Source organism: Phoenix dactylifera, unplaced genomic scaffold (genome assembly GCF_009389715.1).
Source record: "Phoenix dactylifera cultivar Barhee BC4 unplaced genomic scaffold, palm_55x_up_171113_PBpolish2nd_filt_p 000384F, whole genome shotgun sequence".
NCBI classification, from domain to species: Eukaryota; Viridiplantae; Streptophyta; class Magnoliopsida; order Arecales; family Arecaceae; genus Phoenix; species Phoenix dactylifera.
In genome coordinates, this window is record NW_024067831.1 from 118,922 (window position 1) to 263,100 (window position 144,179).

Genomic DNA, 144,179 nt, shown 5'->3' on the forward strand with positions numbered 1-144,179 from the left:
TGGGATCCTTGTGATTTCTTCTTCCTCCTTCTTCGACATCCAAGAGAGGCTTTTGCAAGGAGCTAGCACACCGGTGAAGCTCCATCTCTGATCTTCAGCAACCTCGTGTGGATACTTGTAGAAGCTGAGTATATCACTGCCTCTGAAGCTGCAAAGGAAGCCTTCTGATTCAAGAAATTCATTGCAGAGCTAGATGTAATACCATCAGATGCCATCACACTCTACTGCGATAATAATAGCGCCATAGCTCCTGCTAAGGAGCCTAGGTCTCATCAGAAGTCCAAGCACATAGAGCGGCGTTTTCACCTCATACGCGACTACCTCGAAAAGAAATATGTCGAGGTGCAGAGAGTAGACTCCGCGACAATGTGGCGGACCCGCTCACTAAGCAGTTAAATCAGCAGAAGACTGAAGCCCACCTTGAGAAGATGGGACTTAGTTATATGTCTGATTGACTTTAGTGCAAGTGGGAGATTGTTAGATGTATGCCCTAGAAGCCAATCTGGCGGACACATTTTTAATTCTGGGACATAAATTTGTACTTGACTTTATTATTATTGAATAATAAATGGGCATCTTTTCATTCATATTGTTTATGTGTCTATGAATCGTCCAAGAAATTAATAAGATGATGATACATATTCTCAAGAGTTGAGAATTTGAGCCATGTATCATTGGTGATTAATTTCTAAATGCTTCTGATCAATGGATCATCATGAGGACGGTGATCGATCCGATCAGTGTACAGATCGCTTTCTTTATGGATGGATGAGACTAGAGTCCACAGTGTAGGGACACTGAAGTGATAGTGCAGGTGCTCGTTAGAGAACAAGGGTACTGAGCGTGACCAAGACAAGAAGTCACTTGGATGTCTATCCACTCGTCATTGACTTGCTTGATGTTGCAGTAGTGTGACTGGTCCTTTGACCTGCGGTGCTTCGGCTATTCACAGTGAGGTTATCGTAGTTTGACTGCACATATACATGGTCTCTAGTCATATGTGTCCTTGTTATGTAGATTGGCTGCAGTAGGTTCACTGTAGGAGTAGGGTATGCACTTACATCGAATCTATCGACCTTGATAGATGAGGAGAGATCCTATGTGATTTATAAGACTGAGTTCTAAGACCTTGGCTAGGGCAGAATATATAGTGGAAAAGAGTTTTCTACTCTCGAACTCAAGTCGAATAAATCTAGACATATGACAGACGACAGGGTTTGACGAGTTATCCATGACCTCCGGTCTGTAGGGATCCATGATAGAAGGACTGTATCATACGATAACTGCACCTAGAGGTTCATCATTCTATTCTGCTGGGTGGTCACTACATACTGCTAGGTGTCACTAGTGGATGGTGAGACTCACAGAAATCATCTTGATGGTCGATAATCCCTGGTGAGTTGAGTTGAAATTGTTTCAACCCATTGAAAGGAGTTTTCAATGATATTATGATAGAGATCGCAATATATCTCACTACCAGTCAGAATAGAACCTATGGGGTCACACACATTAGAAATATTGATCGATCTGATGGTTGAATGTGATTAAGAATTACAAATAATTAATTAGATTGATAAATGGATAACCCGCTAAGAGTTAGTGGTTGGAAGAAGGAACAATTGCAATCGAATTGCAATTTAATTTAATTAATTGGATTTAATTATTTAGACTTGATCATGAGTCCTACTTGAAGTAGGATCCTTGGAGTCCTAATTGGATTAGAATTTCAAATTAAATTAGAGTCCTACTAGGAGTAGGATTTCTTAAGTCCTAGTTGTCTTAGGGCTAAAATTTGAACAAGTCCTGATTAGATTAGGATTTTCTTAAGTCCTAATTAATTTTAAATTTAATCTAATTAATTTCATGACTCCTAATTAGATTAGAATTGAAGAGTTCATTAGAGTCATGGTTCAATTAAATCCTAATTAGATTAGGATAAGGAGGAAATTGAAATGGGTTCATAAAAATCCTATTTTGAATAGGATTGGACTCATAAAATAAACCCAAATTAAATCACCCTTTAATTTGATTAAATGGTGAATTTAATTGGACTTGAGGGAGGGGCCCACGCCCCTCCCCTTGGTGCTTGCGTGAGAAGAAAAGGAGGGGGCTACGCCCCTCCTTGCTTGCCACCTAAAGGGATAAGAATGAGTTCCTTAAAAATAGGAACTCATCTTTATCCCTTAAGGCATTAAAAGAGCATGGGAATTTCGGCCACTATTCAAGGCTTTTCCTCCTCATTCCAGCCGTGAGCATCCTCCTCCATCTTCCTCCTTTGAGCCGCAATCAAGAGAAGAAAAAGGAAAGCCTAGGACGCCCTCTTCCTTCTTCATCTTAGTTCAAAAAGAAGGAAAAGAAAAAGGCTGCGCAGAGGCATTCAATCTTCTTCCTTGGTTCTTCTTTCTTACTATTCCTCTCAAGCCAATCAAAGGTTGATTCAAAAAAGAGGACTTCAGCCATCAAAAGCCTTCTCTGCAAGGGAGCTAGCACCCCGAGAAGATCCAAAGGCTTCGATCGACTCATTACTTCGTGTGGATATCCGTAGAGGCCGGACGCGTGTGCAGCTTCCACTGAGCCTTGATCAAATACCACGTAAATCAGATTTGCGGAGACTATCTACCCGCACAAGGTGAAGATCCGATCTTCTTAATGATTTTAAAATGGTTTAAAATAATTTAATTCTAATCTATCTACAAACGAAAGGTTTTAAAATACGTTCATGCGATGAACGGATCCCGCATATGTTTTTTCGCTGCAATCTGAAAATTATTTCAAAATTTTCATGGCATATGAGGGATGCTAACATCAAGATCGAGTCAAGAGTTGAAGACGATTAAACCAATTGACGGATCCCATTTTCTTAACCAATTGAAGACGATTAAACCATTGTACAAGAGTTGTACACTCATCCATTTATATGTCACCAATAACTATTAGGTGAGGCGGCATGTAAATCGGTGAGACCGTAGTACCCACTAGAAATCCTAATCATGTAGGGTTTTCGTTTCTCCATCAGGGGAGTATGAGGGATTCGAGAAAATAGTGGGAGCATATTTGTTTTAAAAGTTTCTAGAACAAATTAAGTTTAAGTACAAAGTCTAACTAGAATCTTTACTCTCTACAGATCACAATGTCAGCTTCAAACCCTTTGACCCGTATTCTTGAGACCAACCGACTGACCGGAACCAATTACAAAGACTGGCTTAGAAACCTCAAAATTGTTCTAAGCTGCGAGAAATTAGGGTATGTGCTCGAGAACGACATCCCAAAGTTACCATCACGTCCGACCGATGATCAGCGTGAGACGCATGAGAAATGGACGGACGATGACATTAGAGTCAAGTGCTACATCATGGCATCCATGACTAATGAACTTCACTGTCAGCATGAGAACATGAAGACTGCTAGGAAAATATTGGCACTCCTGCAAGAGTTGTATGGTGAGCAAAGCTGCACTGCACGCTTTGAAGTGTCCAAGAGGCTCTTCAAGGCAAAAATGCGCGAGGGGTAATCTGTCCACAATCACTGTTTGACTATGATCAAGGATCTAGAGGAGCTTGAGAAGCTCGGTAAGACCATGCATAAGGAACTGCAGATAGATCTGATCCTGCAATCCCTTCCTGATTCATTTGGTCAGTTTATAGTAAACTACCATATAAATAAGATTGAATGCACTGAGACTGAACTATTGAATATGTTGGTAACTGCTAAGGGGGCCTTGAAAGGTTCAAGGGGCTCTGTTCTGGCTGCTGAGCTAACTTCTGGTTCCAAGAGAAAGTCTACTTGGAAGAAAAGAAGCCTGTAAAGAAGCAGAAGAAAGACAAGAAGCCTAAGAAGGAAGTTCATAAGAAAAAGGTAAGTAACAAGGAAAAATGTTTCCACTGCAATATCGATGGCCACTAGAAAAGGAACTGCCCTTCATACTGTTAGAATGTGTCACATGCCGCTGAAAATTCAAAAATTTTCAGATATGCAGCAGAAAAACATGTGCATATCCCGTTCATCGTATGAACGTATTTTAAAACCATTTATAGATATATTAGGATTAAATTCTTATTAAATCATTTTAAAATCATGATTAAGAAGATCAGATCTTCACCTTGTGCGGATAGATGGTCTCCGCAAATCTGATTCACGTGGTATTTGATGAGGGTTCAGTGGAAGCCGCACATGCGTCCGGCCTCTACGGGTATGCACACGAAGTAGTGAGTCGATTGAAGCCTTTGGATCTCCTCAGGGTGCTAGCTCTCTTGCAGAGAAGGCTATTGATGGCTGATATCCTTCCTATCAATCAACTCTTGAATGCCTAAGGGAGGAGGAAGAAGAAGGATGGTTCAATGGAAGGAGAACAAAAACCCGCAACCTTTTCTTTTTCCTTCGCATTGGAACCAAGGAAGGGGATGAAGTAGACCATGCCAAGAGCTTCTTTTCCCTTGCTTCCTTGTGGCTGAAAGGAGGAATGGAAGAAGGTTCCTTGCTGCCAAAAATCCCAAGAAAAATTATGAAAAATTCGAAGCCCCTTTAAACCCCTCTTTTATGGTGTGTGGATAGAGATGAACTCCTAAATTTTAGGAGCTCATCTTTATCCCTTTGTGAATTCAAAATAGGAGGGGCATGGCCCCTCCTTTTTCCTTCACACCACCAGCCAATGGAGGGGCGTAGGCCCCTCCCTCTTCTCCCATATGGTTGACCCCTAGTTGATCAAATCAAGTAGGGAGGGTTGGGTCCAAAGGATGGGTCCAATCCTATTCAAAATAGGATTATGTACACCCATTTTAATTTCTCCAAATTCTAATCCAATAGAATTTAATTGAACCATGACTCAATTGAACTCTTCAATCCTAATCTAATTAGAAGTCATTTAATTAATTAGATTAAAATTAAAATTAATTAGGACTTGAGAAAATCCTAATCTAATCAGGACTTGTTCAAATTTCAGCCCTAAGACAATTAGGACTTCAGAAATCCTATTCCAAGTAGGACTCTAATTTAATTTGAAATCCTAATCTAATTAGAACTTCATGAATTCCACTCCAAGTAGGACTCATGATCAAGTCCAATTAATTAAATTAAATTGCAATCTGATTGCAATTATTACTTCTTCAACTCACTAACTCTTGGCGGGTTAACCAATTATCAATCAAATTGATTATTTGTAATTTCTAATCACAATTCAACCATTGGATCGGTCAATACCTCTAATGTGTGTGATCTCATAGGTTCTATTCTGACTGGTAGTGAGATATATATTGCGATCTCTATCACAATATCATTGAATACTCCTTTCAATGGGTTGAAACAATTCCAACTCAACTCACCAGGGATCATCGACCATCAAGATGGTCCCTGTGAGTCTCACCATCCACCAATGACTCCTAGCAGTATGTAGTGGCTACCCAGCAGAATGGAATGATGAACCTCTAGGTACAGTTATCGTATGATACAGTCCTTTTATCGTGGATCTCTACAGATCGGAGGTCATAGATAACTCGTCAAACCCCGTCGTCTGACATATGTTTAGATTTATTCGACTTGAGTTCGAGAGTGAAAAACTCTTTCTCCACTATATATATTGCCCTGGCCAAGATCTTAGAACTCAGTCTTATAAATCACATAGGATCTCTTCTCATCTATCAAGGTCGATAGATTCCATGTAAGTGCATACCCTACTCCTATAGTGAACCTACTGCAGCCAATCTACACAACAAGGACCCATATGACTAGAGACCATGTATATGTGCAGTCAAACTACAATAACCTCACTGTGAATAGCCGAAGCACCGTAGGTCAAAGGACCAATCACACTACTGCAACATCAAGCAAATTACTGACGAGTGGATAGACATCCAAGTGACTTCTTATCTTGGTCACGCTCAGTACCCTTGTTCTCTAACAAGCACCTGCACTATCACTTCAGTGTCCCTACATTGTGGACTCGAGTCTCATCCATCCATAAGGAAAGCGATCTGTGCACTGATCGGATCGATCACCATCCTCGTGATGATCCATTGATCAGGAGCATTTAGAAATTAATCACCAATGATACATGGCTCAAATTCTCAACTCTTGAGAATATGTATTATCATCTTATTAATTCCTTGGACGATTCATAGACACATAAACAATATGAATGAAAAGATGCCCATTTATTATTCAATAATAATAAAGTCAAGTACAAATTTATGTCCTAAAATTAATAATGTGTCCGTCATATTGGCTTCTAGGGCATACATCTAACACATACCTCGAGAGCCTGAAGAACAAAAAGGCAAACACACCTTCTAAAGGTATGTTAGACTTGCTTGTAATTGAAACTAACCTTACGGTTTCTTCTACTTCTAGTTGGGTTATAAATTCTGGTTCTAGTGCTTATTTGATTACTTTATCAAAACGTATATTCCAACTCCGTGAAGCTTGCTTTAATTCATAAATGGATTTTTGAAACTTGCACACTTTATACTCATCTGCATATGTAAAACCTTCAGGTTGTATCATATACACTTGCTCTTCTAAATCTCCATTTAGAAATGCGGTCTTTACATCCATTTGCCGGATTTTATAGTCTAAATATGCTGCTATCGCAAGCAAAATCTGAATGGACTTGCGCATTGCTACAGGAGAAAACGTCTCGTCATAGTCAATCCATAATGTTGACGATATCCCTTGGCAACCAGACGGGCTTTATAGGTCTCTACCTTTACGTCTGCGCCCCATTTCCTTTTGAATATCCACTTAGACCCTATGGGTTTAATCCCTTCGGGTGGGTCAACTAATGTCCATACATCATTGACCTTTATGGATTTCATTTCGGATTGCATGGCTCCAAGCCATTTATCAGAATCATACCTCTTCATTGCATCCATATATGTGATCGGATCCTCATCATTTTCATCAAGTTTGATAGGATCCCCATCCCGGACCAAGAAACCATAGTATCTGTCCAGCTGATGTGGTACTCTACCCGATCATGGTGCATCTAATATAGGTTCTGCATATGATCTAATCAAATCCGACTCAACTGGTTCAATAGATGGTGTCAGGTCTTCTACATGTTGAACTTCTCTAAGCTCAACATTAGAGCTTTTTGTTCCTTCACCAAGAAATTCCTTCTATAAGAAAATTGCTCTATTGCTTACGAATAACTTTTGTTCTTCAGCAAAGTAGAAGTAATATCCTTTTGTTTCTTTAGGGTAACCAACAAAGAAACATTTGTCAGACTTGGGTTCAAGTTTGTCTATCTTCAAACGTTTGATGTACGCCGGACACTCCCAAATCCTAAAGTGAGAGAGCATCGGCTTACGTCCAGTCCACATCTCATGTAGTGTTTTATTTACAGACTTACTTGGAACTTTATTTAGAATATAACAGGCTGACTCAATAGCATATCCCCAAAAGGATATGGGCAGATCAGCAAATCCCATCATGGATCGAACCATATCTAACAGAGTTTGATTTTTACTTTCTGACACACCATTATATTGTGGTGTACCAGGAGGAGTCCATTAGGAGAGAATCCCATTTTCTTCTAGATAAAAACTCACTGGAGAGGTATTCACCTTCTCGATCTGATCGAAGAGTTTTAATACTCTTTCCAGTTTATTTTTCTACTTCATTACGATATAATTTAAATATTTCAAATGATTCAGATTTATGTCTCATTAAATAGACATAACCATACCTAGAAAAGTCATCTGTAAACGTAATGAAATATGAATACCCATCTCTAGCATTTGTACTCATTGGCCCACATACATTAGAATGCACAAGGGTCAATAAATCACTGGCTCATTCACCTTTTTCGGTAAAAGGTGATTTGGTCATCTTACCAAGAAGGCATGATTCACAGGTTGTCAATGATTCACAATCATTAACATCGAGGATTCCCTCTTTACTTAACCTGTTCATCCTGTTCTTGTTAATATGACCTAGCCTATGATGCCAAAGGTAGACATCCGTGATATTATCTATTTTATGGCGCTTATTGGATTTATACATTACATGAACAGGCTGTGACAAAATGTAAATGCCATTACTCAGAATTCCATTCATTACAACAACACCATTCCAAATGACATTGCAATAATCCTTTTTTATTGATATTTCATAACCTTTTTTGGCCAAAAGGCCTACAGAAATGATATTCAATAGAAAACTTGGACAATAGTGACAATCACTAAGGACATTTACATGAGAGCTGAATTCAAGTTTAAGAATTCTTAAAGCTAGAACTGAAACTGGTCTTCCATATCCAAAATTCAGGAACCTTTCTCCTTCTTCAAACCTCTTACTGACTTGTAGCCCCTGCAATGAATTGCAAATATTAAAAGGACTACCCGTATCCAATACCCAAGTCAAATTATCACAAATAGAAAAATTGCAAGGTGTTATCATATAAGTACCTTGATTGGCAACTGATTGCCTACTTTTCTTAGGCCGGTTCGGATCGAGGGATGTAATGTAAAGAGGACAGTTCCTCTTCTAATATCCTTGCTGTTAGAAGTATGCCTTATAAGCCAACGTGGCTGACGCATATTTGTAATCTGGAGTACAAATTTGCAATTTGACTCTTATTAATAAATAAGATTGGGCAATTTATTTTTCATTCATGTTTGTATGTGTCCATGAATCGTCCAAGAAATTAATAGATGATGACACATATTCTCAAGGAGTTGAGAATTTGAGGCATATGTCATTGGGGATTAATTTCTAAATGCTCATGAGTCGATGGATCCATCATGAGGGATGGTGATCGATCCGCTAAGATTAGTGCACAGATCACTTAGTCATATAGATGAGTCTCGAGTCCACGTGTAGAGACACTGAAGTGATTATGCAAGTACTTATTAGAGAACAAAGTACTAAGCATGACCAAAGATATCTATCCACTCGTCAGTGATTACTTATGCTGCAGTTGTATGACTGGTCCTTTAACCCGCGATGCCTCAGCTATTCACTATGAGGTTGTTGTAGTTTGACGAGCAAGTGAACTTAGGCCCTAGCCATTCGGGTCCTTGTAGTACGGATTGGCTACAGTAGGTTCATTTTGAAATAGAGTTGCATCTAGATGGGATCTATCGACCTTGATAGATTAGGAGTGATCCTATGTGATTTATGAGACTGAGTTCGATAAATTCCTGGCCATGTATTTTAGAAAAAGAGTTTTCCATATCTCGAGCTGGAAGTCGTATAAATTTGACATATGACGGACGATGGGGTTTGACGAGATATCCATAACCTCCATCACGTCGGGATCCATGATAGAGGGACTGTATCATACGCTAACTGCACCTAAAGGTTCAGACATTCTATTCTGCTGGGTTGCCACCATATACTGCTAGGTGTCACTAGTGGATTGTGAGACTCGAAGGCATTCACTTGGTGATCAGTGAACCTTGAGAGTAGAACTGAAATCGTTTCAGTCCACTGAAAGGAGTTTCAGTGATATTGAGATGGAGACCTCAATATGTCTCACTACCTGTCAGAATAGAACCTACGGGGTCACACATATAGAGGATTTAATTAGTCAGACTATTATAATTATGATTTGGAATCACAATAGAAATCAATCATCAATATGATTGGTGATTGAATTAACCCACTAAGTGTTAGTAAGTTAATGGAAGAAGAATTAAGTGGAATTGGTTGCAATTGGATTGCAATTGGGCTGATTTAATGAGCCAAATCAAATTGGGTTCGATCCAAATTGATTTGGGTTCATGATTGGGTCAATTTGATTAAACCCAAGTTTGTGTGGATTTTAAAGACCACATGTCGTCGTAGGATGAATATGACTTAAGTCATGTTCACACTATGCAGACTTTAAAGTCCACATGGCGTCGTAGGATGCATGCTCCCAAATCAATTAATTCTCCTAATGAGATCAGAAATTCTAATGTGATCAGAAAATTAATCAATTGATTAAGTGGACATATGTCATGCATCTATGTGCACAAGGATTGGACACTTGGCATTAATCCAAGAGTGGGTTATAGTCGCATACTCCTAATAAAATTAGGAGAGGCCCTAAACCCAATCTATAAAAGGGTAGCAAGGAAGACATTATGAATCAATTCTCTCCTCTTCCTCTCCACGCCTCCTCTTCTTTCTTCCTCCTTCTCCACGGCAGCAAGGGGTCTTCATCCTCCTCTTCTTCCACGGTAGCAAGGCAAGGAAGATCCACGTGCAAGGTTCCTCCTTCTTCCTCCATCGCGAGCAAGGTTGAAGAAGAAAGGTTCTTCATCAAGAAGGTAAGTTGCAGATTCTTATTCCAACTTATGATAGTCATGAGAGGTCTTTGCAAGGAGCTAGCACTCCGGTAAGACCTATTCTCAGATGATTAGATCCTCGTATGGATACCTGTAGAGGCCGGACAATTGTGCGGCTCAAACAGGAACCTAGAATAGATCATCAGGCTGCGGTGTTCTACACCTGCAGAATTTTTGAAGATAAGATCTTCGAATCTAATAACTTCTGATTTTATTTTAGTTTTATAAATCTTAATCAACCCTCCTCAGATCCTAATCTTTCCTTTCTAATGAGTTTAAAGATCTTCTGGATTTGGATCCAGAAAAATTTTTGAATTCTACGATCCGAGGCACGTTCATACGATGAACGACGTTCCGTTCGAATTCCACTGCAAACGTCGCATCGAACGGGGCGTAACTCAGCACTTGCTTCTTGCAGAAGAAGCACTCTGCCTTTCTCTGATCAGCCTTTTTATTCTTTTTCTGACTAGGCTGAGCATGGTGCACCGATTTTTTTTGGAATTTTTTTTTCCTTTCTTAAAGGGGCGACCCTTGGATGAACCTCCCACTAAGTTTACCGTCTTCTTAAGAAGTTGGTGATCATTCTCAAATGTCTGTAGTAACCCCAACAATTGGTGATAATTTACTACAGGTTTCGTCATACGAAAATGAGTGAGAAAAGGACGGTATGATCCAGGCAATAAGTTTAGTATGGCATTCTTCCCCAATTGATCATGAAGGGAAAAGCCAAGAGAGCTTAGACGCTCGATCAACTCAATCATGTACAGTACATGATCAGTTACCGAGGTTCCATCTTTCATTCGGGCGCTGAAGATGGCACAACTAGTTTTGTGCCTCTCAACGTTGTCAGGAACACCGAATGATTCATTCAACACTTGAATGATATCTTCCGGCTGCATATTCTCAAAATGCCTACTAAACTCATCACTCATTGCTGCCAACATGATGCATCGAACAGTGATCCGGTCACTGAGCCACTTCTGATAAGTGTCTCTGGCCGATCTTGATGCATTAGCAGCGGGCTGCTCAGGTGCTTGATCCGTTATCGCATAAAGGATCCTCTCATGCTCTAGCACTATTTTCAGTTTCCTATGCCAATTATTGAAATTTGTACCAGTCAACTTGTCATTGTCCAACAATGAGCGAAGTGACAAATTAGTGGCCATTTCTGCATAAAAAGAAAATTTGGCTATTAGTATATGAATTGACTAAACTCAATAAACTTGGACTTTAGTCTAAAGGTACTCCCACTATTTTATACAAATTGGTAGCCTCTACCTCTAATTCAAAAAATTACTCCTAATTCTTTAGTGGGCACTAGAATCCACCAAATCGCATATAGGCTCGAGTGTGGCTCGGCCAACCCATATGCACCTATTGGTAGGTTTTTAACCAATTGCTTCACCAAGCAACTTCTAGTGATAATGTTGCCCTAGATTTTTCGGCAGGCATGTAGCGCCTCCACCGAATATCCTAGTCAGGTCCAACCATTAAATGATAGGGTTAAGTCTAATCAACTAATAGACGACCAAGACCGAGTATGGCTCGGCTCATCTGACCACCTATTGAAGGTACACTTATCTCATCATATATTGAATAACAATTCCAATGCTTGATAAGTATCAGGCGTGTGGCGCCTCCAATAATTATCAAAATATTGGACCCATTATCACCCAACTTAATGGAAGGCTATGACCTAGTTATCTCCATAACCATTTTATTTTAAGGACCTAATAATTTTAGAGGATTTCATAATTAGGATAGATGAGAAGATTCGGTTAGTCTAATTTCTCCCACTGACTTCACCAAATCAGATTAGACTGAAACCGGTTAAGGAGACACCTAAATTAGTCATACTGATTTTTCTTAAGGCATGCGCTAACTCGAATCATTAAGTGATCCAATCAAAATGTGATTGACCATGCCGGCCAGGTAAGTAAGATCGGTGGAAGGGATATGCCATTAACTCGACAAAGACGAATCAGTGCGAGTAGCTCCCAATTAAAAACCACCGATCAAGTCTGCCAAACTTACCTTAGACACCGACTGGTTAATCAATTTCGATTTGATTACTGAAATGACTCGGGCTACACCACTGAGCCTAAATCAAGTTACATCTTGGTCTAATCAAAGACATGGACTTGATCCATCTACAACTATTGTAAATTGACCTAGAATTTTCTTGACCTAATCTAGTTACTACTTAATTAGATTTGATCAATTAATTCTATTAGTCCATGTATGATTCTAACCTTAGGTCTAACCCAATCCTAAGAACTTGATTCAAGCTAACCCATATGCCCAAAGAATTATGCAATGTCAATTAATTGAGTTACAATTCTATTTCATAACACTTAATTCTTAATTAAGTTTAGACTTATGAAAGTTTTGATCATTGCATATTTCTTTTTAATTACATATTAATTTTAATCTTTTAGTTCTTAAAACATATTTTCAGATCTGAGTTTTTGTAATTAATCACATGTAATCAGATTTAATTTATGTTTAAGTCATTATGTTTTATGTTCATGCATCACATATATATAACAACATGAATTAATACAAACAACATACATCTTATATATTTGTTTTTTCACTTTTATTTTCAGATCTGATTTGTTTATTAAAATCAGAGATCATATGAATCATAAACTTTATTTAGATCTAATCTAAACAATATTATGATTTCAGATTTATTCATGTTACTAATTCTAACACAAACATGCATCATATGCATCCAAAATTTCAGATCTACTTAATCATGCATAATCAGCAATTAAATCAATCATAAAAAGTACTTTAGATCTAATCTAAATATGTTAATGATTTCATATTTAATTGCAAGAATTAAAACATAAAAGTTTAAATATAAACCTGGCTCTGATACCACTGATCGTGCATCCTAGGTTCTTCGGTGTTTAGCATGTTGAATTTTTTTTTTTGAAAACCATGGCTGAACCTGATCGGGTTGCCTACGTACCCCTTCACAAGGGGGATCAAGCCACACGTAGTTCTTTTTAAGTTTCAAAAATGTAGTGGGAAAATGAATCAAACAATTTAATTCATGCATGCTTATAAGATCAAATTTAGAAATCAGCACATTAAGAACACATAGGATTATGCTGGAATTGTTTAAACAATTATGCTAAAACTTTTATGCATGATTAACTATCAGATCTGAAACTTGAGAATTCCATTCTAATTAATCTCCGAATATCCATCGAATGGATTCTAGAGATATCTCCATAAGGAGCCCCAAAAGAGGGTAAAACCTCGGGAAATCGGACCTAGACCTTGGCACCATAATAAATGATTAATGCTAGATTAATACCTTTTATGATGGATGAAAGTTGTGGATCTAATTCTTGACTTTGCAACCATGCACACGAATGGCCTCTACGAGAAGTACACGCGAAGCCCTGAAGGATCTTCTTCCGCAACAGTGTTAGCAGCTGCAGAACACTTGAAAGCTGAAATCTGCTCGCCAGGATTCAATCAACTCTTGATCAATCGTCTTGAAGCAGATGGAGATGAGGTTTGTAAGAAAAGTAGAGGACTCAGATCTGATCTTGAATCTTCGAGATATTCACCCTGAAAACCCTATCTAAAATGGAGAAGAAGAGGAGGAGGAGGCGTGTGAGAAAGAAGGCTGCAATTGATATTTTCGGTGCTCATGTTTGACCCCTTTTAATGGCCTCCGAATTTTCATTCAAAATTCAAAATTTATATTCAGAAAACCTTCTTTAGTTGGTGCATGCAAAGGAATAGGAACAACCCAAATCAGATCTCAACAAAATCTGATTTAAATTCAAATTTTAAACACATGTGCAAGAGGGGAGGAATTTGAAATCCATGCAGCAGAATTTTCCTTCCTCCTGTCGCATATATTTCATTTGAATTTTGAATTTAAATGATTCAGAGGTTCACACGCCAGCTAGGAAAGTTATTTGATGTATGAAATCATTTAATATATTGCTTAATGTTTGAATACAAATTCAAACAACAAACAATGTCGCCATGTGTCAAGCAATGGATCCATGCGCCATGCAATAATTTTGGTTTATTTAAAATTCATGAAATCCAATTCCATGTCACCACTAATTGCCACATCATCTGAGCCTAATCCTCTTGGGTTGCACCTAATCAAATTTGGTCAAACCCGGATTAAAACAAAGCAATTTGGTTGAACCCTAATCTAATCAGGTCAGACCCTGATTGAGCTCAAATTGAATCCAATTCAATTTTTGGCTCACCAAACTCAATCAAATTGAATTAATTACTTTGTGTTGGACCTAATCCAATTAGGTCATCCCCAATTAAGCGCAAATTAATTTAAAATTAATTTGATCAGCTTAGGTCCTTTTTGGTTCCGACCTAATCCAATCAGGTCAAAACCCTGATTGAGCCCAAAGTTGAATCCAATTCAATTTGGCTCATTCTTAGTACAATTACTCAATTAAATTAAGTTTATTAGTAATTTAATTATTAATTAATCATCCAATAATTACTTTAATTATTTTATAAGATAATTTGCCAATCAAATTGACTAAATTACCCCTGAATGATTCTTAATCATTCATCAGCCTTCTTGATCAATCAGGAATCTTCTATGCGTGTGACCTCATAGGTTCGAACCTAGGTCGGTAGTATAGGAATGACTTCCTACACTAATCAATATAACTATCTAGCAATGGTACCCGACGTCCGGATAGGCCGAATATATGTGAAGCAAATATTCTCGAACCCTGGATTATAGTTACTATATAATTCAATCTCTTTGACTCCTAATGCCAGGATGACTTAGAGCTCACTGTCAACCCTATAATTAGTATATCCATTATGTGATTAACTTTAGATATCCCGTGACTCCTCACTGGGATTACCCTGACCAAGGTTTTGCTAAATTAATCACAAGACATTATCTCCTATTTTCAGGAGGGATCAATTCCATCTTGACTCACAACTGACTCGCAAGTACTTGACTGCACCCGGTGATCTTCCGTCACTGAATTAGAAATTCAGGTAGTCCGGTACCAAAGCACCGTGAGTTGCTTGCTAGTCACAAGTTGCGGTCTCAGGTCAGACGGCCAAACTTATACCCATATCCATTCGGAACATCTCTCAACAGTAGAGCGTTCCGGAATTGGTCACGTTCAGTGAAATGTACTCATACACTTCACCTGTGTGGCATACCAGTGTCTCCACACTCCTTGGTTAAGAGGACAACCAACGTATATGTCACACAATGACCTAATCTCGATAATGCTGTCTCCTAATAACAACATATCATTTGGTCGCGAATAAGTTTAAGGACTCAAAGATAAATCCTCCTTTATCATAACATAAGTCCTAAGAACTTCATCATATAAGAGTTCATTTGAAGATGAAATGATTAATAATGTCAAATAACACTTTATTAATTTGTCAATTCATTTACAAAATTCAATCATCAATATGCTGACGATTGACATTTAGGATACAAATCCCAACAGTTTCAGAAAGGGATATACTAGTAATGCACCATATCATCCAAGGACTCCCACTGAACCTACCTTGCCTGATGCTTAGATACATGGAAGCTCAAGGTCAAAGAAAAGGAGCTTCACTTCCTTATGGTATGGTCTTAACTTAAGTCCTCTGTAACTTCAATGTAAATCTAGAAGGAGAAACCAAGAAAGAATTATCATCTTCTGATGTTTACAATGACAAATCATTGAAGAAGATGGGATTTGTCAAATCTAAGGAAAAAATGGACTCATAAACGAAAAGGATCTCAAGATGAAAGTGGTCAAGACACTACTACACCACTAAAAGGCAAAAGAATCCCTACACAAGCACCTCCAACAGAACCACCAGTCAGTTAGCCTCCTCCAATACAAAGACCATCAGATCCTCCACTCAGACTTGACAAATGGCAGTTAAAATTTATTGGAGACAATATTATAAAAGCTATGTTCAATTTTGGAGAAAGTTTTTTATCGTCTGAGAAAAGCTTGAAGAGTTGACCCTTGTTCAAAATGAGTCGACCCCCGAAATTGAAGAGTTGACCCTTGCATTTGAAGAGTCGACCCCTGCTCAGTCTTAGCGCCGGGCGAAAAACTAAAGCATGAGTCGACCCTTGTGTTTAAAGAGACGACTCCTTATGAAGATGAGCCGACCCTTAAGAATTAAGAGTCGACCCTTTGAAGATGACACAGCAAAAGCACTCTCCACGATTTGAAGTGTCAATCCAGAAAGAACATGAGTCGACCCCTGAGATACATGAGTCAACCCTTGTACTGCTAGGATCACAACGGAAAGCTGTGAACGATTTGTCTCTTCTGTAACAAAAAAAGATTCTCATCAAAATAGAAAGAAAGGAATTCAAATCCCGTCGAAGAATTTGTTTATAAATACGAGGGAACCTTAGAATAGAAACAACAAGAAAAGGGAAAAGATTCCATTGAAAACAAAAAGTTTCCACTGAGAAAAAGAGAAGAAAAGCTTAACAGTTCATCTTCCTCACCAGCACTGTAATCAGAAACTTTCTCTTGTGAGGAGATCAGTCGAAGTTTCTCATTGCATCGTGAAGAGCTGCTGTTCAGACATTGGAACATCCTTCCATAGCAAACTACTTCATCGGCTTCAGCTTTTTTGCTTTCATTGATTTATTTTTTATATGCTCTGAAGCTTTAAGTTTTCAAGTTACAGCATTCTTTTAGTTGGATTAATTGCTGTTGTAACAGTTTCATTGATTTGAAACTTGTAAAGGCTCTTCCAAGCCTTGATTGGAAGTTGCTGAATCAGGTGTATTCAGCAAGGGTGATAGTTTTGGTTGGTTCATCTGAAAACAAATGGTGTAAAGTTTTTGGTTGGTTTGTCTAAAAACCAACTGGGTTGTTTGTGATCTCGGAAAATAAAAAATTTTTGGTTGGTTGCCTGAAAAAACCAACTGGATTTTTGATTGTGAACCTGAAAAACAATCAGGCTGTAATCTGCTGGGTTATAGTAAAAATCTCAAGCTAGGCTTGAGGAGTGGACGTAGATGCTGGGAGTGCACCGAACCACTATAAACCTTGGTGTTTGTGATTGCGGTTCTTCTCTTTCTTTCCTCTGCATATTCCTTACTGCATTCCTAACTTTTATTTATTGTCATATTTGTGCAATCTCATTTTCGCTGCTGAATCTATAAGATATTAGTAACTCATACTCTCTATACGTTTCAATGTTCATAAATTTTTTTTAAGAGACCCAATTCATCCCCCCTCTTGGGCTGCACCTCTGGGCAACATACCTTTAACTCCGATCCTCCTCCAAAGACCAAGAACAAATCTTTAATTCTTCTTAAGTACTTAAGAATGTTCTTCACAGCTGTCCAGTGCTCCTTGCCTGTATTCGACTGATATCTACTAGTGACACTCACAGCAAGGGCTATATCAGGTCATGTACATAGCATGGCGTATATGAGGCTTCCTAGAGCCTAAGCATAAGGGATCTTGCTCATGCGTTGAATCTCTTCAGATGTGTTGGGGCACATCTTCTTGGAGAAATGAATCCCATGCCTAAGGGGTAGAATTCTCCTTTTGGAGTTTTCCATGCTGAACCTTTTCAGGGCATAAATCTAACATGCCTGCCTCTCCTCCTTCTCACACTTCCCTCCTCCAAGGGCATGGGCATAAATCTAAGATATCCGCCCCTCCTCCTTCTCACACGCCCAAAGGAAGGAGGGGCGTCCGCCCCTCCTTTCGTTTTTGGTCCACACGCCAAGAGGAGGGGCATCCACCCCTCCTCCTCCTCGTCGTTCATATGGATTGCCACACGGCACAAGCTTATCCCTTGGATTCTCTCCAATCTCTTTTAAGTAAGGAATTTGATAGAATTAAGTAAGAGGTATGGTAGAATTTGGAGGGATGAATCAAGGAGTGATTTATCATTGAGATTATTCCTTATTTGAATGGGCATGAGATGCCTATAAAAGAGGGCTAAGTGTGAGGCATAAAAGCATTAGAGCCTTCATTCAGCCGCCCACTCCTTCCTCCTTCTCCTCCCTGGCTTGAGCAAAAGAAAGAAGAGGAGAGGCGTCTTCTTCTTCTTCCTCTTCGTCCTTCTTCATCCTCCTTCTTCCTCTCAAAGTAATCAAGGAGTTGAGGGAGAGAAAATCAGCCATCAAACCGATCTCTGCAAGGAAGCTAGTACCCTGGTGAGATCAAGAAGCTTGAAACGATCTACCTCGTATGGACACCTGTAGAGGTCGGATGCTTGTGCGGCTTCAAGCAAACCAAATCCAACGATCATCAGATAACGGTAAAGTTCTACCCACTCAAAGGTAAAGATTAGATCTTTATAAATTCTTTACAATTAAGAATTGTAGTAGATCTGAAAATTAATCTAGTCTTTAATTTTAATTTTTTCTTTAGATTTCATAAATCTGAGTTAGAGAACACAAAATTTTTTTTGAAATCTACGTTCTCTAGGACGTTCATGAGATGAACGACCCTGCATATGTCTTTCCGTTACGATCGTCGCAACGTGTGCGGGGGTAACTCGATAGTTGTCACGTGAGAAGGGCTGGGGATTAGTGTTTTGGCCAGTAGACATGTTGGTAGAGTTGTTGGCAGGGACAAAGCCTTTTCGTTTGGAAGAGAAGGATCTGGTGTTTTTGGAATTTTTATTGGTTTGCTTGGGATTGGTTTTCTGGTTAAAGAAAGCTTGGAAGGATGTCGAGTCTGGGTTGTGAAGTGAAATACGGGTTTCATAACTTTGTAGAAGGGGAACAACCTCACTGTATGATGGCATAGGAGGTTTAAGCATGGAAGTAGTAAAAGGTTCATAGTGAATGCCTAAGCCAGTAAGAAGGGAGAAAATCTTGGTTTTGTCACTTACCGCGTTGCCAATGGCTGCAAGACTATCGCAAATACTCTTGAATTTGTGAATATAATCATTGAGGGAAGTATCCGAATCTTTCCAAAGATAAGTTAATTGTTTGAGTGAGTTGAATTGACACTCCTGTGAAGCTTGGGCATAGACTTCCTTCAATTGACGCTCCTGACTTCTTTGGAGGTATCCACGCCGATCACATGACCGAGTGCTTCCTCTCCCAGGGTGCCAATAATCCAGTCTCATAGAAGACGATCAGTGGTCTTCCATTTTTTGAATTCTGGATTAGGAATGGGTGCTGAAGTGGAATCGCCAGTGGCAGGGAGTAGAGCTGGAGGGAGTGATATGTCACCAGTTAAATAATCTAACAAATCTTGACTCTCGGCTAAGGCAAGAATTTGTTCTCTCCAAAGTGGATAGTTTTCTGGTTTAAGACGAAGTGTCACAAAATTGCTAACACTTAAAGAAGATGCGGAAGTCATTTTGATGCTCTAATACCAAGCAGAAGACAAAGAAAAAAATGGTTTTTGAAGTCTCACCACACCTAACAGAGTGGGTAGATACTTGTATTTATTGAGTATTGTAATAACCAATTATTGAATATATACCAAGATTTACTACACAAGACTCTGTCAAGGTAAAACAAGAATGAACAAGAGTTGTTATCTAAGAGTGGTTAGGACTCGTGAGTTTAAGTTTTTGAAACACAATCTGTGCTGACTTGGTCTTCTATTCGGACTTGGTCTTCGCTGTTAACAATCACCAAGTGTAAAGGTTGCTTGCACCCGGAAGACAAGCAGTTTGTAAAGCTTTGGAAAACATAGTGAATTAAATCTTGAAAAGGAGTCCCAAAGAGTGGATGTAGGCTCACAAGAAGACCGAACCACTATAAATCATTACGTATTATTTTTCTTCCCTTCGCTCTTTAATTTTCCATACTTAGCTGCATATTTGTGATTATCACTTGTTGCATCTAGTTTATTTCATTAGATTTAAAAACTTAAGGAGATTTGTTTTTATTTCACAAAATTTTATAAAACTCAATTCACCCTCTCTCTTGAGTTTGCCACTCCGGGCCAACAGATTTCCCATACTTTACTTATGGAATAATAGATGAAACCTTTCAGATTCAAACAAAAACATTATTAGTACAATTTTAGCAAAAAATCATGCCAAAAAACTAGGAATAAGTAAGGTTCAAACCAGATACAAGATCAATATTTTGTTCGGCCATTCTCTGCTCGTCAAGCCACTTGAATGCTTTAATTGATGAAGCTAACATCTTTCAAAAATTATCAAATTTTGTTGGTTTATGACCCATGAGCTAACAATTAAAATTTCAGATTAAAATACTTATCCAATTATGAGTTAAAATTCTCGGACTATAATAAGGGCGTCCACTTTGGGATTGCCATCAAAATATACAAAATCCTTCCTATCCCCTAATTCATTGTTACCTGTGGAGTAATTGAGTATTCCCTAATTGATTTTGATGAGCACAAAGCATTTTGAGTATATCTTATGTTGTACTAATGAATTCAATCTAGTGTTTCAGGCAAATATGTGTGAATTTCTGTTTAAGTGCCTCGAGCTTTGGTTCAAAGTAATTTGGCTAAGTTGATGACCCAAAGATTGAGTTAAAGATTGATTTTGATGATCACAAAACCTTGAAGTATAATTACTAATGTTTATGTTGCAAGAAGAAAGATATTTATTTTGCTAGAAACATAACAAGTTGGAAGAATAGAAGAAGGCCTCAAAAGCTCTCAAAAAGTTGGAAGAAAGATATACTTAATTGGCCCAAGTTTCAAGTTCAAAGGATTCAAGTTGGAGGAGCAAACTCAAAGAAAGATTCAAAAGAATAGTCCTCGAGTCGACTCCTGGAAGTTCCGAGTCGACTCTGGCACTCTAGAGCTTCAAAGAACAGTGCTCGAGTCGACTCCGGAACTTTACGAGTCGACTCCGACTGAGAACAAACAAAAAAAACAGAGAGTTGATTTTCAGTGCTACAGTGCTCGAGTCGACTCCCAGGTCGACTCCGAGACTGCGAGTCAGCTCCCAGGTCGACTCCAGGACTGCAAACAGACAAAACAGAAAGTTGATTTTCAGCAGAGTCGACTCCTACTTCAGCCGAGTCGACTCCAGCACGCTGGGAGGCGTAACGGCTAGTTTTTTCTTGGCTCCAACGGCTCTATTCTTGTCTCTAACGGCTAGATTTTTGTTCCCAAGTCATCCAAAGCTATAAAATCAAGAGGAGAGCTAGGGAAGAAGTTATGAAAGTGGGAGAAAACATTTAGGAAAGAGATTTCAAAGAGATTACAAGAAAAATCTCCCATAAGCACAAAAGGGCCATCCAAAGCGAAATAGAGAGAAGAAGAGCATCCTAGTGAATCCCAAAGCTTCCTCTCCATCCGTGTGCTGCCTCAATCATCCTCTACCTCGTGCCAAATCAGAAGAGGGTCAAGTAAAGAAGAAGCCGAGTTCCTTCATCTTCAAAATTCGTTTGAGAGCTTCTCTTTACTCCATTTGTTTATATTTGATATATTTGCTTAGTTAAGAAGCTTGTACTTGCTTTAAATTCTTAGTCTAATATCTTGTAACTTGATTCAATCAAGGGATTGAATCAAGAGGTTAAGGTTTGTTGGTGAGCCAAAGAAAAACCAACGGTGTTAAGGTTTGTTGGTGAGCCAAAGGAAAAACCAACGTTGTAAGGTTGTGGTTGGTGAGCCTTTGGGAAAACCAACTGGGTTGGATTGTGAGCCCGTGAAAACAATCGATAGGTTCTAGTCGGTGAGCCTGTGAAAACCGACCGAGTTCGTTGTGATCTCGCAAAACAACAAGTTGGGTTGTGAGCTTGTAAACAACCGGCTGTAATCTGAGGGATTATAGTGAAATTCCCAAGAGGTCTTGGGGAGTGGATGTAGGTGCTGGGATGCACCGAACCACTATATTTTTGTTGTATTTGTGATGCTCTTTGTTGTCTGACTTCCTCACTCACTTACTTACTTAGATACTAAGCTTGCTTAACTCTTCTTCGTGCATCCTTTAGTTGCAAGCATATTCAATTTACTTAATCAAGTCTCATTCAATTGAATTGCATACTTGGGCAAACCTAGACTAATCTTTTATTGAATCCGCTGCTTAATAGTTGATTAGATCAGAATCATACTCTTGCTAAGTTTAAATTTCACTAAGCATCCATACAACTTAGCTTAATTAATTCTAAAAGATTAGAAGTAGTTTAAAAGTTTTTAAAAGACCCAATTCACCCCCCCCTCTTGGCTTGTCACCTTGGGCAACAAGTGGTATCAGAGCAGGTGCTCAAGATTAATTATTGATCTCACGATCAAGAGCCAAAGATCATGACAACTCAAATAGATAGTTATCTAGGAGAGGGACAGTTAATTGATAGCCCTCCACTGTTTAATGGCATAAACTACACATATTGGAAAGCACGCATGCGCATTTTTATTCAATCACAAAACTATTATTTATAGAAAATCATAATAAATGACCTTCACACACTCTCTCAAACTATTAATGAAAAGGACTTAGCACAATTGAATGCTAATGCTATGAACATATTATATTGTGCTATTCATGTAACGAAGTTTAATGAAATTTCTGCATGCTTATCTGCTAAGGAGATCTGGGATACTTTAGAAAATATTTATGATAAATCTCAGATTAGCTCACATGTGCTTCAATTGCGTACTAACAATGAGATTGCAGAATCCTCCACAGTAGCCGAGTCGACTCCTAGTTTGTCCGAGTCGACTCCTAGAGAAGAACAGTCTGAAAGGCAGAGACACAGTCTTGAAGACCCTGTGAACGAGTCGACTCCAAGTAGTTCCGAGTCGACTCCCAAGTTAGCCGAGTCGACTCCGACAAGGCCCGAGTCGACTCCGAGGCAGAACAGTTCAAAAGACAGAGAATCATCTTTTAGGCCTCTGAGAACGAGACATCTCCCGAAGATCTCGAGTTGACTCTCAAGTCAGTCGAGTCGACTCCAAGTAAACCCGAGTCGACTCGAGGAAGAAAGAACAACAAAAAAATTCAAAAGCTTCCTAAAGACAAAGAAGAAGAGGAAGCAAGAAGAAAGAAAGAAAGAGATAAAAAGGAAGAAAGTTTTGACCAAGGAAGAGTCAAGCAAGAAATTAAAAGCCAGAAGCAACAATGAACTACAAAAGGTAACTAACTTATGTTTTATGGCACTAGAAGATAAAGTAGAATCTGAATCTAATGAATTTCATGAAGAATATTCTTATGATGAACTATTAAATACTTTTCATGATTTGTATAGTGAATGTAGAAAATTAGCTATCAAAAATAAAAATCTTAAAAAGCTAAATCTCGAAATCTCAAAAGAAAAAAATTCTATTGCTGAAATATATGACAAACTAAATTCTGAAAATAAAAGCTTAAGGTTAAATTCAGAACAATTGATTCAAAAAAATCAGAATTTAATTAAAGAAAATCAAAACTTAAATGAAGAAACTAACCAATTAAAATCTTTTATTAACAAATTCACTGTAAGTTCAGAAAGATTAAAAATAATGTTTGAAAGTCAATATGTTGCTTATGATAAATCAAAATTTAGCTTGACACCCTTACTTAATAATAAATCTCTAGAGAAAAAGGTTATCAATTCACCAAGCAAACTATTAAATAAGATAACTTATTTCAAACATAAAAAGAAGGGGCATAACAACTTTATCTATCGTTCTAACATAATTAAATCAAGTGGTAAAGTTATTACAATTAAACAAATCTGGGTTCCAAAAGGAACCATATGTCCTAACTCTCAAGGACCCAAGTAAGCTTGGGTACCCAAAATGAAAATATGAGGATGTAGACATAGATGTGCTAAGATACCCATGGAACAAATAGATTCATACAAATGGGTGTTCTAGACACACGTCAAAAAAATGAAACTTAAAACATACTTATGAAAAGTAATTTTAAATAAAAATAATAATAATAATAATAATAATGAAATCAGTAATCCTTGCATCTCATCATTATTTTTGCTTTAGTATTTGATTAAAATATGAATTGCATGTATTGATCAATTTTGTGATATAGAAAATACTTTTGGAAATATAATCAAATCACTTCATTTTATAGTATACTTTACTCACTATTGGATAAGTTGCTAAATGATTAATCAATTTATTAAGAATAACTCTATGAATTCTCTATATGCTTGATTGAGAGTTTTTATTCATGGCATTATTGTTTATTGATCATAGATATGATAATGTGTACTTGGTGTGCTTTTGAATATATGCACTATGAATACCAAGATTAAAGAAACCATCTTTGGCATATAAAATCAACTCATGCTAGTATGTACTTAATCTCAAAAGACCTTGCCATTGGCTTACTTAGATTATCTTCTGAAAGGTCAAAGTTTGCTATGCATGCTAACTAAGAAAACAAACAAAAATCAATTTCTAAATCTAAAGATGTTGTTTCCATCACTAAGTTTTCAAAAGCTTACATTGGATTTGTTCTTGGCAAATAAAATTGAAATATTTTCTGTATTTGCTAAATCTTGTAAAAGTGTTTCAAATGATAAAGGTTTCCAAACTATGAAGATAAAGAGTATCATGGCACAGTGTTGAAAACCAAAATCCTGATAAAGTTCATACAAAAATTAATTATTTCAGCACCAAGGACACCATAAGTAAAATAGGGTTAATAGAATTCTTGAAGAAATGAAAAAGACAATTGTGTATGATAGTCATCTACTTAAATATTTTTTTAAAGCTATCATCACTGCTTGTCATACATATGATTTCTATTAGATCTATTTTTGATGAAAACTCCTTTTGATCTTCTGAAAAATAGAAAATGAACTATTGCATATCTTTCATATTTATCAGTAGTATATGTTATACTTGATATGGTTTCTTGAAAGTAATGCCAAATCTGATAGAGATATGTCTATCCTTGGATATCATTCATCAAGCAATGCATATAGAATATTCAATGAAAAGATTTTAGTTGCAGAAATATCAATTCATTTTATTCTTTATGAGACTAATGATTTATTATCAAGATACTAAAATCAAATTATATATGTATATGGTTAATCTTTTACATATAACAATCTGAAAATATGTTAATAATTAGAACCAAATTGAGTTTTTCAGAAATGCACTTAATGAAGAAAAATTGATGACTACTAAAAGACCAAATCAAGAAAAGATGAAATAGATCTTGATAAGATTCTTGTATGATTAGAAGTAAAGATCACCATTATCATTTGCTTGCTTTATGAGCTTTATATTCTATCAAATGAGTGTGTAGAATGGACTCCTATGTGCTTACTTTATTAAAGAAGATATTTGTTAAATAACTACCATATTTGAAAACACTCATTACAAATATGATAAAGCAATATATGATTTGAAACAAGCATCAAAAGCATGATATAAAAGCTTAAGCAACCTTTTTGATAGAAAGTAATAGTGATAAATCTTTGTATCAAAAAGAAGAATTTGTGATATCTTACTTGCTCAAAGTATACATTGATGACATCATTCTTGGTTCTACTAATGGAGATTTATATGAAGATTTTACTAAGCTCATGCAAGGTGAGTTTGAAATATGTATGATGAATGAATTAACATTTTCTCTCGAACTCCAAATTAAGCCAAACAAGAAAGGGGATCTTCATTGACCAAAGTTAGTCCACAAGAAAACTCTTAATAGAAGATTGGCATGAAGAAGGTATGTCTGTGACCCCATCTTGTAGAATTTGAAAAGGATGAGCAAAGTAGATCTATTGTTTTAAAGCTGTATTGAAGCATGATAGAATAACTATTTTATCATACAGCTAGTAGACCAGATTGTATGCTCATTATGTGCCCTTGTGCAAGACTTCAATCTAACTTTAATGAATCATATTTTATTGATAACAAATAAATCATAATCTGAATTTTGATAGAAACAACCGTTTAAGATAAGTTGATTAAAACTTAGCTAACATGTCTTATTGATAATTATCTTAAGCAAATAGAATCTAAGCTAAATTGATTCTGAAAATAAAAAAAATTAATTTGACCTTGATAAATCTTTCTATTGCCTCACATGCTTGTCCTTGAACCATCTTGGTTAATGAAACTATCTCTTTAGTTCAAGTGATATGTGCTTGCTTATATTTAGGCAATCTCTTGAGTAAAGTGACTCAACATGCAACTATTGTCATATCTTATATTGAGTCATCTAGTTAAAAAAATATGTTGGATGAATGTTTTGTATCTTGAAGAAACTAATGACTTTCCTTCAAGAAAGAAAAGGAGTTTGTTAATAATGCAGGATCCTTGAGCAAGAAAATGAGAGATCTCAACTTGAAGGATATCTCCATGTAAGATACAATAAATATTCACATGCAAACAAGAGAGAGGACCTTCTTCAGCCAAAAGTTCATACATAAGAAATCTAGTAGGTATTTGACTGAAGAATGCAGAATGAATTGGTAATTCTAGATACTTCTCTCATAAATTAATTGAGCAAAGTCAATAACTTAAATCTTATTATGGCATGATTAAGGTCTTTAATTATAAATTTTTGATATCATGTCTATATATATATATATTGATTGACTTATACTTTTAGAAATTATTTCATGGTTTGCCCAAACTAAAATATATCTTTGCCTATGTCATAACCATGAAATACACAAGTTTATGCTTAAAATTTTGATTTAAAATAACTTGTGAGAAATTATGAATCCTTGAGCACAATGAAAATGTTGTGTGCATGATATACATCTATATGATACATAAGATTATTTCTTTATTCTACTCTTTCATGTAAATTACTTGAGAATAACAAACAGAGAGAGAGATAAAGAAAAGAAAATGGATATTATTCAAGAGATGTAAAATCTAAGCAAAGGCAAATACTCCAATCTTAAGGAAAAGCAAAACAAGCATAATATATTCGGCACATTTGGAAGGGATAAAATTCGTAATTAATTACACTTAAACAGGGAGAGTTTGAAGTGAACTTTATAAATTTTCTATATTGCTCATCATAGGGATGGTGCCAATGGGGAGGCTAGTGGTAGTACCCGGCACTATTTGACCCAACTATTCGGTGTAGGGTATATTAGGGATGGCACAAGAGGGAGGCTAGTGGTAGTACCTCGTGCCCCTTCCAACTCCACCGGATAGGGAGCAAATAGAGTATAGAGCATAAGAAAGTAAAAAAAAATGAAAGACAAAATAAATGAAAGTATATAAGAAGAATCAAGTCAATTTTTTCTTTTATCACTTGAAAACACACTTTAAGGATGAAATCAATGCAAGATTATATTTAAATAGGGGGAGTTTATTTAAAAAGAATTGATTTTGATCCTTAACATGCTTGTTCTTAGTATTTTTATGCATGACTTAACACATAATATATTTTGCATGTGGCATGATGTTTTGAATTATGAGTTCTCGATATTTTGTAATGCCGCATACTTGAATAAGTTGATTGAAATAGGTCTTAACTTGGAATATGTCTTAACTTTGCTCACAAGTCTTTGCTTCACCCTTGCCTCAAACTAACTTGTGTTCCAATGCTTGAATGTTTAAAATACTACATAAAGTTTTTTTTTAAGTAATATTAAAAAGAAATTTCAGTTTTATCATTCACGATTAACTTTGAAAGTTAAATAGATTTACAAAAAGAAGAAGAGAAGGAAATTTCTATTTAGGCAAAATGAATTGATCTTGATCTATCTTTCTACTTGCCTAACTTTGATACATAATGTCCTAATACTTGTTAAAATATCCTTTATTTTGTATCGAAACTCAATATTAAATACAAAGATTCTGAAAGTGCTCGAATGTTATTGAAATATGTGTTTTCAATCTTAGTGATTTAAGATGAGCTACAATGTAGAAGATACATATCTAAAATTATAATTTTGAAAGCCTCTATTGAAAATCCTTATGTAATTCAGAATCTGATTTTGTATAAAAGCTTAAACTCAATATGATTTCTAAATAAATTCTTAATGTAAGAAAAACAGAATTAATTTTGATGCCTTGGTTGATTGCTCCGATACGCATCCGAAACATATCATTTCTTATCTTTAAAGTGTACTAATATTGGTCCAAATGATGTGTCTTTCGATGATCTTGATTGAAAACAAAAATTTCTAAATATATGATTTTATTTTGATATTAAAAAGATTTATTGTGCTTCATGTATACATTGCTGAAAAACTATAATTAAGAAATTGAGTTCTATAAATATATATATTTCAATGATCATCTATATGTTTTTCTCTCCTACATTATTAAAGACTTCCATCAATATATATATATATATATATATATTATTAAGAGAGTGAATGATCTTAAGTCTAGAAACATTTCAGCTCACTCAAATGATTCTTAAAAGAAAGAAAATGTAAATGCTTTTAAAAGAATTTGAGCTTCAAATAAATCATTTTCTGATTAATATTTCAGTACATTTTCTCAAAGATTAAGAGGAAGCATAACTTGTTCTTGAAAGATTAAAAAGAGTGATTGCTATAAATTTTGAATAATTCTAGATCACTCTACATTCTTGATATCATAAAGTTTCAGTTTTATTCACGTTTATCATTAAAATCTGAAATTCAACAAAAGAAAAGAATGATTAAAGAAGAATGCATCTTTTGAGGGGGAGCTTTAGATATTCAGTATCTTATCCTATAGTTACTTTAATACATACCTTGAATTTTATGGATTGATTTTGATGAACCTCCTTATATTGCAAGACTTGCTTTAATTATATAATAAGTTTATACCTTGAGATGAGTTCTATAAAGGTTGTCTTATCTCAAACCTTGAGTCTTATGAAAATAAGCTGAAACTTATAGAAAATATATTTTTGAGATTGACAATTTTATTGAACATTATCTTCAAATTCTAAACTCTTAAATGGAATGATCAATTGAGGGGGAGAAAGAAAATTTCAGAAGGAGAGATCTGATGGAACTTAATCGCATAAATCTATAACTAAAGGAGAGAAAATGAATACTAAATGAAAAGTGATCCTAATACTCTCCAATATGTGTCATCTGAAATTTAAATCTGAAAATCTTTATGATACACCTTGAAGCTTGTTATTTAGTTAATATATCTTATGCATAAATCATGAACCAAATTGCAATTCAAACAGATGATCTTAAGAGCCTCTAACTTAATGAAAAAGGGGGAGAATAATGTGTTGAATTTTCTTGAGTATCTCTCAGAAAATCTATTTTGAAAATTCAGTAATGAGTCCTAATTGGCTTGTTCTTTAGAACTTCAATTTTGTGCCAATTCATTATTATATGTATCAAAATGTACTTATTTTTAAAGGAATAAAAGAACTTTGAAATTATACTTAAAATATTGCTATTATACTCCATAAAAGAAAATTAGTTCAATTGCTCTCATGCTGCTAAAATACTTAATATATTGGGCAAAAGATCTTAAATGAACAAGCTTTCATACTTATTATTAAAAAAAATGATTAGATTTTTATTCGTGCTTTTCTTAAATATCATTTGTGGTACTTCTTGAATTAACTTAAGAAAGATTCCACCTACACTTGAGTTGAAAACTATCCTTGGAATCACATTCGATGTGCTCTCATCATCATTTGCCTATTCTAATTAATCTGATTCTGACATTATTGCCTTGAGTTATATGATTCATATTCTTGCAATAATTTGACATGCATTAATTGAAAATCAGAGTACTATAAGAAAAAGAAATATTTGAATATTCTTATCTTTGTGCTTAATGTTTCACTATCTTTTTGATGTTGTCAAAAAGGGGGAGAAATATCTAAGTATATGCTCATAATGCTTTATGTGTTGATTATGTTAAGTTGATTAAATCTAAAGCATTATCATGAAGTATATTTTAAAGATACATACATATTTTCTACTTCATGCAACTTAGTTATGCATTAGTTCTAGAACATAATCTATTTTATATTGCATATACTCCAAGTTTTGTCATCATCAAAAAGGGGGAGACTGATGACCCAAAGATTGAGTTAAAGATTGATTTTGATGATCACAAAACCTTGAAGTATAATTACTAATGTTTATGTTGCAAGAAGAAAGATATTTATTTTGCTAGAAACAGAACAAGTTGGAAGAATAGAAGAAGGCCTCAAAAGCTCTCAAAAAGTTGGAAGAAAGATATACTTAATTGGCCCAAGTTTCAAGTTCAAAGGATTCAAGTTGGAGGAGCAAACTCAAAGAAAGATTCAAAAGAATAGTCCTCGAGTCGACTCCTGGAAGTTCCGAGTCGACTCTGGCACTCTAGAGCTTCAAAGAACAGTGCTCGAGTCGACTCCGGAACTTTACGAGTCGACTCCGACTGAGAACAAACAAAAAAAACAGAGAGTTGATTTTCAGTGCTACAGTGCTCGAGTCGACTCCCAGGTCGACTCCGAGACTGCGAGTCAGCTCCCAGGTCGACTCCAGGACTGCAAACAGACAAAACAGAAAGTTGATTTTCAGCAGAGTCGACTCCTACTTCAGCCGAGTCGACTCCAGCACGCTGGGAGGCGTAACGGCTAGTTTTTTCTTGGCTCCAACGGCTCTATTCTTGTCTCTAACGGCTAGATTTTTGTTCCCAAGTCATCCAAAGCTATAAAATCAAGAGGAGAGCTAGGGAAGAAGTTATGGAAGTGGGAGAAAACATTTAGGGAAGAGATTTCAAAGAGATTACAAGGAAAATCTCCCATAAGCACAAAAGGGCCATCCAAAGCGAAATAGAGAGAAGAAGAGCATCCTAGTGAATCCCAAAGCTTCCTCTCCATCCGTGTGCTGCCTCAATCATCCTCTACCTCGTGCCAAATCAGAAGAGGGTCAAGTAAAGAAGAAGCCGAGTTCCTTCATCTTCAAAATTCGTTTGAGAGCTTCTCTTTACTCCATTTGTTTATATTTGATATATTTGCTTAGTTAAGAAGCTTGTACTTGCTTTAAATTCTTAGTCTAATATCTTGTAACTTGATTCAATCAAGGGATTGAATCAAGAGGTTAAGGTTTGTTGGTGAGCCAAAGAAAAACCAACGGTGTTAAGGTTTGTTGGTGAGCCAAAGGGAAAACCAACGTTGTAAGGTTGTGGTTGGTGAGCCTTTGGGAAAACCAACTGGGTTGGATTGTGAGCCCGTGAAAACAATCGGTAGGTTCTAGTCGGTGAGCCTGTGAAAACCGACCGAGTTCGTTGTGATCTCGCAAAACAACAAGTTGGGTTGTGAGCTTGTAAACCAACCGGCTGTAATCTGAGGGATTATAGTGAAATTCCCAAGAGGTCTTGGGGAGTGGATGTAGGTGCTGGGATGCACCGAACCACTATATTTTTGTTGTGTTTGTGATGCTCTTTGTTGTCTGACTTCCTCACTCACTTACTTACTTAGATACTAAGCTTGCTTAACTCTTCTTCGTGCATCCTTTAGTTGCAAGCATATTCAATTTACTTAATCAAGTCTCATTCAATTGAATTGCATACTTGGGCAAACCTAGACTAATCTTTTATTGAATCCGCTGCTTAATAGTTGATTAGATCAGAATCATACTCTTGCTAAGTTTAAATTTCACTAAGCATCCATACAACTTAGCTTAATTAATTCTAAAAGATTAGAAGTAGTTTAAAAGTTTTTAAAAGACCCAATTCACCCCCCCTCTTGGCTTGTCACCTTGGGCAACATAAGTGTTGGACTCAATTTGAACCAAAGTCTGCATCACGAGTTGACTCTGGGTGGTTTGATGTTTCTGGCACAAGCTCGAGTCGACTCTGGAACTCCTCGAGTCGACTCCGACTGAGAACAGACAGAACGATGGTTTTCAGACCCTATCAGCGAGTCGACTCCTGAAGGTTTCGAGTCGACTCCGATGGTCTCGAGTCGACTCCAAAGGGTAACAGACAGAAAGATAGAACGATGGATTTTAGATCCTATTACCGAGTCGACTCTAAAAGGTTGCGAGTCGACTCCCAGAGGAAAGCAGTCTGAAAAGGCAGAGACTCACTTTCGGAGACCCTGTGAACGAGTTGACTCCAAGTGTTGTAGAGTCGACCCCCAAGATCGAGTCGACTCTAGTAAGGTCCGAGTCGACTCCAAGGCAGAAATGTTCAAAAGACAGAGAATCAATTTTTCGGTCTCTGAGAACGAGTCGTCTTCCGAAAATGTCGAGTTGTCTCTCAAGTCAGCTGAGTCGACTCCAAGTAAACCCGAGTCAACTCGAGGAAGAAAAACAGAAAGTTAAGTTTCTGAAACCCTGAGAACGAGCCGACCCCTAAGTGCCCGAGTCATCTTCAGCTGTTAGCGAGTTGACTCCAGTTTGGTCCGAGTCAACTCCAGGACGAGGCATGCACTTTGATTCAAATTTGGAACAGCGGACGAGTCGTTTCCAGTAAAGCGCGAGTCGACTCCAGTAACAGCCGAGTCGACTCCAGATCGCACGAGTCGACTCCAAATCGCACGAGTCGACTCTGATCCTAACGGATACATTGTTAGGATGTGCAGACGGGACAGAACGGCTCCGGCTCCAAATCTCTCTCTAACGGCTAGTTTTCGAATGAAACCACTTAAATAGCCAGAGTGAATAGTAGTAGACAACAAGAGAGCTATTTCACTTGAGCATTAAAGCATATCAACCACTAAGAGCTTCAAGAGAGTTAATCCGAGCAAAAGAAGAAAGAAGCATATTCAATTCAAACCGAAAAGTGCTTCCTTCGCATTCAAGGCTCTACTACTGTCCTCCAACCTTCGATGCTTTCAAGAGGAGACTCAGAAATCGAGAAGCCCCATTTTCTCATCTAAAATCTGTTTGAGGGCTTCTAACTCTACTTTGCTTATATTGTTCTCACACTTGCTTCTTAGAAGCTTTCTTTGTGAACTCTTAAACTTTGTCTTTTTCTTACTTGATTCAATCAGGGGATTGAATCAAGGATTGTAAGGTTTGTTGCTGAGCCAAAGATAAAACCAATGGTGTAAGGTTGTGGTTGGTGAATCGGAGAAAGCCAACTGGGTTTGATTATGAACTCGGAAAAATAATTGGGTGGTTTTAGTCGGTGAGCCTGTCAAAATCGACCGAGTTCGTTGTGGCCTCGTGAAAACAACAAGTTGGGTTGTGAGCTTGTAAAACAACCGGTTGTAATTCTAGGGATTATAGTGAACTCCCAAGTATGGCTGGGGAGTGGACGTAGGAGCAAGAGTTGGCTCCGAACCACTATAAATCTTTTGTGTTTGTATTGCATCATGTCTCTTTCACTCTCTTCACTCACTGCATCTAGTAATCTAATTAATCCGCTTGCAATAGATTTAGTTAATTACTTATCATATTTTTAATTGATCAATATTTAATTAAAACCCAATTCATCCCCTCCTCTTGGATTGTCTCCTTGAGCAACATTACCCAATCTCTCTGAAATTTTGGGAATTAAATCTTACTTGAACCTTTCAAAATTTAGTTCTATCATTTCAAAAATCTGATTAAAGAAAAGTTTAGGGTCTTAGCTTGATGATGGCTTTTTTCTCTAAAGCTCCGACCAGCGACAACGAGGCAGCAACTGATGAGGCTCAGTTGAGAGGAGGAGAAGAGAGAGGAGGAGAAGGTGGAGGGAAGAGGGGGAACAGAGAGTCAGAGATGGTGATCGGAGGCTGAGGTGCTTACAAGAAGAAAGAGGCCACAATCGTGTGAGAGAGAAGAAGGTGCGTGAGAAGCGGCGATGGCAGAGCGAGGCAGTGGAGCTAAGGTCACAAATCAGGTGAAGACCCGTGATAGGAAAGGGAGAGGCGGTGGAGCAGAGAACTTTAAGCGCTCGTGCAAAATAGGGTGAGTTCTCCCCTATTTTGAATCTTAAAATGGGAAAGGGCACTGCCTTTAATGACGGACCCAACATATGTATGAGCTCGGGCTGCGATCATGAGCTGGGGTATCATAGCGTGGCAGCAAACAAACTACATGACAGAAAAGCTAGGCAGATCGGGCTTTTCTGGGATTGAAAGGATTAGCGTCAAGTATTGAGATGAGGTTGTTACATCATTTTGTATCCTGAATTTTTTTTTTCTAAGATCGTGAGATTTGAATATATCTTGAAAAGAGATATTTATTTGATGTACCATATGCTGAACAGCATACTTTTGAACCTCCTTTTATTGTTAATTAGCCAAATGCATAAATCTGTAAGCGGAGCTAACTCCACTCTACCTTATGGCATGATATTAACTGTTATCATCAAGAATTATGGAGTGGATTTGAGTAATAAGAATAAGGAGAAGTTACTCCATTCGAATACATACAACTAGAATACTCTTCATGGAATGGGATCCTCTAAGATTGATGGATAGTGGACTAGAGCTAAGGGAGAAGCTAGAGTAGAGAAGAAGGAGAGTATGAGGAACGAGCTGAGCATCCTCCTTGTCCAAGTGGCACAGTAGTAACAGCAGGATCCTCCACTTCAGCAGCAGAAGCAGGGAGTCAGTTTACTGATTTTGAGCATCCCTCACCAGAACCATAGGAAATGGGGACATATTTTGGAATAGATAGACCAAAGAATAATATGTAACACAATAAAGTACAACTCTTTAAAGACAAATATAATTAATAAATGGAGCTTTGAATCTACTGATTGGTCTTGATTGATCTTGAATGCACTTCACAAACTCTCTCAATTATAGAGGATATGATCTTTCAGCTCTTAATGAATGTACTTGAATATTTATTTTTTTAAGGCTCCATTTTTTTTCTTTGGCGGTTCATTTCAATCTATTTTCCATCTTCTTGCTTTCTTTTGGTATTCTTATACATTTATACCACTTAGGAGTGGTTGGAAGACTCTCCTAGCCATTAGATTGGTCAAAACAGCCATTGTGAGATAAAAACAGTCATTCTAGTTTATAGAAAAACTAGTCATTAGTGTTGTCAGACGCAGAGGAGTCGACTCGACATTTTTAGGGTCGATTTATGATCTCGAAGAGTCGACTCATGATCTTCGGGGGTAGACTCAAACTAGCTGCTGTTTTTGCGGCACTTTGTCTTTCTTCTACGACCATTATGGAGTCAACATTTTTTGTTTAGAGGTCGACTCGTTCTCTTCAGGGGTCGACTGTCCAACCGACCGAATTTTACTATTCTTTGTCTTTTTTCTATTGCCATTTAAGGATCGACTTATTTGCTTTGGGGGATTGACTCTTGTCCGACTAGAATCAGCTCGTATTTTTCATGTGTCGACTCGCTAATATGATGAAATTTATAGCAATCTGTCTGTTTTCTGAGACTGCTCTAGGTCAACTCGTGATCTGTGGGAGTTGACTTGTGAAGACGTATCAGTCTATATTAGTGTATTAAGGTCGACTCATTGTAATCTAAGAGTCGACTCTTAAGATAATCCAAATCGGAATTTTCTGTATTTGCATGTGAGCAATCGAGAGTTGCTTCAAGGTATTTTTGGAGTTGAGTTTCTTTGTGTAAAACTTTGAATAATTAATCTTCATTTAAAAGTTATTGAAGGCTTTTTTTCTTAGTGTTTTTTTTAAACATTCAAGTATACCCCAAAAAAAAAAAAATGATAAGTATATTTTTTATTTAAATATCTTATGTCATCAAAATTAATTTTTTAGGGTCCACATGGTTCAAACCTAACACAACCATCACGATCAGAAATAGGTACGAGTTCAAGATTTGGAGTGACAGCTCTAAGATTCTCTTCATTTATACACCCCTGAGAATCACAGCCGTCGGAATCCTCCCACCGCATGATGAGAGTCACTGCCAAAATGACTTGATTCTCACCTGATCCTATCCACTACCAGAACCCTATCCTATCCTTATGGTGCCAACGATTTCCTTGCAACCACCCGTCGGTGGACTCATGGTTCGTTTCTTCAGGCATCATCATCTTCATCCTCATCCCGGCGAAAGATACAACAATGATAAGGGCTTGGACTCCCGCTGCCTCATGCGCTCCTCCAACACCAAGTACTGTTACTTCAAAGTCCAAGCCCATTGCAAAGGCACCTCCACCCGTTCCTTTAAGCAGGCGCCACGGCCTTTCCGTCGGTCTCACGGCTCTCACCCTCTCCGTCCTTGCGAATCCTTCCAGGGCTGCCATCTTGGAGGCGGACGACGATGAGGAGCTCCTGGAGAGGGTGAAGAAGGACAGAAAGAAGAGGCTCCAAAGGCAAGGCGTCATCAGCTCCTCCGATAAGGAAACAGGTTCTTCTTTCTTGACCCCTCCCTTTTGCAGGACTGCCATTTCAAATCATTTTGCTTCTTTTGTCCAACCCTGTATTTGAGGCCTTGTTTTACGACACTGTTCAAACCATCTAAACAATGGAGTAGTATAGGCCGGGTTTTAAGGGTATATTTACAATAATAACCGCATCACACTACCAGGGGAATGTCTAGCTAAGCCAGTTCATTTTTCAAATTTATCACTAGCATATGAATTCCATTATAGCATTTCATAGGTCATGCGAATGCTACGGTCCAGTGACCACTGGTTCTTCTATTCGAACAGCAGATAAAGAAAAGACAACGATATTGGATAAAAAATCGCAGTGTTGATTTTATGGTTATATTTTCGTTCTGGATGGCCATAAATCATCGCATAACTCACATCTTTGGAAATTTTACGCAGCTAATTAGATTCGTATGATAGTTGTCACGCCCCCGTCCCGAGATCACGGGCCGGGGGTCGCGCCAACCGCCGCACACCCGTAGGAAACTCTCCCCACGAGCATGCAAGGCATCTAAACCAAACACCTCAATTATAAATTTCCAAAATAATTTAGCAGAATAAATTGGAATCTTATTCCATTGACTAACTCAAGTCATAATGTCTCACAAGTCTAAATATGCAGCGGAATAATCATTTACCAACATGCAGAAACCTAGTTCTTAAAATAATAAAAGTCCACCAATCGTAATAAATGTCCATAATAACAAATCAACTTAAATAACCCTAATCTAAGATAACTTGTGCCACAATCCTTCTAGTCGCTCTCCCAATTTGAATCCCCAATAGACTAGTTCTCGAAATCTGTAAAACAACAAGAGAGGGTATAATGAGTTAGACAGCCCAGTAAGTAATGAACACCCTAGCTAGATAAATCAAGCAATAATATGTGGAAAATAAATAGATATGCAGTTCCAAAGTATAAGTCAAATATTTCTTAAATTCATAAGATTCTTTTCGCGGTTTCAAGATTCTTTCACATATTCAATTCATTTTGTCGATCCTGGACTATGACCACATGTTCCCTGTGGCAGGGTCATCAACACCGACTAATCTTCTTGCGGTGAGTCCTTCAGGACAATCAATTGCCAACGTATCTGCCCCCATTGGTGGGGTCCTCAACATAGCCAGGTCGATAGTTCAATTAGTTCTCTATTTCATATTTAAGTTATAAAAACATACAGTGTCAAAACCAAATATCGTTCATATCTTAACCTCTTTCAATTTACTAGATTCAACTCAACAGCCAAGGACTATGACCACATGTTCCCTATGGCAGGGTCATATCACCGACTATTCTTCTTGCGGTACCAATGTATTAGCCCCCATTGGCAGGGTCCTCAACATAGCTCGACTGCAAGTCTGAATCTATCTCAAGTCATTATCTTTTCTTACATTATGTTCATTGTTTCAAGCCGAAAAATACAATGTCAGAGCAATTAAATACAATTCAACCAGAAGCAAATACGTCCAATCAGAGTCATACAATATTCTAAAAATATACATATAATCCACGCATCAAATTCGTAATCACAAATAATTCGATTCGTAAAACAGATATTTACTTTGCCGATAAATCTAGGAAAGAGGTTACATCACTTACCTTGCGAACGCGATCCACAACAAATCCAATTAATTCTGCAAATCCCTCGCAGCACCTAATATTCAAAAACCATATTTTCTTTTAAAATTCATCACAATATATATATATAAAACCTAAATTTTAACATTCTCCCAGGGCCGACCCTGCCGAAGTGTCTAGCACCCCGAGTTCGGGTTCGGATCCGGGTTCATACCCGTAAACCACCCTCCTTTTAGTTATTTATTCTTTTTTTTTTCTTTTTCCTTTTCTTTTCTTTTCTTTTTCTTTTCTTTTCTTTTCCCCTTCTTCTTTCTTTTTTTTTTTTTTCTTTTCCCTTCTTCTCCCGAATCCCCTCTTCTTCTTCGGCGAGACAGGGGACCCGTGAGCCCCCGCCCCCTCTTCTTCTTCCCTCTCGGTCGGACGCAAGGCGGCCGCGGTGGCTGGCCTTGGCAGCAGCAGGAGGTGGCGGAGCAAGCCCGGCCACCCCGGCGACTGGCGGCGGCGAACACGCCGACGGCTAGGGCAGCCGTTTTGGAGCCAAATCCGGCGATCGGCCGGCCCCAACCCACCACACATCGTGGCCAAGCTTCAGAAGAAAAGGAGAAGGTGAGAGATTCTTACCTCAGCCCCGACGAAGAGCGGCGCCTCCCCCTCTCCGACGGAAAAGAAGAAGGAGACCACCCGCCACCCGGTGCCGTGGATCCTCTCTCTCTCCCTCTCTCCCTCTCTCTCTCTCTCTCCCTCTCTCTCGGTGGCCACACGAAGAAGACCCTCCTCCCCTTACGCGCGGCGGCTCTCTCTTTCGGTAGGCTCAAAGGAGGAGAGGAAGGAGAAGGAAGCCCTAAAACAGGGCTCCTCCTTCTTCTTCGGGATGGAGGTTCCATCCCGTTGCCTCACGTGCGTTGCACGTGAGGCCAAGATTTGGGACTGGGCCGGTCGAGTGGACCGGGCCCAGTTCCGGGTTCTTACATCCCACCCTCCTAAAAAGAAAATTTCGTCCCCGAAATTTCCGTACCTACAGTTTCAAAAAGTTGAGGGTATTTCTGCTTCATCTCATCTTCCAGTTCTCAGGTAGCTTCTCTTTCTGTATGATGGCTCCACTGCACCTTGACATAAGGTATAACACGGTGTCTCAAAACTTGATCTTTTCTGTCCACTATCCGCACTGGATGCTCCTTATATGATAGATCTTCTCTAACTTGTATAGGCTCAAGCTCCGTGACATTACTTGGGTCCGGTATATATTTCTTCAACATCGAAACATGGAAAACATCGTGTACACCAGCCAGAGAAGGCGGCAGGGCAAGTCTGTAAGCCACCTTACCAATTCTTTCTAAGATCTCGAATGGACCAACAAATCTGGGATTCAATTTTCCTCGAATGCCGAATCTTGCAACTCCCTTTGTAGGTGATATTTTAAGAAATACATGGTCACCAACTTGAAATTCTAATTCTCGTCTTCTATTATCCGCATAACTCTTCTGTCTACTTTGTGCAGTCCGAAGGCGATCTCTGATTAGCTGAATTTTCTCAACTGTCTGTTGTACAAGTTCAGGGCCCAATAATTTTCGTTCACCAATATCATCCCAACAAATTGGCGAACGACGTTTTCTTCCGTATAAAGCTTCATAAGGCGCCATCTGTATGCTACTCTGATAACTGTTGTTATATGCAAATTCTATCAGAGGTAGATGCTCATCCCAAGAACCCTCCATATCTATGACGCAAGCTCTCAACATATCCTCGAGAATCTGAATGGTCCTCTCAGACTGACCATCGGTCTGAGGGTGAAAGGCAGTACTAAAACATAATTTTGTCCCCAAAGCCTTATGCAAGCTTTTCCAAAATTGTGATACAAATCTAGTATCTCGATCCGACACAATGGATACTGGAATACCGTGCAGTCTCACAATTTCTTTAATGTATAATTTAGCTAGCCTTTCCAGACCGAACCCCACTTTGATAGGTAAAAAGTGTGCCGATTTGGTTAGCCTATCCACTATCACCCATACTGCATCATTAGAACTGGGAGTCTTTGGCAGTCCTGTCACAAAATCCATAGAAATTTGTTCCCACTTCCATATTGGAATGTCAAGAGGCTGAAGCGGTCCTGCAGGTCTTTGGTGTTCAGCTTTAACCTGCTGACATACTAGACATTGTGCCACGAATTGAGCAATTTCTCTTTTCATGTTGTTCCACCAATACAATTCCTTTAAATCTCTATACATCTTAGTTCCTCCTGGGTGCACTGTATATCCAGACTGATGGGCTTCTTTAAGAATTTCCTGTTTGATTACTAAATCCATAGGTACACAAATTCTATTCCGATACCTCAAAGATCCGTCCTCATGAATCCTGAATTCAGATATATCTCCTGCTTCTATCGACTTCCGAATCTTCAATAACTGCTGGTCATTACCCTGAGCTGTCTTGATCCTCTCTATGAGTGTCGGCTGAACCTGCATATAAGCCAGTTGAGTCCTTGTGCTAGATACTCGGATTTCTAGTTCAAGTTTCCTCACATCTTCCAAAATTTGTAGTTGGCTAGTAATCAAAGTAGCCATATTTCCTATTGACTTTCTGCTCAAGGCATCTGCAACAATGTTAGCTTTTCCAGGGTGATAATTTATCGTTAGATCATAGTCCTTCAACAGTTCCAGCCATCTTCTTTGTCTCAAATTCAATTCCTTCTGGGTAAATATATATTTCAAACTTTTGTGATCTGTAAACACCTCGCATCGTACTCCGTAAAGATGATGTCTCCAAATCTTGAGAGCAAAAATCACAGCTGCTAACTCCAAATCATGAGTAGGATAATTTTGCTCATAAGATTTTAATTGTCTAGAGGCATAGGCTACTACCTTACCATGCTGCATCAAAACACAGCCGAGTCCCTTCCTTGAAGCATCACTATAAATTGTGAATCCATCATCAACTGTAGGTATAGTAAGAATAGGTGCTGTAACCAATCGCCTCTTTAATTCCTGAAAGCCTCGTTCACATTCTTCAGTCCATTCAAACTTAACTCCTTTTTGAGTTAAACGAGTCAAAGGTATAGCTATAGAGGAAAATCCTTCCATAAATCGTCTGTAATAGCCTGCCATTCCTAGAAAGCTGCGAATCTCAGAAACATTAGTAGGCCTGTTCCACTGTACTACAGCTTCCACTTTTGCTGGATCCATAGAAATCCCATCTCCGAATATGATATGCCCCAAAAACGATATCTCATTCAACCAAAACTCACACTTCTTTAATTTAGCATAGAGCTTCTCCCTTCTTAAGAGTTGAAGTACGCTTCGTAAATGTTCCTCATGTTCTTCTTTTCCTTTTGAATAAATTAAAATGTCATCTATGAACACCACCACAAATTGATCTAGAAAAGATTTAAATATTCTGTTCATTAAGTCCATGAAAGCTGCTGGGGCATTCGTCAATCCAAAAGGCATCACCAAGAATTTATAATGTCCATAATGAGTTCTGAATGCAGTCTTGGGTACATCTTCCGCTTTGATCTTTAGCTGATGATATCCTGTGCGGAGATCAATCTTAGAGAAAACATGTGCACCTTGCAACTGGTCAAATAAATCATCTATTCGAGGCAAAGGGTACTTGTTCTTTATAGTAACTTTATTCAATTCTCTATAGTCAATGCAGAGTCTCATGCTTCCATCTTTCTTTTTCATAAAGAGCACTGGAGCTCCCCAAGGTGACACACTAGGTCGTATAAAACCCTTGTCCAGTAAATCTTGCAACTGATCTTTCAATTCTTTTAATTCAGCTGGGGCCATTCGATAAGGAGCTTTAGAAATCGGACCTGAACCGGGTACAAGATCAATAGTGAATTCAATTTCTCTGTCCGGTGGCAATCCTGATAACTCCTCGGAAAAGACGTCCGAAAATTCATTCGCTATAGGAATATCCTCTATCTTTAGTTCATCTTGTTGTATATCAATTACTGAGGCCAGATAACCTGTGCATCCTTTCCTTAACATTCGTCCAGCTTGCAAAGCCGAGATAATATGAGGAAAAGCAGTTCCCTGGTTCCCACAGAAACTGAATGCCGGTTCCTCCGAAATTTGGAAATTTACCCTCTTGCCATGACAGTCCACTGAGGCATGATAGGTAGCAAGCCAATCCATCCCCAGAATGACATCAAAATCCCGCATATCAAGTACAATTAGATCCACAGGTAACTCCCTATCTATTATTTCAATTTTGCATGCCTTGCATATAACATCAGTGCTCAACATACCACCTACTGGCGTCTCCACATAGAACTTAGTGGTCATAGATTCACACAATATATTATGTGTTTTGATAAAGCTAGAGGATATGAATGAATGTGTGGCACCCGGATCAAATAGGACATAAGCATAAATATCGAATACGGGAATAGTACCTGTCACCACTGCATTAGAAGCTTGTGCATCCTGCTGTGTAAGTGCGAACACCCTTCCTTGAGTCTTTGGCCTCTGGCTTCCTTCCATTGTCTGCGTAGATTTAATCTCGTTTTTTTGTGGGCAATCTGCAATTTTATGACCTTTCTGTCCGCAATGAAAACAAGAACCTGTAACCCAGGGACAATTTGCAAATTCATGATTACCGCCACATCTTGAACACTTTTCATTCTCATTTTTGGGATTTCTATCTTTATTTGGCTTCTGAGCTGGATTCTTGAAATTCTTGTTTTCCCCTTTAAATTCAGCAGGTCTGTTTCTTTTCTTTTGGTTTCTTTCTCTTTCAGCAAAAGCTTCGTTGACTTCCCTTTCAATGATTAAAGCTTTATTCACCACAGCTGCATAGGTAGTCAACTCATAGGGTACCACTTGCTTCCTAATTTCAGTCTTCAATCCCATCTCAAACTTGTGCACTCGGTCTTGCTCATCCTCTACCAATTTCGGAACAAATTTGGCTAGTTCTGTGAATTTTCCTCGGATTCCATTTGTAACAACCCAAGATCTCACCCAAAATGGCTAGCCGGAAGTTACTATTTGGGTTCCTTGATCCTGTATAAATACCCAAGATCTACCCAGCGAATAACCGATGTGGGACTAAACACACGCCTGCACGGGTCCTCACATACTCTTCCCGTTCAAGCCCTGACATCCTCGTCAAGCTAAGGGTTCATATCTATTCAAATCTAATCACAAGCACCACGATTGGCCCGTAGTCAGCCCCAATGGATCCGTGCTGCAGTGTCCCCTAGTTCACATAGGTTATGGGCCGGGTCCGCTCTGATACCAATTGAGTTGTCACGCCCCCGTCCCGAGATCGCGGGCCGGGGGTCGCGCCAACCGCCGCACACCCGTAGGAAACTCTCCCCACGAGCATGCAAGGCATCTAAACCAAACACCTCAATTATAAATTTCCAAAATAATTTAATAGAATAAATTGGAATCTTATTCCATTGACTAACTCAAGTCATAATGTCTCACAAGTCTAAATATGCAGCGGAATAATTATTTACCAACATGCAGAAACCTAGTTCTTAAAATAATAAAAGTCCACCAATCGTAATAAATGTCCATAATAACAAATCAACTTAAATAACCCTAATCTAAGATAACTTGTGCCACAATCCTTCTAGTCGCTCTCCCAATTTGAATCCCCAATAGACTAGTTCTCGAAATCTGTAAAACAATAAGAGAGGGTATAATGAGCTAGACAGCCCAGTAAGTAATGAACACCCTAGCTAGATAAATCAAGCAATAATATGTGGAAAATAAATAGATATGCAGTTCCAAAGTATAAGTCAAATATTTTTTCAATTCATAAGATTCTTTTCGCGGTTTCAAGATTCTTTCACATATTCAATTCATCTTGTCGATCCTGGACTATGACCACATGTTCCCTGTGGCAGGGTCATCAACACCGACTAATCTTCTTGCGGTGAGTCCTTCAGGACAATCAATTGCCAACGTATCTGCCCCCATTGGCGGGGTCCTCAACATAGCCAGGTCGATAGTTCAATTAGTTCTCTATTTCATATTTCAGTTATAAAAACATACAGTGTCAAAACCAAATATCGTTCATATCTTAACCTCTTTCAATTTACCAGATTCAACTCAACAGCCAAGGACTATGACCACATGTTCCCTGTGGCAGGGTCATATCACCGACTATTCTTCTTGCGGTACCAATGTATTAGCCCCCATTGGCAGGGTCCTCAACATAGCTCGACTGCAAGTCTGAATCTATCTCAAGTCATTATCTTTTCTTACATTATGTTCATTGTTTCAAGCCGAAAAATACAATGTCAGAGCAATTAAATACAATTCAACCAGAAGCAAATACGTCCAATCAGAGTCATACAATATTCTAAAAATATACATATAATCCACGCATCAAATTCATAATCACAAATAATTCGATTCGTAAAACAGATATTTACTTTGCCGATAAATCTAGGAAAGAGGTTACATCACTTACCTTGCGAACGCGATCCACAACAAATCCAATTAATTCTGCAAATTCCTCGCAGCACCTAATATTCAAAAACCATATTTTCTTTTAAAATTCATCACAATATATATATATAAAATCTAAATTTTAACATTCTCCCAGGGCCGACCCTGCCGAAGTGTCTAGCACCCCGGGTTCGGGTTCGGATCCGGGTTCATACCCGTAAACCACCCTCCTTTTAGTTATTTATTTTTTTTTTCTTTTTCCTTTTCTTTTCTTTTCTTTTTCTTTTCTTTTCTTTTTCCCTTCTTCTTTCTTTTTTTTTTTTTTTTCTTTTCCCTTCTTCTCCCGAATCCCCTCTTCTTCTTCGGCGAGACAGGGGACCCGTGAGCCCCCGCCCCCTCTTCTTCTTCCCTCTCGGTCGGACGCAAGGCGGCCGCGGTGGCTGGCCTTGGCAGCAGCAGGAGGTGGCGGAGCAAGCCCGGCCACCCCCGGCGACTGGCGGCGGCGAACACGCCGACGGCTAGGGCAGCCGTTTTGGAGCCAAATCCGGCGATCGGCCGGCCCCAACCCACCACACATCGTGGCCAAGCTTCAGAAGAAAAGGAGAAGAAGGTGAGAGATTCTTACCTCAGCCCCGACGAAGAGCGGCGCCTCCCCCTCTCCGACGGAAAAGAAGAAGGAGACCAACCGCCACCCGGTGCCGTGGGTCCTCTCTCTCTCCCTCTCTCCCTCTCTCTCTCTCTCTCCCTCTCTCTCGGTGGCCACACGAAGAAGACCCTCCCCCCCTTACGCGCGGCGGCTCTCTCTTTCGGTAGGCTCAAAGGAGGAGAGGAAGGAGAAGGAAGCCCTAAAACAGGGCTCCTCCTTCTTCTTCGGGATGGAGGTTCCATCCCGTTGCCTCACGTGCGTTGCACGTGAGGCCAAGATTTGGGACTGGGCCGGTCGAGTGGACCGGGCCCAGTTCCGGGTTCTTACAATAGTTGTCTCCGGTCAGCGGTTTAATGACTTAAGATGGATGGAATAAAATTAGATTTACCAACTGAACCACTTGACACCTGCTTCTGCTTTTCTTAAGAAGAAAAAAAGAAAAGAAAAACTGAATTATACAATTTTGTTTAACTTGCCTCGTTGAAACCCTGCAATCCTGTACATTCAGTGAGATGATTTATGCTCATTAGATAGTTCCAAAAAGTCATGTGATCTAATTACTTTTGTGCATTGCATGACTCTTATCTTAGTGCCCTCTGTTTGAGTATCCAAACAGGCCAAGCTCAAGCAAGGCAGGCCATGCTCTAGTTTTGCTCTAGGTCAGCTAGTTTTATAATCAAGCAGAATAATCTAGTTTTCCTCTAGCTCAGCTAGTTTTATAATCAAAGAGAGCTTGAACTAGCTCTTACATTCAAGCTCATATAGTTGTTTACAAACTACACAAGGGATTTGTTAAGATGTGAGGGTTTTCAGATGTATTTCTTAATCTATTTTCTGCCATCATGTTTCAATTTTTTACAGCTAATTACATTCTTATTGCGTTAAATTTGTTAGTATCTAATAGGTAAATATAAATAACACTATTATTTAAAAATAGTAACTCAAATAGTATACTGATATGATTTATTTAATTATTTAATTTATATTTTGATCTTAATTGAGCCTGACGTGAAGGACTAGGTCAATCTCAAGCTTGACTTGTTTACTAATTGAGCAAGCCCTTTCAAGTAGAATTTGAGATTGTGCACAAACCACTTGTAAGTGTTCTGTTCACTTGACAGCCTTGCCCTCTGTTGACGCTTCAAGGTCTTTCACTTGTTGCTCAGTGTTGTTTCAGGAAAGATGTTCAATCTCAATGGATTGTTCCACATCCTTCGACACCTTGCCCCCCCATTTAAGGATATTTTAAGTTGAGACCAATCACTTTCGTTAAGACAATGAAAGCAGTACAGCAGGAGGAGAACACTTGCGTTGTTGAATTTGGCATATTTACACATAATTTCTATTCCTGCCTTTGTTATTCTATATATCATGAGGGCCCAGATCCTGTATATTTTTAGCTATACAGAAATCTTCTTCCACTAGTGCATCCATAAGATAACAAACACCACATATAAGTCATGCAACATTCTCATATAAAAAGCACTAACATCCTATGGACTTTCCAAAGAAAAGTGGTTGTTTAGTTTACTTAAATACCTGTCCTTAATGCAGACTCACCTGATGAACTGATTTGTGCTCGAATTTTACTTGTGTCTTTCTGTCTTTTGATACATAAACAGTTACGCCTGTAATATGTCATGTTCCTTTTAATTCTGTTATAAATGCTTGTAGTACGAACTTTATTTCAACAGCCAACTTTCTGATCCTCATTTGGTAATAATCTGTGAAAATCATTCTCTTCATTATACAAAGAACAATTTTTCTTATTTGTAAGTGGAGGTGACTCTATATTGACCAATAGCAAGCATCGCTGAAAGTCGCATCCTTTTTAGAATGGATTGAAAACAGCTGTGGCTAAGTTTTCACTGATGAATTTTGAGATGCTTGAGGACTATAAAGAACTAGAAGCATAGATAATCTACTGGCTCCACCAACTACTCAAATGAGCAGAGGCTGATTTACATGCCCCCCACACCCCCTTCCCCCCCCCCCCCCCCCCCCCCCCCACCCCCGAAAATTATTCTAAAAAAATTGGCCTTTCATCCAACTTCCGAAAAATTGTCAATTCTTTAATACTTTCTGTTATCTCTATTAAGAAAATAGCGTTTATGTTTTATTGGTTTCCAAAAAATCAAATCCTTAATCTTTTTAATGTTACTATTTTAAAATCTGAATCTCATAGGAAGTTTCAGAACTTCCATTGACATACCCATGTTTGTGTTCGTACATGATACTTGCAGATGTAACAGAACAAAATTTCTGAAAACAGTTAGGTGCAACTATAAATTAATTCAAAGATTAAATTTACATTAGACAAGCTAGTGATGTACCAAAGGTCATTAAACAAAATTTTAATAATTTTGAATAAAACATTTTTTCTCAAAAACATTTTTTAATATAAAATAATATTTTAATATTCATAAAAAATGTTGGCTTTATGTATGCATGTAATGCTGGACACTTTAAAATTTAAATCTCATTCAGGCAAGGACGTTTTGTAACTGTTGCCTATCTACCCATATTTGTATTCCTAAGTAACACTTGTAGATGTACACAATAAAAATATATGCAAATAATAGTGCAAATATAAATTAATATAAAGATGAAATCCATGTTATTCAAAAATATTCTTCTTCTCCTTCCTTCCTTCCTTCCTTTCGTTCTTTCTTTATTTCGTTATTTCTTTCTTTCTTTCTTTCTTTCCTTCTTTCTATCATTTGTTTTTTCTTTTGTTCCTTTTCTTTCGTTCCTTCTTTCTTTCTTTCATTCCTTCATTCTTTCTTTCTTTTCTTCTTTCATTATTTCTTTCTGTTGTCTCATGAACCATTCTTCTTTGTTATAATTATAATATTGAGAAACAGTGATCTTTATTATGCACGGCTGCAACTTTGCGGTCAATAGTCTCTACCGACCAATTTATTTCAGAGAGATCCTCAATATTGCACCAATAATGAAAATGGGGAACTGCTCAAGTCACCTGTATAATAAAGAGCCAAATGACTGTCGGGTTACCTCTGCACACGTTGCGACGATCGCAGCGGAAAGACGCGCGCGGGGTCGTTCATCTCATGAACGTCCCGAGGAACGTAGATTTCAAAAAAATTCTGAGTTCTCTAACTCAGAAGATCATGAAATCTGAAGGAAAGGATTAAAATTAATTACTTGATTAATTTTCAGATCTACAATTAAAAATTATAAAGATCAAATCTTTATCTTTGAGCGGGTAGATCTTCACCGCTATTTGATGATCGTGAAAATCAGGTTCGGTTGAAGCCACACAAGTGTTCGGCCTCTACGGGTATCCACACGAAGATCTGGATTGATCGAGGTTGCGATCTCACCGGGGTGCTAGCTCCCTTGCAGAGATCCCTTTTGATGGTTGGAACTCCTCTAAGCAATCAACTCTTGATTGCTTCTAAGAGGAAGAAGAAGGAGAAGGAAGAAACACTTTCTTGCCTTTCCTTTACCATGGATGAAGAAGGAGGGAAGAGAGGAACACCTTCCTCTCTATGGTTTCTTTCATGTGGCTGATGAAGAAGAGGAAGAAGACCAACCTTGCTTGCTGCCCCTTTTCTTTGGCCCTTGTGGATGGAAGAAGGAAGAAGATGAGAGGCCGCCATCATGAAAGAAAAGCTCTAGGGAGAAGAGGAGGGCCGCCAACATGAAAGAAAAATCCTCTTTTCTTTTCTCATGCTTGCCCTAGGTGTGGCCTCCTCATATATATAAGAGAAGCCACGCCACGGGTCTCGCATCCTGGACGCCCGGGACGCGAGTCCCGGACGCCCGGGATGCGCATTCCGGCCAACCGGGATGCGGGTCCTGGGAGCATCCGAGGAAAGGAGGGGCTCTTGCCCCTCCCTTCTAATCCTAATCAAATTAGGATTTAGGTGGCCCTTGGTTTATTGAAACCCAATCTAATTAGGACCCAATTAATCTCTCTATTTGATTCACATGAATCCTAATCTAATTAGGAGTCATCTTTATCTATTAAACCAAAATTAATTAGGACTCTAGGAATCCTAATCCAATTAGGATTCATATAATTTTAGTCCTAATCTAATTAGGACTTTAGGAATCCTACTCTAAGTAGGACTCTAATAATTTGAAGTCCTAATCTTATTAGAACTCTAGGAGTCCTACTTCAAGTAGGACTCTTGAACCTTATCAAATAAGATCGAGCCCAATTAATTAAGTCCAATTGATTCAATCAAATTGCAATCTAATTGCAATTAATCCCTTCTTCAACTCACTAACTCTTAGTGGGTTAAACCAATTATCAATCAAATTGATAATTACAAACCATTGTGATTCCAAATCACAATCCAACCATTAGATCAATCAGATCCTCTATTGTGTGTGACCCCATAGGTTCTATTCTATCTGGTAGTGAGATATATTGTGATCCCTATCACAATATCATTGAAACTCCTTTCAATGGGTTGGAACAATTCCAACTCTTCTCATTTGGGTTCAGTGATCATCAAGTGAATGTCTCTGAGTCTCACAATCCACCAGTGACACCTAGCAGCATGTAGTGGCAACCCAGTAGAATGGAATAGATGAACCTCTAGGTGCAGTTAGCGTATGATACAGTTCCTCTATCGTGGATCCCGACAGGATGGAGGTCATGGATAACTCGTCAAACTCCATCATCTGTCATATGTAAAATTTATTCAACTCCAGTTCGAGATTGAAAAACTCTTTTTCCAAAAACTACCTTGGCCAAGGATTTACGAACTCAGTCTCATAAATCACATAGGACTCTCCTAATCTATCAAGGTCGATAGATTCTATCTAGATGCACTATACTCCTGCAATGAACCTACTGCAGCCAATCTGCACCACAAGGATCCAAATGGATAGGGCCCATGTTTATGTGCTTGTCAAACTACAGCAACCTCACTATGAATAGCCGAGGCATCGCAGGTCAAAGGACCAGCCATACAACTGCAGCATCAAGTAAGTCACTGACGAGTGGATAGACATCCAAGTGACTACTTACTTTGGTCACGCTCAGTACCCTTGTTCTCTAACAAGCACTTGCACAATCACTCCAGTGTCCCTACACTGTGGACTCAAGACTCATCTATCTGACTAAGTAATCTGTGCACTAATCTCAGCGGATCGATCACCGTCCCTCGTGATGGATCCATCGATCAGGAGCAATTCAGGAATTAATCACTAATGACACATGCCTCAAATTCTCAACTCTTGAGAATATACGTCATCATCTTATTAATTCCTTGGACGATTCATGGACACATAAGAACATGAATGAAAAGAATGCCCATCCTAATAAATTCATTATTAGGTCAAGTACAAATTTATGTCCCAGAACAAAATAATGCGTCAGCCAAATTGGCTTCTAGGGCATACTTCTAACAATCTTCCACTTGCACTAAAGCCAATCAGCCATAAATCTAAGCCCCATCTTCTCAAGATGTGCTTCAATTTTCTGCTGACTTAGCTTCTTAGTGAATGGGTTTACCATGTTGACTGTGGAGTCTACTCTCTATGCCTCTACTTATTTCTTTTCGAGATAGTCGCATATTAGGTTAAACCATCCCTCTATGTGCTTGGACTTCTGGTGAGACCTTGGCTCCTTAGCTAGTGCTATGGTGCCATTGTTATCGCAGTATAGTGTTATAGCATCTGATGACATTACACCTAATTCTGCAATAAACTTCTTAATCCAGAAGGTTTTCACTGCACCCTTAGAGGCGGCGATACATTCAGTTTTTAAGGTAGAATCTGTAATGATCGATTGTTTAGAACTCTTCTAAATTACCGAACCACCATTGCACATATTCTGATGTAGACTTTCTATCATCAATATGTATGTATCCTTCTACCTTTAACTCTGATCTTCTCCTAAAGACCAAGAACATGTCCTCAGTTCTTCTCAAGTAATTAAGACTATTCTTCATAGCTATCCAGTGCTCGTGGCCTGGATTTGACTGATATATGCTCGTAACACTCACAGCATGTGCTATATTAAGTCGTGTACATTGCATGGTATACATGAGGCTCCCTATAGCCGAAGCATAAGGGATCTTGCTCATCCGCTGAATCTCTTCAGATGTGTTGGGGCACATCTTCTTGGAGAGATTTATCCCATGCCTAAGGGGTAATAATCTCCTTTTAGAGATTTCCATGCCAACCTCTTCAGCATTTTCTCTATGTACATATTATGTGATAGAAAAAGTATCCTCTTAGATCTATCTCTAGACCTTAATTTCCAAAATATAGGATATTTTTCTAAGGTCTTTCATGGAGAATTTCTTAGACAACCATACCTGGACCTTAGTTAGCATGGAAATATTATTTCCAATAAGAAGGATATTATCCATGTACGATACGAGAAATATAATAGAGCTCCCACTAACCTTTTTATAAACACATGGTTCCTCTTCGTTCTTGATGAAATCAAACGATTTGATTACATCGTTGAAATGAGTTTTCCAACTCCGAGATGCTTGCTTTAGTTCATAGATGGACATTAGCAATTTATAGACCTTATGATCACCATTACAATATCATGATATGCTGCAACAGCGAGCAATATTCGAATGGACTTCAGCATGGCTATAGATGAAAAGGTATCTTGATAGTTAATGCTTTCACACTGACTATAACATTTTGCCACTAGCCTTGCCTTATAGGTCTCTACCTTTTCATCCAAACTTAATTTTCTTTTGTAGATCCATTTACACCCAATAGTTACTATACCTTCTGGTGGATCTACTAAGGTCCAGACTTGGTTGGAATGCATGGAGTCCATCTTTGACTTCATTACTTCCAGCCATCTCTCGGAATCAATGTCTAACATCGCCTTGTTGTAGGTATTGGAATTTGTACCTTGATCCCTATCTCCCATGAGGAACATTTCCTCTACATCCTCTGTAAGCATACCCAAGTACCTTTTAGGAGGACGGGAGATCATACTAGATCTACAAGGTGGAGGAGGTACTGCATGTACTGGCTCAATATGAATAGATTCTATAGGCACAATGGCTCGTTGCTCTTCAGAGACTTTCTCGTCAAGCTCAATTTTTCTCCCACTGCCTCTATCAAGAAAAAATTATTTTTCATGAAGATAGCATGTCGGCTCACAAACACTTTGTGATCCTATGGAACGAAAAATCATATCCTAATGACTCTTAAGGATATCCATTAAAACGAGCACTAATTATCCTATCCTCTAACTTATCCGCTTATTGTCGCTTGACTTGGGCCGGACATCTCCAAATCTTAAGATAACCAAGATTCGGCTTCTTACCATGCCATATCTCTCGTATGGTGTGGTAGGTACGGACTTTAGAGGAAACTCTATTCAATAAGTAAATAGCTGAAAATAAGGTATCTCTCTAAAGAAACAAGGGTAAATTAGTGAAACTCATCATGGACCTGACCATATCCAATAGGGTCTGATTCCTCCTCTCTGACACCCCATTGAGCTGAGGTGTACTAGGAGGGGTCCATTATGAAACTATACCATTCTCTTTGAGATAATCACAGAACTCTCCATTAAGGTGCTTACCTCCTCGATCTGATCGAAGAACCTTAATAAGTTTTTCTGTTTGTTTTTCTACTTCATATCTGAACTCTATGAACTATTCAAAAGCTTCAGATTTGTGTCTCATACACATATCCATACCGTGAGTAATCATTGGTAAATGAAGTAAAAATTATGACCTCTAGCCTGCACATCGAATGGGTCACACATGTCAGTGTGTACTAAGGTAAGTATTTTAGTGGACCTCTCCCCGTGTCCTACAAAGGGTAATTTGGCCATCTTTTCTTGAAGGCAGGATTCACAAATCAGATATGACTCGGAAGTCAATGAGCCAGAAGCCCATGTTTCTCCAATTTGTTTATTCTGTCTTCTCCTATATGGCCAAGCCTGAGGTGTCACAAATACTTTAAATTTATCTCATCTCTAGATCTTTTGGAACCTATAGTACTCACTATTTGCTGAGATAATTTCACAGATACATCGAATGTAAGTGATAGAGACTGTCAATCATAAAACCTCGTGGAACCAATTTATTTCTCAAATAAATGGAACAGCAGTCTTATAAAAATCTTCCTGTGCTAAACAAGATACAGAAATCAAATTTCTGCTAGTAGCAGGTAACAGTTCCTAAGTATCCTGAGCATATCTGACATACCTTCTGAAGGTGTGTCACCCTTTCTTGCTCTTTATACTTCTCATGGATATAGGACAGTTTCTCTTCCAATGTCCGTTCGTAATGCAATGGAAATACTTTTTCTTACAATCGGCCTTTTTCTTGGAACTTTCTTACTTGGCTCTTTCTCAGGCTTCCCCTTCTTTGCAGGCTTCCCCTTCTTCCATGTAGACTCTCTCTTGGAAGTAGAAGCCAACTTGACAGCAAGAACTATGCCCCTTGAACTCTTCAAGGTCTCTAAGGTAGTTACCAATTTATTTAACAATTTTGTTTTGGTGTATACAGTCTTGTTCATATGATAGTTTACTATAAACTGTTCACATGAAGCTAGAAGGGACTGCGAGATCAAATCCGTTTGCAATTCCTTGTGCATGGTCATGCTAAGCTTCTTAAGCTCCTCTAAGTCCTTTATCATGGTCAAACCATGATCATGGACGAACTGCCCTTCGCATATCTTGGCCTTGAAGAGCCTTTTGGACACTTCAAACCATGCTGCGCGACTCTGTTCACCCTACAACTCATGCAGATGATTCAATATGTCCCTGGCAGTCTTCATGTTCTCATACCATTATGTAGCACCTAAATTTATTGTCATCGTTCGTCCACTTGTCATGCGTCTTACGCTGATCAGTGATCGGATGGACTGGTAACACAGAGATGTCATGGTCTAGCATATACCCTAATTTCTTACAATTCAAAACTATTTTGAAATTGCTGAGCCAGTCTTTATAATTGAGTTTGATCAAACAGTTGTTCTCTAGGATATGAGTTAAGAGTTTGGAAGCTGACTTTATAATCCTCAGAGAGTAAAGATTCTAGTTAGAATTTTGTACTTGAACTCTATTTGTTTTATTAGGGACATTTAAAACAAACACCTCCCACTATTTTCTTGAATCTCTTACACTCCTCCGGAAGAGAAACGGAAACCTGCGACTCTAGATTTCAAGTGGGGTGCTACAGTTCCACCAATTTACATGTTACCTCACCTAACAGTTATTGGTGACATATAAACGATGAGTGTACAACTCTTTGTACAATGCTTCTCAAGCAAGTTGTAGCCAACTTGGTCTCCAAGTCATAAGGACCTCACCTAACAGTTATTGGCCCCGTTCCTTGGTTAAGTCAGACCCACCATATATCCCGCAGAAATAAAGCCGTCATTGGATCCTCACCTAACAGTTATTGGAGCCCAACCCCATCTTTATTCCCACTACATCTCATGTTAATAGAGAGGTCCAGTCCCCTAATGCAACTTGCCTACTGTATCCAGCCGAGACAAATTAACGCTGGAAAGACCTTAGCAGCTCTACAATGGTGGAAGACCTCTAGACTTAATATTAGATAATCTAGTCTTAGTGATTCTAACTTTGAGCTCTTCATAGGTCGTAATTGATCAATTGGCCAAGTAAGCAGGTGGGAGGCTCTCCTTACTCAAAGAGTAAGGTCCTAATTAAGTAACCACCTTTAATGCTTTCCTAGACACCAAGATCAATTAATTAAATATGGCTAGCTCAATGTATCGCTCACTCTCGACTGATTGAGGAGGTTTTAGGTCTCGATTAGGGTTTACATCTTATGTAAATATGAAACTCCTTTCATATGTTATGCGTTTACATCTTATGTAAATGACATATTTGTTTAGGTTTACACCTTATGTAAATATAAAACCCTTTCATATGTTATGTGTTTACATCTTATGTAAATGACATATTAGTTTAGGTTTACATGTTATGTAAATGACCTAACCTATTTGGGTTTTATTTACATCCCATGTAAAGATTGTTTAACATTTATATATATACATCTCATGCATATACAATTTCCTTTTAAGCATTGGCCTAAACAATATTATCCTTTAATTATCATGAATCCATGATTTGATCATATCTTATTCATCTCATGCATATATAATTTTCCTTTTAAGCATAGGCATAAACAGAAAAATATATTTTTATGATCATGAATCCATGATTGATTCTTATCACATGCATCTCAGGCATACAATTTCAGATCTGATAATTTTAATTTTAATCATGCTACCAATTGAATCTCTGATCATGCAAGACATGATTTTTAATTGTTTCAATCTTATTGTAATTTAAAATCTACATGCAAGATCATAAGAATAAAAATCAGCATGCTGAAATTTCTGAAAACTGAAATTTCAGCATGTAGAAAATTTCAGCAAGCATGAATATTAAAATTCAGATCTAATTTAATCCTAATCAAGCCTCTCAATTTTAATCTTAATCCCTTAAACGCGGCTCTGATACCACTGTCAGGTTACCTCTGCACACGTTGCCACGATCGCAGCGGAAAGACGCGCGCGGGGTCGTTCATCTCATGAATGTCCCGAGGAACGTAGATTTCAAAAAAATTCTGAGTTTTCTAACTCAGAAGATCATGAAATCTGAAGGAAAGGATTAAAATTAATTACTTGATTAATTTTCAGATCTACAATTAAAAATTATAAAGATCAAATCTTTATCTTTGAACGGGTAGATCTTCACCGCTATTTGATGATCGTAAAAATCAGGTTCGCTTGAAGCCGCACAAGTGTCCGGCCTCTACGGGTATCCACACGAAGATCTGGATTGATCGAGGTTGCGATCTCACCGGGGTGCTAGCTCCCTTGCAAAGATCCCTTTTGATGGTTGGAACTCCTCTAAGCAATCAACTCTTGATTGCTTCCAAGAGGAAGAAGAAGGAGAAGGAAGAAACACTTTTTTGCCTTTCCTTTACCATGGATGAAGAAGGAGGGAAGAGAGGAACACCTTCCTCTCTATGGTTTCTTTCATGTGGCTGATGAAGAAGAGGAAGAAGACCAACCTTGCTTGCTGACCCTTTTCTTTGGCCCTTGTGGATGGAAGAAGGAAGAAGATGAGAGGCCGCCATCATGAAAGAAAAGCTCGAGGGAGAAGAGGAGGGCCGCCAACATGAAAGAAAAATCCTCTTTTCTTTTCTCATGCTTGCCCTAGGTGTGGCCTCCTCATATATATAAGAGGAGCCACGCCTCGGGTCTCGCATCCTGGACGCCCGGGATGCGAGTCCTGGACGCCCGGGATGCGCATCCCGGCCAACCGGGACGCGGGTCCTGGGAGCATCCGAGGAAAGGAGGGGCTCTTGCCCCTCCCTTCTAATCCTAATCAAATTAGGATTTAGGTGGCCCTTGGTTTATTGAAACCTAATCTAATTAGGACCCAATTAGTCTCTCTATTTGATTCACATGAATCCTAATCTAATTAGGAGTCATCTTTATCAATTAAACCACAATTAATTAAGACTCTAGGAATCCTAATCCAATTAGGATTCATATAATTTTAGTCCTAATCTAATTAGGACTTTAGGAATCCTACTCCAAGTAGGACTCTAATAATTTGAAGTCCTAATCTTATTAGAACTCTAGGAGTCCTACTTCAAGTAGGACTCTTGAACCTTATCAAATAAGATCGAGCCCAATTAATTAAGTCCAATTGATTCAATCAAATTGCAATCTAATTGCAATTAATCTCTTCTTCAACTCACTAACTCTTAGTGGGTTAAACCAATTATCAGTCAAATTGATAATTACAAACCATTGTGATTCCAAATCACAATCCAACCATTAGATCAATCAGATCCTCTATTGTGTGTGATCCCATAGGTTCTATTCTATCTGGTAGTGAGATATATTGTGATTCCTATCACAATATCATTGAAACTCCTTTCAATGGGTTGGAACAATTCCAACTCTTCTCATTTGGGTTCACTGATCATCAAGTGAATGTCTCTGAGTCTCACAATCCACCAGTGACACCTAGCAGCATGTAGTGGCAACCCAGTAGAATGGAATAGATGAACCTCTAGATGCAGTTAGCGTATGATACAGTCCCTCTATCGTGGATCCCGACAGGATGGAGGTCATGGATAACTCGTCAAACTCCATCATCTGTCATATGTAAAATTTATTCAACTCTAGTTCGAGATTGGAAAACTCTTTTTTCAAAAACTACCTTAGCCAAGGATTTACGAACTCAGTCTCATAAATCACATAGGACTCTCCTAATCTATCAAGGTCGATAGATTCCATCTAGATGCACCCCTACTCCTGCAATGAACCTACTGCAGCCAATCTGCACCACAAGGACCCAAATGGATAGGGCCCATATTTATGTGCTTGTCAAACTACAACAACCTCACTATGAATAGCCGAGGCATCGTAGGTCAAAGGACCAGCCATACAACTGCAGCATCAAGTAAGTCACTGACGAGTGGATAGACATCCAAGTGACTACTTGCTTTGGTCACGCTCAGTACCCTTGTTCTCTAACAAGCACTTGCACAATCACTCCAGTGTCCCTACACTGTGGACTCAAGACTCATCCATCTGACTAAGTGATTTGTGCACTAATCTTAGCGGATCGATCACCGTCCCTCATGATGGATCCATCGATCAGGAGCAATTCAGGAATTAATCACCAATGACACATGCCTCAAATTCTCAACTCTTGAGAATTTGCGTCATTATCTTATTAATTCCTTGGACGATTCATGGACACATAAGAACCTGAATGAAAAGAATGCCCATCCTAATAAATTCATTATTAGGTCAAGTACAAATTTATGTCCCAGAACAAAATAATGCGTCAGCCAAATTGGCTTCTTGGGCATACTTCTAACAATGACTATGTAGGACAAGGAAAGACCACTAAAGCTTCTGATGGAGCTGTGGAAAGGGGTTAGAAGACACCTTACATTTCAGAATACTCGATGCTGGATGTTAGTATGTGTAATGTTGCGCATTATAAGGCATGCTGCTTGGATGGTAGTATATGTGTAATGCTGCAAATTGGTATGACTTTTGGATTCTCCAATTTTAAAAGCTTAGGATTAATGCATGGATTTGCAGTCTAGCATCTAAAGATCAGTATTAATATGTTTCTTACAGAAATCTAGTTCAACATGAAACCAAGATAAGTATCACATATGGAGTCATCTTCCAGTTATAATATATTTATTTAACGGGAGGTGGTATCCCCTACCCAGCCAGCCAGTTGTAGGTCGGATTTGAACAAAGTCATTGCGTACCACATCCCAATCACTTTCCTAATTGGGCTAGTAGGAACCCATCATCATCCATTTGTAATCGATCAACAATCAAGCCAAAAAGTAGCATTGTTACCTGAAGAAAGATTGCAGATGCAATTGATCATTTAGTCTATGCATAAATACGAACATTAATTAAAGGGTGCATTTGGTTTATAACTATGTTCCCAGTGTTCTTAAATTATTAAACATTATTTTAAATAATTTTTTGATCATCCAGTGGTATAAATACCTAAAAAATGAAGGCTTGCGTTCTTTCTGGTTCGGTTTGTAGCTTTTGGAGTATATCTATATCATCATACTTTAAAGGAATCCAAGAAAATTCTTTAAGTATCCTTGTCAATATATAGATTGATATTGTTTGACATTAGCATGTCAATCAGGGAAAAAAATATAGCAAGGCGCTATTAAGATCTAACAATCTATTGCCAATCTTCAAACAGTAGAATTCGATGCTCAATGCCAAATGATGCTCTCTTATGTGTGATTAAATTTGATGCTGCTGAAAACTGGCCCATCCAAGGCACTGCGATTAGAAGCACAATGATGCTGTAGAGCTCGGCTATTGGCTACTTTGGTGGGGATCGGAGAGGGCGAACGACGCACAGTTGCTACCGGGGTCCTTGTTGGGTGGACGGACTCCAACCTGAAATAGCACAAATGAAGAAGTCCTCGGGCTGGAGCATATCCGGCGGGGGACTCTCTGATGCCTAAGTTAGGATGGTTCCCTAAATGCCCTGGCCAAGTTCTTTTGAACTCATCTAATAAATCACATATGATCTCTCCTAATCTATCAAGGTTGATAGATTCCATCTAGATGCGACCCTAATCCGATAGTGAACCTACTACAGCCAATCTGCACCATAAGGATCCTTATTGATAGGGCCTATGTTATGTGCTCGTCCAACTACAGCAACCTCACCGTGAATAGCTGAGGCATCGCAGGTCTAAGTACCAGTCGTACAACTGCAGCATCAAATAAGTCACTGACGAGTGGATAGACATCCAAGTGACTTCTTGCTTTGGTCACGCTTAGTACCCCTGTTCTGTAACAAGCACTTGCACAATCACTCCAATGTCCCCACACTGTGGACTCAAGACTCATCCATCAAAAAAAGTGATTTGTGCACTAATCTCATCGGATCGATCAACATCCTTCGTGATGATCCATCGATCAGGAGCAATTCAGAAATTAATTACCAATGACACATGTCTTAAATTCTCAACTCTTGAGAATATGTGTCATTTTATTAATTTTTTGGACGATTCATGGACACATAATAACATGAATGAAAAGAATGCCTAATTTTATTAATTAATAAAAAGATCAAGTACAAATTTTGTTAGCAACCCTCATATGCCATGAAAATTTTGAAATAATTTTTAGATTGCAGCGGAAAAACATATGCGGGATCCGTTCATTGCTTGAACGTGTTTTAAAACCTTTCGTTTGTAGATAGATTAGAATTAAATTATTTTAAACCATTTAAAAATCAATAAGAAGATCAGATCTTCACCTTGTGCGGGTAGATGATCTCCGCAAATCTGATTTACGTGGATTTGTTGAAGGTTCGATGGAAGCCGCACACGCATCCGGCCTCTACGGGTATCCACACGAGGTAGAGGACCGATCGAAGCTCTCGTATCTCCCCGGGGTGCTAGCTCCCTTGCAGAGATTTATTTTGATGGTTGAAGCTCCCCCTTTTCAATCAACTTTTGATTGATTTGTGGGAAGGAACAAAGAAAAGGAAGAAGATTGCAACACTCCTTACAGCCTTTTCTTTTGTTCTCGCGGTGGATGAAGGAATAGAATAGGCATTATCCCACATGCCTTCCTCCCTTTTCTTTTTGTTCTCACGGCTGAAAAACAAGAGAGGAGAATAGGGGGCTTGCGGCTGGCTACTCAAGGGAAGATTCCTTTTCTTTTAAAAGCTCACGGCACAAACTTTTTGGGAGGGATTTTATAAGGGGGCAGCCCCTGGTTTTTTTAATATGGATAAGTGTGGAGCTCCTAACTTTTAGGAGCTCCATATTTATCCCAAGGAGGGGCGTACGCCCCTCCTTTTCCCTTCAATTAATGAGCCCACGGAGGGGCCTACGCCCCTCCCTCATTTCTATCATGCACGTGGAGCTCCTAAAAATTAGGAGCTCCAATGCTTATCCCTTTTGTGCCGCACAAAGAAGAGAAAGAGGAGGGCGTGAGCCCCTTTCCTCTTATGTAGACTTAATCCTCCTTAGAGGAGGATTAGGTGACCCATCTTTAAGTGATTCCTAATCTAATTAGGAATTATTTTAATTTATTAGATTAAATTAATTAAGACATTAGAAATCCTACTCCAAGTGGGACTTTAATTTAACTTGAAATCCTAATTTAATTAGGACTTCAAGAATCCTACTCCAAGTAGGACTCATGATCAAGTCCAATTAATTAAATCCAATTAATTAAATTAAATTGCAATCCGATTGCAATTATTCCTTCTTCAACTCACTAACTCTTAGCGGGTTAACCAATTATCAATCAAATTGATTATTTCTGATTCCTAATCACATTCAACCATCGGATCGGTCAATACCTCTAATGTGTGTGACCCCATAGGTTCTATTCTGACTGGTAGTGAGATATATTGCGATCTCTATCACAATATCATTGAAAACTTCTTTTAATGGGTTGAAACAATTTCAACTCAACTCACCAGAGATCATCGACCATCAAGATGGTCCCTATGAGTCTCACCATCCACCAGTGACACCTAGCAGCATGTAGTGGCAACCCAGCAGAATAGAATGATGAACCTCTAGGTGCAGTTATCGTATGATACAGTCCTTCTATCGTGGATCCCTACAGACCGGAGGTCATGGATAACTCGTCAAACCCCGTCGTCTGTCATATGTCTAGATTTATTCGACTTGAGTTCGAGAGTAGAAAACTCTTTTCCACTATATATTCTGCCCTGAACAAGGTCTTAGAACTCAGTCTAATAAATCACATAGGATCACTCCTCATCTATCAAGGTCGATAGATTCCATGTAAGTGTATACCCTACTCCTACAGTGAACTTACTGCAGCCAATCTACACAACAAGGACCCATATGACTAGAGACCATGTATATGTGCAGTCAAACTACAATAACCTCACTGTGAATAGCCGAAGCACCGCAGGTCAAAGGACTAGTCACACTACTGTAACATCAAGCAAGTCACTGACGAGTGGATAGACATCCAAGTGACTTCTTATCTTGGTCACGCTCAATACCCTTGTTCTCTAACAAGCACCTGCACTCTTACTTCAGTGTCCCTATACTGTGGATTCGAGTCTCGTCCATCCATAAGGGAAGCAATCTGTGCACTGATCGGATCGATCACCGTCCTCGTGATGATCCATTGATCAGGAGCATTTAGAAATTAATCACCAATGATACATGGCTCAAATTTTCAACTCTTGAGAATATGTATCATCATCTTATTAATTTGTTGGACGATTCATAGACACATAAATAATATGAATGAAAAGATGCCCATTTATTATTCAATAATAATAAAATCAAGTACAAATTTATGTCTCAGAATTAATAATGTGTCCGCCAGATTGGCTTCTAGGGCATACATCTAACAAATTTATGTCTCAGAACAATTACAATGCGTCTGCCAAATTGACTTCTAGGGCATACTTCTAACACTTCTATCGGAAGGTTCGCCTTCTATGTCCCCAACTAGAATCTTGCCTTTGCTTTCTGGTGGGTTGTTTTGCTTTCTCTCCCCTCTTTTATCTCTTTCTCCTTATTTTCTTCTCTTTTTCTTGGCGACCATCCATCGACCCATCTACTGGAGGTCGGTCTTCCAACAATGAGGTACTAGGTCTCTATGACCTCGGAGGGAGTTCTTTCCAAGGTGTCTTCCTGTCTAAATACTGAGATAAGTTTTCTGGGGAAGTCCAAACTCGATCGAATTTGGATGGCATTTTTTATTTTCGTGGGCTTTGTCCTTGAACGCCCTGGTCCTTCAGATCGGATGACTTTGCCTAGGGAGAACCATATGGCACTATATGAGGAGTCCCTGAAGGTAGGATAACACTTCCGATCCCGTCGGTTATTGCCGACCTACTGTCCCAGTACCAATTTGTCCCCACACAGCTCATGCCCAATTTTTGGAGGATGATTGTGGGCTTTTTTTAATTTGTCTTGCTCCAAGGGATCACTCCTATGTCGGGGATGCTTCGAGCTTTCTTTCAAGTGAAGCCCCATCCTCGGAATAAGGGGTGGTGGTATCTTTCTTGGAGGAAGGGTTATAATGTCCTTCCTCCTGGCCCTTTGTCCATCCACGAGTGAAAAGGGTAGAATTTCCTTATGCCTTCAACGACTCCTTGGGGTTTTCCAACCCTGTGGAGGACACCTAGGAACCAAGCATTGAGCCCTTCCCTTTTCTGTTGGATGAAGGCTCCATCTTTGGCCAAGCTGCTTCAAGAGTCGGCCTTGGTCGGCGCCGGCTTAAGCCCTGCCCCTTTTGTTAGTATATTTTCTCATCTTGTTCTGCTTCTTTTTTGTTAGTCTGGCTTTATGACTAACTTCCTCCTCTTCCATTCTTACACACATGAAGTTCGTGTTGGAATCCCTCGCACGCCGCAGAAAAATTCTGAACGCAACGGAAAGGCATGCGCGAGATCCCGTTCATCGCATGAACATATTTTAAAACCGTCGTTCGTAGATAGATTAGGATTAAATTTTTTTTACATCATTAAGAAGATCAGATCTTCACCTTGTGCGGGTAGATAATCGCCGCAAACTGATGATCGTGGTATTGATGAAGGTTCGATTGAAGCCGCACATGCGTCTGGCCTCTATAGGTATCCACATGAGGCAGAGGATCAATCGAAGCCTTTGAATCTCCCCGGGGTGCTAGCTCCCTTGCAGAGAAGACTTTTGATGGCTGATAACCTCCCTTTGAATCAACTCTTGATCAATGCCTAAGGGAGGAGGAAGAAGAAGGATGGTTCAATGAAGAAGAACAAAAGCCCTTTGCAGCCTTTTGTTTTCTTTTGCGTTGGAACCAAAGAAAGGGAGGAAGGAGGCCATGCCACAATTTTTTTCTTCCTTTTTCTCTTGCGGCTGAAAGGAGGAGGAGGGGTGGACTTTGCTGCCGTATTTCCAAAGCGAAAAAGAATGAGAGGAGGGGTCGCACGCCCTCCTCTTTGAAGCCCTAAAGGATTGGGATGAGCTCCTAAAAATTTAGGAGCTCATCCTTATCCCCACATTTCCAAGAGAGGAGGGGCGTACGCCCCTCCTTTTCTCTTCACGCAAATGCAAAGGAGGGGTGTACACCCCTCCTTCCTATTCTCCCTTAAGTCAGCCCCCACTTAATCAAATTAAGTGAGGGGGTTGGGTCTAATGCTAGAGATCCAATCCTCTTCCAAAGAGGATTAGGTGCACCCATTTTCTTTCCTTTCAAATCCTAATCCAATTAGGATTCAATTGAACCATGACTCAATTGAACTCTTAAATCCTAATCTAATTAGGAGTCATTAGATTAATTAGATTAAAATTAATTAGGACTTAAGAACTCCTAATCTATTTAGGATTTATTAAATTTCAGTTCTAATCCAATTAGGACTTTAGAAATCCTACTCCAAGTAGGACTCTAATTTAATATGATCAAGTCCAATTAATTTAAATTTAATTGATTCAATTAAATTGCAATCTAATTACAATTATTCCTTCTTTAACTCACTAACTCTTAGTGGGTTACACTAATTATCAATCAAATTGATAATTATGAATTATTTTTGATTTCTAATCATAATTCAACCATCGGATCGGTCAATACATCTAATGTGTGTGACCCCATATGACGCGGAATGGGGTGGGCTGCAGAATTTTCCCCTTGATGATGGTGGCTGAAATTTTTTTTTTTTTTTTTTTTTTTAAGCAATGGCAATGGAGGCTAGGTTTCTTTGTGGGGGAAGGGAGGAGGAAGAAGATGGGTTGCTGGATGGTGAGATTGAGTTCAAGGAGGTTCAGCCAATGAACCAAAATTAGGCACCAAGATTGATGGGCAGCTGAAATTGGGATGCACCTACTAGGATGGCCGGCTTGGGTTAATTGAAGTCCTATTGGAATTAGGACTCAAGGGAGTACGTGAGAGGGAGTTGTGGCATGGGGAATACGCTGGAGGGGCTGAGGTGGCACTCAAGGATGCGCACACAAGGGAAGGGAGGCGTGAAACAAGGAGAGGGAGTTGTGGATAAGGATGAATTAGTTTGGAAGTCTCATCCGAACTAATTTAAACTTGGAAGGTGTGTGGGGAGGTGTCCCACCTCTTCCTCCAGCATCTTGGCGTCGCACCAAGCAAGGGACTAGCTCCTCTTCATGTAAACAAGGGGAATTTCAAAATCCAACCCTCCTTTATATAGAAAGAAAGGTTGGCAAAGAATAAGGACTACACAGAATTTTAAATTGGACTCCTAATTACATGAGGACTCAATTCAAAATTTAAATTTTCTAATTGACCAATCAAAGGCCTTGACACCTAAGCCTAAACACCTAGGAATCCATTCCATATGGCGTGTGGATTGAAACTCATCAAAGGAGTTCAGCCGCATGCCATGAATTAGACTAGGTGAACCCACTCCATGCCGCATGGGATCAAGTCCAATGACCTTAGACTCTCTTCCTTTTGACATGTAACCACTTCTAATTAGCCATGGACCCATTCACGCCTTGGACTCAATGTAATTGACGTTGAAGAGGCTAACCCATTGTAAATCAAATCACTTATTACATGGACTCAATCTAATTTCAGCTTGGACTCAACTTTGCTTGGACTCAAATTCTTTTCACCCCTCACCCAATGTCCCATGCTATTAGAATGAGGGTGGTGCTCCTGCATCAACTCTCCCTAGCTGGAAAAAGACTCGTCTCTGTCGAGTTTCGCAACTGATAGAGCTCGTAGAGATCTGGGTTCAATCGTTGGACTTCCTCCGTCTTCAACCAAGAACAATCTGAAATTGGCCCGCCTTTCCATTTAACTAGAAATTTCCATCCAAAATGTCTTCAATGGTTTCTTTAGGGGTTGATCGACGTGGTAGTTGTAGGCTCATGTGTGGCGTATCTAAAGAAAAACCAGCTCAAAATTTAGTTTCTGCAAGGTTGGGGTCGACTCATAGAAAGGTGGGGTCGACCTATGAAGAGCTGGGGTTGACCCCAGTGAAGGAAGGGTCGACCCCAAGAAGTCATAGAAAGATGACAGAGAGCACTTCTATGTCGGTCTCAGGTGGGGTCGACTCCTAACAGTCAGGGGTCGACCCCCTCTGTCGGTCTCAGGTGGGGTCGACCTCAGTGAAGGAAGGGTCGACCCCAGGAAGTCATAGGGAGACGATAGAGAGCTGTTTTCTGTCATCTTAGGAAGGGGTCGACCCCTAGAGAGCTTCTCTAGGGTCGACCCCAATGAAGGAGGGGTCGACCCTTGTCTGTGAGGGGTCGACCCCTGAAGTATTGGGGTCGACCCCTGATCTGCAGGGGTCAACTCCAACGCCATGCCAGGCGTTCCATTCAGTCAATGACAGAAATTTTTGGTCTTTGACTGGCTTAGGGACTTCATGATTTATGTTTCTAAGGGTCTAAGTCATTCTTGGGTTAGGTTTAGACTCAAGGGAAGAGAGCATGTAAGTCACGAACTTGGGTTGAGTGTTTTCTAATGTGGCTTAGGGAGAGATTGAGTTGGCTTGGGATTAGACTAAAATTGAGAGCCTATATAAAGGCTTGATGTAATCAGTTTTAGGGTTATCACTTATATTATTTCTTGGAAAAATAAGAGCCGCCAGAAAACTTTCTCCCACGTTCTCTTCTCTTCCTCTTCTTCTCCATGAAAACCCTAGTTTGTGATTGTGATTCTTCATCTCTTCTTCCTTCTTTCCCCACGCAGCCTGACGCCCTAGGGGACGCCCTAGGTTAGCGGATATCAGAGATCCACACACTTCCGCACAGCGCCAACAATTAGTATCAGAGCGAGGTTTTGGCGTAGGAAAGAAGAAACGAAGGAAAGACATCAAGAGGAAAGCAGTCCACTTATCTCCCTTCAAGGTGATTTCTCAAATCAGATTTGTGTTTATTTGTGATTGTGGTCTGGCCAACAATGAACAATGACATGAAGGTGGAGTATGAGAAGTTTAATGGAAAGAGAAGCTTCTCTATGTGGAAGGTCCGGGTGGAGGATCTCTTGGTGCAGAACTATCTGGATTCGGCCTTGGAGGATAGGCCGGAGGGTATGACAGATAAGAAATGGTTTTCTTTGGAGAAAAGGACTTGCTCTGCCATCAGAGGATGCTTGGCGGATTCAACCTTGTACAGCATCCTAGAGGGGAAGACACTCAAGGGATTATGGACAAAGTTGCATACCATGTATATAGGGAAGAATATGTGTAACAAGTTGATGTTGAAGAAACAATTGTACAGCCTTCGGATGCATGAAGGTGGAGATATTATTCTTCATATTCAGAGGTTTGACCAGGTTTGCAATGACTTGCAGACCCTTGGGGTGAAGATGGAAGAGGAGGATAGATCTCTACTCTTGCTTTGCTCGCTGCCAGGTTCTTATGATCCTTTGGTTACTACTTTGCTGTATGGAAAGGAGACGCTGAATTATGAAGACATAATTTCTATGCTAAGGTCCAATGAGCAAAGAGAAAGATTGACAAAGGATGGATTTCCTCAGGAAGGTCTTACTGTCGGAGAAAGGCCCGGGAGAGGGAAGGAACAGAGCAAGCAAAGGGGATGATCAAAGTCCAAGAAAGGCAAGAAATAGTTCGGATGCTACAAGAGCAATGAAGCAGGACACTTGAAGTGGAATTGTCCATTTTGAAAGAAGCTTCAGGAAGAGAAGAATGGCAAGGATTCAGCCAGTGCCGTGGCTGATCTCAAGGTGGAGGATGACCTTTTGGTAGTTTTGGATGATCAAAGGAACAACACGGATATCTGGACAATGGATTCAGCCTACTCTCATCACTACACACCAAATCGGTCTTGGTTTACTACATACACCAAAATCGATGAGGGGAGTGTGACATTAGGAGATGATCATCCTTGCAAGGTGATTGGCATTGGAACCATCAAGGTGAGGATGTTTGATGGGATGGTGCGGACTCTTACCAATGTAAAGCACGTCCCGGATCTAAAAAAGAATCTAGTGTCACTTGGCTACTTGGAGAAGAACGGTTACAGCTTTAGTTGCCGTTCCAGGAGTGGTATTTTGAATATATCCATAGGAGCCATAGTTATGATGAAGGGGAGGAGGTTGGAGAATAATTTGTACAGGATGAAAGAGTCCATGGTGTGTGGGGGATCCGAAACAGCAGCAGTGGCACAGAGCCAGCAGGAAGCATATCGTTTGTGGCATTACCGCTTGGGCCACATGGGAGATCGTGGTATGAAGATGCTGAGCAAAGATGGACTGATATCAGATCTGGATGGAGGAGTTCCAGAGGTGTGTGAGCCTTGCCAGTTGGAAAAGCAACAAAGGATGAAGTTTTCTACCAGTACTACACGTAGCGGTGGTCCCCTGGAGCTAGTGCACACGAATGTTTGGGAACCGGCCCCGGTCACAACCAGGAATGGGGCAAGATATTTTCTAACCCTTATTGATGACTTTTTAAGGAGAGTTTGGATGTACTTCTTGAGAAAAAAGTCAGAGGTCTTCTCTAAGTTCAAAGCCTGGAGGGCAGAGGTAGAGAAAGAGAAGGAATGCTGCGTGAAGTGTGTGCGGTCCGACAATGGTGGCGAATTCACAAGGAGTTTCTGAAATTTTGCGAAGATTGTGGGATCAAGAGGCAATTTTCAGTGAGGAAGACTCCTCAACAGAATGGGGTGGCAGAAAAGATGAACAGTACTCTCATGAAGAAAGCTAGATGTATGAGATTGCAGGCAGGGCTTCCCAAGGTGTTTTGGGTGGACACAGTAGACACAGCCTGCTACTTGGTGAATCGATCTCCTCATACAAAGGTAGATGGAAGAATTCTAGAGGAGCTATGGTCTGGAAAGAAGGTGGAGGTTGGCCATCTTAGAGTATTTGGGTGCACGACATTTGTGCACATTGATCCTAGTGAGAGGAGCAAGTTGGATGCCAAGTCACGAAAGATGGTGTTCATAGGATATCCGCGTGGAGTCAAGGGTTATCGACTGTGGGATCCCTTGGAGAAGAAGACTACTATCAGTAGGGATGTGGTCTTTGATGAGAATTCTGTCCTAAAGATGCAAAGAGTGAAAGAAGAGTGGGGGGAGAACCAACCGGACAGGGTTGGATAGCTAACTTCTTATTCAGTTTTACCTTTTGCAGGTGCACCAGAAGGACATAAAATTCAGGTGGAGCACTAGTCAGAGGTGCCTCCACATGTGGAGAGGAGCGAGATGCTAACTCGGAGATGAGATGTGCAAAGGGAGGAACAAGATCCCAGCAGAAGCATCGGAGTCGCACTGCACAAGCCTAAGCGGATTGTGAGGCAGCCGGAGAGGTATGGTTTTGGCGAAACCATGTCTTATGCATTGGTTGCTGTGAATGAAGATCCGGAGACCTATGAGGAGGCATTGGCATGCCAGGATAGCGATAGGTGGGTCCAAGCTATGGCAGAGGAGATGCAGTCTCTCCAGAAAAATCAGACTTGGCGGTTGGTGCAGTTACCAAGTGGAAAGAAGCCCATTGGATGCAAGTGGGTGTTCCAATGCATGGAAGAACTTTCAGATAGAGAAGGCATCAGATACAAGGCTAGGTTAGTGGCTAAGGGATACTCCCAGAAGGAGAGCATTGATTATAATGAAGTATTCTCCCCAGTTGTTCAACATACTTCTATTCGGATGCTGTTGAGCATTGTTGCCATCCAGAATTTGGAGTTGGAGCAAATGGATGTTAAAACAGCCTTCCTCCATGGAAATTTGGAGGAGAAGATTTATATGGAGCAGCCAAAGAGGTTTGGTGATCCAGGGTCAGAAGGAAAAGTCTATTTGCTACAGAGATCACTCTATAGGTTGAAGCAATCATCAAGGCAATGATACTTGTGGTTTGATACATATGTGAGGAGCATTGGCATGATCAGATGTGAGTATGACCCTTGTGTCTATGTAAAGACTCTTAAGGATGAGTCTAAATTATATCTACTCTTGTATGTAGATGACATGCTGATTGCTTGCAAGAGTAGAGGAATTGTGGAAGACTTAAAGGTAGCCTTATCTCGAAAATTTGAGATGAAGGATTTGGGTTCAGCCACGAAGATTCTAGGCATGGAGATTCTCAGGGATAGAACCAAGAAGGTGCTACATTTATCTCAGGGAGGTTACATCAGAAAGGTATTGTGGAGATATGGCATGGATGGAGCGAAACCGGCGGCATTACCAATAGCCGGTCATGTCAGTCTTTTGAAGACAATGTCACCACAGACTGAGGTGGAAGCTGAGAAGATGAAGAGCATTCCATATGCTTCAGGAGTTGGAAGTTTGATGTATGCCATGGTCTGTTGTAGACCAGATTTTGCACATGCAGTTAACCAAGTCAGCAGGTTCATGGCTAACCCTGGCAAGGAGCATTGGAGAGCACTGAAAGGTATTTTTAGATACTTGGTGGGCACAGTTGGAGTTGGTATTTGCTATGGACAGGAAGGTAGCAAGGAAAAGGATTCCAATATGACCAAGGAGAACCAAAGCTGGATGATTGGTTTTGTGGATGCTGATTACGGAGGAGACATGGACACACGGCGTTCATACCACAAGTTATGTGTTTATTTGAACAGAGGTCCAGTGTTATGGAGATCAAGCTTGCAATCAATCACGGCATTGTCTACAAGAGAAGCAGAGTATAGTGGCATCACAAAAGCTGTGAAGGAAGCTCTATGGTTGAAAAGATTGGCATTGGAAATGGGATTTGCATAGAAGGCTGTCAGGGTGCATTGTGATAGTCAGAGTGCATTATGTTAGGTTCAGAACTCGGTCTGTCATGCGAGGACCAAACATATTGACATCAGCTACCATAAGATTAGGGAGTTGGTGGAAGAACGTGAAGTGGAGCTAGCCAAAGTTCATACGAAGGAGAACCTGGCAGATGCACTGGCCAAGACTCTTCCAAGGGATGGCTTCCTTAGGTGTGTGACGCTGATAGGATTGATGGACCAAGAGAAGCTTGCAGAGGCTTTGGAGCGCCAAGGTGGAGATTGTAGGCTCATGTGTGGCGCATCCAAAAGAAAATCAGCTCAAAATTCAGTTTCTGCAAGGCTGGGGTCGACTCATGGAAAGCTGGGGTTGACCCATGAAGAACTGGGGTTGACCCCAGTGAAGGAAGGGTCGACCCCAAAAAGTCACAGGGAGACAACAGAGAGCACTTCTCTGTCGGTCTCAGGTGGGGTCGACCCCTAACAGTCAAGGGTCGACCCCAGTGAAGGAAGGGTCGACCTTAGGAAGTCATAGGGAGACGACAGAGAGCTGTTTTCTGTCGTCTCAGGAAGGGGTCGACCCCAGTGAAGGAGGGGTCAACCTCTGTCTGTGAGGGGTCGACCCTTGAAGTATTAGGGTCAACCCTTGATCTGCAGGGGTCGACTCGAACGCCATGCCAGACGTGCCATTCAATCAGTGACGGGAATTTTTGGTCTTGACTGGCTTAGGGACTTCATGATTTATGTTCCTAAGGGTCTAAGTCATTTTTGGGCTAGGTTTAGACTCAAGGGAAGAGAGCATGTAAGTCATGGACTTGGGTTGAGTGCTTTCTAATGTGGCTTAGGGGAAGATTGAGTTGGCTTGGGAGTAGACTAAAATTGAGAGCCTATATAAATGCTTGATGTAATCAGTTTTAGGGTCATCACTTGTATTATTTTCTGGAGAAATAAGAGCTGCCAGAAAACTTTCTCCCACGTTCTCTCTTCTCTTCCTCTTCTCCACGAAAATCCTAGTTTGTGACTGTGATTCTTCATCTCTTCTTCCTTCTTTCCCCAAGCGGCCTGACGCCCTAGGTTAGCAGATATCAGGAATCCACATGCTTCCGCACAGCGCCAACAGTAGTGATGGTGGTACGGCTGGAGGGTCTTCATCTTCAGCATAGTGTCCTTCATAAAGCTGCAGGTCTTCAACATTGAAAATTGGGCTAACCTGCAAGTCTTCAGGCAAATCAAGCATATATGCATTTGGTCCCATTCGTTTCACTACCTTGAAGGGGCCGGCGCGACGAGGATGAAGCTTCTGAAAATTTCTGCAAGGAAAGCGATCAGCACTCAACTGCATCATCACAAGGTCTCCTTCTTTGAATTTCAGGGGACATCGCTTCAAGTCTGCTTGTTGCATGTAAATCTCGGTGTTGGTGACCAAATGACGTCGAACTTCAGCATGGATGTCTTGTATATACCTGGCGAAGTCTTCACCACCTTCGTTGGTCCTTGTGTTGATGAAAAGTGGTACAAGATCAATGGGCCGCCGTGGCTTCAATCCGAAAACAATCTCAAAAGGTGACAATCCTGTGGTATGGTTGGCACTGCTGTTGTAGGCAAACTCGGCATGGTGTAAAATCAGATCCCATGACTTCACATGATCCCGGACTAAACATCGAAGAAGGTTCCCAAGACTGCGGTTGACCACCTTGGTTTGCCCATCAGTTTGAGGATGATAGGCACTAGAGAAGGAAAGACGGGTGCCAAGCTTCGCCCAAAGTATCTTCCAAAAATAGCCAACGAACTTGACATCACGATCAGATACAATAGTCTTCGGAAGCCCATGTAGACGAACCACTTCTTTTAAGAACAAATCAGCAACTCGAGATGCATCATAAGTCTTTGCACAGGGCACAAAGTGCGACATTTTTGAAAACCTGTCAATAATGAAAAAAATAGAATCATGTCCTCGTACCGTCTTGGGCAACCCAAGCATGAAGTCCATGCTGAGGTCCTCCCATGGTGAGCTCGGCAATGGTAGTGGAGAGTAGAGGCCGGCATTGGATTTTGTTCCCTTGGCTAGTTGACAAGTTCGGCAATGTTTGATGATTCGGTGGACATCCTTGCGCAGGGTCGGCCAATAGAACCTATCCTCCATCATAACAACGGTCTTGTCACGCCCGAAGTGACCAGCAAGACCTCCCCCATGAACCTCCCGGATGAATTGGTTGCAAAGAGAGGTTTCTGGAATACATAAGCATGTGCCACGAAAGAGAAAGCTGTCATAGATCGAAAAATCAGAATGCTGCAGGTGACCTCCTGCCGAAATTTCGGTGTAGAAAGGCTGAAAATATGCATCAGTAGAATATAGAATTTTCAGATTATTGAAGCCCGTTACTTCTATATTCAAGAGGGTGAAAACATGTGTCTTCCGGCTAAGGACATCAGTGACTCAATTTTCTGCACCCAGCCTATGCTTCAATACAAAAGTAAATTGTTGCAGTACATCCACCCATCTCGCATGTCGCGCACTTAGCTTCTTTTACGAATTGATGTACTTTAGAGAGTCGTCATTGGTGTACATGACAAACTCTCGATGTAGGAGATAATGCTTTCAATGTTTAAGAGTTTGAACCATAGCATAAAACTCAATATCATAAGTGGAATACCTTCGCTTGGCGTCGTGGAGCTTTTCGCTGTAGAAGGTGACGGGATGACCTTCTTGGCTCAGAACTCCACCAATCCCGATGTGAGAAGCATCACAAGCGACCTCGAAGAGCTGAACAAAGTTTGGAAGTCGAAGAACTGGGGCTTGGGTTAGACGTTCCTTGATGTCTTCAAAGGCTCTAGTGGCGGCCGGCATCCAACGAAAATTTTCAGCCTTCATACAATTGGTGATTGGTGCTACTATGCTGCTGAAATTTCTTATGAACCGGCGGTAGAAGGAAGCCAAGACATGGAAGCTCCTCACCTCATGAATGTTACTTGGCGTCGGCCACTCCCGAGTGGCACGAACTTTCTCCGAATCTACTGCAACACCTTGATCTGAAATTATGAAACCAAGGAATGGTACTTGTGATTCAGCAAAGAAGCACTTCTTTAGTTTAACATAAAGTTTTTTTGATCGAAGTGTAAGAAGCACTCGGCGAAGATGTTGCTGATGATCCACACGGCTACGACTGAAAATCAAAATGTCATCAAAATAAACAACCATAAAGCGCCCAATGTACGTGTTGCCCAGTAGGCAGCCCAAGAGGGGGGGTGAATTGGGGCTTAATTAAAAATGCGGAAATTCAATTTGTGCTTAATCTAAAATGTTAGTTAACGATATGAAGATAATGAGACAATGGAAAAGCAAAGCAAAAAGACACAAAATTTATAGTGGTTCGGAGCTACCCTTGCTCCTACGTCCACTTCCCAAGTTTCACTTGAGATTTTCACTATAATCCTAGAATTACAGCATGGTTGTTTTACAAACTCACAAACTAACTTGTTGTTTTCACGAGATCAGAACGAACTCGGTTGGTTTTCACAGGCTCACCAACTAGAACCAATCCGACTATTTTCACGGGCTCACAATCCAACTCAGTTGGTTTTTCTGGATTACCAACTACAACCTAAATCCTTCTGATTCAATCCCTTAATTGAATTAAGCACCCAAATATGAGAATAAATGTATAAGTACAAGCTTCTAGTAAAGCAGATAAAAAATAGTTTTAAATGAATAAGGGAAAAGAAGCTTCTCAGATGATTTTAGCCGATCGAGATGCTGCTTCTTTTCTTCTGAATCCTTTCTTAGATCAAACAGCAATAAAGGATTCTTCTATTATGGCTCTGGTGTAGAGAAAGAATGGATTTTCGATGAAGACTTGCTTTCTCCCGATTTTCCTTTGAATATCCTTTGAGCCCTTGTTTCAAACTGATTTGCTTTTTTTCTTTGTTTGGGGTTTTCATTCTTGTATTTGTTTCATTCTGAATGGGTCTTTTTATAGCTTAGTTTTGAAGAAACTAGACGTTATACCCAAAAACTCGTCGTTCTGTCGCGCCTGTCATTTCTGACAAAAAGCTTCGTTGAAGCTGGAGATGGCTCGCCCATTCAGGAGTCGGTTCGACTAAAATTGGAGACGTCTCGTATGAGTCTGGAGTCGCCTCTTGCTGGGAATCCTTCGGTCGGGTTATCGATCAACTTTTTGTTGGAGTCGGCTCGCGTGGCTCGGAAGTCGTCTCGCAACTTCGTCCACCGAAAACAAGTTTTCTGTTTTTGTTTGAGAGAGTCATCCCGAACTAGTGAAGAGGCGACTCGTGCTTCGTCCGTGGATAGGAGACGACTCGCGCTTGACTCGAGTCGACTCGCGCTTTGCGACTTAAAATACACTTTCTGTCTACCTGAGAGAGTCGTCTCGTAACTGCCGAGAGTCGTCTCGTGCTTTGTTTGAAGAATGGGAGATGGCTCGCGCTTGACTCGAGTCGACTCGCGCTTTGCGACCGAAAATACCTCTTTCTGTCTTTCTGAGAGAGTCGACTCGCGCTTTGTGGAGATGGCTCGAAGGTGTGCCAATATTCTATGCTTGTGCCGGAGTCGACTCGAACTTTCTGGGAGTTGACTCGAACTCTGAAAAGTGCTTGAGTGGTTCCAAAGCTTGACTCTAAGATCCATGAACCATTTCTAAGTTATTCTTTTGAAGTTGTAGCGTCGTTATCCTGAAGATACTTGTTTAAAACTGTTAGTCCAACAAAGAATACACTCAAAATGTTTTGGTACATCAAAACCAAGTTAGAGATTAATCAATTACTCAGCAATCTCCCCCTTTTTTATGATGACAAAACATTGAGTGTTTTCAAACAAGTATAAATTGCATAAGTAAATTCAATCAAGAATGTATGCTCATCTTTTTAATTTATCCGAGATATGAAAAAGGTGAGCAATAAACTTCAATATTATGATGCTCCCCCTTTCTCTTGGAATTTGTGTGATCATGTGAGTTCTTAATTTGTATAACAGTAGTTCATTTAGCTCCCCTAGATTAGTGCATTTGATTCCCTTGGCTCCCTCTAAATTTGTGCATTATTTAATTTACTTACCTTCTTTACCCTTTATACATAGTTCTTGTTTTCCTAACTCTTCTCCCCCTTTTTGTCATCAGCGAAAAATATAATAGAAGAGAGTAGTAATTACAAAAGACTGATAAGAAATTGTCAACCCTAAAGGATGAATTTTGATGATTATAAAACACTTGAGATCATGTTGTGTACTGATGACATTGGCTTAATTGTGAAGTTTTATAAGTCAAGAAAAATCAGAAGAATTGAAGCACTGCAAAATCTTAAGTTCTTCACAAATATCTCATTGGACATGTTCTAAAAGGAATTGATCTTAATCTAGTCTATGGAGATCTGAAAAGAAGTCTAAAGTTTTCTATTTGAAAGACTTGAGTCAACTTCTAAGAAAAAAGGACAAGTTTAAGTTGATTCTGATAAGTTTTATTCAAGAAACACAGTCAAAGAGTCGACCCCCGTAAAACATGAGTTGACCCTTGTGTAGTAAACAAAAAGTTTTTTATCGCCTGAGAAAAGCTTGAAGAGTCGATCCTTGTTCAAAATGAGTCGACCTCCGAAATTGAAGAGTCGACCCCTGCTCAGTCTCAGCGTCGGCCGAAAAACTAAAGCATGAGTCGACCCTTGTGTTTAAAGAGGCGACTCCTGATGAAGATGAGCTGACCCTTAAGAATTAAGAGTCGACCTTTTGAAGATGACACAGCAAAAGCTCTCTCCACGATTTGAAGTGCCAATCCAAAAAGAACATGAGTCGATCCTTGTACTGCTAGGACCACAACGGGAAGCTGTGAACGATTTTTGTCTTCTTCTGTAACAGAAAAAGATTCTCATCAGAACGGGAAGAAAGGAATTCAAATCCCACCAAAGAATTTGTCTATAAATATGAGGGAACCTCAGAATGGAAACAACAAGAAAAGAAAAATATTCCATTGAAAACAAAAAGTTTCTACTGAGAAAAAGAGAAGAAAAGCTTAACAGTTCATCTTCCTCACCAGCACTGTAATCAGAAACTTTCTCTTGTGAGGAGATCAGTCGAAGTTTCTCACTGCATCGTGAAGAGCACTGTTCAGACATTGGAACATCCTTCCACAGCAAACTACTTCATCGGCTTCAGCTTTTTGCTTTCATTGATTTATTTTTTATATGCTCTGAAGCTTTAAGTTTTCAAGTTACAGCATTCTTTTAGTTGGATTAGTTGCTGCTGTAACAGTTTCATTGATTTGAAACTTGTAAAGGCTCTTCCAAGCCTTGATTGGAAGTTGCTAAATCAGGTGTATTCAACAAGGGTGATAGTTTTGGTTGGTTCATCTGAAAACCAATTGGATTTTTGATTGTGAGCCCGAAAAACAATCAGGCTGTAATCTGCTGGGTTATAGTGAAAATCTCAAGCTAGGCTTGAGGAGTGGACGTAGGTGCTGGGAGTGCACCGAACCACTATAAACCTTGGTGTTTGTGATTGTGGTTTTTCTCTTTCTTTCCTCTGCATATTCCTTACTACATTCCTAACTTTTATTTACTGTCATATTTGTGCAATCTCATTTCCGCTGCTGAATCTATAAGATATTAGTAACTCATATTCTCCATACGTTTCAACGTTAATAATTTTTTTAAGAGACCCAATTCAACCCCCCTCTTGGGCTGCACCTCTGGGCAACAGAAATTGAGCATTTCATTTCATCAAAAGAGTGTATACATTTTTGATGTAGGAGTAGGTTCAAAAAGTACATCACTTGTGTGAGAGAAAAAAAATCTGACATGAGTTAGTAGTTCAGGCAGCAGGCACACCAGTAATCCTATTCTTCTTCTGAGGTAATATTTTCAGGACTACTAGCCTTAGAAGGAGGACCTCTAGGAAAATGCCTAAGACATCTAGTACGGGAGGCAATCTGTATATGCTGTGGGGGTCTAGAATGCCTGCTGGCTCTCCCTCTAGAAGCACGACCTCTGGAGGATGATGCTGCTGGCTGTCGCCCTAGACCATTAGCAATCCTTTCAACTTCTGTCTCAAGGTGCTGGAGTCTGGCTTCTATGGCCTCAATCCTCCGGATACCCTATTCTATCTTTTCGGTGAGTTTGGCATTCACTTCATCTACAACCATTTTACCCATTTTCTTCATTTGATCATCATCAACTCCCATAGGAAATTTTGCTAGCTGTCCAGATGATTCAGAAGATGAGCTATAGGGAGGTGCAGTCTGTGCTCGTACTCGGCTAGACTCACCTTCTTCCAAGTATCTAGAATTTTTTCTTTGCCATTTTCTCTTTATTTTACTGAAACCCATTCTGTGCAAGGATTTTTCATTATATACCTCAGCATTGTGGAGTACTATCTGTGGTTCATTTTCAGGAATGACAACCCCAAAAGCTCTAAACAGCAAGGTGAGAACCATTCCATAGGGTAGACTTAGTCTGATTTTTGTGGCTGCCTCTCTCATGTAGATCATCATCATTCTTGGTAAATTTAACTGAATGTCCTTTATCAAATAGTACATAACCACAATGTCTCTTTCGGTTAGCCTCTCAAAAAGTCCCATCCTAGGGAACAGAATCCTTGCTAAGATACTGTGGAGTAGCTTCATCTCTATGGGTAGTTGGATTGCTGTAATATTCTCCACGGGGCCTATGTCATTCTTTCCCAGAATTGCTTTTAGTGCACTCACTTTATCACCAGGTCCTATAGGGGAAAATCCTTCATTCGACATTTTCAGAACTTGAGGAAACAGTTGCTCGATTAATATGATGTTGGTTTCTCTAACAGAGCAAGTCAAAGTTCCTATTTGGGTATCAGCCTTCAAGGATCGGTAAAAATTTCTAACAAGATCAGGGTAGATGGGTAAATCCAAAGAGCACATGTAGTCCCAACCGAAGGCTTTGAATTTTTCTCCTATTGTAAGTCTTTCTCTTACCAGAAACTCAAAATCAATCCTCCTACCTTTAGTTACATTTCTTTCGGTCGTCGGCGAAGGCGAGATCGAAACTGTGGGTTCTGTCGAGCTGGTTCTTCTCCATGTGGATCTCGCTTCCTCTTGACTCATTTCTTTAAATCTCTTCCTTCAAAATGCGAGCCTCTTCCTAGATCCCATTGGTGCGAAGAATTGGTGAGGACACGGAAGATCTTGAGGTTTTACCTTAGAATCGAAGAGAGACGGTGAAGAGCTAGGGCACGAGGGAAGAGGGGTTGAGGAAGTGTTCGGAAGGTGAACAACTTGCTTGCGGTTCAAGTGGGTGTCCTATCGGTGAGTTAACCCAAGGTTTAAAAGAGCACAGCTGTAAAAAGAATCGTCGATTCAAATTCGAGATGTCTCGTGCAAGGGTTGAGACGACTCGACTAGTCAGTTTTTCTTTGAGACGTCTCCCGCAAATGTTCGAGACGGCTCGGCAAAAGTAGGGCACTGTGAGTCTGACCTCGAGACGTCTCATGCATTGGTCATAGATGACTCGCACGCAAGTCAACTCGAATTCTTCTCGAGTCGGCTCGAGGTCTATCCTTCTTCAAACCATTTATAGAGGTTAATCCAAAGGATCTAGAATTGGTTTGATTGACTTTTACCTTTGGACAGTAGCCAGGAATGTTCCATTTGATTGAGAGTCAGATCATGAAGGAATGGATTTAGGGAAGTGAAAACATGATCATTGAAAGGGATCAATTACTTCCAATTTTCTTCGAAGAGTACTAAATCTATCTTCACTTAAGGATTTTGTAAGAATATCGGCTAATTGATCATCGGTGCACACAAAATCAAGTAATATGTCTTCATTTGAGACATGATCCCTTAAGAAATGATGTCGTATTTCAATGTATTTAGTCCTTGAGTGTTGAATTGGATTTTTAGATAAATTTATAGCACTTGTATTATCACAATTAATGGATATTTTTGTTTTCTTAATCCCATAATCTTCTAATTGTTGTTTAATCCATAAGATTTGAGCACAACAACTTCCGGCTGCTATATATTTAGCTTTCGCCGTCGATAATGCAACCGAATTTTGCTTTTTGCTAAACCATAAAATTAAGTTTTCACCTAGAAGTTGACATGTGCCGCTTGTGCTTTTTCTATCTAATTTACATCCTGCAAAGTCAGCATCTGTGTGTCCTATTAGTTTCAAGTTGGAGTCTTTTGAGTACCGTAACCCTATATGTTGAGTTCCAACTAGATTTTTAAAAATTCTTTTAACTACATGTAGGTGTGATTCTTTTGGATTTGATTGAAATCTGGCACACATGCATACACTTAACATAATATCTGGTCTACTTGCTGTAAGATACAACAAAGATCCAATCATACCTCTATAGAGCTTTTGATCTACACTCTTGCTTGCTTCATCTTTGTCTAATTTGCATGATGGACTCATGGGTGTGCCTATGGATTTATTGGTTTCCATCCCAAATTTTCTTAACATTTCTTTGATATATTTGGCTTGGTTAATAAATATTCCATCCTTTAGTTGTTTGATTTGTAAACCAATAAAGAAATTCAGTTCCCCCATCATACTCATTTCAAATTCACTTTGCATTAATTCTGCAAATTCTTGACATAGACTGTTGTTGGTAGCTCCAAATATAATGTCATCAACATAGACTTGTACTATCAACATGTCCTTGTCTTTTCTTTTCAGAAATAGAGTAGTGTCAACACCTCTAGTGAATTCATTTTCCAATAAAAATTTCCTCAATCTTTCATACCATGCTCTTGGTGCTTGCTTTAGTACATAGAGTGCCTTGTTGAGTTTGAAAACATGATTAGAGTATTTATGATCTTCAAATCCTGAAGGTTGTTCTACATACACCTCTTCAGTTATATACCCATTTAGAAAGGCACTTTTGACATCCATTTGATAAAATCTGAAGTCCATAGAAGTGGCAAATGCAAGCAACAGTCTAAGGGCTTCTAATCTAGCTACTAGAGCAAAGGTTTCATCAAAGTTAATTTCTTCTTCTTGTATATCCCTTTGCTACGAGCCTAGCCTTGTTTCTTATAACAATACCATTTCATCTAACTTATTTCTGGAAACCCATTTTGTACCTATTATAGGGTAATTCTTAGGTCTTTCAATTAATTCCCAAACATTATTTCTTGTAAATTGGTTCAATTCTTCTTGCATTGCATTTACCCAATTTACATCTACTTCTGCTTCTTCTAGGATCTTTGGTTCAATTTGGGAGACAAAGACTAAGTAGTTATTTGCATTTCTAAGAGATGCCCTTGTCTTAATTTGATGTGCTGGATCACCTATAATTAGTTCCTTAGGGTGGCTAGCTGCATATCTCCACTCCTTAGGTAGATTATGATCTAGTTCTTCAACTACTTCAATCTCAGCTTGTTCAACATCCTCTTCATGGTTGGTATTGGTGAATCTTCAAGAGTAATTCTTTCAATCTCATTTTTCAGAATTTCTATGTCATCTTCAGGTTCATCCATCCTAAGTGAATGACTAGAATTCTCATCAAAAACTACATGTACTGATTCCTCAACCACAAGTGTTCTTTTGTTAAATACCCTATAGGATTTGCTAGTTGATGAGTATCCTAGAAATATTCCATCATCTGATTTTCTATCAAACTTTTCTAGATTGTTTTTATCATTATTGTGTATGTAGCATATGCAACCAAACTCATGAAAGTGACTAATGTTTGATATTTTGCCTTTCCAAAGCTCATAGGGTTTTTTCTTAAGAATTGGTCTGATGGAAACTCTATTTAGAATATAGCATGCTGTGTTTACTGCTTCAGCCCATAAGTACCTTGGAAGATTTTCCTCACATAACATGGTACGGGATATATCTGCTAGAGTTCTGTTTTTTCTTTCTACTACCCCATTTTGTTGAGGTGTTCTAGGTGCCGAGAAGGTGTGGTTAATTCCGTTTTCATCACAAAATTCATCAAAAAGACGATTTTCGAATTCAGTCCCATGATCACTTCTTATTGAGATAATGGTTGTTCCCTTTTCATTTATGACTTTCCTATAGAATTTTAAAAAGATTGAAAAGGTTTCATCTTTATGTGCTAGAAATATTACCCATGTGTACTTAGTGAAGTCATCCACTATTACAAAATCATACTTCTTACCTCCCAAGCTATTGGTCCTAGTTGGTCCGAAAAGATTCATATGAAGCAATTCTAAGGGCCTAGAGGTTGACACATCATGCTTGGACTTAAAGAAACTTCTTATCTGCTTTCCTAGTTGACAACCTCTACATACTCTATCTTTCTCAAAGTTTATCTTAGGTATCCCCTTAACTAGTTCCTTGCTAATCAATTTAGAGATTAAGTCTATGTTTGCATGCCCTAGCTTACGATGCCATGACCAACTAATTTCATTATCTTTTGCTTTTGTGACCACTAGGCATTGATTGCTTCTTACAAGATCATCTAAGTTTATCATATAGACATTACCATGTCTGTATCCTACAAAGATAGTGTTATTATTTGTTGAGTTAGCTACGGTGCACAGTGAGGCTTCAAAGGTAACCTTGAAACCTTTATTATACAATTGACTAATGCTAATAAGATTATGCTTTAATCCATTCACATACAACACATTATCTATGAAAGTAGGAGAGATCTGAATTTTACCAATATCGATGATTTGACCTTGACTATTATCCCTGAAGGTTACCACTCCTTCTTTCGACTCGAGGGTGAAGAATTCATCTTTATCACCGGTCATGTATCTTGAACAACCACTATCGAGGTACCAATTTCTTTTAGCTTGGTTGGCCGCAAGACATACCTGTATGAAAATCAAAAGATTTTAGGTACCCAAGTCTTCTTGGGTCCTTCATGGTTAGTGTGAGTGGATCCTTTTGGGACCCAAATTTTCTTTATGTTGTTTTTCTTTGATATTTGTCTATGGTTGCATACATAAGATTTATGTCCAGGTTTACCACAATAGAAACATGTAGGTTCATTAGATTCAGTTTTTGTTGCTTTGACAAAAAAGTTCTTTAAAAGTTTTTGTTCCTTGTTAGGCCTAAATCCTAGCCCTGCTTTGTTAAAAATAGCTCTTTGACTACTTAGAATCATATCTAGTTTTTCAAAGCTGAAAGTGAACTTATCTACAATTAACTTATACTTATCTGCTTCCTTTTTAAGGTTTTGGTTCTCATTTAGCATCTCTTCATTTTGTTTAATCTTCTTCTGTTTTTCAGATTTCAGCATTTGCACTTCTTTGGCTAAAAATTATTTTTCTTCATTGTATTTTTCTGATAAATCATTTAAAGTGTTGTTTTCAATTCTTAACTCTTTATTTTTCATACCAAGTTTCTTATAGTCACTAACTAGTTCATTGAAGGCTTTATATAATTCATCAAAAGAGAAACTTGGTAAAGCAGTAGAACTTACCTAATTATCTTGAGCCATAAGGCAAATGTTGGCTACTTCTTAGGGTTCTTCTTCTGATGAAGATTCATCACTATCTCCCCACATTGCAACAAATGCCTTCTTCTTCTTTTTTTGCAATTTCTTTAAAGCGGTAGGTTCATGGCAGTAGTAGAGATGCATCTAGATGGAATCTATCTACCTTGATAGATTAGGAGAGATCCTATATGATTTATGAAACTGAGTTCGTAAATCCTTGGCCAAGGTAGTTTTTGGAAAAAGATTTTTCCAATCTCGAACTGGAGTCGAATAAATTTTTCATATGACAGATGATGGAGTTTGACGAGTTATCCATGACCTCCATCCTGTTGGGATCTACGATAGAGGAACTGTATCATACGCTAACTGCACCTAGAGGTTCATCTATTCCATTCTGCTGGGTTGCCACTACATGCTGCTAGGTGTCACTGGTAGATTGTGAGACTCAGAGGCATTCACTTGATGATCAGTGAATCCGAATGAGAAAAGTTGGAATTGTTCCAACCCATTGAAAGGAGTTTCAATGATATTGTGATAGGGATCACAATATGTCTCACTACCAGACAGAATAGAATCTATGGGGTCACACCCAGTAGAAGATCTGATTGATCTAATGGTTGGATTGTGATTTGGAATCATAATAGTTGTAATTGTCAATTTGATTGATAATTGGTTTAACCCACTAAGAGTTAGTGAGTTGAAGAAGGAATTAATTGCAATTGGATTGCAATTTGATTGAATCAATTGGACTTAATTAATTGGACTCGATCTTATTTGATGAGGTTCAAGAGTCCTACTTGAAGTAAAACTCCTAGAGTTCTAATTAAATTAGGACTTCAAATTATTAGAGTCCTACTTGGAGTAGGATTCCTAAAAGTCATAATTGGATTAGGACTAAAATTATATGAGTCCTAATTGGATTAGAAGTCCTAGAGTCCTAATTAATTTTGGTCCAATAGATAAAGATGACTCCTAATTAGATTAGGATTCATGTGAATCAAATAGGGAGACTAATTGGGTCCTACTTAGATTAGGATTTAATGAACCAAGGACCACCTAAATCCTATTTTGATTAGGATTAGAAGGGAGGGGCTTTTCCCTCTCCCTTCCTTGGATGCTCCCGGGATCCGCATACCGGATGGCCGGGATGCGTGACCCGGATGGACGGGACTCGCATCCCGGATGCCCGGGTCGTGAGACCCGTTTTGGCCAAACTTTGGTATGGCTCCTAACTTCTAGGAGTCCACGCCTAGGGCTTCAAAGAAAAAGAATAAAAAGGGGGGCACCTTGGGATTATTCTTGGTGGTTCTTTTTAGGCGAGCGGCGTCCATCTCTTCCTTCTTCCATCCGCAAGGCACAAAGAGGGGTAGCAAGCATGGAGTCTTCTTCCTCCTCTTGGTCAGCTACATGGAAGAAAATAAAGAGAGGAAGGTGTTCCTCTCTTCCCTCCATCCATGGTAAAGGAAAGGCAAGAAAGTGTTTCTTCCTTCTCCTTCTTCTTCCTCTTGGAAGCAATCAAGAGTTGATTGCTTGGAGGAGTTCCAACCATCAAAGAGGGATCTCTGCAAGGGAGCTAGCACTCCGGTGAGATCATGACCTTGATCGATCCAGATCTTCATGTGGATATTCGTAGAGGCCGGACGCTTGTGCGGCTTCAAACGAACCCAGTTTCCACGGTCATCAGATAGCGGTGAAGATCTACCCGCTCAAAGGTAAAGATTTAATCTTTACAATTATTTTTGTAGATCTAAAAATTAACCAAGTATTTAATTTTAATCTATCCTTTAGATTTTATAATCTTCTGAGTTAGAGAACTCTGATTTTTTTTTGAAATCTACGTTCCTAGGGATGTTCATGAGATGAACGATCCCGCGCGTGTTTTTCCGCTGCGATAGTCGCAACGCGTGCGGGGGTAACCCGACACCAGGCACCAAATCTATGGCAGGTTGGATATCCCTCATCGGTGAAAGCTTCTTGGGAAGGTCCTCTTGGGTTACATCAGAAAAATCATTCAATATAGAATTGAAATCAGGAGGAACAACTTCTGAAATTTCAGCCCCAACCTTCCTAGACACTAGTGTATACATGACACCAATCTCTCGGCTACAAGCTTCAAACTTTCTCATGGTTAAAATCTGTTGGATTATCAGATTTTCAGAGGTAAAATCAGTGATTCGAAGGGCTTTAACACAACTCTTTTGTTGGCACAATATAGAGAATAACAATTGGATCGACCGTCATACTCGACACTACAATCATACAACCATGGTTTTCCTAGAAGAAGATGGCACGCCTTCATGGGCAGAACATCGCACCATACTTCATTTTGAAAGTCCTTACTAAGTGAAAAACTGAACAAGCATCTTTGTTTAATAGGGATGGAGGAGTCTTCGATCCAACTTATCCGTTACAGCTTTGGATGCGGTACCAGTTTCAGATTCAGTTTTTTCAGCACTTCTTCGGATATGATGTTCATGTAGCTTCCATTGTCGATGATGAGGTTTAGGGACTTGTTGGCATGCTCGACGCGAGTGTGGAAGATATTGGTGCACCTCCAATCTTCCTCCACGTTCTTCTCCTATTTGCAACCCATAAGAATCCGCCGCACGACGCACACTAGTAGATCTGAAGCTTCTAGCTCTACCGCAGGGGCTTCTTCATCATGTTCTTCGTTCCCTTCATTTTTCTCTTCATCAGCAGGCTGAAAGGGATGAGTGACTTCAGAGGGTCCTATGATCTCATTCTTCTCACATGCTAATGCAAAACATTGGTCTCGGGTAGGACAAACAATGGCGAAATGGCCTCGCCCGCCGCACTTGTAGCATTCAACAAGATTCTTCCCTTGCGGCGTGGATTGTGGCATAGGACCTTTACCCTTTTCATTAGCCCTTGGAACACCCCTCTCCTGAGATGTGATTCGATTAATAGTGGTTTCAGATCTGAAAGCAGGGGTGTTACCTCGCGGAAAAGGAACTCCTCGGTTGGTGCTGCGCTTAGGAAACCGTCATACAACCGGTGCTTGCGCAGGGTGTCTTTGTCGTAGCTGCGATTCAACTCAAATAGCAAGTTGGTATGCCTCCTCTAGGCTGAAGATGCACGCCATCATTAGCTCCCTCTTGATGTCATCCCTCAGCCCGGATCGGTACCGAGTTAGGGACTGTCGATCCGTCTCCGTGAGGTTGCTGCGGATCAACAACTCATGGAATCGGGCCGTATACTTCTCTACGGAAGAGCTTCCTTGACGAAGTTTCAAAAGTTCTTCAAAGAGTGTCTCCTCATAATCGAGGGGAAGAAACTTCTACTTCAGATGAAGTTTCATCTCCTCCCAATCATTGATAGGAGGCTGTCAAAGTCGATGAAGCTTTTCTTCAATGCTATGCCACCATATGTGTGCTTGGCCCTTAAGCTTCATCTTTACGAATCGCACCTTGGTTTTATTGGGCATGCTGAACCACTCGAAGTAGTCTTCGAGAGATATCAGCCAATCCTGTAAGTGGGTTGGGTCCATGCTTCCGCTGTAATCAGCAACTTCTACACGAACCTGCTTCATTGCATCGTCGAAGTCATTGTGCTCCCGCTGATTTTGATGAACATAGGGGTTTCTGAAATTATTCCCCATACGAGGAATGTTTGGAGGGGGCATCCGCTGACCCCTAGGGGGCCTATGAGGTGAGAGACCTCTTGGGGAGAATGCCTCAACGTCGGGTTCTTTCTCGAGCGGCACTTATAGATTTTCAGGATGTGCAGGAACGCCATGATCATCTTCAAGATTGTCTTACTTGGGGAAGTGACGATCCCAAACAACTTCCATCTTCTGATTCAAAGCCGCCATTTGCTGGATGAGCTCGGCCATCATCTCAGCACGTTGTCGTTCATTGTTATATGGGAGACCACTTCTGGTACTCATGGCGACAAGGATTCGCTCTGATACCAATTGATGACGAACAGGGTGGGCTGCAGAATTTTCCCCTTCATTATGGTGGCTGAAATTTTTTTTCCCTCTAAGCAATGGCAATGGAGGCTAGGTTTCTTTGTGGGGGAAGGGAGGAGGAAGAAGATGGGTTGCTGGATGGTGAGATTGGGTTCAAGGAGGTTCAGCCAATGAACCAAAATTAGGCACCAAGATTGATGGGCGGCTGAAATTGGGATGCACCAACTAGGATGGCCGGCTTGGGTTAATTGAAGTCCTATTGGAATTAGGACACAAGGGAGTACGTGAGAGGGAGTTGTGGCTTGGGGAATACGCTAGAGGGGCTGAGGTGGCACTCAACGAGGCGCACACAAGGGAAGGTAGGCGTGAAACAAAGAGAGGGAGTTGTGGATAAGGATGAATTAGTTTGGAAGTCTCATCCAAACTAATTCAAACTTGGAAGGCGTGAGGGGAGGCATCCCACCTCTTCCTCCAGCATCTTGGCGTCGCAGCAAGCAAGGGACTAGCTCCTCTTCACGCAAACAAGGGGAATTTCAAAATCCAAAACTAATTTCATTCATCATACCCTCCCTTATATAGAAAGAAAGGTTGGCAAAGGATAAGGACTACACAAAATTTTAAATTGGACTTATAATTACATGAGGACTCAATTCAAATTTAAATTTTCTAATTGACCAAACAAAGGCCTTGACACCTAAGCCTAAACACCTAGGAATCCATTCCATATGGCGTGTGGATTGAAACTCATTAAAGGAGTTCAGCCACATGCCATGAATTAGACTAGGTGAACCCACTCCATGCCGCATGAGATCAAGTCCAATGACCTTAGACTCTCTTTCTTTTGACATGTGACCACTTCTAATTAGCCATGGACCCATTCACGCCTTGGACTCAATCTAATTGGCGTTGAAGAGGCTAACCCATTGTGAATCAAATCACTTATTATATGGACTCAATCTAATTTCATCTTGGACTCAACTTTGCTTGGACTCAAATTCTTTTCACCCCTCACCTAATGTCCCATGCCATTAGAATGAGGGTGGTGCTCCTGCATCAGATAGTGAGATATATTACGATCTCTATCATAATATTATTGAAAACTTCTTTCAATGGGTTGGAACAATTCCAACTCAACTCACCAGGGATCATCGATCATCAAGATAGTCCCTGTAAGTCTCACCATCCACCAGTGACACCTAGCAGCATGTAGTGGCTACCTAGCAGAATGGAATGATGAACCTCTAGTTGCAGTTACGCGTGATACAGTCCTTCTATCGTGGATCCCTACAGGAAGGAGGTCATGGATAACTCGTCAAACCTCATCGTCTGTCATATGTCAAAATTTATTCGACTTAAGTTCGAGAAGTGGAAAACACTTTTTTCTCTATACATACTGCTCCGGCCGAGGTCTTATGAACTTAGTCTTATAAATCACATAGGATAATTGCTTATCTACCAAGATCGATAGATTCCTTGTAGGTGCATATCCTACTCCTACAGTGAACCTACTGCAGCCAATCTACACCATAAGGACCCATATGGCTAGAGACCATGTATACGTGCAGCCAAACTACAGCAACCTTACTATGAATAGCCGAAGCACCACAGGTCAAAGGACCAGTCACACTACAACATCAAGTAAGTCACTGACGAGTGGATAGACATCCAAGTCACTTCTTGTCTTGGTCATGCTCAGTATCCTTGTTCTCTAACAGGCACCTGCACTATCACTTCAGTATTTCTACATTGTGGACTCGAGACTCGTCCACCCATAAGAAAAGTGATCTGTGCACTAATCTCATCGGATCAATCACCGTCCTCATGATGATCCATCGATCAGGAGCATTTAGAAATGAATTACTAATGACACATGGCTCAAATTCTCAATTCTTGAGAATATGCATCATCTTATTAATTCCTTGGATGATTCATAGACACATAAACAATATGAATGAAAAAGATGCCTATTTATTATTCAATAATAATAAAGTCAAGTATAATACTATGTTCCAGAATTAATAATGTGTCAGCCAGATTGGCTTCTAGGACATATATCTAGCAATCTTCCACTTGCACTAAAGCCAATCGATCATATATCTAAGTTCCATCTTCTCAAGATGGGCTTCAGTCTTCTGCTGACTTAGCTGCTTAGTGAACGGGTCTGCCACATTGTCCGCGGAATCCACTCTCTGCACCTTAACATATTTCTTCTCAAGGTAGTCGCGTATGAGGTGAAAGTGCCGCTCTATGTGCTTGAACTTCTGATGAGACCTCGGCTTCTTAGCGAGAGCTATGGCGACATTATTATTGCAGTAAAGTGTTATGACATCTGATGACATTACATCAAACTCTGCAATGAATTTCTTGAACTAGAAGGCTTCCTTTGCAGCTTCAGAGGTGGCGATATACTTTGCTTCCATGGTAGAATCAGCAATGATCGGTTGTTTGAAACTCATCCAATTTACCGAACCACCATTGCACAAGAATACATATCCTGATGTACATTTTCTATCATCAATATCAGTCATGAAGTCTAAATCTGTGTATCCTTCTACCTTTAACTTTGATGCTCTTCCAAAGATCAAGAACAAATCTTTAGTTCTTCTTAAGTACTTAAGAATGTTTTTCACAGCTGTCCAGTGCTCTTCGCCTAGATTCGACTGATATTTGCTAGTGATACTCACAGCAAGAGCTATATCAGGTCGTGTACATAGCATGACATATATGAGGCTTCTTATTGCCGAAGCATAAGGGATCTTGCTCATGCATTGAATCTCTTCAGATATATTAATGCACATCTTCTTGGAGAGATGAATCCCATGCCTAAGGGGTAGCAGACCCTTTTGGAGTTTTTCACGCTGAACCTCTTCAGCACCTCCTCTATGTACATCTTCTGTCATGGGCCAAGCATCCTTTTAGATCTATCTCTATAGATCTTAATCCCCAAAATATAGGACGCTTCCCCATGGTCTTTCATGGAGAATTCTTTTGACAACCAGACCTTAACCGAGGTTAGCATTGGAATATCATTTCCTATCAGGAGGATGTCGTCCACGTACAATACGAGGAACACGACAGCACTCCCACTAACCTTCTTGTAAACACATGGCTCCTTTTCATTCTTGATGAAATCAAACGTTTTGATCGCATCATTGAAACGAGTGTTCCAACTCCGAGATGCTTGCTTTAGTCCATAGATGGACCTTTGCAGCTTGCAGACTTTGTGATCTCCATCACTGGAAGTGAAACCCAAAGGCTGCTCCATATAGATATCTTCATCAAGATATCCATTCAGAAAAGCAGTTTTCACATCCATCTACCAAATTTCATAATCATGAAATGTTGCAATGGCAAGCAATGTTCGAATGGATTTCAGCATGGCTATAGGTGAAAAGATCTTCTGATAGTCAATGCCTTCGCGCTGACTATACCCTTTCGCCACTAGCCTTGCCTTATAGGTATCTACCTTTCCATCCGAATCTATCTTCCTTTTGTAGATCCATTTGCATCCAATAGGTACTATACCTTCTGGTGGATCTACTAAGGTCCAGATTTGGTTGGAATGCATGGAGTCTATCTCTGGCCTTATAGCTTTCAGCCATTTCTCAGAATCGATATCTAATATCACCTCGTTGTAAGTATTGGGATCCTGTATATGTTACTTATCTCCCGTTAGAAATATTTTCTCGGTATCCTCTATTAGCATACCTAAGTATCTATCAGGAGGATGGGAGACCCTACTAAATCTATAAGGTGGAGCAGGTATTACATGTACTGGCTCTATATGAATGGATTTTATAGGATTCATAACTCGTTGCTTTTCAGAGACTCTCTTCAAGTTCAATTTTTCTCCCACTGCCTCTATCAAGGATAAACTATTTTTCCAAGAAGATAGCATGTCGGCTCACGAAAATATTGTGATCATCTGAGACGTAAAAATTGTATCCTAATAACTCTTTAGGATATCCAATAAAATGAGCACATATGGTCCTAGTCTCTAACTTGTCCGCCTGTAGTCGCTTGACGTGGGCTGGACATCCCCAAATCTTGAATGACCAAGACTCGGCTTCTTACCATGCCATATCTCATACGGTATGGTAAGAACGGATTTAGAGGAAACTCTATTCAATAAGTAAATCGCGGAAAGTAAGGCATCTCCACAAAGAAATATAGGTAAATCAGTGAAGCTCATCATGGACCGGACCATATCCAATAGAGTCCAATTTCTCCTCTCTAACACCCCATTGAGTTGAGGTGTACCCGGAGGCGTCCATTATGAGACTATGCCATTTTCTTTGAGATACTCCCGAAATTCTCCACTAAGGTATTTTCCTCCTCGATCTGATCGAAGAGCCTTAAGGAGTTTTCCAGTTTGTTTTTCTACTTCATTTTTTAACTCTTTGAACTTTTTAAAAGACTCAGATTTGTATCTCATAAGATACACATATCCATATCGTGAAAAATCATCGGTAAAGGTAATGAAGTATGAATAACGACCCATGGCCAGCACATCAAATGGGCCACATACACCAATATGTACCGGGTAAGCTGTCCTCTCCAATATGGCCAAGCCTGAGGTGCCACAAATACTTCTGGTTTATCTCATCTCTGGATCTTTTGGATCCTATGGCACTCACTACTTGCTTAGACACATTCACAGACACATCGATATGTAAGTGATAGAAACTGTCAATCATGAAACTACGTGCAACTAATTTATTTCTGAAATAAATAGAACAGCAGTATTTATCAAATGTAAAAATATGACCATCTTGTGCTAGACACGAAACAGAAATCAAATTCCTGCCAGCAGCAGGTACATAATAACAGTCTCTAAGCAACAAATTAAAACCAACGGTAGTCGCAGATGATAGGTGCCCACAACTATAGCAGCAACTCTTACCCTATTGCCAACCCAAAGAATTACTGCACCTTCCACTACTCTTCTACTTTCCTTTAGACCATGCATAGTAGTGCACAAGTGAGCACTAGAACCAAAATTTATAACCCAACTAGAAGTAGAAGAAATCGTAAGATTAGTTTCAATTACGAGCATGTCTAACATACCTTCTGAAGATGTGTCTGCATTTTTGTTCTTTAGGCTCTTGAGATATGAAGGACAGTTCCTCTTCCAGTGGCTGTCGACATCGCAGTGGAAATATTTTCCTTTGTCATTAGTCTTTTTCTTTTGAACTTCCTTCTTTGGCTTCTTGTCTTTCTTCTGCTTTTTCGCAGGCTTCTTCTTCTTCCAAGTAGACTTTCTCTTGGAGGTTGAAGTCAATTCAGCAGCAAGGATAGTGCCTCTTGAACCTTTTAAGGTCTCCTCAGCAGTTACCAACATATTCAACAATTCAGTCTTAGTACATTCAATCTTATTCATATGGTAGTTTACTATAAACTGCCCAAATGAATTAGAAAGGGATTGCAGGATCAAATCAACTTGCAATTTCTTGTGCATGTTCATACCGAGCTTCTCAAGCTCCTTTAGGTCCTTGATCATAGTCAAACAATGATCATGGACAGACTACCCCTCACGCATCTTTGCCTTGAAGAGCCTGTTGGACACTTTAAAGCGTGCTGTGCAACTCTGCTCACCATACAACTCTTGCAGGTGTGCCAATATCTCCCTAGCAGTCTTCATATTCTCATGCTGGTATTGAAGTTCATTGGACATTGATGCCCTGATGTAGCACTTGATCCTAATATCATCGTCCATCCACTTTTCATACGTCTCATGCTGATCATCGGTCGGATGTGATGGTAATCTATGGATATCGTTGTCGAGCACATAGCCTATTTTCTCGCAACTCAGAATAATTTTCAGGTTTGTTAGCCAGTCTTTGTAATTGGTTTCAGTCAGTCGGTTGGTTTCAAGAATACAGGTCAAAGGGTTCGAAGCTGACATTGTAATCTGTAGAGAGTAAATATTGTAGTTAGATTTTGTACTTGAACTCTATTTATTTTAGGAATTTTTAAAATAAATACACCTCCCACTATTTTCTCGAATTCCTCACACTTCTCTGGTAGGAAAACGGAAACTCTACGCGACTAGGATTTTTAGTGGGTACTGCAGTCCGACCGATTTATATGTCGCCTCACCTAACAGTTATTGGTGACACATAAAAGGATGAGTGTACAACTCTTGTATAATGCTTCTCAGGTAAATTGTAGGGCTACTCGATCTCTAAGTCATGAAGACCTCACCTAATAGTTATTGGCCATATTCCTTAGTTAAATCAGACCCATTGTATAACCGTAGAAATAAAGTCGTTATTGGGTCCTCACCTAACAGTTATTGGTGCCCAACCCCACCTTTACCCCGCAACATCTCATGTCTAATAGAGAGGTCCAGCCTCCCAATGCAACTTGCCTACTATGTCCAGCCGAGACAAATCAACACCGGAAAGATCTTGGCAGCTCTACTACGGTGGAAGACCTATGGACTTAATATTCCATGATCAGGTCTTAGTGATTGCAACCTTGAGCTCTTCATAGGAAGTAATCGATCAATTGATCAGGTAAGCAGGTGGGAGGCTCCTCTTACTCGGAGAGTAAGGTCCTAATTATGTAATCACCTTTCATGCTTTCCTAGACACCAATTAGATCAATTAATCTAATATGACTAGCTCATTGTTGGTTCACTCTTGACTGATTGAGGAGGTTTTGATTTAGGTATATTTCGTTTAATTATCTACATCTCATGCAAATAATTATCTACCCACTTTGCATAAACATAAACATAAACATCCAGGCATAATCACAAAAATAACTGGTGATGATCATGGATCCAGGATGGGGTCATAATACAAGCACATGCACGTCAATTGGTTAGATCGTCTTCAACTCTTGACTCGATCTTAATCCCCTAGGTCCAATTGTGATCAACTCCTTGATCCATCTTTAACCAACCCTTGATCTTGATCCATGCAAGTCGTGCTTGTAGAGGCATGCATCGATCAACCATCGACGTGCAAACACATCACAGATTACATCCCAGATTACTTTAAAAGTAAAATAATAATTACAATCCTTTTTCATGAGATACGCAGGTCTCTAATACATGAATTTAAGATGCACGCAGGCATCTGAAAATCTGAATTACATGCCATCTCATAACATCACAGAACATCGCAGAACATTTCAGCACATGTATAAGGGTTCATCCATGATCATCACCATACTCATCTCATGCATAAATATAATTTACAGATCTGTAATTTAACTGATGATGTTATCTCATGAGTTGCTGATCATACAAGATATAATTCTAAATATTTGTAATCATATTAACAAAACAATAGAATCATTAATCTATGCACACAAAAATCAGCAACCTGAAATTCTACATGCAGAAAATTTCAGCATGCATAATCTTTTAAATTTTCAGATCTAATATGTCTTTAATGATTAATCCTAATCTTAATCTACGTAACCATGGCTCTGATACCACTGTTGGAATCCTTCGCACGCCACAGAAAAATTCTGAACGTAGAGGAAAGGCATGCGCGAGATCCCGTTCATCGCATAAACGTATTTTAAAACCATCGTTCGTAGATAGATTAGGATTAAATTCTTTTTACATCATTAAGAAGATTAGATCTTCATCTTGTGCGGGTAGATGATAGCCGCAAACTAATGATCATGGTATTTGATGAAGGTTCGATTGAAGCCGCACACACGTCCGACCTCTACAGGTATCCACACGAGGCAGAGGACCAATCGAAGCCTTTGAATCTCCCCGGGATGCTAGCTCCCTTGCAGAGAAAACTTTTGATGGCTGATAACCTCCCTTTGAATCAACTCTTGAATGCTTAAGGGCGGAGGAAGAAGAAGGATGGTTCAATAAAGAAGAACAAAAAGCCCTTTGCAGCCTTTTGTTTTCTTTTGCGTTGGAACCAAAGAAAGGGAGGAAGGAGGCCACGCCACAATTTTTTCCTTCCTTTTTCTCTTGCAGCTGAAAGGATGAAGAGGGGAGGACTTTGCTGCCGTATTTCCAAAGGGAAAAGAATGAGAGGAGGGGTCGCACGCCCTCCTCTTTGAAGCCCTAGCTGATTGGGATGAGTTCCTAAATTTTAGGAGCTCATCCTTATCCCCACGTTTCCAAGAGAGGAGGGGCGCACACCCCTCCTTTTCTCTTCATGCAAATGCAAAGGAGGGGCGTACGCCCCTCCTTCCTATTCTCCCTCAAGTCAGCCCCCACTTAATCAAATTAAGTGAGGGGGTTGGGTCTAATGCTAGGGGTCCAATCCTCTTCCAAAGAGGATTAGGTGCACCCATTTTCTTTCCTTTCAAATCCTAATCCAATTAGGATTCAATTGAACCATGATTCAATTGAACTCTTCAATCCTAATCCAATTAGGAGTCATTAGATTAATTAGATTAAAATTAATTAGAACTTAAGAACTCCTAATGTAATTAGGACTTATTAGATTTCAGTCCTAATCCAATTAGAACTTTAGAAATCCTACTCCAAATAGGATTCTAATTTAATATGATTAAGTCCAATTAATTTAAATCCAATTGATTCAATTAAATTGTAACCTAATTGCAATTATTCCTTCTTAACTCACTAACTCTTAGTGGGTTACACTAATTATCAATCAAATTGATAATTATGAATTGTTTGTGATTACTAATCACAATTCAACCATCGGATCGGTCAATACCTCTAATGTGTGTGACCTCATAGGTTCTATTCTGTCTGGTAGTGAGATATATTGCGATCTCTATCACAATATCATTGAAAACTTCTTTCAATGAGTTGGAACAATTCCAACTCAACTCACCAGGGATCATCAATCATCAAGATAATCCTTGTAAGTCGTACCATCCACCAGTGACACCTAGCAGCATGTAGTGGCTACCCAATAGAATAAAATGATGAACCTCTAGGTACAGTTTTCGCATGATACAATCCTTCTATCGTGGATCCCTATAGGACGGAGGTCATGGATAACTCATCAAACCTCATCGTCTATCATATGTTAAGATTTATTCGACTTAAGTTCGAGAAGTGGAAAATTCTTTTTCCACTATACATACTGCCTCGGCCGAGGTCTTACGAACTCAGTCTTATAAATCACATAGGATCATTTCTTATCTACCAAGGTTGATAGATTTCTTGTAGGTGCATACCCTACTTCTACAGTGATCCTACTGCAGCCAATCTACACCACAAAGATCCATATGGCAAGAGACTATGTATACGTGTAGTCAAACTACAGTAACCTTACGGTGAGTGGCCGAAGCACCCCAGATCAGAGGATCAGTCATACTATTGCAACATCAAGTAAGTCACTGACGAGTGGATAGACATCCAAGTGACTTCTTATCTTGGTCATGCTCAATACCCTTGTTCTCTAACAAGCAACTGCACTATCACTTCAGTGTCTCTACACTGTGGACTCAAGACTTGTCCACCCATATGAAAAGTGATCTGTGCACTAATCTCATCGGATCAATCACCATCCTCGTGATGATCCATCGATCAGGAGCATTTAGAAATTAATCACTAATGACATATGGCTCAAATTCTCAACACTTGAGAATATGCATCATCATCTTATTAATTCCTTGGACGATTCATAGATACATAAACAATATGAATGAAAAAGATGCCCATTTATTATTCAATAATAATAAAGTCAAGTACAATACTATGTCCCACAATTAATAATGTGTCAGCCAGATTGGCTTCTAGGGCATATATCTAACAATTCGAGGTAGAAGAACTCTTCCGCTCCTTGAGGAAGAGGAAGTCCAGCGAGAGCAGTTCCTTCTCGGGCAAGAGGAGTGTACCCGTTGGGCCTGTTATCATGATTGAGGAGCCCGTCAAGGGAGAATCATTGAAGGTGGAGGTGCTCACTGTCCTCCTCATCGATGTACAATTACCTACTCAAGCGACCGCTCTGATCTTCGAGATGGCCTCTATGGCTGTTGCGATTTCATGAGTTAACCAGATACTGCCAGTCCTTCTTCGGTCCCAACAGAAGGGCCACATTCTACTACTGGTCCTGCCACTGCCATGCCGCAAGCCAAGGCATTTGAGCTAGTCTTCAACCCTCCCATCAGGGGCATGCATGCATCGACTTCTTTGCATCGTCCGACCCTACGGAGCATAGAGTCGGGGACCTTTTTACCAAACTGGTCTGTGAGGGTCTCCGACTCAGTGCTACATGAGGGTGATCTTCGGGTGATGGTCCAGGGATTCATGTTTCTTGGCAACGAGGAGCTGCGGTGGAGGCCGTCGGAGAACATGCTCACCTCGTCTTGCCTTACTGCCATTGGGGTAATCAAATTGTTTCTTCTACCTGTTTGTTTTTTGTTTTTCTTGTTTGTTTTTTGAATAACTGGACTCCTTTTCGTTCTTGTGGGGGTGTACACCGTCCGCATACTCATTGAGGTCATCCGCTCCCATTAGCAGAGATTGGAGGTCTTCGACCGCCTCTTTTGAGAGGCGGAGCACAATAGAGCCCGCACTGAGGCGAGCGGGCAGAGGCCGAGAAGAGAAGAGAGGATGCTGAGGCGCAGGCTCGGTTCTTCAGCTCCAAGGCTAAGAATTCCCAGGCAGAGCTGCAGCAGATGGTCGTTTGGCTATAGGAGATGCAGCAGGCCATCAGCGAGGAAGGGGCCTGTGTGAGGAGGGAGGTCGATGTGACATTGCCCGCCCGAGGGATGCAGTCACTACAGCTGAACTCCAATTCTCCCAAGCTGAGGAGAGGGTCGCTTGGGTAGAGGATAAAGTTGCCCAGTCTAAGGAGTGGGCCGACCTCGTAGCCAAAGAGGTCGCCTGGGCAAAGGAGGAGGCTTCCCGTGCCGAGGATGTTGGGATTTGTATCCTAAGAGTCAATCGTCAGCATGTTGATGATTGAATTTGTAAATGAATTGATAAATTAATAAAGTGTTATTTGGCATTATTCATCATTATTGTACATCTTTAAATGAACTCTTATATCATGAAGTCCTTTGGACTTTTTTTATGATAAAGGAGGATTTATCTGTGAGTCCTTAAACTTGTTCACGACCAAATGATATGTTGTTACTAGGACGACAGCATTATCGAGATTAGGTCGTTGTGTAACATATACGTTGGTTATCCTCTTAACCTAGAAGTGTGGAGGCACTCATATATTGCATAGGTGAAGTATAGGAGTACACTTCACTGAATGTGACCAATTCCGGAATGCTCTACTGTCAAGAGATGTTCCGAGTAGATATGGTAAAAAATAAGTATCCCTCAGACCTAAGATCACCACGATGATTAACAAGCAACTCACTATACTTTGATACCGGACTAGCTAAATTTCTAATTTAGGAATGGAAGGCCACTAGGTGCAGTCAAGTACTTGCGAAGTCGGTGCATGAGTCGAGATAGAATTTGACCCTTCTGGTGATAGGAGATCTTGTGTTCAATTTAACAAAACCTTAGTGACAGGAGATAATGCCCTTGTGTTCAATTTAACAAAATCTTGGCCAAGGTAATCCTTGTGAGGAGTCATAGGATTTCTAAAGTTGAATCACATCATGGATGCACTGATTAAAGAGTTGACAGAACTCTAAAGTCATCCTAGGCATTAAGAATCATAGGGATGAATTATACGGTAACCATAGTCCAGGGTTCTAGAATATTGCTTCGCATATATTCGGCCTATTCGGATGTCGGGTACCATTGCTAGATGGTCACACCGATTAGTGCAGAAAATTGTTTCTATGCTACCGGCTTAGGTTCGAACCTATGGGGTCATACGCATAGAAGTTTTCTAGGTTGATCATAGTGGCTGATGGATGATTAAGAATCATCCAGGGGTAATTTGGTCAATTCGATTGACAAATTATCCTAAGCAAAAGTTGCATTAAAATAATTAAAGAATTATTGGAGGAATGATTGGCAATTAGATTGCTAATTAATTCAATTTAATTGAGTGATTGAGCTTAGGTTGAGCCAAATTGAATTAAATTCGATTTGGGCCATGACAGAGTTTGACCTAATCGGATTGGGCCCAAACCAAATGGATTGGACTTGACCCAATAGATGGACTTGACCCTATTGGATTGGGTTTGATCCGAGGTCCTTATCTGATAAGGATTCTAAGTTCAAAAGTTTGAAATTTTAAAAGGAGATCAATTCCTAACAATTTAGGAACCCATCTTTCCTTCTTGGTGAAGGAATTGACACATCACTTTCCCTTGATGCATGGCGCCTCTTACCTATTTTTAGTCAATTGTTGGCATAAAGGAAAGAGGATGCATGGGCTTTAAAGATGGCGCCTACAAATATTCTAATCAGATTAAAATGAATCCCTTAAAGTAAGGGATCAAATGACACTTGTCATTGTCTTGTGTCTCGCGCCATATGATAGGATTTATCCTAATTAGATTAGGATCTAATCTCATCAAATTAATGGCGCATGGTGACACATGGCATGCATCTAGGGTGAGGCGCCATATAAGTGAATTTATCTTAATTTGATTAAGGGGTTAATTGCTTTAAATGATAGTGTCATTGTTGGGAACCCGCCCATGCCGCAGAAAATTCAAAAAAATTCAGATGGCAGCGGAATCAGCATAAGCGGGATCGACGTTCATCGCATGAACGTGTTTCAAGAAACCGTTCGTAGATAGATAAGAATTAAAACTTTTAGAAACATTAGAAGATCAGATCTTCACCTTGTGCGGGTAGATGATCACCGCAAACTGGAGTTCGTGATTTTAGGATGAAGGTTCGCTTGAAGCCGCACAAGCGTCCGGCCTCTACGGGTATCCACACGAAGCAGAGGACCAATCCAAGCTCTCTATCTCCCCGGGGTGCTAGCTCCCTTGCAGAGATTACTTTGATGGCTGATCACCTCCCTTTACTTCAACTCTTGAATGATAGAGGGAGGAGGAAGAATATGAAGGGATCAAGGAAGAAGATCCAAAAGGCTAGATGCAGCCTTTCCTTTTCCTTGTGTTGAATCCCAAACGAAGGAGGAAGAAGAAGACTATCAAGGCCCTTTTCCTTCTTGCTTGCGGCTGATCCAAGAGGAGAGAAGGGTGGCCATGAATTGGAGAAGAGGAGGGCTTCTAATGATGCCCTAGGTCAGCCGCCCACCTCCCTTTTTAAAGTCATGAAGGGCTCCTACAAGTTAGGAGCCCTTGACTTATTTCCAAGAGGGGGCGCCGGCCCCTTCTCTTCATGCCGCACCAATCAAGAGGAGAGGGGCTCATGCCCCTCTTACTTGGTTAACCTAATCCTCCTCCAAGGAGGATTAGGTGTCCTTCTCATGGTTTAGTCCTAATCTAATTAGGATTAACCAAATCATGAATCAATCGGGTCCAATCTATGCTAGTCCTAATCCAATTAGAACTTGAATGAACCATGACTCTATTGAACTCTTCAATCCTAACCCAATTAGGAGTCATGTTGATTCATTAGATTAATATTTAATTATGACTTAAGAAATCCTAATCCAATTAGGACTTGTTTAATTCTAGTCCTAATTCAATTAGGACTCTAATTTGAATTCGAAGTCCTAATCCGATTAGGACTCTAGAAATCCTATTCTAAGTAGGAATCCAATTTTAATTCAAATCTCCTAATCTAATTAGGATTGTAGGAATCCTACTCCAAGTAGGAATCCCAGTCCTACTCCAATTAGGATTTCCAGTCCTAATCTAATTAGGACTCTAGGAATCCTACTCGAAGTATGATTCGTGTTTTAAGTCTAATTAATCAATTCCCATTCCTTCTTCAACTTATTATCAATCGAATTGATTACTCGTGATTCATAATCACTTTCCAACCATCGGATCGGTCAATACTTCTAGTGTGTGTGACCCCATAGGTTCTACTCTGACTGGTAGTGAGATATTTTGTGATCTCTATCACAATATCATTGAAAACTCCTTTCAATGGGTCGGAACGATTCCAACTCTACTCATTAGGGTTTATCGATCATCAAGATAATCCCTATGAGTCCCACCATCCACCAGTGACACCTAGCAGCATATAGTGGCTACCCAGCAGAATAGAATGATGAACCTCTAGGTGCAGTTATCATGTGATACAGTCCTACTATCGTGGATCCCTACAGGACGGAGGTCATGGACAACTCGTCAAACCCCATCGTCTGTCATATGTGAAGATTTATTCGACTTAAGTTCGAGAGTGGAAAACTCTTTCTCCACTGTGCATACTGCCCCGGCCGAGGTCTTACGAACTCAGTCTTATAAATCACATAGGATCTCTCCTTATCTATCAAGGTCGATAGATTCCTTATAGGTGAATACCCTACTCCTACAGTGAACCTACTGCAGCCAATCTACACTGCATGGACCCATATGGCTAGAGACCATGTATGTGTGCAGTCAAACTACAATAACCTCACTGTGAGTAGCCGAAGCACCGCAGGTCAAAGGACCAGTCACACTACTGCAACATCAAGCAAGTCACTGACGAGTGGATAGACATCCAAGTGACTTCTTGTATTGGTCACGCTCAGTACCCTTGTTCTCTAACAAGCACCTGCACTATTACTTCAGTGTCCCCACACCATGGACTCGAGTCTCGTCCATCCATAAGGAAAGTAATGTGTGCACTATTACTTCGTGATGATCCATCGATCAGGAGCATTCAGAAATTAATCACCAATGATGCATGGCTCAAATTCTTAACTCTTAAGAATATGCATCATCATCTTATTAATTCTTGGACGATTCATAGACACATAAACAATATGAATGAAAAAGATGCCTTTTATTTATTTAATAATAATAAAGTCAAATACAAATTATGTCCCAGAATTAATTATGTGTCATCCAAAATTGGCTTCTAGGGCATACATCTAACAGTCATGACACATGGCATGATCCTATGATGAGGCGCATGATTAGAGTTGACCTAATCAAGGGATAAGATTTATCCCTTGAGATTTTATTTGTATAATGAAAGGTATATCCTTTAATGCGCCAAATAATAAAAGGAGAGGAGGAGGAGGCATGGAATAGGAATGGAATGATTTCAATCATATTAATTTTCTTCCTTAACACACGCCAACACCTCATCACCCTCTCCCTCCAACACCTAGAAAATGCAGGATTCTTCCATAAGGGAAAAAAAGAAGCAATCTGATTTTGTGAATATCAGAGAGCCCATCTCCTCTTCTTCCTCATACATTCTTGTCCTTTCTCGAAGAAGATCAAAGGTTGATCACTTTCGAGAAAGATTGATTTCAGCCATCACAGGACATCCTCGCGAGGTAGCACTTCCGTGGATGTTGATCAGCCCAGGGCTTCGTGTGGACGATCCATAGGGGCCTGACAAACTGTGCGGCTACGAGACACGGATTTATTTGTTTCTATTTTCATAAAGGTATGAATCTAGAGACTTGTCTAGAGATAGATTTTTCGCTAGCATTTTAGTTCAGATTCAATACCCCAAGGGTTCATACCTCTATTGGGGCTCCTCACGGAGTAATATCTAGAGTCTATTCGATGGATATTCAGAGATTAGTTGGATCTAAGTTGTTTAAGTTTAGAACTTAAATAAGGTCTTTCATTTCAGATCTTATGTTAATCATACATTAGATTTTAGCATAATCGTTTAAAAGATCCCGACACTTTGATTATGAGTTTTTGTAGTGATGTTTTTGAGATTTGATTTCTCTTGCATGGTAGAATTAAAATGTTTAATTCGATCTTTCCGCTGCATTTTTCAAACATATAAGAACTATGTATGGCTTCATTCTCCTTTTGAAGGGGTACGTAGGAAACCCGAATAAGTGCAGCCGCCGGTTTTAAAAAAAAAAAATAAATTTCAGCATGCTGCCACTGCTAGACTGCATAGATCTCTTTCAGAGGAGAGGGCCCAGCACGCTGTCGCGGACTCCAAGGCTTCGATAGAGTTTTGCAGCGAGATGTTGGTGGCCACTAGAGACTCCTTCAAGAAGGGTTTCACTGTCTGCTGGGGAAGAGTCTATAAGATGGATCCTATGCTCAACCTTAGCTTGGTCACCTTCTTGGGCGAATGCTCGGGCGAGGAGGCCTTCCTTCGGGAACTGGGGAGCAAGTCCAAGGAGGAGGAAGAGGAAGAAAAGGAGGAAGAGTCGAGGAGAGATGCGTAATTGTGTTTGCTGCTTTTTATCTCTCTTTCCCCCCTTTTTTTGTGTTGGCTCGGCTGCGAGCCGTTGTTTGTACTTTTCTTCCTTTTTTTGCCAAATGAATGAGAGTTTGCTCGTCTTTTTACTTGGTGGCTCCGCACTGGGCTTCCCAAGTGGCTGCTTCCTGATCAACCACGTATTGGTGTTGTGACGAATTCTGATCGGCTGGTCCTTCTGGTGAGCTGTGGCTGATTTGGAGGCGTATCAAAATTTATAGAGGTATGAGGATCCAAATAAGCCTATAGCCTTTTAGCATTTTGCTCCCACAAAATGGGAGCAAAATAGAGGGTGGAAGAGTCAGTTTGCAGTTTCTTCTGCATTGTGTTTTCATATTGAGCACATAAACCTTATTTTCTAATAAACAGATTTTTTGTCATATCATGAATTATCAGGTTAAGGATTGGCTAAACTTTTGGAACTATACTCTTTGAATTCAATTAATGATTGAATGAGAAGCTTGAGGTGGTAAGTTTACCCTAGAACCCAGGATTTTATTATTGAAGGGCAATGTTTGGGTACAACTTTGCTGGTATTTAGCCTTACTCTTTCAATAAATCTATTTTATCCTAGTGATAAGTGTTATTGTAGTTGTTTTATCATCCTTCCAACATTCATCAGCCAAATAAAGGGAAAAGTAATTGCTCTCCTCATCCTTGAAGTGTAGAGTGTTAAAATATTAGAATATTACACAATACTAACATTCCTTCTTTTGTTGTTTAATTTCTTGATAAGACATCTAGAGTGATTAAGATTTATAAACTATTTAGTTGTCATTTTGGTTTTCTTCATTTCTTCCTCGCACACAAACCCTTGCCCATGGAAATTATTAGAATTCCATTTGATTTTTCCAACTATACTTCTATGACTTTTCAGTCTATTGACTGAACAATTAGTTTTATTATCACAGGTTATCTGCAAGAGCTTATCTACAAGCTCAGCAAAGTGGGCCAAGCTATTGAGAATAATAATCTCTCTGCAGCAAGTTCTGTTTTAGGCCCAAGTGCCAATGCTGATTGGTTACAAAATGTCAATACAGCTTTCACAAAGGTTGGCAGACAACTACCAGTTACATTTGATCTAGGCGTCCCTGTTCAGAATTATTGTAAATAATTATCTTAATCCTGCCCTCGTAATTCATTTGCCAGCTAAGCTCTAGTCCTGAAGAGAAAATTGAGGTGGACACATTCAATTCCTCATTGGCATCTTTATTTTCATCAGGTGCCGTTCATGTTACAAACTGGCTCCTTTTATCCAGACATTCTGCTATTTTTCAGTAAGGTTAAGCTAACATGCCCTCTTCTTGCAGTTGGCAAGCGTGACATCGAATCATCCAAACTGGCTTTTGTATCATCAGCTACTGCATTGGAGAAGTGGATAGGCTTGACTGGCTTAGTTGGTCAGCTTAAAGGTCTCTGACACAAAGTTGGAGCCTTGTCAGCACAGTGCAGTAACAGTTTTTTTCCTCAGGTGGATTTGAGTTCTGTATGGCATCCTGTTGTTTATATCTTGCTTTTAGGTGCTTTAGGTTTCTACTATTACTAAATTTTTCACAGTGGTAAATTCATCAATCCTATCCCTTTTTTGGTAGTAGTTGAGAACAGCTCATTGAAATGCAGTTAATTAAAACCAACGACATAGATGGGCATCACCTACTCTCCTGACCTCACTCTCGCGGTGGGGTGGTAATTGTTGGTTGTCATGTATGATCGCCCAAGCTTGTAAACCGTTAATGTTTTCTGGAGAATCCAGGGATGCGAATCCATAGCATGCCTTTCATTTCATAAAACTTACCAAGTTTGAGAATAGCAAGACTTATTATATATGTTATTTGCTGTAGCACTTCTTTTTATGGTGATACTGTGATAATTACTGTGTACTGCTTTTGTGTTTAATTATTGCAAGCGGAAATGTCGAACAACTGGTTAGAGAATTCACCTTTAAAGATTGTTTGATCAGAATATTTTCAATGTAGCTTCGAGGAAGAGGTAAGGTGGTGGCGCAAGTGAACATTAATGACGAAACCCGAGAATTTAGAATTTGGTGGGCAGATTACAGATTAATTGGAGTAGAGTTGATGAACGTGATTTCTAAGCTACAATTTTTTTTTTCTGGCTTCAACTGGAGATGAATTAATGTGTAAGCAGATTAAAACAGGGGATCTTCAGTTGAATAATTGGAATAAATTTCAAAAAACATGGTGGAAGCCTTTGGGCGTCTCCTGAGGCAATTTGGAAAACCATGTAGTGGAAAAGACAAAATTCTTCCTATAGTTTAATAGGAGGGAAAGTTACCTACTGCCGAAATTATTTTAAAGAGGCACTGGCTGTTCCTTCTTAGTTGTGAGAGGAAAGCCCTGATCATTTGTTCTTCAAAGCAATTCTCCAAACGAGTGTATTTTTTGATTTTAGGGAAGCTCAAAAATACTTTGGGCTGAATGGAAAAGAATAGCAACCAACAAGGTTTGAAGGTATGGCTTCTTTTCGCCGCCACCGATTGTTGGTCCTTGTGGTTAAAAAGAAATAGCAGAATTTAGTCCAGCAGATCAAGTTGTTGACAATTTCCCTTGAATGATTGTCTCATTCAGTACTACCCCAAAGTCCGGCTGCATTGGAATTCTTTCTTCTGAATGATTGTTTCCTCTGATTTTTGTATCTTTTGTATTTATACTCTTGCTTTCCTCTGTTCAAATTTGTTTCTTTTCTTACACCTGCTTATGTTCTCTCCAAATAAAAGTGAATGAGCTTGCAAATCTTTGCTCTTAAAAAAGGACAAAAAAGAAAATGTTCTTGTCAGATTTAAATGTATATATATGTGACGCAGGTCTGGATTTCAGTGGATGAGTTCTATGTTTTATCCAAGAAAAAAATAATTTCAATCCTTTCCTAGTTAAATCATAACTTTGTTGCAATAAGATACCTCAGCCACCATATTCTTCCTGAAACTATGTAAGCAATATATGCAAAGGGTGTCATTTTGGAGAGAGGACAAGGCTTTGGACAAAAATGGAATAAACAATACAATATTTGGAGTCGTGCAGGATTTATTAAAAATAAACAATCAGCAAATAAAAATACATATATATTAGATTCACAAATGAATTAGCAAGCAAATAAATAATAAATAATGATGTTTAGATGTGGCCTCAATTAGGGGCGAACCTGGTGGTTGGGGGGTGAGGATGATAGTATTATTTCGATGATTAACACAATAATTGAGAGAATATCAAATTAATAATGCAGTTTAACTTGATACATCATTAATGAATGTCATATCCTCGATACATTCATGATACGTTAAGAAAATGAGATCAACATGACTCATAATGATTAACAACAAGATAAAATATGTAGTAGAAAATGATAGAGAGCTTTTAAATCTAATTCGGCAAAGTTTCAAGTCAAGTAGACTGTTAAGGGCAAAACTGTAATTTTTATTGTTAAGGGTATGAAGCTCTATCGTGTCATACACTCAAAATTATTTGAAATATACTCTATTGACTTTATGAATTAGTCTAACCTTAAGATGCAGAAAATTGTGAGTTGATCGACCCCAAAGAGGTTTGGAGTCGACCCTGATACATATGGCACGCACTGGCACGGAGTGACACACTTGGCACAGAGTAAGAGTCGACCCCAGAAGAGGTGGAGTCGACCCTGGCACGTTTTGGAACGATTTGGCACGTACTTGTAAAAATGGCACAGATGAACAGTAACTGGGGCCGACCCCAAGAGAACATGAGCCGACCCCAACGTGCAACCTCAAAGAAAACAACTCTCTGGAATTTACTGAGAGGGCCGACCCCAAGTTTCCTTGAGCCGACCCCAGGTGGAGTTGTCCCCAGGAAGACTTGAGTCGACCCCAGTGGAGCCGACCCCAAGAGAACATGAGCCGATCCTAGGATGAGTGTCCAAAAACCGTGTCTCTAGAATCTCTGAGAGGGCCGATCTCGACGAATTTTGGGTCAACCCCACTGTAGAACGGGTCGACCCCAAGAAAGCATGAGTCGACCCTAGTGAAAATAGTCAGAAAAACAAGGTTCCGTGGTTCTTGAGAAGGCCGACCCCACTGTAATAGGGGCCGACCCCACTGTAGTAGGGGTCAACCCCATAGAAGTTTGAGTCGACCCCAAGGCTGATGAATAGTAACTTGAGCCGACCCGAGAGAAGTTTGAGTCGATCCCAAGGCTGATGAACAGTAACTTGAGCCGATCCCAGAAAAGCTTGGGTCGATTCCAGCACGGCTGACAATATAACGACTAGTTCTGCAGATGTACTTTTTGAGCTCCCAACGGCTAGAAACGGCTAATTTTTCAAATCAAACAGTTGGAAAGTGATCTATAGAGGTTGGAAGGTATTTAAGAGATATTATTCATCAGAGGAAATTATCTTTTGCAAAAAATCAATAGAGTATTCAAGAGAAAGCAAGCCCAGGTGTTCTTCATCAAATTGCTTCATTCAAGTCTCAAAAAGAAGGTGGTTGAGCAATCTGAAAGTGCATTCAACAGCTCCACCAACCTATTGTGAAGTGAAATTGATGCGGGGAAGTGTGGGATTCAATCTCCTGCAGCCCGCTGCAATTCACAGCAACAGGAAACAGAGGAGTTTGGGCTCAGGAAAACAGAGCTTCAAGTTTTTTTTCATTCACCGTGTAAAAAAAACAAGCCAAAAGGAAAAAGAGAGGCGGCGGCCCTTTACACCAATCCTTTTTATAGGGCCACGATCTCCCTCTAAACCCTAACAATAAGGACTCAATTCCTAACCAAATTCGAATTAAAACAGACTCCTAATCAAATTAAAATCAAGCCAGATTTCAGAACAAAATTCAGACTTTAACAGACTCAAGTTCAGAAGTTTCAAACAAAGTAGGACTCAATTAAACCAACATTCAGGATCTTGTAGACCGTGGGATTGATCTCTAGGATCAGGAGATCAAGTGGGATTTGTTGGAATCCAAGGATCGCACTCCATCCGCATCGTCTTCCTTGGTTTCGTCTCGTCCATACCCACCCTGTTCCCAGGCCAGCAGAACTTCAGCAATAGGGGAATTTTCAGCAATTCCTTGATCTGCATCAGTCCCCTCCACTTGGAAAGAACTCGTCCCTGAGTTCCTCTCAGGATACAGCGGCTCTCCCGGATCATGATACTCATAGAGATCAGCAACATTGAAAGTTTTTGAGATTCCCATGTCTTCCGGCAAGTCAATCACATATGCGTTACTATTGATCTTCGTTAAAATCTTTATGGCCCATACTTCCGTGGCTTCCACTTGCTGTATGCTCCCACTGGAAATCTCTCCTTCCGCAAGTAAACCATTACCTCATCTCCTTCTTTAAACTCCTTATATCGCCTATGTTCATCCGCCTTGGCCTTGTACCGGGCATTCATACCTTCCAAGCGCTTCTTCACCTCCAACTGTGTTGCTTTAACTTCCTCCGCTAAATTTTCTGCTGCTACACTCTTTCCTGGAAATTTTGGTAGACGAACTAAATCCACAGCATGCTTTGGAGCTTTTGTATAAACAATAGAGAAAGGTGATTTACCGGTGCTTCGATGATTAGCACTATTGTAAGCAAACTCTGCTTGGGGCAATGCATGATCCCAATGCTTCGGACTATTCCCACAAATACAGCGAATTAGATTTCCAAGGGTTCGATTAGTGACTTCTGTCTGCCCGTCAGTCTGAGGATGTGCAGTGCTACTGAATTTTAAGGAAGTGTCAAACATTCTCCATAAAGTAAGCCAAAAGTGACTCAAAAATTTTGAATCCCGATCCGATGTGATAGATTGTGGGACTCCATGCAAACGGACAATCTCCCTGAAAAATAACCTTGCAATATGGGACGCATCTGATGTCTTTTTACAAGGGATGAAATGCGCCATCTTGGAGAAACTGTCCACAACGACGAAGACTGAATCCACACCTCTCTGCGTTCGGGGAAGACCCAATACAAAGTCCATCGATAGATCCTCCCAAATGTCATTTGGCACAGCTAGGGGCATGTAGAGACCGGTGTTTTGAGACTGTCCTTTTGCTGTTTGACAAATATAACACCTCTGGACAAACTTTCCAACATCTCTTTGCATTTGTGGCCAATAATACCTCTCCATAAGACTAGCAATGGTCTTGTCTCGGCCTAGATGCCCACTAAGCCCGCCACCATGAAGGTCTCTAATCAGCTTCTCTCTCAGTGATGATCTGGGAATGCACAAGGAATTACCCCGGAATAAATAACCCTCTTGTATGTGAAAATCTTCCATTGCATGATTGCTGGAACACTTGGCCCACACATCCTTGAAGTCATCGTCTTCAGCATACAACTCCTTCATGCATTCGAAACCCACAACCTCCAAGTGCAAGGTTGTCAATAATGTGTTACGCCGACTCAATGCATCTGCCACTCGGTTCTGTTGTCCAGATCGGTGCTTCAACACAAAAGAAAATTTCTGCAAGAAGCTTACCCATCTGACATGCATGCGGTTCAAGTGGTTCTGGCTATTGATGTACTTCAAGGCCTGATGATCACTGTATAAGACAAACTCCCTCTGAACTAGATAGTGCTCCCAGTGCTTCAATGCCCGGATGATGGCATAAAACTCAAGCTCATACGTAGTCCATTTCTGCCGTGCTTCGCTGAGCTTCTCACTGAAGTACTCCACCGGCCGCCCTTCTTGAGTCAGAACAGCCTCTATCCCAACTCCCGAGGCATCACACTCTACCTCAAACAGCTTCTCAAAGCTTGGCAAAGCTAGCACTGGTGCCGAAGATAATTTTTCTTTTATCAATTCAAAGCTAGCTTGCTGAGGCTCTCCCCATTGATACCGACCTTTCTTCATACAATTCAGTAATAGGAGCGACAATGGTGCTGAAATTTCGAATGAAGCGCCGATAAAATGTTGCTAACCCATGGAAGCTGCGGACTTGACTGACATTTGTGGGGGTGGGCCACTCCCGTATTGCCCGCACCTTCTCTTCATCAACATGTATACCGTCGGCCCCAACAACAAACCCCAGAAACACCAGGCGGGTAGTTACAAAGTGGCACTTCTTAAGATTGACAAACAATTTATTTTTCCTCAATGCAAGCAAAACCGCCCTCAAATGTTCCTTATGCTCAATCTCTTTACGGCTATAAACCAGGATATCATCAAAATAGACAACGACGAACTTTCCAATAAATGGTTTTAATACCTGGTTCATTATCCTCATGAAGGTGCTCGGTGCGTTGGATAGGCCAAAAGGCATGACCATCCACTCGTAAAGTCCATCCTTCGTCTTGAATGCCGTCTTCCATTCGTCACCGGGCCGAATTCGGATCTGATGGTAGCCGCTCCGAAGATCAATTTTGGAGAAAACCTTTGCTCCTTCCAGCATGTCCAGCATGTCAGTCAAGCGGGGAATGGGAAATCGGTACTTTACCGTTATCCGGTTGATCGCACGGCTGTCCACACACATGCGCCAACTTCCATCCTTCTTCGGTGTCAACAAGGCTGGCACTGCGCATGGGCTCATGCTCTCCCGAATCAGCCCCTTCTTCATCAGATCTTCAACTTGCTGCTGCAGAATTTGGCTCTCCTTAGGGCTCAGGCGGTAATGAGGTAGATTGGGAAGGCTTGCGCCAGGCACTAAATCAATGTGGTGCTGAATTTCTCGCATGGGAGGCAGCCCATACGGCAATTCTGCAAGTGTAATATCCTGAAATTCCATAAGCAACTCCTCAAACTCCTTGGGCACCGGCTGCATGCTTGCTGAATTTGATTGCTTCGCGGCCAGCACCAGAATTTGCTTGGTCTCCTTGACGTCCTCCATGAACTGCTCTGCTGAAACTGCAAGAAAGAATTTCCCCTCCACTTGAGAAGATTTGGGGATGCACCTTTCATTCATGGGAACTAGGAGGATTTTCCGGCCGTGCCACCGAAACAAATAGGTGTTGTCCCGACCCCTGTAAGTGACGTCCGTGTCATGCATCCATGGGCGCCCCAGCAAGACATGGCAAGCATCCATGTCCACCACATCACACACAACCTCATCCTGGTAATACCGTCCAATTGATAATGGGACCTTGCACACCTTGTCCACTCTTGTTTCAGCACCCTTCTTAATCCACCCGATCTTGTAAGGAGACGGATGATCTTCGGTCTTCAATCCCATTGCACCGGCCAGTGCCAAGGAAGCAATGTTCTCACTGCTGCCACTATCAATGATCACATTACATACTGTTTTATTGATGGTACAGCGAGTTTTGAAGATCTTGTGGCGTTGGGACTCCTCTTTAACCTTTGGAGAAAGCAAAATTCGCTGAACTACAAAAGAAGCTGGAACCCCCTGATCAGGCGTCGTCACGGTCACCTCCTCCTCTTCTGACCGCTCCTCCTCTTGCTCTTCTTCCTCATACAACACCCCTTCATCCTCCTCCGCCTCTACTACGTTAACGGTCCGCCGCCTCGGGCACTCATTGGAACGGTGCCCAACCTCTTGACACCTGTAACATCTAATGGGCATAGGCTTTTCATAAGGATTGCTGCCCCTCGGTGCCACAGGTTGCTTGCTAAAATTTCCGGCGCCCCTTGATGCAGTTGGAGGTAGAGGCTGACTCGAAGAGGTGGCACCATCAACGCCCTTCGGTTTCGCCGTGGTGGGGCGTGAAGGAGTAGCTCGATTTGTGGGTTGAAACTGATTCGCCCTTCGCGTCGCCTGTGCCTCCAGTTTCAAGGCTAAGCTCGTGGCTTCGGATAGACTCCACACGGGATAAAGATCCACTTGGTCTCGGATCGCCGGCTTCAACCCACCAATGTACCTCGCCACCTGCTGATTTTCTGTTTCTGACAGGTTGTTGCGGGCATTGAGTCGGTTGAATTCATCTGTGTATTCGATCACCGTTCGGGGGCCCTGTCGACAATTCTGATACTGGTGGTAGAGTGCCTGCTCGTAGTCAGGCGGGAGGAAACGACTTCGCAGGTGCTGCTTCATCTTGCGCCAGGTAGAGATCTGCATCTTTCCCTGCCGCGGACGGTTGTGCTGTAGTTGATCCCACCACGCGGAGGCTCCACCCTTCAACTTGTAGGCAACCAGCTTCACTTTTTTCTGATCTGGGATCTCCATGTAATCGAAGAATTTCTCCACCTCGGCCAGCCAATCCAGAAATCCCTCGATGTGGAGGTTGCCGCTGAAGGTTGGAAGATCCACTTTTAGTCTAAAATCAGAGGAGCCATGGTCTCCTCTTTCACGCCGAAAACCCGCTGGTTCCTGGTTCCGTCGCGGACGCCACCCGCCAACGTCGTCGTAGACCCCTCTTCCATCAGGCGATCGACGTCGTCGTTCGCCCCCTGCACGCCTGAAATCAGCCTGCTCGGGGTTTCTTCTCGGGCATAGACCATCGAACTCGAAGAAGGCGGGTCCTTCTTCCTCATCTTCGGACGAGTCCATGAGGGGTTGCTGCCTATGCCGGTGGGGAAGATCTCGCGCCGGTGCTGGTGGTCCACGAGGGAAGGCCTCGCCGGCTGGCACCCGATCCCGGTTGAGATCTCCATGATTTCCGATCCTCAACTCTTGAAGTGCATGCTGGATGTCGCGCACAGCACCTTCAAGGCCTCGGATCGCTGCCCAAAGCGCCGGCACCCCGTGATCACCGTTGCCGGGGTGAACGCTCGCAGCGCTGTCATCCGCCATCGAAGCAGGAGAAGCCTGCTCTGATACCAAATGATGCGGGGAAGCGTGGGATTCAATCTCCTGCAGCCCGCTGCAATTCACAGCAACAGGAAACAGAGGAGTTTGGGCTCAGGAAAACAGAGCTTCAAGTTTTTTTTCATTCACCGTGTAAAAAAAACAAGCCAAAAGGAAAAAGAGAGGCGGCGGCCCTTTACACCAATCCTTTTTATAGGGCCACGATCTCCCTCTAAACCCTAACAATAAGGACTCAATTCCTAACCAAATTCGAATTAAAACAGACTCCTAATCAAATTAAAATCAAGCCAGATTTCAGAACAAAATTCAGACTTTAACAGACTCAAGTTCAGAAGTTTCAAACAAAGTAGGACTCAATTAAACCAACATTCAGGATCTTGTAGACCGTGGGATTGATCTCTAGGATCAGGAGATCAAGTGGGATTTGTTGGAATCCAAGGATCGCACTCCATCCGCATCGTCTTCCTTGGTTTCGTCTCGTCCATACCCACCCTGTTCCCAGGCCAGCAGAACTTCAGCAATAGGGGAATTTTCAGCAATTCCTTGATCTGCATCAGAAATAATCTGAGCAAAGAAGAGAAGAGCATCCTCAAAGTGATAACTATTTCTCATCTCTTCTTTTAGTGCGTATTTGTTATATTTGCTCATTTAGGAGCTACATACTTCTTCCTTTTAAATTCCTTGTAAGGTTTGTTGGTGAGCCTGTAAAACCAACGGTGTAGATTGTTGGTGAGCCCGCAAAACCAACGTAGGTTATTGGTGATCCCGAAAAATCAAAGTATAAAGGTTTTTGGATTGTAAGCCCGAAAAACAATCCAACTGTAATCCACAGGACGTAGGTGCTTAGGAGAGCACCGAACAACTATATTTCTTGTGTGTTTGCATTGTGTGTCTTTCTAATTTCACTACACACAATTAATATTAACTAAACTACCCATTCATCTATCAATTTGATTAAGGGATTAAAAATTTAGAAAATCCAATTCACCCCCCCTCTTGGCTTGTCACCTAGGGCAACAAGTGGTATCAGAGCGGATGCTCTCATAGTATTTGTTGATCTCATGATCAAGAGCCAAAGATCATGGCAACCCAAGTAGGATGTTCTATAAGCGAGGGGCAATCCACAAATAGACCTTCTTTGTTTAATGGCACGAACTACACATATTGGAAAGCTAGAATGAGAATATTTATTCAAGCTCTAGATTATGATTTGTGGAATATTATAACTAGAGGATCACACACACCCACAATTAGCATAAAGGGCACAATCATTCCTAAACCTGAAATAGATTGAAATGATAGTGATAAAAGACTAGCGCAACTAAACGCTAAAGCGATTAATGTACTTTACTGCTCCCTAGATGTAAATGAGTTCAATAGAATATCTACATGAACCTCCGCCAAAGAAATTTGGGATAGACTAGAAGTCATACATGAACGAACTAATCAAGTTAAAGAGTCAAAAATAAATATGTTAGTACATAGGTATGAATTATTTAAAATAGAGTCCACTGAGTCCATAATTGAAATGTTCACTAGATTTACGAAAATCATAAATGGACTAAAGAGCTTAGGCAAATTTTATACTAACTCTGAATTGGTGTGAAAAATTCTCAGGTCTCTACCAAAAGTTTCGGAGGCCAAGGTAACCGCAATTCAAGAGGCAAAGGATCTCATGTTAGAAACCCTGCCCATGCCGCAGAAAATTATCAAAATTCAGATGCAGTGGAAGAGGCATGCACGGGATCAACCGTTCATCGCATGAACGTTGTTCAAAAACCGTTCGTAGATAGATAAGGATTAAAACTTTTAAAACCTTTTGGAAGATCAGATCTTCACCTTGTGCGGGTAGATGATCACCGCAAACTGATGATCATGGTTTTGGATGAAGGTTCGCTTGAAGCCGTTCAAGTGCCCGGCCTCTACGGGTATCCACACGAAGCAGGAACTGATCCAAGCTTTCTATCTCCCCGGGGTGCTAGCTCCCTTGCAGAGATAACTTTGATGGCTGATCTCCTCTCTTTCTTTCAACTCTTGAATGTGCTTGAGAGGAGGAAGAAGAAGGATGAAGAATAGTAAAGGAACAAAACCTCTGCAGCCTTCTTTCTTTTCCTTGCGTTGGAAGGAGGAAGGGAGGATGAAGAGGCCACCTTTCTTTTTCTTCCTTTGCTTGCGGCTGAACCAAGGAAAGGGGAGGAGAGGGGGCCACGAATTGGAGAGGGAGAGAGCTTCAATGATGCCCTAGGTCAGCCCCCACGCCTCCTCTTAAATAGCATGTAGAGCTCCTACTTTGTAGGAGCTCCTTGATAAACTTCCAAGAGGGGCGCCGGCCCCTCTTCTTTGCCGCACCAAGCAAGAAAAAGGAGGAGGGGCGTGTGCCCCTCCTTCATAGTTAACCTAATCCTCCTTTAAGGAGGATTAGGAAGTGAGGATGATAATGTTATTTTGATGATTAACACAACCATTGAGGCCATATCAAATTAGAAATGCAAATTAACTCGATACTTCATTGATAAATGGCACACCCTTGATACACTCATGATACATTAGGACTATATGGTCAAAACCACTCTCAAGAATTGATAAACGAGATAAAATTTGTAATAGAGAATGGTAGAAAGCTCAAGAATCCATTTTGGCAAAGTTTCACGTTAAAAATACCTAAAAGGGCAATTCGGTAATTTTCACTGTTAAGGATATGAAACTCTATTGTGCCATGCATCGTAATTTGCTTGGAATATCATATTGTTGTTTCAATGTGCATAACTAACCTTCAAAGTGCAGAAAAACATGGTTAGAGTCGACCCCAATTAGTTTGGAGTCGACTCTGATACATTTGGCACGCCTTGGAACGAAGTGGCACACCTTTGGAACACTTGGCACAGAGTAAGAGTCGACCCTAGAAGAGATGGAGTCGACCCTAGCACGTTTTAGAAACATTCTGGCACATTCTAGCACTTATGGCATGGATGAACAGCACTTGGGTCGACCCAAGTGAAAGTTGAGTCGACCCCATCTTCAAGCTTCAAGAAAACAAGTCTCTGGAATCTCTGAGAGGGTCGACCCCAATGGAACTTGAGTCGACCCCACCTTGAGTCGACCCAATCTTGAGTCGACCCAACCTTGAGTCGACCCAAAAAGAGTTGAGTCGACCCAAGTGAAGGAAGGCTGAAATACAAGGTTCTGTATTTTCTGAGAGGGCCGACCCAAGAAAAGCTTGAGCTAACCCAAGTCTGATGAATAGTGGTTTGGGTCGACCCCAGAAAAGTTTGGGTCGACCCAAGCACGGGCAGAAGCATAACGGCTAGTTGTGCAGAAGTGCTTTTTGAACTTCCAACGGCTATAAACGGCTAGTTTCTTCAATCCAACGGTCAGGAAGGACTATTTGGAGGTTGGAGAAGTATTTAAGAGGGAGTATTCATCAGAGGAAGAAAGCTTTGGAAAATACATCAAGTGCATTCAAGAGAGAACCCTAGCAACGCAAGCTTCATTCAATTGCTTCATTCAAAGAGCCAAAAGGAAGTGGTTGAGCAGATTCCAAGAGACATTAAGAGCTCCACCAACCCTTGAAGAGTGAAGCAATCTTGACAAAGAAGAGAAGAGCCTTATTAAAGGGATAACTATATTCTAAACTCTTCTTTGTAGCTCATAATTGTTTTATTTGCTCATTTAAGAGCTTTAGTTCCTTGTTCTTTATTCTTGTTGTAAGGTTTGTTGGTAAGCCTGTAAAACCAACATTGTAGGTTGTTGGTAAGCCCGTAAAACCAAAGTAGGTTGTTGGTAAGCCCGTAAAACCAACGTAGGTTGTTGGTAAGCCCGTAAAACCAACATAGGTTGTTGGTAAGCCCGTAAAACCAACGTAGGTTGTTGGTGAACCCGTAAAACCAATTGTGAAGGTTCGTTGGTGAGCCCGTAAAACCAACATAGATTTTTGGTGATCCCGAAAAACCAAAGTGTAAAGATTTTTGGATTGTGAGCCCGAAAAACAATCCAACTGTAATCCGCGGGATTATAGTGAATTCCCACGGGGTCGCTTGGGGAGTGGACGTAGGTGCTTAGGAGAGCACCGAACCACTATATTTCTTGTGTGTTTGCATTGTGTATTGTCTTACTTTACTACAATTACTTACTCATCAATTAACTCGATTAAGGAATCGAAAAGTTAGAAAAACTAATTCACCCCTCCCTCTTGGCTTGTCACCTTGGGCAACAAGTGGTATCAGAGCAAGATGCTCATATAGTATTTGTTGATCTCACAATCAAGAGACAAAGATCATGACAATTCAAATAGACAGTTTTCTAGGAGAGGGACAGTTAATTGATCGACCTCCACTATTTAATGGCATAAACTACACACATTGGAAAGCACGCATGCGCATTTTCATTCAAGCACATAACTATGATTTATGGAGTATCATAGTCAACGGGCTACACACAAACACTAATCATGATAAGAAAATGGCTCAGCAAAATGCAAAAGCCATGAATATTCTATATTGTGCATTAGATGATAGTGAACTTAATAGCATATCTTTTTGCATAACTGCTAAGGAAATCTGGAATATGCTTGAAGGTAAATATGAATGCACTAATATTTTTAGTGAATCTGAAACTAGCTCTGAAGAAGAAGAGCAGCAAACTGAAATTAAAAATCCTTGCTTTATGGCACATGAAGATAAGGTATGTATTGGAATACAAAGTGATTTCTCATTCCAAGATAAAATACATGCTGAAACTCAATCTGATTTTACATTTGATGAACTTCATGATGCTTTTTCTGATCTATACTTAGAATATAAGAAGCTTAGTTTAAAGAATAAAAAGCTAAATCAGAAAAATCTATCTCTTGCTGAAAGCTATGATATAACTCAGAAAAATAGTAAATTACTTTCAGAAGACAATGAAAGGCTAACTAAAGAAGTTAACAAATTTAAGCCTATAGTTGAAAAATTTACTATCAGCTCTGAAAAACTGAACTTAATGATAAATAATCAAAGAGCTGAATTTGAAAAGGCTGGATTAGGATATCAATCTTGGTACACACAAAAATTTCTTAATGACATATGTGTTAAATCCTCCACTATCTATCCTAAAACGGATTCTAATTTATCTGATGAACCTAATGAACAAAAACAGAAAATTAAAAATCCATCATCTACTTATATTAAATCGATGTTTGTTAAATTTAATAAGAGTATGCAGAAATACATTCCTTATAATCCTAAAATCTGCAAGCCTATGGACAAAATAGCTATTAAGAAAATATGGGTTCCAAAAGGAACAATAATAGCTAACCTACAAGGACCCAAAAGAGCTTGGGTTCCTAAGTTGAAAATCTAAATATTTTCTGTAGGTGTGTCTAGCACTCAAGGCTCCAACAAAAGATGTTAATTTAGACATTGGGTGCTCTAGACATATATTAAAGAATGAAACTTAAAATATACTTAAGAAAAGTAATTGAAATGAAAAGAATAATGAAATTAGTAATCCTTGCATCTCATCATTCTCTTTGCCTTAGTATCCAATTAAAACATAAATTGCAGGTATTAATCAATTCTGTGATATAGGTAATGTTGCTGGTGGTCCAAACCGAGAACGATTGGCACAGCGGTGTGAACGGGGTTCCGTTTGAGTTGCCTTGGTTGGTATTGATTGCGCTCCACCTTCCACCGGGAAACCTGCAAGCAAGCCTCGCACCACCACTGGGGTAGTGGGGGCCCTCCGACGATCAAGTCAGAGGAGATTGGAGGAGAAGGAGAGATAATAGTAGCAAGTAAGAGAATGCTCTGGAAGTTCTCGCTTACCCCTCCCCCCTCCTCCCCCCAGCCGCATATATACCAGGCTGGGGGGTCTTTCAGGGGGGTTCGTCATCGTGGGGCACGATGGAGCTGCCACTGACACGGCCGTTACAGGGCGTCATGGGGCAGCGCTGGGTACGGCCATGACAGGGCGTAGTGGAGCTCCGCCTTGTACGGCTGTTACAGGGGATCGTGGAGCAGCGCCAGATACAACCGTTGCAGGGAGTAGTGGAGCAGGAGGCTGCGGCGTGCCACTGGGGAATAGCCTGTCGTTATCGAGAGATGTCCGACTCGGGGTCGGGCTGCGGAGACGAAGATGTCCGACTCGGGGTCGGATTGCTGGATCAAGGGGCAGCCGACTCGGGGTCGGGCTGCGGAGCCGAAGATGTCCGACTCGGGGTCGGATTGCTGGATCAAGGGGCAGCCGACTCGGGGTCGGGCTGCGGAGCCGAAGATGTCCGACTCGGGGTCGGATTGCTGGATCAAGGGGCTGCCGTAGTCTTCCTGGGCGCGCGTGCCGGTCACGTGGGGCATGGTGGCTAAGTTCCCCCGTAACAGTAGCCCCCCACTTCCGAGCCCGGAACCAGAAGGGGAACGGGTGAAGGGAGTGATGCTTCGAGATTGCCGCCATCCCTCGGAGAGGCGCGCGCGCTTCGAGCTCCCCGCCTTCTTTATGGCGTATGGCGGTTGTTGCTGACCTGGCAGTCTGAGGATTTCGGCGGACATCCTTCCTTAATGGCGTCGATTCGCCTTTGGGGCGCGAGCGACCCTTCGGCAGCCAGGCGTCCTCTGGCGTCACCGAGGCGTCACCCACCTTTTCGCCTATTTAACCGGGGGCCCTCCTCCGTCCGCCTTTCTCTTTACAGACATCTTCGAGTTTCTCCTTTGCGCTGCCGTCATTGCCGTCGGACTGTTCGCTTGCTCCTCCTTTGACGCTCTCGGAGCCGTTCTTCCTTCTCTTCCGGTGAGTTGCCCCATTCTTCAATTTAAGGCTCTCCATACTTTCTCCTTTTGTATTAGTGTACTCCAGTCGTTCCGGTCCTTTCCCCCTTCTTCTTTTTAACTCTTGGTAGCGTCTCGCTGACTCCCGACTCTTGAAATTCTTCTGGCGCTAGGCCAGGTATCTGAGGGTTAGGCCTCAGGGAATTCTTCCGGCGCTAAGCCAGGCATCCGAGGGTTAGGCCTCAGGAATTTCTTCCGGCGCTAAGCCAGGCATCCGAGGATTAGGCCTCAGGAAATTCTTCCGGCGCTAAGCCAGGCATCCGAGGGTTAGGCCTCAGGAAATTCTTCTGGCGCTAGGCCAGGCATCCGAGGGTTAGGCCTCAGGAAATTCTTCTGGCGCTAGGCCAGGCATCCGAGGGTTAGGCCTCAGGGAATTCTTTCGGTGCTAGGCCAGGCATCCGAGGGTTAGGCCTCAGCAACTTCTTCCGGCGCTAAGCCAGGCATCCGAGGGTTAGGCCTCAGAAACTTCTTCCGGCGCTAAGCCAGGCATCCGAGGGTTAGGCCTTAGGAAATTCCGCTCGTTGGTCGGCCAAGGCTGGCGCAAGCCGAGGCGACCGGTCGGGGCTTCAGGCTAGTTTGCTCCCGGGATGATCATCGGGTTAGCCTGGCATCCGAGGGCCAAGCCTCGGGAGATTCCGCTCGTTGGTCGGCCAAGGCTGGCGCAAGCCGAGGCGACCGGTCGGGGCTTCAGGCTAGTCTGCTCCCGGGATGATCATCGGGTTAGCCTGGCATCCGAGGGCCGAGCCTCGGGAGATTCCGCTCGTTGGTCGGCCAAGGCTGGCGCAAGCCGAGGCGACCGGTCGGGGCTTCAGGCTAGTCTGCTCCCGGGATGATCATCGGGTTAGCCTGGCATCTGAGGGTTGTCAGGCCTCAGGAAATTCTGCTCGTTGGTCGGCCAAGGCTGGCGCAAGCCGAGGCGACCGGTCGGGGCTTCAGGCTAGTCTGCTTCCGGGATGATCATCGGGTTAGCCTGGCATTCGAGGGCCGAGCCTCGGAAAATTCCGCTCGTTGGTCGGCCAAGGCTGGCGCAAGCCGAGGCGACCGGTCGGGGCTTCAGGCTAGTCTGCTCCCGGGATGATCATCGGGTTAGCCTGGCATCCGAGGGCCGAGCCTCGGGAAATTCCGCTCGTTGGTCGGCCAAGGCTGGCGCAAGCCGAGGCGACCGGTCGGGGCTTCAGGCTAGTCTGCTCCCGGGATGATCATCGGGTTAGCCTGGCATCTGAGGGTTGTCAGGCCTCAGTCGCTTGCCGCCCGACGGGATTTCTCCGTGGCCAGCTGCGATCGTGTTTCTCCTCCTCTCCAAGCGTCGCCTGGGGAACACCAGATGGGCATTAAATGCTAATTGAGGGGTTACCTGGGAAATCGGATCGCCAGTTGCTGCTTGCGAGGAGTGTCAGTTAAGCGGCCGCGATACGCGCGTTCTTCGAGGCGGATGCGGCCTGGGCGCGAGCGGAGATATGTGGACCTAGGGGTACAGGCCACCCGGAGTGTCCTGCACAAAGAATGCGATTAAGGAGAATAACGCTTAGAAAATCGCGGGAAGATATGCCTCGAGAGCCGGATCGGCTCCGGATTCAATGCACCCGCATTTATTGGAGCCACCCGCATCGGAACGACCGGGGGGCCGCAGTTTGGCTATAAATATTGGTGCAGGTGCGATGGAGCCTGCCAAGCCGGAGCTGTTCAGGTTGCCATGGATCGTGGGCCTCCTCTCCGGCGCAAGGTTGAGAGACCCCTACCGAAGGAACGGGAGGCGCGCCCTTCGCGACTTCCGCCAACTAGCCGTTTCATCTGGGATCAACAAGGAGGTTCTCCCCGGCGGAACTCCGCTCTAGACGTTTCATCCGGGATCACGTCTCCCCTCCTTGAAGTTCAGCCTCCCGATTGAGCTCCGCGCCAGACGCTTGATCCGGGACCGCGCCTCCATATGCTCTTCTCCCTTGTATTCCTTCTCTCCCCTAACACTGGGGAGGACCGGAATATCCCTTGGAGGTGGCGTTCCCCTGGAGGCAGCGGGAGCTTCTTCTGCGGCGGCTCCTCGTCTTTTTCGTGAGGCATGGATGGCGCCTCTGGGTAGGAGCAGTGTGGACTTCTCCTTCGTCCACTTCTTCTTCATCCGCGCTGGCTCTTCGTCTTTTTCGTGAGACGTCGATGGCGCCTCCGGTTGGAAGCACCCACTTCCGGTGGGATTGCAGCCGCTTCGGATGGAGGTTTCGGGATCCCAGATCTTCAGCTCCTCGGAGTCTCCACCTCTTCTTTACTTTCTTTACACCCTAATTCCCCTCTGGGAATTTCTTGTAATCACACGAGCACGCCATTGTAACCAGAAATTATTGAAATGAAAAGTGTTATACATTTTTGAACTGTCTTTCTGGCATTGTCGTTCTACTGGTAATACATCCGCAGGTTAGCGGAATTCCAGCTCCTTGGAATTTCTCGACCATCTAGGGCCTCCAACTGGTAGGAGCCAGGTCGGTTTACCCAGCGAACCCTATACGGGCCTTCCCAATTTGGCGCTAGCTTCCCACCTTCCGCAGGTTGAGATGCTTTAGCTCGCCTTAGCACCAGATCTCCGATTCTGAAAAGCTTCGGTCGGACCTTGGAGTTGTAATATCGGGCCACCCTCCGCTGATACATCGCCATCCGAACCTGCGCCATTTCCCTCGCTTCTTCCAAGAGATCCAGGTTCCCTCGGAGTTGCTCCGAATTGGCCTCGGGTCGGTGCGCGGCCACCCGAGGTGAGGGGAGTCCGAGCTCCATGGGGACAACAGCTTCCGTGCCATAGGTTAGGCTGAAAGGCGTCTCCCCGGTAGGGGTCCGATGCGAGGTCCGATACGCCCAAAGGACATTCTCGAGTTCTTCGACCCAAGCTTGCCCCGTCCGACCGATTCGCGCTTTGATTCCTTGGAGGATTGTCCGATTTGTGACCTCGGCCTCGCCGTTGGTTTGGGGATGCGACACAGATGTGAACCGATGCTCGATCCCGAACTCCTCGCAGAAGTCACGGAAATGCTTGTTGTCAAACTGTCGACCATTATCCGAGATGAGGACCCGAGGTACCCCAAATCGGACAATGATGTTCTTCTTCACGAACTTCCGGACTTGCGCCTCCGTGATAGTGGCCAGCGGCTCTGCCTCCACCCACTTGGTGAAGTAGTCGATTGCAACAATCAAAAATTTCCGCTGAGCTGAAGCGACGGGAAATGGTCCGAGGATATCCATTCCCCACTGGGCGAAGGGCCAGGGTGCAGTGATTGGTGCCAAGGGGACAGAAGAGACTCTCTGGACATTGGCGTGGCGCTGGCAGGCGTCGCATTTCCGTACATGATCCTTTGAGTCCTCCAACAAGGTAGGCCAATAATAGCCTTGCCTCATGATCTTGTGCGCCAAGGACCTAGCCCCCAAGTGTGATCCGCAAACGCCTTCGTGGACTTCGCCGAGGACGTAGGCCGCTTCCGAGGGGCGGAGGCACTTTAAGAGGGGGGCGGTGAACGAGGTCCGATACAGCCTCCCTTCATAGAGTACGTAGTGGGCGGACTTCATAACAAGTCGCCGAGCTTGATCTTCGTCTTCAGGGAGGATCCCTTCGGCGAGGTAGGCGACAAGCGGGTCCATCCAAGATGGCTCCGGATCAATCGCCATCACCGCTCCAGCCTCGCCGATGCTCGGGGCATCCAGGGTCTCCAGGTAGATCGCCCTCGACAAGTTGTGCGCGTCTGCGCCCACAAGCGGGACAACCTGTCGGCCCTGGCATTTTCACTTCTTGGGACCTGCTGGATGTCGACACTGCCGAGGTCGGGAATGAGTGCTTGCACCTTCCGGACGTAATTCTGCATGGTCGGGTTCCGGGCCTCGAACTCCCCACGGACCTGCCCGACCACCAGCTGGGAGTCGGTGAAGACCTTCAGGCGCCGGATGCCGAGCTCCTTGGTGAGTTTGAGTCCCGTGACTAGGGCCTCGTACTCCGCCTCGTTGTTGGTCACTGGAAATCCGAACCTCAAGGCATACTCGGCTATTACTCCATCAGGACTGGTAAGGACCAGCCCGGCCCCTCCACCTTCGGGGTTCGACGACCCATCGATGTGAAGCGTCCAAATCGGGAGGTCGAGGCTGGGTGTTTCCGGCAACCTAGGTTCCGCCTCCTGCACCGTGCACTCAGCGAGGAAATCCGCGAGCGCCTGGGCCTTGATGGCGGGTCGGGGCTGGTAGCGGATGTTGAACTCACCAAGTTCTACTGCCCACTTCACCAGCCGTCCCGCATTCTCAGGATTGCTGAGGATCTGCCGCAGCGGTTGATCGGTCAAGAGGGTGACAGAATGAGCCTGGAAATAGGGGCGAAGCCTCCTGGTCGCGGTCAGCAGCGCGAAGGCGATCTTTTCAGCCTTCGTATACCGCGTCTCGGCATTCCGTAGGACCCGGCTGATGTAGTACACAGGCTTCTGGAGCTTTGCCTCTTCCCGAACCAGTACCGCACTGACTGCGGTTGGGGAGACCGCCAGATAGAGGTAGAGCATCTCCCCTTCTTGCGGCTTGGACAGCAGGGGAGGAGACGCCAAGTATTCCTTGAGCTGGTCGAATGCTGCTTGACATTCGGCCGTCCAGAGGAAGTCTTTCGGGCGTTTCAACACCTTGAAGAAAGGTTGGCAGCGTTCGGCCGATTTTGCCACAAATCGTCCGAGCGCGGCGACCCTCCCAGCGAGCTCCTGAACCTCCTTCACTTTGGTCGGAGGGGACATATCTTGGATGGCCTTGATTTTGTCCGGGTTGGCTTCGATCCCCCGCTGGTTGACAATGAAACCGAGGAACCTCCCGGCCGAAGCGCCAAAGGCGCACTTCGCTGGGTTCAGCTTCATGCGAAACTTCCGCAAGGTGGCGAAAGTCTCCTCCAGATCCGCGATGTGCTGGTCTGCATGGCGGCTCTTCACCAGCATATCGTCCACGTACACCTCCATGTTCCGGCCGATTTGCTCTTTGAAGATTTTGTTGACGAGGCGCTGGTAAGTGGCGCCAGCATTCTTCAGACCGAAGGGCATTACCTTGTAACAGTACAGCCCCCGGTCTATTATAAAGGCAGTTTTCTCCTCGTCCTGTGGAGCCATCATTATCTGGTTGTAGCCGGAGAAGGCGTCCATGAAAGACAGCAGCTGATATCCGGAAGTCGCGTCGACCAGTTGGTCTATCCGCGGGAGCGGAAAGCTATCCTTGGGGCATGCCTTGTTCAGGTCGGTGTAGTCGACGCACATCCTCCACTTTCCGCTCGCCTTCCGGACAAGTACGACATTTGCCAGCCATTCGGGGTAGCTGACCTCCCTTATGAATCCTGCCTCCAAGAGCTTGTCTACCTCCTGGTCGACCACTCGGATCCGATCCGGGGCACAGTGTCTCTTCTTCTGTTTTACCGGTCGGTGGGTCGGGTCGACGTTGAGGGCGTGAGAAATGACCTCCGGGTCGATCCCAGGTACATCGGCCGCCGACCAGGCAAACACATCGACATTGGCTCGGAGGAATTCCACCAACCGGGCCCGAGCTCCCGGGTCGAGATTGGCGCCGACCCGGATCGTTCTGTCCGGGCGACCTTCCTCGAGGGGAACTTCGATCACACCCTCGGCCGGCTCCCCGTGCCGCAAGGCCACCTCGTCTCTGGCGTCGAGGGACTCGACGCTTAAGGCTTCTACGGGCTTCTTCTCTTTGAGAGTTGCTAGGAAACATTGCCTTGCGGTCGGTTGGTCACCTCGGACCTCTCCAATCCCGGCCGCCGTGGGGAACCGCATGAGCAAGTGGTACGTAGAGACCACCGCGCGAAGGGCGTTCAGTCCGGGTCGTCCGAGGATAGCGTTGTAGGCCGAGGGAACACGGACGATCAAGAACCCGAGCCGCACCGTGGCTTCTGCGGGTGCAACGCCCGCAGTCACAGGCAGCTCAACGACACCTTCGGCCGAGATAGCGTCACCAGTGAATCCTATAAGGGGGGTGGATGTTTTGTGCAACAATTGTCTGGACAAGCTCATCTTTTGGAAGGCCTCGTAAAACAAAATATCAGCTGAGCTTCCACTATCCACAAGAACACGCCTTACATCATAGTTTGCCATAGTGAGGGAGATCACCATGGCGTCATCGTGGGGGGTCTGAACCCCCTTTACATCTTCATCACAAAAAGTGCTTACATTACCGACCCTTTGCCTCTTTGCGACGGCTGCCCCTGACGCTTCAGTCGAGCCCCCTGCGTTCCTCTCGGGCCGGGGGCAGCCCCCAGTGATAGTGTGGATCACGCCCGCGACGGGTCGATTCTGCTCCCGAGGCTCCTGAGGGGCCGGGTCGGCCGGACGCGGGTCTGCGGGGGGACGTCGGTCGTTCACATATCGACCGAGACGCCCTGGGCGGATGAGAGCCTCGATCTCGTCCCGAAGCTGGAAGCAGTCTTCGGTGTCGTGGCCGTGGTCCCGGTGGTACTCACAGTACGCCCGAGAGGGCCTCCTCCCAGGAATCTTCTTCATCTGTCTCGGGACCGGGAGGTCCTCCCGCCCCTTGATTTCCATGAGGATCTGGGCCCGGGGAGTCAGGAGAGGAGTGTACCGGTTGAAACGTCGGGGCGGAGAACGAGGGCGTAGGGCGCCGTGGTTCCTCGCCGGTGACAGGCTTCTGCGCCGACGTTGAGGCGTCGGGCTCCTCCTCTGGTGTGCCTCTTTTCGCCTTTTCTTCCCGAGCTTTGGAGGGATCTCGGCGGCCTCCTTGCTCCGGTGGGCGGCCGCCTCCTCGGCGTCCGCATACTGGTTCGCCCGGGACAACAGCTCCGGGAAGCTCCGCGGCAGGCGTTTGTCCAGGGAGAAGTTGAGTCTGCCCTTTCGGAAGCCACGCTTCAGGGCTGAAAGAGCCACCTCCTGACGGTTCCGGACTTCCAGCGTAGCCTTGTTGAAGCGGGTAAGATAATCCCGCAAGCTTTCTCCCTCGTTTTGCCGGACATCAAAGAGGGAGTCGGAGACCAGTCGCCGCCGGCTACTGACGGCGAAATGGGTGATGAAGAGGCGAGTAAACTGGTCGAAGGACTGGATTGAGTTAGCCTCCAAGCCGGCGAACCACGCCCTTGCCGGACCACGGAGGGTCGCTGGGAAGGCCTTGCAGAGGAGAGGATCTGATGCTCTGTGGAGGAGCATAAGGGTCCTGAAACTCTCGACGTGATCCCGCGGGTCTGCCGCCCCGTCATAGGGCTCGATCGCCGGCATTTTAAACCCCGACGGATTCGGGGTCCGCAGGATCCTCGAGGCAAGCTCCGGCTGGGAGGAGATCTCCAAGTCGGCGAAGGGATCTTTGGAGTGGCCCTTCAGGACCTGGAGTTGTCGGTGGAGATCGTCCACCCGCCGGTCCAGGGAGCGCGACCGATGGGTGGGAGACAAGGAGCACCGAGAGGGGGACCGACTGGAGCGCGGGTTCCTTGAGGACTGGGGGGTTTGGGAACGCGCCCGGGCCCGCCTCTCGTACCCCGCGCAGCTCCGATGGGAAGGTCCCGGCAGAATGGACCGTGCTCGAGAATCTTCCTCGCGCCGGCGCTCCTCCCCATGGGAGAGGAAGGAGCGCGGGTTGAGGAGGACAGGTGAGCGCTCAGGGAGCAGCGGCTCCTGGGCCCGCTGCGGCGCCCGAGACATCACACCCTGCAGGTTCTGCACTGCCTCCGCGAGGGTGCGAACCTGCTGGGCTAACTGGTCGAACTGAGCGGCTTCGACCATCTGAATGGGAGGTGGAGCAGTGGAGTGTTGCTGAGAATGTGTTGGAGACGCAGCGGCCTCCCAGCCAGAGGCGCGAGAGGCCCCGCGACCGGAGGCATTGGAAGCTCCACGACCACCTCGCCGTGCCATTACGATCGCTCTGAGATTCGGCCCTTCCTCTAGCGCCAACTGTTGCTGGTGGTCCAAACCGAGAACGATTGGCACAGCGGTGTGAACGGGGTTCCGTTTGAGTTGCCTTGGTTGGTGTTGATTGTGCTCCACCTTCCACCGAGAAACCTGCAAGCAAGCCTCGCACCACCACTGGGGTAGTGGGGGCCCTCCGACGATCAAGTCAGAGGAGATTGGAGGAGAAGGAGAGATAATAGTAGCAAGTAAGAGAATGCTCTGGAAGTTCTCGCTTACCCCTCCCCCCTCCTCCCCCCAGCCGCATATATACCAGGCTGGGGGGTCTTTCAGGGGGGTTCGTCATCGTGGGGCACGATGGAGCTGCCACTGACACGGCCGTTACAGGGCGTCGTGGGGCAGCGCTGGGTACGGCCATGACAGGGCGTAGTGGAGCTCCGCCTTGTACGGCTGTTACAGGGGATCGTGGAGCAGCGCCAGATACAACCGTTGCAGGGAGTAGTGGAGCAGGAGGCTGCGGCGTGCCTCTGGGGAATAGCCTGTCGTTGTCGAGAGATGTCCGACTCGGGGTCGGGCTGCGGAGCCGAAGATGTCCGACTCGGGGTCGGATTGCTGGATCAAGGGGCAGCCGACTCGGGGTCGGGCTGCGGAGCCGAAGATGTCCGACTCGGGGTCGGATTGCTGGATCAAGGGGCAGCCGACTCGGGGTCGGGCTGCGGAGCCGAAGATGTCCGACTCGGGGTCGGATTGCTGGATCAAGGGGCTGCCGTAGTCTTCCTGGGCGCGCGTGCCGGTCACGTGGGGCATGGTGGCTAAGTTCCCCCGTAACAGGTAATATTTTTAAAAATATAACCAAATCACTTCATTTTATAGTATGATTTACTTACTGCTGGATAAGTTGCTAAATGATTAATCAATTTATTAAGAATAACTCTATGAATTCTCTATATGCTTGATTGAGAGTTTTTATCAATGGTATTATCTTTTATTGATAATAGACATGAGAATGTATACTTGATATGCCTTTAAATATATGCACTATGAATACCAAGATTAAAGAAACCACTTTTGGCATATAAAATCAACTCATACTAGTATGTACTTAATCTCAAAAGACCTTGTCATTGGCTTACTTAAATTAGTTTCTAAAAGGTCAAAGTTTGCTATGCATGTCATCTAGAAAAACAAACTAGAATCATTTCGAAATCTGAAAACATTGTTTCCACCTCTTAGTCTTTGAAAATTCTCCATAAGAACTTATTTGGATCTCTAGGATAGTGAGCCTAGGAGATAAGCTTCTTGACTTTGTAATTATGGATGATTTCTCAAAGCTAACGTTGGTTTTATTCTTGGCACTTAAATTGAAATATTCTCTGCTTTGGCACAAACATACAAAAGGTTTCAAATAAAAAGGGTTTGCAAACTGTGAAAGTATCATGGCACAGTTTTGAAAACCAATTTGTTAATAAGGTTTGCACAGAAAACGGTATTGAATACAATTATTTTTGCACCAAGAATACTATTACATATAGGGGTTATAAAAATATAAAAATAGAACCTTTGTTGTGTAAGGACAATGCTTTGTGATAGCAGTTGATTAATGTTATCATCACAGCTTGTCATATTATAAGGTTTCTTTTAAATCTATTTTTGAAGAAAACCCCATGTGAACTCATGAAAAATAGAAAATCAAATGGTGCAAACCTTCATGTTTTTCAGTTATACATGTTATGTTCTTATGAATGAAATATATGCCAAATCTGATAAAATAAGTGTTTCTTTGGATATTACTCTCTAAGCAATGCATATAGAATATTCAATGAAAAGATACTAGTTGTAGAAATGTCAGTTCATATTATTCTTATTAAAACTAGATCTTTTATTGAGAATATAGTTTGTCATTTTGCTTCTATTTAAAAGACATTAAGAAGAATGAACAAGATGATAATTGGTTAAGTTAAACTAAATCATTTTGAAAGGGATAAAATTTGAAATCTTATTGAAGAATCTGAAAACTTTTTATATTTGGAACAAAACTGAGTTTTTTAGAAACACACTTAATTAAGAAGAATTTGTGATTACTAAAAGAATTAATCAGAAAAGATGAAATAGTTCTTGATGAAATCTTTGCATGATTAGAAGCCAAAGATAACCACTTTCATTTGATTGTTTTATGAGACTTGTATTTTGTCAAATGAATGTGTAGAATGAACTTCTGTGTGGTTATATTATTAAAATTTTTATGTAAAAATAACCATCTATATTTGAAAAATATTCATTACAAACATGATAAAATACTATTTGATTTAGAACAAGCACCAACAGCATGATATGAATGATTAAGTAACTTTTTGATAGAAAGTAATAGTGATAAAACTTTGTATCAAAAAGAAAAATTCTGATATCATAATTGCTCAAATATATATTGATGACATTATTTGTGGTGCTACTAATGAAGCTTTATGTAAAGTTTTTTTTTTCTAAGCTCATGCAGGGTGAGTTCGAAATGAGTAAAATGGATGAACTAATCTTTCCTCTCGAACTCCAAACTAAGACAAATAAGAAAGGAGATCTTCATTGGCCAAAGTAAGTTCACAAGAATATTCTTACAGAAGTTTGGCATAAAGAAAGGTATATCTATGACCCCATATTGTAGAGTTTAAAAATAATGAGCAAGGTAATTTTATTGTTTGAAGCTGTATTACTATATCATGCAGTTTGTAGGCCAAATTGTATGCTCATTTTGTGCTTATATGCAAAGATATCAAACTAATTCTAATGAATCATATCTAATTGATATCAAAAGATTCATAAAAATCTGTTAAGATAATAAAACTAAGTAAGTACTCCAATCTTAGGTAAAAGCAAAACAAGCATAATATATTCAGCACATTTGTAAGAATTATGTGAGCATTCCTTTGGATGGGATAAAATCCATAATCAACTATAATAGGAAGAGTTTGGAGTGAACATTTTTAAAGAGAAAAGTTTAACCTTTCTACATTGCTCATCATAGGGATGGTGCCAATAGGGAGGCTAGTGGTAGTACCCGGCACTATTTGATCCAACTATTTGGTGTAGGGTATATTAGGAACGGCACAAGAGGGAGGCTAGTGGTAGTACCTCGTGCCCCTTCCAACTCCACCGGATAGGGAGCAAATAGAATATAGAGCATAGAAAAGTAAAATCGAAAAACAAATGAAGATAATCAAAATGTTTATTGAGTGGTTAAAGGAAGAAATTAAAAAAAAATTTGGAGAATAACTCAATATGATTCCTAGATGAAAACTACGGTTTAAGAAAAATAGAATTAATTTTGATGCCTTGGTTGTTTGCTCCGATACGCATATAAAACATATCTTTTTCTATCTTATAAATATACTGAAATTGGTCTAAATGATGTGTTTTTCAATAATCTTGATTGCGAACAAATAGTTCTAAGCATATGATTTTGTTTTGATATTAAAAATATTTATTGTGCTACATGTATACATTGCTAAGAAGACATGACTAAGAAATTGAATTTTATAAATATACACTTGAATGATTTTCTATATGCTTTTCTCCTACATAATTAAGTGCTTCTATCATTAAGAGAAAAAGCTATTTTTAGAGGAGAGTGAATGATCTTAAGGCTAGTAATATTTTAGCTCACTCAAATGATTCATAAAGAAAAGAAAATGTAATTGCTTTTGAAAAAAATTTGAGCTTCAAAAGAATTATTTTCAGATCAATATTTCAGTGCATATTCTCAAAAGTTAAGAAGAAGTATAACTTGTTCTTGAAAGACTTAAAAGAGTGATTGCTATAAATTTTGAAAAACTCTAGATCACTCTATATCACAAAATTTCAGTTCATTCATGCTTATCATTAAAATCTGAAATTCAATAAAAGAAAAGAATATTTAAAGAAGAATATATCTTTTGAGGGAAAGCCTTAAATATTCAATCTTCTTGCATTGTGCATCTTTTTCAAAAGTCACTTACATTTGATGCATACTTTGAATGTTTTATGTTTGATTCATAATCATTCTTGTCAATTTCTAAATTTAACCACTTTACTTACAAAGCATGAATTAATATCAAGAGCCTTACATAAATGAAAGAGAAATGAATTTTCTTAAAGCTAAATCATTAAAGGTTACTCTATGTAAATTTGGCAAAGAACTTTTAGTATGTTTTTAATGTCTAACTGATCTAAAACTGATATCAAATTTAAGCATATTTTAGTATTAGACTTTGTGATTTATTGAATATCTTTTGAAAGTTGGATTTTCATATGTACTTAATTGGTAAATCACTTGAAAAGAATTCCATTTGTCTTAGTATTGAAAATTTACTTTGGAATCTATGAATAAGCTCTTATTGGCTTGCACTTTAGTGTTTCAATCCTGAGCCAATCCATTTTAATTGATTTTGATGCTATGATCTTTAAAGGAGTAAAAGAAAGTCTTTAAGAAAACTTTAAAAGAACTTTCAAAGCCCTGAATTTTATGTATCCTACATTGCATAAATTCATATTTTAGTATCTATGCCCCAATACTTTTATATCATGAAAGAACTTTGAAGTCATTAAGAATTAAGGATTCAACATAATCTTATGTTTTTCGAGTATATAAGTTTTGATCTTTATCTGCTCTTATACTATACTTTGAAAATTAATTAGATTGCTCTCATGTTGCTATATACTTAATATATTAAAAAAAAAGGGTGTTGGATTTTCATTCGTGCTTTCTTTGAATATTATTCTTGATACTCCTTGAAATAACTTGAAAAAGATTTCATCTACACTTGATTTGAAAACTATCTTTGGAATCTACATTTAGAGATCACTTCTGGCTCACATCCTAAATGTCTCATTCTTAAAGCCAAACTTTTCATCCTTGATTTTGATGATATCTGTTACCCCTAAAATTATTTCAGATTTACTCCTTTTGAAAGAAAGATAAAAGAACTTTAAAAGAATGTTAAAATCATCAAATTTGATGTAATCTCATCATAATTTTGAAACTACCTTAATTGGCTCTGATCTATACTCATTATCTTGCCCTGACATTATTGCCTTGAGTTACGTGATTCATATGCTTGCAATAATTTGACATACATTGAATGAAATATTGCCTTGTGCTTAATGTTTCATTATTTTGCAATCTTTTTGATATTGTCAAAAAGAAAAAGAAATATCTGAGTATATGCTTATAATGCTTTATGTTTTGAATTGAATATAAATCAGCTTAGATTGAAATATGTTGATGATGTTAAAGCTGATTAACTCTAAAGCATTATCATGAAGTATGTTCTTAAAGTATCTCCCAGACTTTGTATTTGTTTTGACTTATATTTGCTCTTGTGGTAGTTTGTATTTCTTCTCTAAAACATAGTGCTTTTGGCATAGACAATGTTTCTCTTGAGTTATGATCTTTGTGATTGTCATTACAATGCTATCCATTTCATTATTATTCATTCTTTTTGATGATAACAAAAAGGGGGAGAAAATATAAGGGAGAAACTAGAAGCAAATTCTATAAGAAAAACAGTATAGGGGAGAAAATATAAAAGGTATATATTATATACTTAAGGGGGAGACATGTGACAAAAAGAAAATCTAAATTCTGGCACATAATCATAGAGATTTTTCTTGCCTCGATACATGTGACAAAAAGAAAATCTAAATTCTGGCACATAATCATAGAGATTTTTCTTGCCTCGATACATGACTTGAAACTCTTGCTTTGACACAAACTTTTGAAAATTGTCTTAATGAAATACAAGAGTAAGGGGGAGCAAAACTAAAACTCATTTGGCATCCATTTGGATAGGATAGGGGGAGTTTTTGGTTCATTTATACAAACTCTAAATAAGACTACTTTGAAATTCTTGAACCAAAAGTACTTTATGAATGTTAAATCTAACTTTTCATATGAATGCCAATTTGCTTACACTCAATATTTTGTAATCATCAAAAAGGGAGAGATTGAGGATGATAATGTTATTTTGATGATTAACAGGAAAAACATGAAGCTCCTAAAATGTAGGAGCTCCATGTGTCTTTATAAGGAGGTAAAGGGCCAACCCCTGGGGCATTCTTTTTCCTCCTCTTCCAGCCGTGAGCCACCTCTTTCTCTTGGTTTTTTAGCCGCCATCAGCAAAGGGAAAAGAAGAAGAGGCATGCACCTCTTCTTGGCCTCCTTCCTTGGTTCCAACGCAGGGAAGAAAAAGAAGGCTGCAGGGGCTTCGTTCCTCTTCCTCTACCCTCCTTCTTCTTCCTCCTTTCAAACACATTCAAGAGTTGAAAGAAAGAGAGGAGATCAGCCATTAAAATTGTCTCTGCAAGGGAGCTAGCACCCCGGTTGCTACGATTTTAATCTTACTCTTTTTAAAAAGGAAAATTAAATGTAGAATACCCCAAGTGTTGCTGGGGGTCCAAACCGAGAACGATTGGCACAGCGGTGTGAACGGGGTTCCCTTTGAATTGCTTTGGTTGCGCTCCACCTTCCGCCGGGAAACCTGCAAGCAAGCCTCGCACCACCACTGGGGTAGTGGGGGCCCTCCGACGATCAAGTTAGAGGGAATCGAAGGAGAAGGAGAGGTAGCAGGTAAGATGATGCTATGGAGAATCTTGCTTACCCTCCCCCTTCCCCCCCAGCCCCATATATATCAGGCTGGGGGGTTTTTCTGGGGATTGGTCATCGTGTGGCACGATGGGGTTGCCACTGACGTGGCCGTTACAGGGCGTCGTGGGGCAGCGCCGGGTACGGCCATGGCAGGGCGTAGTGGAGCTCCGCTTTGTACGGTTGTTACAGGGGATCGTGGGGCAGCGCCGGATTCGGCCGTTGCAGGGAGTAGTGGAGCAGGGGGCCGCGGCGTGCCTCAGGAGAACAGTCTGTTGTTGTCAAGAGATTGCCGACCCGAGGTCGGATTGCTGGATCAAGGGGCAACCGACTCGAGGTCGGACTGCTGGATCAAGGGGCAGCCGACTCGGGGTCGGGCTGCGGAGCCGAAGATATCCGATCCGAGGTCGGATTGCTGGATCAAGGGGCAGCCGTAGTCTTCGTGGGCGCGCGTGCCGGTCACGTGGGGAATGGTGGCTAAGTTCCCCCGTAACAGTAGCCCCCCACTTTCGAGCCTGGAACCAGGAGGGGAACGGGTGAAGGGAGTGATGCTTCGAGATTGCCGCCATCCCTCGGAAAGGCGCGCGCGCTCCGAGCTCCCCGCTCTTTTTTTATGGCGTATGGCGGTTGTCGCTGATCTGACGGTCTGCGGATTTCGGCGGACATCCTTCCTTAATGGCGTCGATTCGCCTTTGGGGCGAGAACGATCCTTCGGTAGCCAGGCGTCCTCTAGCGTCACCGAGGCGTCACCCGCCTTTCTGCCTATTTAACCAGGGGCCCTCCCCCGTCCGCCTTTCTCTTCACAGGCATCCTCGAGTTTCTCCCTTGTGCTGTTGCCGTTGCCGTCGGACTGTTCGTTCGCTCCTCTTTGACGCTCTCGGGGCCGTTCTTCCTTCCCTTCCGGTGAGTTGCCCCACTCTTCAATTTAGGGCTCTCCGTACTTTCTCTTTTCGTATTAGTGTACCCCAGTCGTTCCGGTCCCTTCTCCCCTCTTGACCCCGTCCTGACCGTAGATTCTCTGGCCGTTAGGGATGGACGAAGTAAGAGCGGACCGCATTCAGTCGGAGCTGGTCCCCGAAGACCTAGATAGGTTCGTGGCCCGGTACCACCTTCCCGAAGCCTGCAACGTTACGCTCCCGGGGCCTGAGGAGAGGATGTCCCATCCTCCTCCAGGGAAGGTCGCCATTAATGAGGACATCCTTCGGGCTGGGTTCCGCTTTCCCCCCTCGGACTTAGTCGTGCAGGTGCTTCGAGGTTTAAGAGTGGCGCCGACGCAACTGGTGCCGAACTCATGGCGTACCCTGACGGCCTTCCAGGTTCTCTGCCGCATGCACGAAGTTCCCGCCACCCTGAATGTCTTTTGGGAATGCTACGGCCTGAACGGCCACCCCCGGGACAGAGGGTGGTGGTGCTTTGCGGTGCGGCGAGGGTGCGGCCTCGTCAAGGAGGCTCCTTCCTCCATTCATGGCTGGGAGGAGCGTTTCTTTTTCATCGACGTAGATCCCTCTTGGGGAATCGGGACAACCTGGGAGACGCCGATGAAGTCCCCGATCGGCCTATCGAGGTTGTCAAGGGAGGAGTCCGATGGCGTCGCCATTTTGAGGGGGTTGGTTGCCGAGGGCCGGCTCCCCCCGGTGGCTCGCCTTATTTCCGAGGATGCCTTGGTGAACGTCGGTCTGAGCTCGGTCCCCGCCGACCGTGAGCCCGCCATCACTTCTTCTTTTTTAGCTCTTTTCTCCTCTTTCGTTTCTTCTTTCCATCAGCTTCTCAGTTTCTAACCATCTCGTTCTTTTTGCAGAAATCGACGACGTCATGCAGTCGGACAGGGCAATGGCTGTTAGTAGGGCGTCCCTACTGGAAGCGGTCCGGAGGAAGAAACGGACTCCTCCGAGCGGGGTCCCACCGGCGAAGAAGTCCCGCCAGCAGGCGACTCCGACGCCGACAGACGGGTCCGGGCCCACCGATCAGGGGGATGCCGCGGGCTCGGACCGACAGTTGACGCCGTATCAGCCCTCCGGTGATGAGACTACCACTTTTCCGGAGGTGTCATCCGGGCGCGCCCGAGACGGCCGGGTCGGATGCGGTCGGTCCCCAGCCCGGCCTTCGACTCGGTCGGCCTCGGATGATACGAGGAGGGGCGCGCCGAGGCCTCGGCCGAGCGGGACCCTGTCGATTTCTGGCGCGGCCCCCGCCCCGAGCACGGTCGGCATGACTCTCCCTCAAGCAATGGGTAAGGGTAAGGCCGCAGAACCACCGTCCGGCTCCGGGGCGAAGTCGGGATCGGCCTTCACTTTCGCCGGCGCCCGAAACCTCATCGAGACGGTGCTGCTGGAGGGTGACCGTAGGCAGGTCCAACAGATGAGGATCCCTGAAGTCGGAGCTGCCAGCTGCGTCTGCCTCATGTCGGTGAGTGTTCTTTTGGTCGCTTTCGTCATTTATAGGCTCTATTGATCCCCGTCTGACGCTCTCATTTTTCCTGTCTCTTAGCTCGCCCAGTACATGATCCGTCTGGAGGAGAGCCACGAGGAACAGGCGAGGCTCCTGGCGAAGGCCGAGAGCCGACTGAAAGCTGTAGAGGAGGGAGGCCAGGCTGCGGCGGGGAGAACGACCAGGGACCTCGAGACGAGGCTCCAGGTGGCCGAAGAGCGGGCACTCGGCTTCGCCGCCCTCGAGAGGCAACTGTTGGAGGCTCAGGAGCAACTCAAGGTTGCCTCGGGTCTCGAAAGTGAGATCAGGAAGGCGGAGGAGCGAGCCGAAAAGCAGTCGCGGAAGGCTGCCGACTTCCGGGAGAGGTGGGAGAAGGCCCAGCAGTCGGCCGACAACGCCCGCAACCGAACCCGATCTCTTGAAGCCAAGATGGCCGAATTGGAGTCGGCCTTGGAGGGGACTCGTGCGAGCAACCAGGAGCTTCATTCGCGCCTGGAGGAGGCTGAGGCTGCTCGCGTCGCTGCCGAGGCGAAGCACATGGAGGCTCGGGCCGATCTGCTGAGGGTCTCCTCCGAGGCGGACGAGCGGATTGTGGCGAAGGTCATGGAAGCGAAAGCTCAGATTACGGAGCGAGCGGAGGCGGCGCTGGCCGAGAAGAGCGCAGAAATCGGGCGTCAGGCGGTACAGGCCTATCGTCAGTCCGCCGAGTTCATCCGTGACATGTCGGATGCGGGGTCCGACTCCTTTGCCTTAGGCTTCGATGAAGGCCTGGCAAGGGTGTCCACTAAATACCCCGGAATTGACCTGAGTGGGGTCTCCCTCCTCGACTCCCCTCCGATGCCATTGCCTGCCGGTTCTCCAACCGTCTCCCTACCCTTCGCGGACGTGCTCGCCGTTCCCGATCCAGGGGTTCCTCCAAGCTGACCCTCTGTACTTTTTCTTTGTTCTTTTCTTTGTATGTTGGCGTTTTGCCATGTTGTATGGGTCTCGGCCCTGATGCAACGAAAGTTAATGCAAACAAAGTGTTTCCTCATTTCACTTTCGTCCTTCCTCTTTTTAACTCTTGATAGCGTCTCGCCGACTCCTGACTCTTGAAGTTCCTCTGGCACTAGGCCAGGCATCCGAAGGTTAGGCCTCAGGAAATCCTTCCGGCGCTAGGCCAGGCATCCGAGGGTTAGGCCTCAGAAAATTCTTCCGGCGCTAGGCCAGGCATCCGAGGGTTAGGCCTCAGGAAATTCTTCCGGCGCTAGGCCAGGCATCCGAGGGTTAGGCCTCAGAAAATTCCTCCGGCGCTAGGTCAGGCATCCGAGGGTTAGGCCTCAGGAAATTCTTCCGGCGCTAGGCCAGGCATCCGAGGGTTAGGCCTTAGAAAATTCTTCCGGCGCTAGGCCAGGCATCCGAGGGTTAGGCCTCAGGAAATTCTTCCGGCGCTAGGCCAGGCATCCGAGGGTTAGGCCTCAGAAAATTCTTCCGGCGCTAGGCCAGGCATCCGAGGGCCGAGCCTCGGAGAATTCCGCTCGTTGGTCGGCCAAGGCTGGCGCAAGCCGAGGCGACCGGTCGGGGCTTCAGGCTAGTCTGCTCCCGGGATGATCATCGGGTTAGCTTGGCATCCGAGGACTGAGCCTCGGGGAATCTCGCTCGTTGGTCGGCCAAGGCTGGCGCAAGCCGAGGCGACCGGTCGGGGCTTCAGGCTAGTCTGCTCCCGGGATGATCATCGGGTTAGCCTGGCATCCGAGGGCCGAGCCTCGGGGAATTCCGCTCGTTGGTCGGCCAAGGCTGGCGCAAGCCGAGGCGACCGGTCGGGGCTTCAGGCTAGTCTGCTCCCGGGATGATCATCGGGTTAGCCTGGCATCCGAGGGCCGAGCCTCGGGGAATTCCGCTCGTTGGTCGGCCAAGGCTGGCGCAAGCCGAGGCGACCGGTCGGGGCTTCAGGCTAGTCTGCTCCCGGGATGATCATCGGGTTAGCCTGGCATCCGAGGGCCGAGCCTCGGGGAATTCCGCTCGTTGGTCGGCCAAGGCTGGCGCAAGCCGAGGCGACCGGTCGGGGCTTCAGGCTAGTCTGCTCCCGGGATGATCATCGGGTTAGCCTGGCATCCGAGGGCCGAGCCTCGGGGAATTCCGCTCGTTGGTCGGCCAAGGCTGGCGCAAGCCGAGGCGACCGGTCGGGGCTTCAGGCTAGTCTGCTCCCGGGATGATCATCGGGTTAGCCTGGCATCCGAGGGCCGAGCCTCGGGGAATTCCGCTCGTTGGTCGGCCAAGGCTGGCGCAAGCCGAGGCGACCGGTCGGGGCTTCAAGCTAGTCTGCTCCCGGGATGATCATCGGGTTAGCCTGGCATCCGAAGGCCGAGCTTCGGAGAATTCCGCTCGTTGGTCGGCCAAGGCTGGCGCAAGCCGAGGCGACCGGTCGGGGCTTCAGGCTAGTCTGCTCCCAGGATGATCATCGGGTTAGCCTGGCATCCGAGGGCCGAGCCTCGGAGAATTCCGCTCGTTGGTCGGCCAAGGCTGGCGCAAGCCGAGGCGACCGGTCGAGGCTTCAGGCTAGTCTGCTCCCGGGATGATCATCGGGTTAGCCTGGCATCCGAAGGCCGAGCTTCGGGGAATTCCGCTCGTTGGTCGGCCAAGGCTGGCGCAAGCCGAGGCGACCGGTCGGGGCTTCAGGCTAGTCTGCTCCCGGGATGATCATCGGGTTAGCCTGGCATCCGAGGGCCGAGCCTCGGGGAATTCCGCTCGTTGGTCGGCCAAGGCTGGCGCAAGCCGAGGCGACCGGTCGGGGCTTCAGGCTAGTCTGCTCCCGGGATGATCATCGGGTTAGCCTGGTATCCAAAGGCCGAGCTTCGGGGAATTCCGCTCGTTGGTCGCGCGCCTATCACTTGCCGCTCGACGGAGTTTCTCCGTGGCCAGCTGCGATCGTATTTCTCCTCCTCTCGACGCGTCGCCTGGGGAACACCAGAAGGCTATTAAATGCTAATTGAGGCGTTACCTGGGAAATCGGATCGGCCAGTTGCTGCTTGCGAGGAGTGCCAGTTAAGCGGCCGCGATACGCGCGTTCTTCGAGGCGGATGCGGCCTGGGCGCGTGCGGAGATACGTGTGCCGTGGGATACACGCCGCCCGGAGTGTCCTGCATGAAGAATGCAATTAAGGAGAACGACGCTTAGGAGGTCGCGGGAGGATACGCCTCGAGAGCCGGAACGACTCCGGATTCGATGCGCCCGCATTTATTGGAGCCACCCGCATCGGAACGACCGGGGGGCCACAGTTTGGCTATAAATATAAGTGCAGGTGCGGTGGAGCCTGCCAAGCCGGAGCTGTTCAGGTTGCCATGGATCGTGGACCTCCTCTCCGGTGCGTGGCTGGGAAGCCCCTGCCGGAAGAACGGGAGGTGCGCCCCTCGCGACTTCCGCCAACTAGTCATTTCATCTGGGATCAACGGAGAGATTCTCCCCGGTGGAACTCCGCTCTAGGCGTTTCATCCGGGATCACATCCCCCCTCTTTTCCATCCCACCTCCCGATTGAGCTCTGCGCCAGACGCTTCATCCGGGATCGCGCCTCCTCGCGCTCTTCTCCCTTGTATTCCTTCCCTCCCCTTCTCTTGGGGAGGGCCGGAATATCCTTTGGAGGTGGCGTTCCTCTAGGAGCAGTGTGAACTCCTTCTTCGTCCACTTCTTCTTCGTCCGCGCCGGCTCTTCGTCTTTTGCGTGAGGCGTCGATGGCGCCTCCGGGGAGAAGCACCCACGCCCGGAGGGATTGCAGCTGCTTCGGGTGGAGGGTTCGGGATCCCGGATCTTCAACTCTACGGAGTCTCCACCTCTTTCTTACTTTCTTTACTCCCCAATCCCCCTCTGGGAATTCTTTGTAATCACACGAACACGCCTTACATCATAGTTTGCCATAGTGAGGGAGATCACCATGGCGTCATCGTGGGGGGTCTGAACCCCCTTTACATCCTCATCACAAAAGGTGATTACATTGCCGACCCTCTGCCTCTTTGCGACGGCCGCCCCTAACGCTTCCGTCGAGCCCCCTGCTTTCCTCACGGGCCGGGGGCAGCCCCCAGTGATAGTGTGGATTACGCCCGCAACGGGTCGATTCTGCTCTCGAGGCTCCGGAGGGGCCGGGTCGGCCGGACGCGGGTCTGCGGGGGGACGTCGGTCGCTCACATATCGACCGAGACGCCCCCGGCGGATGAGAGCCTCGATCTCGTCCCGAAGCTGGAAGCAGTCCTCCGTGTCGTGGCCGTGGTCTCGGTGGTACTCACAGTACGCCCGGGAGGGCCTCTTCCCAGGGATCCTCCGCATCTGTCTCGGGGCCGGGAGGTCCTCCCGCCCCTTGATCTCCATAAGGATCTGGGCCCGGGGAGTCAGGAGAGGGGTGTACCGGTGAAAACGTCGGGGCGGAGAACGAGGGCGTGGGGCGCCGTGGTTCTTCGCCGGCGACGGGCTTCTGCGCCGACGCTGAGGCGTCGGGCTCCTCCTCTGGCGTGCCTCTTTCCGCCTTTTCTTTCCAAGCTTTTGAGGGATCTCGGCGGCCTCCTTGCTCCGATGGGCGGCCGCCTCCTCGGCGTCCGCATACTGGTTCGCCCGGGACAACAGCTCTGGGAAGCTCCGCGGCAAGCGTTTGTCCAGGAAGAAGGTGAGTCTGCCCTTTCGGAAGCCACGCTTCAGGGCTGAAAGAGCTACCTCCTGACTCAGGTTCCGGACCTCCAGCGTAGCCCTGTTGAAGCGGGTAAGATAATCCCGCAGGCTTTCTCCCTCGTTTTGCCGGACATCAAAGAGGGAGTCGGAGACCAGTCGCCACCGGCTACTGACGGCGAAATGAGTGATGAAGAGGCGAGTGAACTGGTCGAAGGACCGGATTGAGTCAGCCTCCAGCCCGACGAACCATGCCCTCGCCGGGCCGCGGAGGGTTGCCGGAAAAGCCTTGCAGAGAAGGGGATCTGATGCTCCGTGGAGGAGCATAAGGGTCCTGAAACTCTCGACGTGATCCCGCGGATCCGCCGCCCCGTCATAGGGCTCGATTGCCGGCATTTTGAACCCCGGCGGATTCGGGGTCCGCAGGATCCTCGAGGCGAGCGTCGGCTGGGAGGAGATCTCTAAGTCGGCGAAGGGATCTTTGGAATGGCCCTTCAGGACCTGGAGTTGTCGGTGGAGATCGTCCACCCGCCGGTCCAGGGAGCGCGACCGGTGGGTGGGAGACAAGGAGCGGCGAGAGGGGGACCGACTGGAGCGCGGGTTCTTCGAGGACTGGGGGGTCTGGAAACGCGCCCGGGCCCGCCTCTCGTACCCCGCGCAGCTCCGGTGGGAAGGTCCCGGCAGAATGGAGCGTGCTCGAAAATCCTCCTCGCACCGGCGCTCCTCCCCATGGGAGAGGAAGGAGCGCGGGTTGAGGAGGACAGGCGAACGCTCAGGCAGCGGCGGCTCCTGAGCCCGCTGCAGCGCCCGGGACATCGCACCCTGCAGATTCTGCACCGCCTCCGCGAGGGTGCGAACCTGCTGGGTTAGCTGGTCGAACTGGGCGGCTTCGACCATCTGAATGGGCGGTGGGGCGGTGGAGTGTTGCTGAGAGCGTGTTGGAGATGCAGCGGCCTCCCGGCCAGTGGCGCGAGAGGCCCCACGACCGGAAGCATTGGAAGCTCCACGACCACCTCGCCGTGCCATTACGATCGCTCTGAGATCCGGGCCCTTCCTCTAGCGCCAACTGTTGCTGGGGGTCCAAACCGAGAACGATTGGCACAGCGGTGTGAACGGGGTTCCCTTTGAATTGCTTTGGTTGCGCTCCACCTTCCGCCGGGAAACCTGCAAGCAAGCCTCGCACCACCACTGGGGTAGTGGGGGCCCTCCGACGATCAAGTTAGAGGGAATCGAAGGAGAAGGAGAGGTAGCAGGTAAGATGATGCTATGGAGAATCTTGCTTACCCTCCCCCTTCCCCCCCAGCCCCATATATATCAGACTGGGGGGTTTTTCTGGGGATTGGTCATCGTGTGGCACGATGGGGTTGCCACTGACGTGGCCGTTACAGGGCGTCGTGGGGCAGCGCCGGGTACGGCCATGGCAGGGCGTAGTGGAGCTCCGCTTTGTACGGTTGTTACAGGGGATCGTGGGGCAGCGCCGGATTCGGCCGTTGCAGGGAGTAGTGGAGCAGGGGGCCGCGGTGTGCCTCAGGAGAACAGTCTGTTGTTGTCAAGAGATTGCCGACCCGAGGTCGGATTGCTGGATCAAGGGGCAACCGACTCGGGGTCGGACTGCTGGATCAAGGGGCAGCCGACTCGGGGTCGGGCTGCGGAGCCGAAGATATCCGACCCGAGGTCGGATTGCTGGATCAAGGGGCAGCCGACTCGGGGTAGGACTGCGGAGCCGAAGATATCCGACCCGAGGTCGGATTGCTGGATCAAGGGGCAGCCGACTCGGGGTCGGGCTGCGGAGCCGAAGATATCCGACCCGAGGTCGGATTGCTGGATCAAGGGGCAGCCGTAGTCTTCCTGGGCGCGCGTGCCGGTCACGTGGGGCATGGTGGCTAAGTTCCCCCGTAACACCAAGTATAGGGTGTAGCAAAGTAATATTCTCGGTGAGTCCGAGATCGAATCCACAGGGATTTGACAGTGAGCAAAAACTAAAGGCTAAATAATATTCGGATTGACAAAAATATAACTAAGGCATCAGGATTCAGCCTAGCACTTCATCTGCTTTTCTTAAAATCATCTATTATCTCAATTAGATCTGAGTAAAGACCTAACCGGAAAGTGGAGAGGTAAAAATACCAATTAATCGTTATTAAAATAGATTTAGTTTTATGGGCAGTATTACAGTAATTCTATTTTAAACTACAGGGATTTCTAAGCATCTGTTATACCCGGAGAAAATAACAATTTAAAAAAAAACATATAAGTTTAAAATAGTTTCTATAAATCTGCTGCACCATAAATCAAATCAAAAACATTAAAATCCCATTGATGATTAAAGAAAATACATGAAGAAAATGCTAAGCTTTTCCCTAGCCTTAGCTAAAAAAGATTTAGCTATCCATATGAGATGCAAGCATTTTTATAAAAGGGATTAGCATAGAATAAATAAAATAAAGAATAAATCCCTTTTTTTTTCTTTTTTTTTTCTTTGGTTGAGAAAACAGAGTGCTCTATTTTCTCTTCTCTCTCGCGTCTCCTCCTTTGTCACGGCTGCTCCCGGTTCTCCTCCCTCACCTCTCCTCCTCTCTCACCCGGTTGAGAAGACGGATCGGAAGAGGAGATGAGAGTTTTGCTTCGCTGGTTCCTTTAGCCTCTTCCTCCTCCGTCGCGGCTGCTGGCTTCCTCCTCTTCCGTCGGCTGTGTAGGAATGAATCTAAATTCCCTCCTCCCGAATGGCCTCCCCCTCTTATAGCATGTTGAAGGTACGGCTGGTGAGACGTGTGGTGGTTTGGGAGTTGATCCGGTTGCTTGAGATGCGGGATGAAGTTGAATCGCTTGAGACTCTTCAGCTGGGAACATTGCAGAAGTTTGAGAATGGATGAGATACGGGGTGGAATGATCCGGTTGGAAGATGAATGCTGGGGATGTTGCAGAAGTTTGGGAGTTGCACACATCGCCACAAATGCAGGGAAACTCCTCACGGATGCATGCTCTGTTTGTGGGAATGTGCTTCACGGGTAGATGAGAAGCTGGGAAGAGAAACTAGGAAGACATTTATGTTGGAAAGTTGAGAAAACTCCTCTGATGGCTGGAATTCATTTGCTGTAAAGAAAGTGGAGGACTCGGCTTGGAATGTTGGGTTTGTTCCTAAACAGAAGAGATGGGATGTTGATCCTGTTGCATGTTCTAAGAGGTCACGGACAGTTGAGAAGTTGGAAAATTTCAAAGCCCCCATGCTGCGGATGTTTGGAAAATTTATTGAGCTTGGGCTGCCAGGCATTGGGCTCAAATCCAGAGTTACTGGGTCTCTTGGATTAATTTCACTCAAACACAAATAAAACATTAATTAATTAATTTTATTAATAAAAATTAGCTATAATACTAATTTAAGATGGTATAAAAATTTTACTTTTGTACTCTCATCACACCCCCCAACTAGCTTATTGCTAGTCTCTAGCAATTTAGTGTGAAAATGATAAAATGAGGGTGCAAAAGTATTGTTTATTTTATTAATATATATCAATATGCATGAATTAAAATAAATACTCACTTTCGTAGAGCA

At 42.5% G+C, this 144,179-nt stretch overlaps 1 protein-coding gene across 1 annotated transcript; it reads left to right on the forward strand.

Annotated features, from left to right (window-relative positions):
* Positions 1–35,960: 35,960 nt before the first annotated feature.
* On the forward strand, positions 35,961–104,483 carry LOC103698096 (thylakoid lumenal 16.5 kDa protein, chloroplastic). Its single transcript, XM_039118607.1, has 4 exons — positions 35,961–36,336; positions 103,542–103,681; positions 103,780–103,852; positions 103,941–104,483. The coding sequence occupies exons 1-4, from the start codon at positions 36,051–36,053 to the stop codon at positions 104,048–104,050; spliced, it is 609 nt and encodes a 202-aa protein (XP_038974535.1). The 5' UTR covers positions 35,961–36,050; the 3' UTR covers positions 104,051–104,483.
* Positions 104,484–144,179: the final 39,696 nt, after the last annotated feature.

Bases quoted from the DNA above. Each gene is read 5' to 3' on its own strand.
- LOC103698096 (XM_039118607.1), top strand. From the start codon at position 36,051: ATGATAAGGGCTTGGACTCCCGCTGCCTCATGCGCTCCTCCAACACCA. The intron at 36,337-103,541 runs GTTCTTCTTTCT...TTATTATCACAG, and splicing joins CTCCTCCGATAAGGAAACAG to GTTATCTGCAAGAGCTTATC. The intron at 103,853-103,940 runs GTGCCGTTCATG...CTCTTCTTGCAG, and splicing joins GGCATCTTTATTTTCATCAG to TTGGCAAGCGTGACATCGAA.